Genomic DNA, 144,179 nt, shown 5'->3' with positions numbered 1-144,179 from the left:
ATCTATCTATCTATCTATCTATCTATCTATCTATCTATCTATCTATCTATCTATCTATCTATCTATCTATCTATCTATCTATCTATCTATCTATCTATCTATCTATCTATCTGGAGAGACCAAAACATCAGTTAGTCTGTAAAAATTAAAGTATATAATTTTGAATGTTTTATAAAGTTGATTTAATTCAACTTAATACTATAAGACAGTACCTAATTTATTTCGTTGCACTTGTAATTACTGAGATGTATTTCCCTGTTTCTCCACATGCTCCATGCCGATCTGCCAAAGAGAAAGATATCAAGTCTGTAATTAATCTTAATACATTACTTTGGAAACTAACTCCATTGTTCAGTCTGTTCAAGCAGTTCTACCTGTTTGGTGAGCTCCAGGTCTTCAACTATATCTCCATCAATCCCCTTGAGTCTCAGGGGTGTTGCTAGACATAAAGTTCTACTGGGGCATGGGCTCCCTTGACCGCAACCCACACACACTCCCCCTCCCCCCAAAATATTTTACCCATATATATACACAGCTATATTGAATATTATGAATGTTTATTATATTATGAATAAATAAACGTTTTATTATTATTATTATTATTATTATTATTATTATTATTATAAGAGCAATAATTTTGCACAAATATTATTCTAAATAAATAACAGAAATCAATCCAATGTAAAGACACAACTGGAGTGATTTAAGATCTTTTAAAAATCTTTTGCATGAATTTTAATTTCATATGAGAATTCTAGAGAGCACAAAATAAACATGTATAGAGTTATCTTTTGTCTGAGACCTGACTCTGATGGCAGAGAAACAATTTTATTAAGTCTAACCTCCCTGACTCATCATCTCTCCTCTGTGCTTCATACAAAAATCATCTTACAGGAGCCACGATTACTCAAAATATGATCATCATCATCATCATATTACTTAAACATTAGTTTAGCCGATTTGCAAAACTTACTGAGTGCCGACACCACTACATTAAAGGCTGTTACAACGGTTTCACAATGTATGCGTGGCATATTTTGTTTTCAGCATGTGTGTTAAACAACCGGGATTCAATAATATATCCATCCATCCATCCATCCATCCATCCAAGAAATACCTAACCAGACCATCAGTTTTCAGTCATTGCTGAGGTGTGATTCCCATTTCTCCACATGCCTCAGTCTAATCTGCTAAAGACTAACAAAGCTCTACTTGCGGGCTGATCTCCAGCAAAAAACCAACTGTTCTCCAGGTCTTTGAGTATATCGCCACCGTTTCTTTGTGAGTCTCCTTCTTCAGCTGCACTCCAATCGGCAAAAGATGAAGACAGCACCAACAGAGCCCTACTGTACCTGCTGGCTGAACTGTTCTCCAGCAATTGCTAGATAAATCTCCACCGATGATCTTGTGAGTCTCCCCCTTCTCCCTGTTGTGGTTCCATTACCTACAATGTAAATAGCTGCCACAGAGAAGACATCTAACAATATATGCCCACCACCACCCCCTTCCATTTGGAAGGACATCTATTTATCATAACCAGACCTTACCAGACCATCAGTTTCCAGTCATTGCTGAGGTGTGTGATTCCTGTTTTTCTCCACACGCTGCTCTCCAGTCTGTAATAGACAAAGACAGGACTAACAGAGCTCTAGATGCTTGCTGCACCAGCAATGCACACACTGTTCTCCAGTGTTCTTCAGATAAATCTCCACCAATGCTCTTATGAGTTTTCTTCTTCTTCATGTTATGTGTCCATTACTTGAAAAAGAAACATCTGCCACAGACAAAACATCTAGCTTGCTATCTAAGCCCACCTCCACCCCTTCCTCATGGAAGGACATCTATTTTTCATTCATTCATCCATCCATCCATCCATCAGTTTGCAGACATTGCTGAGGTGTGATTCCCATTTGTCCACATGCTCCAGCCTAAACTGCAAAAGACAAACAAAGCTCTACTTGCTGATCTCCAGCAATAAACCAACTGTTCTCCAGGTCTTTGAGTATATCTCCGCCATTCCTTAGTGAGTCTCCTTCTTCTGCTGCACTCCAATCTGCAAAAGATGAAGACAGCACCAACAGAGCCCTACTGTACCTGCTGGTTGAACTGTTCTCCAGAAGTTTTTAGATAAATCTCCACCGATGCTCTAATGAGTCTCCCTCTTCTCCCTGTTGTGTGTCCATTACCTACAATGTAAATAACTGCCACAGAGAAGACATCTAACTGACAATCTATGCCCACCACCATCCCCTTCCTCTTTGAAGGACATCCATCCATGCACCCATCCTTCTGCCTTTGAAGGATATTCCTGATCATCAGTTTCCAGTCATTGCTGAGGTGTGTGATTCCTATTTTTCTCCATGCTCGCTGCTCCATAAATGCACACACTGTTCTTCAGTGTTCTTCAGATAAATCTCCACCAATGCATGTTCTGCATGTTGTGTGTCCATTACCTGAAAAAGAAACACCTGCCGCAGACAAGACATCTAACTATATAAGCCCACCACCACCCCCTTCCTCTTGGAAGGACATCTGTCGTCGATATGTGACACCTGAACATCAGTTTCTTATCATTGCTGAGGTGTGTGATTCCCTAGTTCCTCCACTCAACTCTGTAAAAGACAAAAGACAACATCAATAGAGCTTTACCTGCTTGTTCAATACTATCTATCTATCTATCTATCTATCTATCTATCTGAAGAAGAAGTTAGTTTGTAAAAATTAAAGTATATAATTTTAAATGTTTTATAAAGTTGATTTAATTCAACTTAATACTGTAAGGCAGTACCTAATTTATCACAATGCACTCGTCATTACTGAGGTGTATTTCCCTGTTTCTCCACATGCTCCATGCTGATCTGCCAAAGAGAAAGATATCAAGTCTGTAATTAATCTTAATACATTACTTTGGAAACTAACTCCATTGTTCAGTCTGTTCAAGCAGTTCTACCTGTCTGCTGAGCTCCAGGTCTTCAAGTATATCTCCATCGTTCCCCTTGTGAGTCTCAGTGTTGCTAGACATAAAGTTCTACTGGGGCATGGGCTCCCTTGACCGCAACCCACACACACACACACACACACACTCCCCCTCCCCCAAAAATAGTTTACCCATATATAAACAGCTATACCGAATATTATGAATTTTTATTATATTATAAATAGATAAACGTTTTAATATTATTATTATTATTATTATTATTATTATTATAAGAGCAATAATTTTGCACAAATATTACTCTAAATAAATAACAGAAATCAATCCAATGTAAAGACACAACTGGAGTGATTTAAGATCTTTTAAAAAATCTTTTGCATGAATTTTAATTTCATATGAGAATTCTAGAGAGCACAAAATAAACATGTTTAGAGTTATCTTTTGTCTGAGACCTGACTCTGATGACAGAGAAATAATGTCATTAAGTCTAACTTCCCTGACTCATCATCTCTCCTCTGTGCTTCATACAAAAATCATCTTACAGGAGCTACGATTAGTCAAAATATGATCATCATCATCATATTACTTAAACATTAGTTTTGCCGATTTGCAAAACTTACTGAGTGCCGACACCACTACATTAAAGGCTGTTACAACGGTTTCACAATGTATGAGCGGCATATTTTATTTTCAGCGCGTGTGTTAAACAACCGGGATTCACACCGGGAGCAGAAGCAGCGGTGCGTGAGGCACACAAGTAAAGTTTTCTGTGCACATGAGTCAGTTTGTTTTCGATTAAACTATGTTACTTTTTTACTACATTTCCCCATTTAATGTGGCACATGCCCTAGAAAATGGGGTCTAACGAGACCTCTAGTGAGTCTCCTGCTTCTGCTCACTGCAATCTGCAAAATATAAAGACAACACCAACAGAGCCCAACCTGCTGGCTGAGCTCCTGCAATGCACAAGTTGTTCTGCAGACGTTTTCAGATAAATCTCCACCGATGCTCTTGTGAGTCTCCCTTTTCTGCCTGTTGTGTGTTCATTAACTACAATGTAAATAACTGCCACAGAGAAGACATCTAACTAAAAATCTATGCCCACCACCACCCCCTTCTCTTAGAAGGACATCTCTTTATCATTCATTCATCCATTAATGTATCCAGCCATCCATCCATCCATCAATAAATCCAAGAAATACCTAACCAGACCATCAGTTTGTAGTCATTGCTGAGGTGTGATTCCCATTTCACCACATGCCCCAGTCTAATCTGCAAAAGACAAAAACAAGACTAACAGAGTTCTACATACGGGCTGAACTCCAGCATTAAACCAAATGTTCTCCTGTGTTCTTCAGATAAATAGTCACCTTTCCGCTTGTGAGTCTCCATCTTCTGCCTGTTGTGGTTCTATTACCTACAATGTAAATAAATGCAACAGACAAGACATCTATCTAACTATCTAAGCCCACCACCACCCCCTTCCTCATGGAAGGACATCTGTCGTCGATAGGTGACACCTGACCATCAGTTTCTTATCATTGCTGAGGTGTGTGATTCCCTAGTTCCTCCACTCCGCTCTGTAAAACACAAAGACAACATCAATAGAGCTTTACCTGCTTGTTCAATACTATCTATCTATCTATCTATCTATCTATCTATCTATCTATCCATCCATCCATCCATCCATCCATCCATCTGTCACGATCCGATAAGGGGAAAAAGGGAGTGAGGACTCAAATGCATAAACAGAATGATTTATTAATAAAAAAAATAAAATAAAACAACAACAACAAAAACCACCCCGAGGGGGAAAACACTAAACTATAACAAACAGAGAAACAAACTTGGTTGGGGTGACAAGACAAGGCTGGAGCTGGAACACGGGGGAAGTCTAGACAACATATGATGCGATGACAAACTGGCACAGGACAGCAGACATGAGGAGAATATAAGCAGGGTTAAATTAATACACAACAGATGAACATAATTAACTAATAATGGGTTAACAAGGAGGGTGGGACTAGACAATAGACGGGAGAGCACCTGACACAAGGAGACAACACAAGCCAGGTGCTCACATTAAACAAGACTAGAACACGCAGCCAATGAGAGAACTCATTAACCGCGTGTTCGTATGACAAGACACAAAGCACACAACAAAAGCACGCGACCCATGTAAACACAGAGCCACGTGCTTTGACAACAGACGCAAGACACGAGCACACGATAAGTGAACACCTTACCGTGCGCTCACATAAATGCAACGCGCATGTTTCATCTCAGCGCCAACCAAAACCGAAACCAACAAGACGGAGACGCTGAGAATGAAACAGCGCGATGCTGACGAAACACAAACACGAGTACAAGGCCGCGCGTCCCAAGGACGCGCAGACCCCGCGCGCCCGCGTCAAGCGGGAGCGCGCACGGTCCGCGCGCACCCTTGATGACGCGCACCCAGACAATGACAAAACAAGTGCTCGACCCAAGAAAACTCGAGCCGAGCACTACAGGACAAGACAAAACAGAGCTAGTGTCCGGACTCTGCCACCAAAACAAGAATTTACAAGACCAGAGTGGCAGAACCCTGACACTAGCCCCCCCCAAAAGGGACGCCACCTGGCGTCCCTAAAGGGAACATCCAACAAGGTACAAGACAAACAAGAAACACCACAAGACAACAAAACAGGCAACATCAACAAACACAAGACAGGGAAGTGAACAGGCAAGACAACATAAAGGGGGGGAGGGAGGGGAGCCATGCCAGACCCAACAAAACGAACAAGGGAGGGATGGGAGGGCAAGACCAGGGAGGGACAGGAGGGACAGTCCAGGGCGGGTTCAATGGGTCAATAGCCCCGGCAGGAAACCAGGGCTGAGCCGGAGAGTCCGTCCAGGGTGGTAGAGGGGCACACCAGGGAGGAGCAGGAGGGACGACCCAGGGACAGTCTGTCAGGGGAGACAAGGCAGGTTGCCTGATGGGAGCCAGCAGGGCTGGAGGCCTGTGGGGAGCCGGCAGGGCTGGGGGCGGCTTGACTGAAGGCCTGAAGGGTGCCGACTGGACAGGAGGCCTGTGGGGAGCCGGCTTGACTGGAGTCGGCTTGACTGAAGGCCTGCAGGACGCCGGCTGGACAGGAGGCCTGAGGGGAGCCACCAAAGCTGGAGGCGGCTTGACTGAAGGCCTGAGGGGAGCCGGCTGGACAGGAGGCCTGAGGGGAGCCACCAAAGCTGGAGGCGGCTTGACTGAAGGCCTGAGGGGAGCCGGCTGGACAGGAGGCCTGAGGGGAGCCACCAAAACTGGAGGCGGCTTGACTGAAAGCCTGAGGGGAGCCGGCTGGACAGGAGGCTTGTGGGGAGCCGGCAGGACTGGAGTCGGCTTGACTGAAGGCCTGCAGGGCGCCGGCTGGACAGGAGGCCTGAGGGGAGCCACCAAAGCTGGAGGCGGCTTGACTGAAGGCCTGAGGGGAGCCGGCTGAACAGGAGGCCTATGGGGAGCCGGCAGGGCTGGAGCCCTATGGGGAGCCGGCAGGGCTGGAGCCGGCTGGACAGGAGGCCTGTGGAGAGCCGGCAGGGCTGGAGCCGGCTGGACAGGGGGCCTGTGGGGAGCCGGCTGGGTTGGAGGCCCGTGGGGAGCCGACAGGGCAAGGAGCCGGGCTGGGGCCGGCAGGGCAAGACGTCTGGATGGTGCCGGCAAGGCAAGGAGCCGGGCTGGGACCGGCAGGGCAAGACGTCTGGATGGTGCCGGCAAGGCAAGGAGCCGGGCTGGGACCGGCAGGGCAAGACGTCTGGATGGAGCCGGCAGGGCTAGACGTCTGGGTGGTGCCGGCAGGGCTAGACGTCTGGGTGGTGCCGGCAGGGCTAGACGTCTGGGTGGTGCCGGCAAGGAAAGACGTCTGGGTGGTGCCGGCAGGGCAATGAGCCACGCTGGGGCCGGCGGGGCAAGACGTCTGGGTGGTGCCGGCAAGGCAATGACCGGGGCTCGAGCCGAGAGTTGCGGGCGCTCTGGGGCTGGAGCCGAGAGTGGCGGGCGCTCTGGGGCTGGAGCCGACACTGGCGGGCGCTCTGGGGCTGGAGCCGACACTGGCGGGCGCTCTGGGGCTGGAGCCGACACTGGCGGGCGCTCTGGGGCTGGAGCCGACACTGGCGGGCGCTCTGGGGCTGGAGCCGACACTGGCGGGCGCTCTGGGGCTGGAGCCGACACTGGCGGGCGCTCTGGGGCTGGAGCCGACACTGGCGGGCGCTCTGGGGCTGGAGCCGACACTGGCGGGCGCTCTGGGGCTGGAGCCGCAGCTTGGGCAGCCCTCTTTCTCTGCAACCTCCGTTTACTTGACCGAGTCAGAGGAGGGTCATGAGCTGAACTCGTAGAGGGAGGGGTGCAGTGTTCGCCGCAATCAGCTGGAGGGGGTGTGAGGATCTGCCAATCTTTACGATGGTGGAGGTAAAGCGAGAAGCCCCAGAAGTCTAACACCCCAAGCTGATCCATCTCCCACTGTGGCAGGGGTTCATCGAGACAGAGATTGAAAGCCTCCTTCAAGGTAGAGTCATCAAACTCAAGCCCCCTAGCATAAGTCCAAAAAGTCTGGGCAAAGCTTCCTACTTCAAGACCTTGCTGACGGGCTGACATCAGCCCCTGAAGGCGCCTCTGTCTCTCCTCTGCTGTGGTGGGTGGGAGGATAATAATACTCATCCTGTTTGCTGAGTCCTCTGTTGGCCAGTTCGTACTGTCACGATCCGATAAGGGGAAAAAGGGAGTGAGGACTCAAATGCATAAACAGAATGATTTATTAATAAAAAAAATAAAATAAAACAACAACAACAAAAACCACCCCGAGGGGGAAAACACTAAACTATAACAAACAGAGAAACAAACTTGGTTGGGGTGACAAGACAAGGCTGGAGCTGGAACACGGGGGAAGTCTAGACAACATATGATGCGATGACAAACTGGCACAGGACAGCAGACATGAGGAGAATATAAGCAGGGTTAAATTAATACACAACAGATGAACATAATTAACTAATAATGGGTTAACAAGGAGGGTGGGACTAGACAATAGACGGGAGAGCACCTGACACAAGGAGACAACACAAGCCAGGTGCTCACATTAAACAAGACTAGAACACGCAGCCAATGAGAGAACTCATTAACCGCGTGTTCGTATGACAAGACACAAAGCACACAACAAAAGCACGCGACCCATGTAAACACAGAGCCACGTGCTTTGACAACAGACGCAAGACACGAGCACACGATAAGTGAACACCTTACCGTGCGCTCACATAAATGCAACGCGCATGTTTCATCTCAGCGCCAACCAAAACCGAAACCAACAAGACGGAGACGCTGAGAATGAAACAGCGCGATGCTGACGAAACACAAACACGAGTACAAGGCCGCGCGTCCCAAGGACGCGCAGACCCCGCGCGCCCGCGTCAAGCGGGAGCGCGCACGGTCCGCGCGCACCCTTGATGACGCGCACCCAGACAATGACAAAACAAGTGCTCGACCCAAGAAAACTCGAGCCGAGCACTACAGGACAAGACAAAACAGAGCTAGTGTCCGGACTCTGCCACCAAAACAAGAATTTACAAGACCAGAGTGGCAGAACCCTGACACCATCCATCTAAAGAAGAAGAAGAAGTAGAAGACGAAGAGGATACCAGACCTTCAGTTAGTTTGTAAAAATTAAAGTATATAATTTTAAATGTTTTATAAAGTTGATTTAATTCAACTTAATACTGTAAGGCAGTACCTAATTTATTACAATGCACTTGTCATTACTGAGGTGTATTTCCCTGTTTCTCCACATGCTCCATGCCAATCTGCCAAAGAGAAAGATATCAAGTCTATGATTAATCTTAATACATTTCTTTGGAAACTAACTTCATTGTTCAGTCTGTTCAGGCAATTCTACCTGCTTCTTGAGCTCCAGGTCTTCAAGCATGTCTCCACAGTTGATTTCCACCTTCTTCTGCTCCACTCCAACCTGTTAAAGACAAAGACAGCACCAAAAAACAAAACAAATGTCCACCGGTGCTCTTATGAGTCTCCCTCTTCGGTCTGTTCTCTCTCCATTACCTGAAAGAGAAAAACTCGACACACACAAGGCCTAATTAACTATCTATACCAACCACCACTCCTCCATCTTGGAAGGGCATCCATCCATGCACCCGTCCATCAGATTTTTTAAAAATAAATTCCTGACCAACAATTTCCAGTCACTGCTGAGGTGTGCGATTCCCTTTTTTTCTCCATGTGGTCCATTACGATCTGCAAAATAAAACAGAAAGATTTCTATTGTCTCCAGTCTGATTCTGTTGTAACACTAACAAATAATATTTCACAGCACTAAATAAATACTCTTCAAGATCACAATCTATAAACTTAAATAGTCACCTTTCTGCTTGTAAGTCTTCCTCTTCCAACTGTGTGGTTCTATTACCTACAATGTAAATAAATGCAACAGACAAGACATCTTTCTAACTATCTAAGCCCACCACCACCCCCTTCCTCTTGGAAGGACATCTGTCGTCGATAGGTGACACCTGAACATCAGTTTCTTATCATTGCTGAGGTGTGTGATTCCCTAGTTCCTCCACTCCACTCTGTAAAACACAAAGACAACATCAATAGAGCTTTACCTGCTTGTTCAATACTATCTATCTATCTATCTATCTATCTATCTATCTATCTATCTATCTATCTATCTATCTATCTATCTATCTATCTATCTATCTATCTATCTATCTATCTATCTATCTATCTATCTATCTATCTATCTATCTGAAGGAGAGACCAAAGCATCAGTTAGTCTGTAAAAATTAAAGTATATAATTTTAAATGTTTTATAAAGTTGATTTAATTCAACTTAATACTGTAAGGGCAGTACCTAATTTATTACAATGCACTTGTCATTACTGAGGTGTATTTCCCTGTTTCTCCAGATGCCTCATGCCGATCTGCCAAAGAGAAAGATATCAAGTCTGTAATTATTCTTAATACATTTCTTTGGAAACTAACTCCATTGTTCAGTCTGTTCAGGCAGTTCTACCTGCTTGCTTGAGCTCCAGGTCTTCAAGCATATCGCCAGCGTTGATTTCCACCTTCATCTGCTCCACTCCAACCTGCAAAAGACAGAGACAGCACCAAAAAACAAAACAAATGTCCACCGGTGCTCTTATGAGTGTCCCTCTTCGGTCTGTTCTCTCTCCATTACCTGAAAGAGAAAAACTCGACACACACAAGGCCTTATTAACTATCTATACCAACCACCACTCCTCCATCTTGGAAGGGCATCCATCTGTGCACCCGTCCATCAGATTTTTTAAAAACAAATTCCTGACTAACAATTTCCAGTCACTGCTGAGGTGTGCGATTCCCTTTTTTTCTCCATGTGGTCCATTACGATCTGCAAAATAAAATATAAAGATTTCAAGTCATTATTAATCTCAATACCATCCTACTAACATTTTCTCCAGTCTGATTCTGTTGTAACACTAACACATATTTCACAGCTCTAAATAAATACTCTACAAGATCACAATCTATAAACTTAAATAGTCACCTTTCCGCTTGTGAGTCTTCCTCCTCCACCTGTTGTGGTTCTATTACCTACAATGTAAATAAATGCAACAGAGAAGACATCTATCTAACTATCTAAGCCCACCACCACCCCCTTCCTCTTGGAATGACATCTATCGTCGATAGGTGACACCTGAACATCAGTTTCTTATCATTGCTGAGGTGTGTGATTCCCTAGTTCCTCCACTCCACTCTGTAAAACACAAAGACAACATCAATAGAGCTTTACCTGCTTGTTCAATACTATCTATCTATCTATCTATCTATCTATCTATCTATCTATCTATCTATCTATCTATCTATCTATCTATCTATCTATCTATCTATCTATCTATCTATCTATCTATCTATCTATCTATCTATCTATCTATCTATCGGCGAGACCAAAGCATCAGTTAGTCTGTAAAAATTAAAGTATATAATTTTAAATGTTTTATAAAGTTGATTATATTCAACTTAATACTGTAAAGCAGTACCTAATTTATTACAATGCACTTGTCATTACTGAGGTGTATTTCCCTGTTTCTCCAGATGCCTCATGCCAATCTGCCAAAAAGAAAGATATCAAGTCTGTAATGAATCTTAATACATTTCTTTGGAAACTAACTCCATTGTTCAGTCTGTTCAAGCAGTTCTACCTGCTACTTGAGCTCCAGGTCTTCAAGCATATCACCAGCGTTGATTTCCACCTTCATCTGCTCCACTCCAACCTGCAAAAGACAAAGACAGCACCAAAAAACAAAACAAATGTCCACCGGTGCTCTTATGAGTCTCCCTCTTCGGTCTGTTCTCTCTCCATTACCTGAAAGAGAAAAACTCGACACACACAAGGCCTAATTAACTATCTATACCAACCACCACTCCTCCATCTTGGAAGGGAGTCCATCTGTGCACCCGTCCATCAGATTTTTTAAAAACAAATTCCTGACCAACAATTTCCAGTCACTGCTGAGGTGTGCGATTCCCTTTTTTTCTCCATGTGATCTGCAAAATAAAACAGAAAAATTTCTATTGTCTCCAGTCTGATTCTGTTGTAACACTAACAAATAATATTTCACAGCACTAAATAAATACTCTACAAGATCACAATCTATAAACTTAAATAGTCACCTTTCCGCTTGTGAGTCTTCCTCTTCCAACTGTTGTGGTTCTATTACCTACAATGTAAATAAATGCAACAGACAAGACATCTATCTAACTATCTAAGCCCACCACCACCCCCTTCCTCTTGGAAGGACATCTGTCTTCGATATGTGACACCTGACCATCAGTTTCTTATCATTGCTGAGGTGTGGGATTCCCTAGTTCCTCCACTCAACTCTGTAAAACACAAAGACAACATCAATAGAGCTTTACCTGCTTGTTCAATACTATCTATCTATCTATCTATCTATCTATCTATCTATCTATCTATCTATCTATCTATCTATCTATCTATCTATCCATCCATCCATCCATCCATCCATCCATCCATCCATCCATCCATCTATCTATCTATCTATCTATCTATCTATCTATCTGAAGAAGATACCAGACCATCAGTTAGTCTGTAAAAATTAAAGTATATAATTTTAAATGTTTTATAAAGTTGATTTAATTCAACTTAATACTGTAAGGCAGTACCTAATTTATTACAGTGCACTTGTCATTACTGAGGTGTATTTCCCTGTTTCTCCACATGCTTCTTGCCGATCTGCCAAAGAGAAAGATATCAAGTCTGTAATTAATCTTAATACATTTCTTTGGAAATGGAAACTAACTTCATTGTTCAGTTTGTTCATGCAATTCTACCTGCTTCTTGAGCTCCAGGTCTTCAAGCATATCTCCACTGTTGATTTATACCTTCTTCTGCTCCACTCCAACCTGCTAAAGACAAAGACAGCTCCAAAACACAAAACAAATGTCTAACTATGCTCTTGTGAGTCTCCCTCTTCGGTCTGTTCTCTCTCCTTTACCTGAAAAAGAAAAACCAGACACACACAAGGTCTAATTAACTATCTATACCAACCACCACTCCATCTTGAAAGGGCGTCCTTCCATGCACCCGTCCATCTGATTTTTGTTTTTTAAAGAAATTCTTGAACAACAATTTCCAGTCAAGGCTGAGGTGTGTGTGATTCCCTTTTCTTCTCCATGTGAACTGCAAAATACAATAGAACGATTTCAAGTAATAATAATTAATCTTAATACCATCCTACTACCAATGTCTCCAGTCTGGTTCTGTTGTAACACTAACAAATAATATTTCACAGCTCTAAATAAATACTCTACAAGATCACAATAATAATCTATAAACACAATCTATAAATTTATAACTTATAATAGATTAAATGTGTTACAATAATTAGTAAAACTGAACAAATATCAATAAAAATCTGCAAATGTTGAACAGGCCAACAGCATAAACTACAAATAAATAATACAACAGCCAGATAATCTATCCGACAATAGACGTACAGTAATATTCAATATGTGTTGAAGCTGACATCATACAAATACATTATAACAGATCAATTTATCTGACAATATAACAAATAACAATCTGCAAATGTTACATTAAATGGCATTCTATGATAATAAAAAGGCTACTAAAGAAGATAACAACACACAAACTAGAATAAAATATATATATATATATATATATTCAAAATAATAAAATTTACAAGTCAACAATATAGCAATCTCCAACTCCCACCAACATTCGGTACAATTTACAGTATAACCGAATAAAAAGATGTGGAACAACGAATATAATAATATGAAACGGTGAACCAGAGAGAAATACTTAAATCTTTACCAAAAGCGCGTCGAAACAACCAAATATAATAACCTAAAATCAGACAGATCTTCACATACCGCTAATGTCCGCGACGGTCAGACACTTAATGCAGGTCATGCAGGTTCTCAACGTCATCGAACGTTTTTCGAACACATTCTTTTTATAACGTCACTACGGTAACCACAGCAACGCCACCGCGCCGCCATATTGAGTAGGGTCCGTAGGGTCCGTAGGGTCTGTCTGCGGACTGCAAGACAGGGTCGTAAAATGAAGGAGTCTGTACTTGTAGTATGTTAGAGGTCTAACTTGAAGTTATGGAGCCATGTCAAAACTATGTTTTTACGGCAAGATGGCGCTGTACATAAGTTATTAACGTCTACACCTACTCCACACCTAAACCCAATCATTATCTCTCCCAATAATATCCAGCTGCAGGCCCGCAGAACCACACACGTTTCAGGCACACAATCTAGCACACACGATCTAGGCAAATATGGTATGTAACTAATTAACTCCTTAGGAACTCAAATTATGTAAATAAAAATAATTGGTTAAACACTTATGACTTTATTCACGTATCCAAATACACAAAGAAAACATAAAATACGGTTTAATTGTAGGATTAAATGTAATAAACCAATTCAGGATCTTAATATTATCATACTTGGTTAAAATAGTTTTGTTGTAAAATAAAAAAAGCAAACAAATGTGTCACAATAAAATTAGTTACTATAGTTAATCATTTAAACAATATAATAGTTATAAACTGATTATAAACTACTATAATATCTTTTACTAAACTGTAGCAACGGTTAGAAATATATATATATATATATATATATATATATATATATACACACACACACACACACACACACACACACATATATATTATTTTGTAAATTAATTATTAACAGTTAATTTGTTTGTATTGCTAAATTTGTTGAAACTATAATTAGTACATTTTGGTTTAAAAACGATATTACTTACTATAAATTACTATAGCAAAGAAATAAAAAAAAATTATTAGAAAATTAAGCAAATAAATACTATAAATGCTTGAGTAAAATATTATTATAGTGTTAGACATTTATTGCATGTAAAAATATTTTTATTACATAGATGTATTATTGCCTATATTAACTTGCTGTAATTTCCTTCATTTTAAATGAATCCATTATATAAAAGAAACCTGTCCAATTTAGATCGTTCAGCAAGGCCAACAAACGAGTATCTGCTTTATTGGATCTGTCAGATAATAATGACTGAATCTATGATGACTGATAGAAAACTGTTCAGTCTATTCCTAGATTGTGTGTGCTGGATTGCCTCTAAAGCACATATTTCAATGGTACACGACAAAAATGATTCCACATGATTTTTTTTGGTTCTTTTGGGAAAATCTTAATGTTAAAAGTTGTTTTTGGTTTGACCTCCCCCGCCCCAACCCCAAAATATTTTTTTTGTTGTATTTATGCAACAATGGTACAAAATCACAGAGAAAATTCTTCACATATTATATCAAATATCATGAGTCGGTGACCAGAGAGCAGCAATAATTTACTAATCTTATTCAAATTGTAACAATCATTAAGGAAATAGGGAAGAACATTTATAAAATATACAGTGCTCAGCGTAACTGAGTACACCCCGTATTGAAAATGAATATTATTATCCATTTATCTGTGAATATAGGTCATATATTTTGGTGCACTTGAACAAAACAGATTTATTAAAGTGATATATTTATTAAAATAATATTTTATTCATCGAACATCTTTGGAAATAGAAGATAATATATTTAATGCAAATATTGGGGGAAAAAATTTACAAACTACAAAATTCAATTAAAACTAAACTTTATCTTTTTTTTTTTTGTTTCTGTTGAATTTTTTGTTCAATATGTTTCTTTAACATATCAATTTAGGTGAACTAATTATGGACCGTTATCATAAATTATTTTGTTAGATTAGCCCAAGATCTAATATTAATTTAAATGAGAGATTTGGGAGGGGTGTACTCATATATGCTGAGCACTGTATATAATGGTTTGTTACTGGTCTATATATTTGACTCCTACTTTGTGTGCTGCCTGCAGTGTACACTGATGATAGTAAGTGCTACATTTTGAACTTCTGAAGATATTTTTTACACTTCAGCTCAAACCTTGTTCTCCTCACTGTCACTGCAGTCTATCTCATTGTCCTCAGATGGGATTTACCTAGCTCTGTGATCCTGCTCTTTACTTCCATAAAACAAGCTTACATCCACTTTTCTGTCAAAATATGTTAAAAAAGTCAAATTAAATGAAAAATAATAAAATACTTAACAATGATAATATGTGAAAATGCCCACATGTAATGTCAGAAAACACTTCTTGAAAAGTACCACTTATCGCACAACAATGCCCTGAGGCAACGAAAAGAAAAATTGTATTTCTGAACATGTAAAATAAAGAAAAAATTCATAAAACCTGACAAAAGGCTTCTCTACAACTTCACAAACACATAGATTTTTTGTATAGTTTATGTTACTTTAAATGAGGTTAATTAAGCAAATAATCTTAACTTCTTCTCATTCCAAGTGCTCCTGTCACCATGAGTCAGAAAATGAAGTTTCACCTTTAAACGGTGCTAGATACTGACTCCTACACCTTATTGGATGTTTTATTGATACTTTGTCTAACATTTTAATTGGTTGCAATCATTTTAAGAAATCTGTGCTTAGCACGAGCCTTAAGAAAACTTTCTGTTGCCTGAGGGCAACGCTGTGCTGTAGAGGGTTAAAGTTATTAACATATTATTACCTACCACAACCCTAAACCCAACCGCCACATTTATTAACATCTACACCTTCCCTAAACCTAAACCCAACCACAATCTCAATTTGACTTTTGCATGTTTATATTTAATTTTGCAGGCTTATTAAACAAGTCTTATTAAGTCTTATTTTTCGTCTTAAATATGTCTTATTTTTCAGGCATATAGTATTTATTTAATTATTGCCACATCAGCAACTTATGGCTATTTCATGGCAAAATGGACATACATAAAAATATAACATGATAAAAACAAATTCGTATTGCAAAAAAAAGTTACACACACTCACCGGCCACTTTATCAGGTACACCTTACCAGTACCGTGTTGGAGCCTCTTTTGCCTTCAGAACTGCCTTTATCCTTCGTGGCGTAGATTCAACAAGGTACTGGAAATATTCCTCAGAGATTTTGGTCCATATTGACATGACAGTTGCTGCAGATTTGTCGGCTGCAGATCCATGGTGCAATTCTCCCGTTCCAACACATCCCAAAGGTGCTCTGTTGGATTGAGTTCTGGTGACTGTGGAGGCCATTTGAGTACAGTGAACTCATTATCATGTTCAAAAAGCCAGTCTGAGATGATTCATGCTTTATGGTGCGTTTTCCTGCTGGAAGTAACCATGAAAAGATGGGTACACTGTGGTAATAAAGGGATGGACATGGTCAGCAACAATACTCAGGTAGGCTGTGGCGTTGACAAGAAAATTGAAAAAAGAAGTGTGCCAAGAAAATATCCCCCACATCCATTACAACACCACCACCAGCCTGAATCGTTGATACAAGGCAGGATAGATCCATGCTTTCATGTTGTTGATGCCAAATTCTGACCCTACCATCCGAATGTCCCAGCAGAAATCGAGAAAATACAGTAAACAACAACAATAGAAAACACCAAAGGAACCCATATGAACACATAGCCAAAATGACTAATCTGAGCATGCACATGTTTGTCATTCCAATGTTTTTTTTTTTTTAAATATGTAGGTATATACTGCCTTTTCTTCTGTTTTTCAGCCAATTTCTTGAACCTTTTCATCATGTGAAAACTGGTTTTCAGACACAATACATTAGAACTTGTACTGTTTAGTTGTATGTTAAGTATAAGTAATAAGTACTGGTCAGACAAGTGGTTTAATTTCATATACTATGCTGAATGATGTTTGATTATTACTTCATTTATCTATTTTCAATAAACATCATAACATTTTTTACATAAAGTGATTTTAAATAACCTAAACACTTTAGCTGAATTTAATATGCTTTCTACGTATATTAAACAACATTAAATCAATTTATATGATGTGTTTATTATATATTAGATTTTTAAAATTAATTTAAAATCTAAACCCAAATTCTTACAAACTCCTTATTTTAGTTTCAATTCAACAGATGTCTTGATTTGCATTACCAAAGACACATTTTTAACCATGAGCCTATACATTTAAATTCATAAGGTAATCATTAAATTGAAGAGAATCTTTTCCATTTATTTAAATTAACAATAAAAAGTTATCAATTTTTTTTTTAATAAAATGGGACATATTAAATGTAAAATGCTCAAATTGTGCAGTTGTTGTTAATAACTATAATAACCCATTAATTAGGAACAAATTCAACAATTTAACCTTCAAATAAGTAAAAGAGTCGTGCTGGCTTGCATTACCAAGGTCACAATTTATAATCATAAGTTTGACAAAGAATTTTAGTTTGGGAACAACTAAAGTCTGCATAAACCAGAAGTTGCTGAGACTTTTATTTCAGTATGTTCATGTACTTCCAACTGAAACTAAATATCAAGTAGGGGACAGGGCTTTCTTTTTGCACATCATTTCCTCATAGAAAACTAACGGCAAGAGGGAAGTGGCTATGAATATTCTGGCGGCAAGAGGGAAGTAGCTATGAATATTATGGCTGAATCCATCAAACCGACATACAATGTCAAATATTCAGATTTTAATTGAAGATTATCAATACAAACTTTTTTTTCAGCGAGTTAACTTCACAGATTGATAGTTCATCTAAAGAATTAAAATATGCACTCGCAAAATAAACTTTTGTTTAAAATAAAATGTCACACATCAGACTTCACACAGAATTTAAATAAATTTATGGCTGCACAATATATCGTTTCAGTATCTATATCGCAAAGTGTGTCCCCCAATAGTCACATTGCAGAATTTGCTACGTTGAGTTATGATTATTGATCAGCACTCTAGTTACATGAGATGTGTGGAGTCATCACAAATCAAATAACCACAACAGAATGAAACTTTATGATTTGCATGTGTTTTAAAGGCATTTCAAGAGCATTCTGGTACAAAAACCTACAACATTTATAACTTTAATCAAGAATAATTTGGAGAAGACTATACAATGTTATTTAACATTTAATTAGTTAATTTCTGGCGACGCAGTAGTGCAGTAGGTGATGCTGTCGCCTCACAGCAAGAAGGTCGCTGCGTCGCTGGTTCGAGCCGCTGCTCAGTTGGCATTTCTGTGTGGAGTTTGCATGTTCTCCCTGTGTTCGCGTGGGTTTCCTCCGGGTGCTCCGGTTTCCCCCACAGTCTAAAGACATGCGATACAGGTGAATTGGGAAGGCTAAATTTTTCGTAGTGTATGAGTGTACATGTGAATGAGTGTCTGTGGATGTTTTCCCAGAGATAGGTTGCGACTGGAAGAGCATCTGCTGTGTAAAAACGTGCTGGATAAGTTGGCGGTTCATTCCGCGATAGCAATCCCGGATTAATAAAGGGACTAAGCCGAAAAGAAAATGAATAAACAGTTAATTTCTGTACCTAAATACTGTTGGATTCACTGCAAAACCATTTAACTTGACTTTTTCTTTGCTCTACTGTAAGTATTTTTGCTTGCAGTTTGTTTATTATTTTTATGCACGATTCACACCCTTACAAAACCACCCCAATCAATCCAAATGAATTATTTCTTTCCAAATAGAGCTATTCAAGCCTTCTGGGGAAAACAGACAACATGATGAACAGACTGATGAAAAAGTATGAGCATTTATTTAAATTAATTAAAATAATCACTTTACATTTGTGCAATTAAAAAAACGAACATGCATCTAAGTGGAGTCGGCTTATAGTGGAGCACCCTGGAAGCTCAGCGCTATATCCAACAACTCTGAACCCAGTTTCTCCTGCTCTCCTCCGGGGAGAAACTCAGCAGAGAGCTCCCGAAAGGTGCTGCACACTCTGCGCCCGTGAACGTCTTTTCTGTGGATGGCATGTTTCCACCGGTGCCGTGCCTCTCCGTAGAGCACAACCAAAGACCTGCGGGGAAGACGCACAGCCACCCTCACCTTGCCCTGCTCCATGTCTCCCCAGCCCTGATCTAAGCTCATGGTCAGAACGGTGTCTGAGAGCAGGTTAACGGTGACCAGGTTTTCTCCCCACAGCCAGCTGTCGTCAAAGTGCGGGTCGATGGCGGAGCCTCTGAGAGAATCATAGTCCAGGTTGCACTGCTCTACAGGTTTGAACGAAGCCAACAGGGGGGAATTTGACATCCGGACTAGCAGCTGACGGCTGATAGAAGGCAGGCCGCTGAAGCTTCCCACATGGACACGGCGCTTCTTGAAGTTCACCTTTGGACCAAAGTCCTTTGGATAAACAGATGTTTAAGGTCTCGTGAAATTAAAATAAAGTTTTTCTAGATGTTAGTATCAACATGTTGGGTTTAAGCATATCTATAAAGCTAGTGTGCTCCAAAACAGTGACAAAATTCAGGTTTAAAAGATATAAAACTGATATAAACATCCAAAGCTTGCAGTTTGTCACTTCCACTTAAACGGATCAATTATTTTATTCACGTCACCTACTTCAGTTTCTCATCAAATCTTAACCAATCAAATGCTCTCTGGTGTCTTACATGCCCCACCCCCTTCAAGCACTTCTCATTTGCTTTTCTTTTGATGCGCTCGAGTTTAAGCACTCTCACTGGCAGAGATGTGATAAAAACAAAACACTATTGGCTGATTTTTAAAAGGGGAGGGGCTACTCTGTTCAACTCTTTTCATGTTTAGCTGAGAATTTATAATACAAGGAAATAAAGGAAGATATAAATTTGCAATTTTGCGAGTAAAAAAAAGTCCCAATTCTTACTTTTATGGCAAGCGCAGATTCTTTTGCAATTCTGAAATTAATTTGTCAAAAGTTTATAGAGTTTACAAAGGCTTTCACTATTTTAAAGAATTTCAGATTACATAGACAGAGTTTTAACTATTGACAAGGGGGTCAAAAAGGTGAGAGCCACATATAATATATAACTAATAGTCAAATCAACGATTATTCAGACACATTCAACACTTCTCATATGTGACTCTGGACCAGAAAATCAGTCACAAGTGTTGATTTTATGAAATTGAGATTTATCCAGCATCTGAAAGCTGATAAATTATATAGTTTGTAATATCTATCTGTACTTTCTGTATTTATTTTAGAGTCACTTACATATAGAATACATAGTGAGTTTCTGAAAACTCTGAGTATACTTATAGCAAATCAGGCTGTTTTTTAAGAGCTTCGACTATTTCTGACAGCTGTGAATTTATCAGCTTTGTAGCAATTCTGAATATATTATTTAAGATAGAAAGTCTGAAACTCCCAATTCTGACTTTTTTTGTGTCACAATTATTGGGTTTATAGAGGTTTTTAATACCTTATGTCTCCCTTAATTCCTTGCAGTTTCCCTCATAATCAATATAAATGTATTAATAAGTGTTCTACTCATAAATTCAGTATTGTGATTTAAAATGTGAAATATTTGTGAAATTAAAAAATAATAATAAATAAATAAATAAATAAAAAAAAATAATAATAAAATAATAATAATAATAATAATAATAATAATAATAATAATAATAATAATTATTATTAAATAAATAAATAAATAAATAAATAAATAAATAAATAAATAAATAAATATATAAATATATATATATAAATATATATATATATATATATATATATATATATATATATATATATATATATATATATATATATATATATATATATATATATATATATATATATATATATATATATATAAAATAAATAAAAAGTATGACATTTTAACTTTTTGTTTAAGGAAAATCTGAATAATGAGATAAAATAAATCCTGCATAATAATAGCCAAAAACCCCAAAACATAATTGTGTGTGGGGGTGGGTATGGGGGCTGGGGTGAGGAGTTACATCACCTAAACTATACATATTATCTTATAGATTTATGTATAATTTAACATTCAATCATAAACATTAATATTCACAAATTCTACTAGTATCAATGGAAAATAAAGGAGTGAAAGTATTTGTTTTCCCATTGTTTCTCTTTATTCACCTGTTTCCGGCGGCCTGACTGAGACTCTCTCCAGACGTCCTGATCCATTCTGCTGATCAGTTCCCTTTCTTCATCTTCAGACACAAAATTCTCCCACAACAAAACTCCAGGAAACTCGAAGCACTGTCGAGTGCCACCCTCCTCCTCTCGGACCGCTGACTTCAACACTGGATCATAGGTGAAATCATAATGAATCTGTAACACAATATATTACACTTTAATATTATTTTTGAGACCGTGTTTTTTTAAATAAATCTTATTCCACAAGGATGCATTTAGGCATGGGATAATAATCGTTTTCAAGGTATACCGCGGTTTGGAAAGTCAAGGTTTTAAAAAGCCAAAACTTTCTGTAATACCGTTCCTACGGTGTATGTAAGTTTATTTATTTATAAAAATTTTTTGGACAACAGTATCTCCAGCAGAAAAGATATCCAAAGATGCAGTTTTAAATTGTAAACAAATCAATTTCAATTCACCTTTATTTAGATTAGATTAGATTAGATTAGATTCAACTTTATTGTCATTACACATGTACAAGTACAAGGCAACGAAATGCAGTTTAGGTCTAACCAGCAGTGCAATAGCAGCAAGTGCAGGATACAGGTATAAGTTATAAAGTGCAGTTATAGAAAAAACTATGGTAATATTTACAGATGGATGTACTATCAACATTATATACAGGTTGTATTAGCTATGAACAGATTTACAATAAATGAATATATGTACAGGATGCTATTAATAGCAGAAGTGTACAGATAGATAAACATAATTACAAATGTCCATGTGCAGTGGGTATGTCCAGTTCAAATAAATGAATCAGTGCAATGAATATGTGCAAACTTTAAATGTGCAAATGTTAAATAGTGCAGTGATTGTGTGGAGTATAAGTTAGAGGAATGTGGGGGGTGTATTGGGGGGGCAAAAGAGTCAGTGAGGGGCAGAGTTCAAAAGGGAGACAGCTCTGGGGAAAAAGCTGTTCCTCAGTCTGCTGGTTTTTGTCCGCGGGAGCCTGAAGCGCCTGCCGGAAGGCAGGAGAGAAAACAGTCTGTGAGCAGGGTGAGAGGTGTCCTTAAGAATACTGCGTGCTCGGCGCAGACAGTGTTTCTTCTGGATGTCCTCTATGGCTGGCAGTGTAGTCCCTGTGATGCGTTGGGCAGTTTTCACCACCCGCTGCAGTGCCTTACGCTCTGCAACAGAGCAGCTTCCATACCAGACTGTGACGCAGTTGGTCAGGATGCTTTCTATTGTGCATTGGTAGAAGTTCACCAAGACGGCTGATGAAAGCTGGTTCTTCTTAAGATGCCTCAAGAAGAATAGGCGCTGGTGAGCCTTCTTGACCAGGCTGGAGGTGTTGGTGGTCCAGGAAAGGTCCTTAGAGATGTGGGTCCCCAGGAACTTGAAGGATGAGACAGGCTCAACGGCCATCCCATTAATGTGGATGGGATCATGCGAGCCTGTTCGTCCCTTCCTGAAGTCCACAATGAGCTCCTTGGTCTTGCTGGTGTTAAGGAGCAGATTATTGTCGGTGCACCAAGTGGCCAGATGCTGTATCTCCTCCCTGTAGGCAGTCTCATCATTATTGCTGATTAGACCAATCACTGTGGTGTCATCTGCAAATTTGATGATGGTGTTGGATCTGTTCACAGGCCTACAGTCGATGGTAAAAAGGGAGTAGAGGAAGGGGCTCAGCACGCAGCCCTGTGGTACACCAGTGTTGAGTGTGACGGTGGTGGAGCAGATGTGGCCTGATCTAACATTCTGAGGTCTGTTAGTCAGAAAGTCCATAACCCAGTTGCAGAGAGACGCGTTGATATCCAGGTCTCTGAGTTTGATCAGTAACTTAGAGGGTATGACAGTGTTGAATGCTGAGCTGAAGTCAACAAACAGCATTCGTGCATAAGTGTTTTTATTGTCCAGGTGTGTGAAGACAGAGTGCAGTGCTATGGAGACGGCATCTTCTGTGCTCCTGTTGCCACGGTAGGCAAACTGATGTGGGTCCAGTGCAGAGAGTCTTTCAGATGTGCCAGGACCAACCGCTCGAAGCACTTCATGATGATGGGTGTGAGTGCTACAGGGCGGTAGTCATTCAGTATAGCGCTTTTACAATGTAGATTGTGTCAAAGCAGCTTCACATAAAAGATCATAGTAAATTAAAACAGTATAGTTCATTTTTCATATGTTTAAGAATCAGTGTTTTTTAAATTAATGAAGACAGCAGAAGTCAATGATTTATTTTCATCATTCAGCCTGACATGTTTACAGCTCCAAAACATCCTAAATGTTTCTCAAAATAAATATATTGTGTTCAAAGGGGAAAAAAGTTTTCGTTTTTTATCCAGACATTTAAAAAGAACTTATTTTAGAGCATTAATCGCATGTTTTAGTATGCCCCAAATTTTAGTATGTAAAATGTTTCAGCATACCAAAAAGGTTTTAGTATGGTTTGTGTTTATGCAAGTGAGACTAAAGCTATGGTCACACTGGGCTTTGTGTGTGCGAAATTCTGTCGTACTGCGCTGCGAAAAGGGGCGGGATTAAACAAGCTTATTAGATATTTTAAAAAAGCGAGCGATTGCTCTATGTTTTAAATTTCTGTCCAGAGAGGTCATGTTTTGATCCTCGATTGGTCTCACGCAGTCAAGTGATGCAATTTTGCAGGTCTGATTTCACCAAGCTTGAACTTTGCACCATAGCTACATGCGAAACTTGACGCATGACCCCGCGTTTCCGGTCTGACGCATTCGCGTGCGTATGAATGGAAGTCTATGGAAAGAAAAGTCAAGTGTGACCGCAGCTTAAGTGTGGTGCTAATCGACAAGAGAAGGCACCAATAACGGTCCCTACACCATATTAATCAAGCAATACAACTGTTTATTGCTGGTACACACAGCTGATATCAATTGTCACAATAATAGTCAATAATCATGAATCATATTCATGAATATCATTAATTGAAATACAACAAAATTGCATAAAAGTCTTATAATGCGAAATAAAGATGAGATTACATGAATAAAAGACAGATAATGAAACCCCAAGCAATTTGATATAAGTATATTCAACCTCAGAGACATGCCATCATTTTCCTCTTCAAAGACTGGGGAGCCCGTTGCAGTCACATTAGAAAACCAACACATGTGTCCGAGAATGCTAGGCAATGTGCATTTATCCCACGGCTGAGCTTCCAATGTTTCAGCAAGAAACCTTCACCTTTATAGTCAAAATCTGGGTGCTGGCCAGTTAAGTGTGAGTTTATTACGCCCACCTTCTCTCTCAGCTAGGTGCACATTATTTCTGATTGCAAAGCACAAATTTGAGGTTTGTAGTGTCAGCGTGATTATCTAGAGTCAATATTCTACCTCCTGAAATTTGGAGAAAGTTAACCTTAAGGTGCGGAGACCCTTCTCTGGTTATTTGGTCATGCTTAAGGGTCAATATTTTACCTCCTGAAATTTGGAGAAAGGTGTGAAGTTAACCTTAAGGTCATGAGACCCTTCTCTGTTCATTTGGTTGTTCGTTGAGCGCAACAGGAGAAAAACCAAAAATAACCCATTTGTTACATCACAATACAGTAAAACCGTGATATTTTTATTCAAGGTTATCATACTGTCAGAATCATTTACCAGCCATGCCTAGATGCATTAAATTGATCAAAGTGAGATTTAAAGGGATAGTTCACCCAAAAACTTCTGTTCTCCTACACTTTTTCCAAATCTGTTTGAGTTTCTTTCCTCTGTTGGACACAAAAGAAGATATTTTGAAGAAACCTGTAACCATTGACCTCTATTGTTTTTTCCCTATTATATAGATGTCAATTGCTATTGGTTTACAAATTCTTCAAAATATCTTTGAAGAGACTCATAAACATTTTAAAGCACATGAGGGCGAGGTAAGCATTTTTCCATTTTAGACTGAACTATTGCTTTAAAATATTTACAAATCATTCAGTCCAAATAAATGCTGGTCGTTTGGGTTTCCTGTTCTCTTAAAAGTCAGTTTTCACAAAAAATATTAACCTGTGCATTTGTAACTTTGATAAGTTTTTTTAAGCATCAAATGATTTCTTAAGGACCACATTTAACTGATTATTAAAATTCTGCTTTGCTTTTTTAAAATAAAGAAATGTTTAAATAACATTTGACACATACACGACGCTAAATAAATAAAATACACACGTAATGCATCTAGCACGTTATTGTTATCCTGAGTGTGGATAAAAAATGTGGTCTTTAAATATACTGAATGAAGGATTCCTCTCAACTCATCGCTGATAGCGCAACTACAGCTAATTTGTGCACAAATCGACTTAGGAGTGTTTTTGACTCACCAGCTCATTCTTCTGCAGTAAATGTTGTTTAGTTTCATCTGCCTCGCATTTTAAACATGTTCTTATTCCTTTACAACCACAACTCGTACTCATCATCTATTCGGTACGCCGCTTTAATGCGCACCCTCAGAAACAAGCAAAAGCTCGAAATAGTTCCCATACTCAAAAGCCACGACTAAATACGAAATTACATTTTGTCCACAGTACATGGAAAAATGTCAGATTTCTAAAAGTAGGCAAGTACGTGGTCAGAGTATTACTTCCAGACTTTATACACTCATACTATAAAGAACTTAATTTTTTTTAGTTGTTGTGAAGTTGAGTTTATGAACTTTTAACTGATACCGATAACTTGCTAAATTTGGAGACCGATAGCCGATACATAAACCGATAAATATAATTATTTTTGCATGATTGCAAACACATACATTGAAAAGGTGATTTTATTTCAGAACCTTAACTTCAGAAATCATTCTTTTCTATGGCAAAATTTGTTTTATATAAATAAAATATACCGCATGACAAAAAAAGCACATATAAAACAACCAAATCACAGAACATCAAGAAAGTAATACCAGTAAAAAAAAAAAAAAAAAAAGTGTCAGCCAGCTGGCACGTGAAATGGTTAAACCAGCAGAAATAATATAATTTATCGGCTTAAAGATATCGGCCTAATGTTGTTATTGGACCGATAATGATAACTTTAAAAATATCATTTTTTGGCCCATATCAACATGGCCACATATATGCTGTGCATTTCTAGTTATACCATATCAGCTTCAATTACAATTTCATGGCAAAAACAGATACAAAATTATTGACATTTGATAAATAACGCTCTACTATAAGATATAAGTTCATAACGATAAAAATGCATCAATAAGACAAACAATACGCAAATAAGCTAAAAATCTAAAAGAGTTTAAGATTTCATTTCACTAAACATTCTCGATTCCTGAAGGATTTGGTTGCAAGGTAAAGAACCAACTCAGGAGATGCAAGAATAGCCCATGAGTTTAAATAACTGTATAAGACAGCCACAATACTTTATTTAAAAAAAAGACCATTTATTTTTATGAGGAAAAAAAAAACATTGATAAATCAGGACACAGAAGAAGAAAATACCTTTTACATAATCTGATGTGAAATGAAAGATTTTGAATAATGTTCAAAATCTGATCATTGCTTTACACCTGCATGTTTTTTTTAAACAACAATCTTAACCTCAGTGTTGTTAAAGATTTTACTTTTCTTATTATTCTGAGAGCTTGTCGGCTGTCAAAATATTTCAAGAAAATAAATAAATGGATTCATTGTAGCTCATTATAGAAAGCCAGTTGGTGAGTGGCATTCAGTCCATTGTGAATAAGTTGTTGTTGTCCATTATAGTGATGGTTCTTCATTCTATCCCCTCCTGCTTGTCTTTAATGGCAACCTAAATAATAAAAAGAACACACTTTAGTAAACACCAATAACACCGCTGGTATTATTGCATACATTGGTATTAATAATAGTCAAAATTTGAACCCATGTTACTTAAATAATTTTCTCCAAAGTGTTTTTATTGAACAGATATGAAATGTAGTACAGTTAGCTCTTATTTATTTATAATTAAAAGACAAACAAAAAATTTATGAGCAGAATTTGCACAAAAAACATTACCCATAATCATGTGCAGTAACATTATAAACTACAGTATATATATATATATATATATATATATATATATATATATATATATATATATATATATATATATATATATATATATATATATATATATATATATATATATATATATATATATATATGTTTCTCTTGATTTTTCCTGTTTATTAAAATTGTATTTAATATTAGTCCAACATATTAATTTGGGTGTACTAATATTTGAACTGGGATCTTACTTTTTTTTGTTAGCTTAGTTTCAGTTTTGGCATTGGTACTGACTAATATAATCTTTATTCACAAATATTAATGTAAAGCATTCTGTAGAAAATATCCATTTATAAGAGAGAACTTTAAGGGATTTTATGCTTATAGCAAAAAGCATGAAAAACACCTTAAATGTTTAAAACAAAAGCTTTTATTTCTCATTTTCAACTTAATCATTTGCAATTTTCTATGGGTTTAATCATAATAATAATAATAATTCCTTACATTTATATAGCACTTTTCTGGGCACTCAAAGCACTTTACACAATAGGGGGAATCTCCTCATCCACCAGTGTACAGCATCCACCTGGATGACGTCACAGCAGCCATATTGTGCCAGACCGCACACCACACACCAGCTGATTGGTGGAGAGGAGACAGAGTGATGAAGCCAATTATGATATGGGGAAGGTTAGGAGGCCATGATGGACAGAGGCCAAAGGGCAGGTTTGGTCAAGATACCGGGGTTAAATCCCTACTCTTTTTCGAAGAACATCCTGGGATTTTTAACAACCACAGAGAGTAAGGACCTCGGTTTAACGTCTTATCCGAAAGACGGCACTCACTGAGCAGTATAGATTCCCAGTCACTATACTGGGGCATTAGGACCCACACAGAGCACAGGTTGGGTGCCCCCTGCTGGCTTCACTAGCACCACTTCGGGCAGCAACTTGGCTTTCCCATGTGGGATCCCATCCAGGTACTGACCAGGCGCAGCCCTGCTTAGCTTCAGTGGGTGACCATGTGAGAGTTGCAGAGAGGTAGCGGCCAGTTTGAGTTTTTCCATCTTTAAAATTTATTAAGTCTTGCACTTTGTCTCATTTTTGAATATTTGCTTCAAATCAAAGTTTGTAGTTCTCCTCAAAGTTGACTTGTTTGGTTTATGGCTCACACTTAACAATAGCTTTTAAAATATCTGCACAAGAAAAATAATTTTAATACAAGTGCTGCTGAAAAGACGCACAATATTATAAAAAAAAATCAGACGTTGCTATATTTTGTTTTGCTAAAACGATATATTATTCAACGCTAAACCACATACATTTCTTTTGACTGATGTAAAGTTGCTTTTATATTTGCACATTTGTTCAATTAAACGGCCCTATTTTGTTTACCATGCTAATTTGAATACTGGGTCTGAAATAGCGTGCAAGTATGACTTCCAAACAACATTAGCACTATTTAACAATGTTGCATTTTGAAAGTCATTGGCTGCTGATATGATTTCACTTTTTAGAATTTGCTAAATGATACTTTCTGAAATGATATTATTAAGGAGAAAGTCCGAATGTGTGAATATAAAACCAACTTTACTTCAATTTTCTTTTGCAGTGCTGCTATAGAGTGTATTGTTTTCAGGAGCACTTGTTCTGGAATTATTTTTTACTCAATGCAAACACATGAACATACCCTAAATCGCTCCTCCAGCAGGGACAGCTCACTGATCAGATCCGTGATGGCATTAGTGAAGGCTTCCTGAGGACTGTAGTCTGGTGTCGTCTGAACGCGAATCACAACCTTGTGCTCCAAAGGATGAGGAACCTTATATCCAGCAAACAGCACCTGAGGGTCCTTCAGCAACTGCCTAATGAGCAATTCCAGCGTTACGGATGTGACATTTGCAGTAAAAATGCAAAACATACATTCACAGAGAAAGTATATGTTAACATTATATTGAAAAAAACTGTTTATATTTTCCAAAAACAACCAACCACAGAGTTATGGGAACAGAGGTGTATTGCACAAAAGTAAGACAAGGGATTTTGAGGCTATATAGCTGAATTTAGCCTCGACTCAGTTACATGAAAGCAGGCTAAATTAGGTTACTATGGAGATTAATTCTTTGCAGCAAGCAAAGAATATATACATTTTTTTGGGTGATGAAACATCATAAAATAGATTAAATAGACTCAATTAGAAAGAAAAATCCTAAATGAAAGTGATATATAAATTATCATATAGATGATGATTAAATAAAGTTGATTAAAAAACTAAACAGATAAAAAAGATCTGCCATATTGGGTAAGTGTTTGCAATAATCATCACAATAATTCATTAGTAGCATGAATGTCCACTAGTCACATTTAACACAAAGTGAATGATTTAATTTGTTAATACGCCTCCTCATGTGTTTCTATTAACTCTCTGAATGAAAATAATGAGGGTTCCCAGATTGGTAGGTGAGAGAGGCATTTTTCAACTCCTTACCAGATTGGCTCACACTGGGTTTTATCCATACTTGCATCATCAATTCTGTGATCGATCCTGTGGGCTGTTAATAAGTGCCGCTAATGTGCATTTATCCTGGCTGTCTACATCAGACTTGACATATCAGCTTGTTCTCATCCTGGATCAGCAAGTGAGGAATGGACTAAGCCAGGAGGAGCCGATTAAACTAGATCAAGCTGCGCTTTCCGTTGTCCTGGCTTTCTTAGATCCACTTTTGTGCAATTCCCCTCAGAGAAATATCAATCTATAAACTTTCTTTAGATTTTAAATGAGGAAAATAAACATGCTGTAAACAAGTACTGTGAAACAAGTGCTGTGAATTAAAGTGCACAAACCCAAAAGAAATAATGCTAATCAAAAGGATAAGAGTCGGCTCACTATAAAACAAAAATGATTGATTATATTTAATTTTGCATTTATAAGGGAAAAGATTGGTTATGGATGTTACATCTCTCCATTGTGGATGAGACAGAAATTGTCATTTATGTGACCTTGGTAAATAATTTCTAATTATTTAAAAACACAGACAGAGACATTGAGCATTTTTAAACTACTGTAAAATACTTGCTTCCCACACAAAAAAAAATGTAGAAATAGTTTTGCTATTTTGGTGAAAACTTATTTTTTTCATGAAAAGGTTGACATTTGCAGGGGACTGCTCTAATGCAAACATGGGATGATCACAAAACCCACACATAAACATCTGAAAATGTTTAAAGTCTATCAAAGACTTGGTCTCTTACGATCGGATGATGTTTCCCAGTGTGTGATCCTCTTTATTTAGTGTGAACAGACATGCATTCGGCACCTTGGTGTCTTTGGTTATTGTAATCCTGTAAAAAGAAGTTGAATAGAAATTTTAGGCAATCACTTTCCTTTATAAATAGTATTTTTCCTTTATAAATATCTAATAGTATGTTTCCTATATTAATAGTGTTGTGGTACAGAGTATATACAAGAATCAGAGAGTGAAATTGAATACCTTTTAAAAGACTCTTTCCATACATTTCAAGACCTCATAACCACTTAAGATTTCAATTGGAAACACTAGTGAGATTTCTACTTACAGTATTTTTACTAATTATTCATGTACGAAGTTAATCCAAAAGTAAAACATTATTCATATACTGAATAAAAATCGATTAAATGTAGCTAAGTCAGCAGGTTGGTGCCTACAGAACAGCAGAAACAACGGTGTTGCCTTCGTTACTGCGGTAAACAAAGCAACATGATGTCAAATCTAGTAGGATTACATAAACTACACAGCATCCTGATATTCGCAGATTTAATTTAGGCAAACTTTATCATACAGCCATACATTGCATAATCAAAAATGAAATATACGATTTAATACTTTGCAAAATAGCATTTAAGACTTTTTAATACCTTTTAAGGGTCTTAAATTTCTTTACATTGATTTATCAACTTTTAATACTTTTTAAGACCCCGCAGACTCCGTGTGGTCTCATGGTACAATGTTGGTAGTAATATGACACTTTAAGTAGATGTTTTTAGGCAAATATACAAATAATAATAAGCTTTATCATCATTTTTTTTTCTTAGCCATACTATCTCTTTTATCTTACTATCATTTTAACTCTTATTAGGAGAAGATGCTCACTTAAAAATGTCATCCAATGCAAGAATAGTTTTTATACCACAAAGTATTGTCAAGCATTGAGATGAAGTTGGTAGTTGATAGTCATTGGCTGCTAATATGATTTCTCTATTCAGAATTTGCAAATGATACTTTTCTGAAATTATATTATTAGGGAGAAAGTCCAATTGTGCGAATATAAAAACCAACTTTAACTCAATTTGCCATGCATATCTGTCAGGAAGAGGCCTTACTACGTAATATATTTTAATAAATACAGCTTACAATAAAGGTTTAGTTTTAAAAAATATATTATTTCACTCGTATTTTTGACAATCTTATTTTCACAAAACATTAAAGCAAACATCTTATTTGCATATATTTGATTTGCTACGTATTACTTTTGTGTATTTAATTTAAAACTTTACCATACTATGGTGTTTAAATAATATCCTAACGATGCCATGGTATCTTGCCTAAAAGTTCGTCTCATACTTATGCAAAGGAATACATTTCTCTAGATTCACACTGTTTCTGAAGTAACTTAAACTGAATCAACACAACACTGAACTGAGCTAAATTTTGACAATACTTGATTCTTATTCAAACAGCTTTGTATCTAAAATTGTATTCGTTTTACAAATAATGAACAATAAACTTAAATACTGAATACGTCAATCGTTGATTTGAATTAATCTGTATTATATAAAGCACTAACGTTATGTAAACAAATATAGCATGTGTTTTGTTTTTAGATGGACTGACTAACGTTACCTTTCGTTAGCCAACAAGCTAAACCTATTTGAATCTACCTCCTGTCTCCCAGCTGAATGCTTATTTTATTATAGGCTAACTTTAGTATAATCATTGAGTATAACTGAAAAGCAAAGACAGCTTTAAACTGCACTTACTTCTTTTCTCCCTCAAACAGCAAAAAGGACTCGAATGCTGGTGGCGCGTTCATCCTGTTTCAAAACCAGCAGCGATGCCACTACTCATGGACGCACGTTGTACTGCGCATGCGCATAACATGATGGGGAAAATGCGTAGTATTGAGTGAAGAACTATAGGGGGCAGTATATCGCTGTGTTGTAGTCTTTTTCAACACAGCGACAGAGAGAAGAGTTTGGGGCAGAAAAACAAGATAGTTGAGTTTGTATGGGTACCAGCACATTTAGGAGTTGAGGGTAATGAAGCAGCAGATAGATTTGCAAAAACAGTAATGGCAAAAGAGTGGATAGAAATGAAAATCGGGTATAGTAGGGCTGAATTTAAATCAATAATTAAAAAGGCAACACCCAAACATTGGCAAATAAGTTGGGACAATGAACAAAAATGCAGACATTTCTATGTAATACAACCAAAGGTAGGACAGTTTTTGAAATCATATGGGAACGAGGATTCCAAGCAGGAAGGAGGATTGTATTCTTTCAAGATTAAGGCTAGGCTAGGACATACAGGGCTGAACTCTACATTACACATGATAGGAAAACATCCATCAGGGTTGTGTGATGAATGCGGAGAGATACAGTAGAACATGTAATCATTAGTTGCAATAAATACACAGAGGAAAGAAATATGTTAATTAATGATCTACAGATAAATGATAAACAAATAACACTGAAAGAATTTTTTTTATCCAGAAGGAAATACATGGTTGATACAATTCTTAAAAGGAACTCAGTTAAAATATAGGCTACAGAATGTCTATATAAATTTATTTATTTATTTAATATTATAATTTTTATAATAATATTATGGACCTGAGTTGTAGATGGAGGAGCTGAACACGCAGCAACATCGAGGGCTCGGGTTTTGAAGAGTCTAGGTCAGGGGTGTCCAAACTCGGTCCTGGAGGGCCGGTGTCCTGCATATTTTAGTTCCAACACCAATTAAACACACCTGAAGCAGCTAATCAAGCTCTTTCTATGTATACTAGAACCTTCCAGGGAGGTGTGTTGAAGAAAGTTAGAGCTAAACCTTGCAGGACACTAGCCCTCCAGGATCGAGTTTGGACATCCCTGGTCTAGGTAAAGAAATGAGTCTCTGATCCATAACCCACAGTAGGTGGCGGTAATGCTCTATTAAGAATGCGAACCACCAATAAAACACCAGAAAGAAGAAAAGTTTGGGGTTAAATGGTTGGAAAATATATATAATTTTGACTGTCCCCTGTGTAATTCAAGCATAGTTTTATTATAAAGCATAAAATAATAGTGAAGTAAGTCACCATTTTTGAGGCAGACGGATTATGGGCAATTCCATCGAATGGGTGCATTTTGCTTGTAACTTCGCAAAAGAGTTTTGCTTGTAACTCTTCGCAATTAAACTTTATTTAGTTTTTAAACTAAAAACTTCGCAATTACAATTTATTTTAAGCAGAATCTAATAACACACAAACTTAACTTTTCTAAATATGTATTGGTCCATATACAATAACTTATTTTAAGATTTACAAGGTAATAAAGTGGCAGATGGATGCATTGTTTTCAGTCCTGTTACCAAAACTAACAAGTCTTTTAAAAAGCAAGAATACAAGTATATCAGGTAACTACTTTGTTTTCCCCTTAAGAAAATGATTTTTTTTTAAATGTTACGTCTTCAAACATTTCATATTTGAATTTAAAAATCACTATATTTGCATGCAAGAGGTATTTTTCTAAAAATACAATGGTATTTTCTCATTTAAAGAAAACTCTGGGCTGAAATTCATATTTGTTTATAATGCAATTTAATAAACATTTAATGATGTACAGAAACATAACTGAGTAAATTATATTAAAAAAAAATTCACAAGAAAACCACATCAGGTAGGATTGTCATTGAGTGAATATAATAATTCGAATTATGAATATGAATGAATATTACACCTGCTCAAGGAAAAATGCCCTCAGACAATTAATGAAATCAGAAGATTCACTACATTAATAAATCTGACTTAACTTGATCAAAAAGCTAAAAGGGGGGAAAAGATGAAGCCATCATTAGAAAGTAATACTGTGGTTAAGAATGTCTGGCAGACAATAGTGCGGTACTTGTTTTATTATTTTTCTGTGTTGAAGGACTGGATATCTGAACAATTTTGCACAGAATATATAATCAGATATTGTAGTAAAGGACTTTGTGATGTTTTAAAGAATAGTGTTGGAGATTTAGCTACCCTTTAATGTTATCATATTTATGAAAAATATTTGAAGTTATAAAGCAGCTGTTTCCTTGAAAAAGACATGACACTGTTATAGAAAATTCAATAAATTTAATTTTAATCCTTGTTTTTTACATATAGCTTAATATATATTTGTATTTCTTTGATATTTTTTCATTTCAAGGTTTGGATATTTATGAGCACAAATTCTTACAGAAAATAGATTCTGATACTGTTAAACATTACATGTGTTAACTGTTCAAATAAATCTTCACTGAAGTACTGAATTGAAAATATGTTATTTTAATGTAGTCAGTCGTGAACTGAAGTGGGCCGGACCAAGGCTTGAAACTCCAGGGCTGAAAAGGAGTCCCACTCCGGCCCTGAGTAATTGCAAAGAGAGAGTCTGCGAGTGTCAGAGAAAATCCTGTGTGTGTGTGTGTGTGTGTATGCTTTGTGGAATTGTCATTTTTGAGAAAACTATTCCTTTAAATATCTAACAACTTCAACATGTCTAACCATAACATGTGGAAATCAGGTGAATCATATAATAAAAACTAATATATTTATACTACTAAATAAAGACATCAGAAGATGCTTCTCACTTGATATTGTTACTCATTCCTGTTACTCTTCATATAAGTAACAGGACTGAAAGTATTTTTAGCATAATATTAGCAATCAAATGAAATAAAGCCACATGCTGTACATAATAGCTCAAAGAAATTTGCTAAATGTCTCACGATTTACCAATTATGTGAATTTTTACACTAAACAAATGACATCTATAAAGTAATTCAGGTAACAAGATAGTATTTTTAAAACGATGCGTCCAGTTTTCATTGCAATATCATCAAATATGTGAAAAATAAAACAAGTTATGAGGCGACGTGGTGGCGCAGTGAGTAGCACGATTGCCTTACAGCAAGAAGGTCGCTGATTCAAGCCTCAACTGTAAAACAGATGGTGGATAAGTTGGCGGTTCATTCCGCTGTGGCGACCCCTGGTTAATAAAGGGACTAAGCCAAAAAGAAAATGATTGAATGAATAAAACAAGATATATTATCTTTGCTCTTTCCATGGCCTTCCAAAGATTCAAATGATCCAACATACTGTTTAAAAACTATTTTATGGATATTACCCTTTTTATAGGTCAGGGTAACATGACACCACTAAAATTTGTATTATATATACATTTTTAAAGTAAATGTATTTGAGGCAAAGATTTTAATGACTATATTATATAGTGAAATGCAGTGTTAGGGACTGGGGACAAGCAAAAAATGGTAGGTCATTTTTATCAATCTTTTAAATGTTAAATTTGTAGTTTGGACTGTATAAAGGACAATTTCCTCAATAATAACATGTATGTTTGACTTACTTTTATTGCATATTTATACATATTAAGTCCTGGGGACAGAAAAGGCACCCATTTGGTGGAATGGCCCTTATTAGTTTTACCACAGATACCATGGTTAGTATAGCAAATTTTCTGGTTAACATATTAACTACAATAACAATGTTTGTTTGTATGTAAAAGGATGAACTGTAAAACCCAATAAGTTAATCTAACTCAAACCATTTGAGGAAACCGATTGCAAAAAACCATTTAAGTTCAAAAACAAATCCTAATGAGTACTGTGAACTTAATCCATTTGAGTAAATGAAGCAATTTGAGCACAGTAAAACCCAATAAATGAAGAGAACTCAAACCAACTGAGTAATGTAAAACCCAATAAGTTAAGGCAACTCAAACCGTTTGAGGAAACCGATTGCAACAAACCATTTGAGTTAAAAAAAAAATCTATATGAGTACTGTGAACTTACTCCATTTTAGTTGAAGTAATGTGGTATTAAATTAACTCATTACCTTCAACACTGAGTTCAAAACTTTTTTCAGATGAGTAGTAATAACTTTTAGTACATTTTGAGTTAGCTACACTCATTTAATTTGATGAAGTTGACTGTTGGGTTTTACAAATAATTTTCGTTATAACCAGATATAGTGTGTATTTGGAGAATCTGGAAACATGAAATGTAGCCCCACTCATGTTCCACTTAACAACATTTTTTGTGGTAAAATCTAGTAACCAGGTGTGGGTGTCTGTGTTTTACTACAGATACTGTTTAAATTATGGTTATTGCAGCAAATCATGGGTTAATTTAAGGTTCTCATGGTTTAACTTCAAATGATCAGTTTTTGTTTTGTTAGTAGTACAACCATGGTAATTTCAGGAGTGTTTCTCATGACCTAATGGTCAAACTCAAGTGTTGTTTCTCAACACACTTGAATTCCAATTAATGAATCACACATTTAACAACTTGTTTGGGAACAGTGAGTAAATTTAGACTCATATTTGGCAATTCATAATGAGGAAATGAGACAACCGACAGATTTCTTGAATTCTTGTCATTAAAGCACAAAAAACACAGACTAAAGATTATTAGCCATTACTCAGAAATGTTTTCATTATCAGTATTTTCAGAAATACACAAAATCTAATGACGAAAGCAGTGTTAGTGACAGGAATTGAGGAAAGATTGATAGGTTGATGATGGGAAATACTGAAGATTAAGCACAATGGTAGCCAGATCTTTTAGCTCTACGGCTCCTCGGTTATGGAACTCACTTTCCCTGGGTCTAAGGAGCAGCGATAGTCTTCACACCTTAAAATCTCGTCACAACACCCATCTTTTTTATGACTATCCCTTACCATGTTATTTTATACTTTGATATGTTTGAACTTCAGCTCCTCTTATGTATTTAAAATTTTGTCTGACATTGTTTGTTTTTTTATTAATTGTTTTATTAATTTGTTTTGGTATATCTGTTGATGCTTGTTGTTATGCGACTTTGGGTGTCCAGAAAGGCGCCAATTATAAATAAAATCAAGTAATTATTATTATTATTAAAATATATTATGCGATCCTTGTCTGTTTGTGTAATGAACACTATTAATTTTCCCAGATTTTAGAAGAGAAGCAAATATATATATATATCCAAGATGATGGAATTATCATAAGTAAATAAATATATAATGGGGCGACACGGCAGCGCTGTGGTTAGCACTGTCACTTCACAGCATAAAGGTCACTGGTTCAATTCCTGGCTGGGTCAGTTGGCATTTCTCTGTGGAGATTGCATGTTCTCCCTGTGTTCGTGTGGGTTTCCTCCGGGTGCTCCGATTTCCCCCACAGTCCAAAGACATGCGCTGAATAAACTAAATTGATCAGAGTATGTGTGAGTGTGTGAATGAGAGTGTATGGATGTTTCCCAGTACTGGGTTGCAGCTGGGAGGCCATTAGCTTTGTAAAACATATGCTGGAATAGTTGGCGGTTCGTTCCGCTGTGGCAACCCCTAATGAATAAAGGGACTAAGCTGAAGGAGAATGAATGAATAAATAAATAATTTTGTTGATGGGGAAGGACATAAAGGGATGTCACCACAAAATGTTTTGACCCACACAAAGTCACATGAAGAAAGGAAAAAGGTCAAACTGATGTGTCGATGTGTTTACATACAGGAGTGTGTTTAGCGTGGGTGAAGGAGATCTGTGAAGTCATGAGTCTTTCACAAGTTTCCTCACTTCTTCCACATTTGATGTGACTTCGATAATGACTCAAGGACAAACTTATTTTTAATTTTGTTAATGTGGTAACATGCCTTTTGGAAAGTGGTACCAAATTTAGCAAAGAATCTTATGCATGAACAACAGAATTTCCAGTTAACTTTCCTCAAAAAAAAAAGCTGCTGAAAAATCTTGCTGCTGCTGTTTTTACACATTTTTAGTTGCATTACCGTTTGGTCATGGTTTTATTCATTTTTAATAAAAAATATTCAAATTACTGTAATTGAGTAGTTTTTCTCAGGAATTATAATTTACTAAGTAGTTTTAAAAATCTGTACTTTTACTTTCTCTTGAGTACATTTTTAGAGCTGTATCTATACTTTTACTCATTTACTTTTCTTCAACCTGCGGTCACTACTTTGTTTTGTCTTGTCTATGGGAATTTAAAAAATCAGTCCTGTGATTCCTGTCCAATCAAATCACAAATAGTAGGAAAATCGCATCATAACAAACTACCTCAAGACACGGGCGATTTTTAATTGCAGCAAACTGTTTGGAAACATTAAAATTTCCAAGAAGATGTCCCAAATTGTCACACACATTGACCCAGAGACTGTTTAGATGCATGTCACTAATGAGAAAATGACTGATGTTTACTGTATGATGACTGAAATGGCCCTAAACACCCATAAGGCACAAGATGACATCAGATTGATGTTGTACCCCAACATTGTGGGGACGTTGCAATTAGGTTGAAAATGAAAATCAGGTTGACGTCAGAACTCAACATCAGGCTGACGTCAGTGTCCAACATCCAACCTAAAAACCAAATATCAACGTCTGATGATGTTACAGCTTCATGTTGTGTGGACGTTACCCTAATGACTTCTATCAGACGTTGGATTTTGGTTGCCATACCAGACGAATAAATCTTTTGAAAGGTCTTTTTACTCATTCATTCATTTATTTGGGGCCGCCACAGCGGGATGAACCGCTAACTTATCCAGTATATATTTTAACCAGCTGATACACTTCCAGCTGTTGCTTTGTTTTCGCAGAAATATATTTGTTAAACTGCCCATATTTTGACAGTTTATTTTCACAAAGATATATCTAAAGCAATACACTGCAGGTAAAAATGGTAAATAATGAACTACTTACGCAGGTGACCTATTACCTCAAGACATACAATTCCCCCTTTTTAAATTTTTTGCATATTTTTAGATTTAAATATACAAGCGATACATTGTTTAATTAAACATGTGTTTATTTACTCTGTCTGTTTAAGCAGAGGGGATTTTTCCAGAACATACTGCCATAAAAACGAATTAATTCTCACTATGCAGAATAAAATGTTGTATATAATCAGTTAAAATCTGTCTTAAAAATGCAAATATGAATAAAACTATAAAGTTTGGAGTGTAAATGCTTATGAAGTGGAGATTTATGGCTCAGTGCAGAAGAAAAACATATATTAAAAAAAGTCATTAAAATATAGTTTGTATTGGAAGACAGACACATAAAGACACAAATAATTTTCTTTATTCTCTATTTTAACCTGGGGGTACTCATCCAGAGGCCTCTATCGATTGTGCAGCGCCATTGATGTGATGCAAGACCTGTGAAGAGATGATGCCACAAAGCACTTCTAGAGGCATCCATAATCCTGGACCAGGCCGTACCCTGAGCAGATGCTGCGGCGGTCATGGAGGAGGGGAGAGCACGAGACAGACAGATACGTTTTTGCATTGATCTTGTGTACCAGGCTAAACAACCGCCGGTGCCTTACTCACACCTGCAACTTCTCCATGATGGACGTCCAACATTCTCCAGCCTCTGGCGCCTAGACTGCAGGTTTGCACAAGAAGTTTGGCCAGAGGTTCTCTCTAGGTTTTTTCTTTCACTTTCTTCAATTGGGGAAGTTTGTTCCTTGCCACTGTCACTGACACTGGCTTGTTTGGTTTGGGACTTGTGGAGCTGTGCATTGATGGATTTGCTCTTCAGTGTTTTGGCTTTCAGCAGTGAAAATTAAACCACAATGAAGTGAACTAAACTGAACTTCAACTCTGAAAACTGGACTGACACAGTTTCAATTTGCTAGAACTTCTATGTTAAGCTGCTTTGACACAGCCTTGTAAAAGAGCTATAAAAATAAACATGAACTGAATTGAATTGAATAAAGTGCAACAAATTATAAGCTTGTAATGAAAACACTCTGTTTATGCCTGCAGTGTCTTGCCTTAAAAAATAAAGATGTTTTATTTGTTTTCAGTCTAAATTAAATGACGTAATAAATTTAATTGGATGTAGAATCTAATATAGTGCATCTTTCTATATATACACACACACACGAAACCTTTTTTAAACTTCAGGTTTTGCATTTGTACAAATGCTATGTGCAGCAGGGTGGTTTGTGGTTCTATCTTTCATCACAAACCATCCGAAATCCCCTGCGAAATCTTTCAGCTTGTGAAATGCTGGGGCTGTGGGAACATAAACGTGAAAATGGTTATGAAGCTTTTATAAAAAACAAGCAGCATTTGATCAGCTTAAGTATATTTTCTGTTTTCACTTGTACTATGTAGTAAAATCTGACAAAGACATTCGTTCATCATCAAAAGAGGAACAAACTACAAAAGCCGTGACCAATAAAAACATTTCGTTTTTTTCATATATGCTTCCTTCTCATTTTCAGTAAACAAGGACTTCAAAAGATGTGAACGTGAGGAACTGCTCGTATACAAATACTGCATTAACCAGCTGTAAGTGACAAAACAATGACACATTTGAAAACATTATCCCAGACCCTGTTTTAATATTACTGCATTGTATGTCTGTATTGTAATAACAGCAGCAAAAAAATTCCATGAACAACCCTAAACCAAATCCTTAACACCTTAAATAAAGTGTAACCAGTAAATCGCCAATACAACAATATCAACATTATTAGTTTTTAAATATTTCTTTCTCTTTTGTATATCTATTCATTGCTGTTGTCCATATTGACACTTTGGCCAATACATTAAGAAAGAATTTAGTTACTTGATTAGGACTGATTGTTTTTAATCATTAAAATCTTTATAAAATGAATACTTAGTAATTTAATTACTATTTAAGATGACTTTTTTTAGATTTTGTCTTTTGGCTACTTTCGGATTATTTTTTAGATTAATATTAATAATTAATAGCAGAGGAAAAACAATAAAATATGTTCAATTATATGCCACACCATGTGCTATCTACTATATTTTTTATGTTAAAATTAGTTTTTGTCTTAACCATTTGCGACAGCCTCCCGCAAAAATTCTAGAAACAGTTTCTATTTACACGACGTCGCGGCAAAACACCACCATAAAGTGATATGACAAATGACAATTAAGCATTTTATATGTCAGGTAAAGATCAGGGTCGGAGTGGGACTCCTTTTCAGCCCTGGAGTAAGCCTTATACCGGCCCACCTCAGTTCACGACTAACTATATTAGGCAAGGCAAGGCAAGGCAAGTTTATTTATATAGCACATTTCATACACAGTGGCAATTCAAAGTGCTTTACATAAACAGGAATAAAAGAAACAAGTATAAGAGAAATAAAAACAAATCATAAAAATGGTGAGCATAAAAATCAAATAAAATAAAAGCTGATAAAATGTGTTATAAAAGAATTAAAAAGAAGAGAAAAACATAGTAGTTCGATCTGTCGGACGTAGCACAGTGCTCATTCAGTAAAGGCACAGCTAAACAGATGTGTTTTCAGTCTTGATTTGAATGTGCCTAATGTTGGAGCACATCTGATCATTTCTGGAAGCTGATTCCAGCAGCGAGGGGCGTAGTAGCTGAAAGCCGATTCACCCTGCTTTGACTGAACTCTTGGGATTTCTAATCTATTTGATCCTAAAGATCTGAGTGATCTATTAGGTTTGTATTCAGTGAGCATATCTGTAATGTATTGAGGTCCTAGGCCATTTAGTGATTTATAGACCAGTAATAATACTTTAAAATCTATTCTGAATGTAACTGGGAGCCAGTGTAAAGACCTGAGGACAGGTGTGATGTGCTCTGATTTCCTGGTTCTGGTCAGAATTCTGGCCACAGCGTTCTGGATGAGCTGCAACTGTCTGACTGTCTTTTTGGGAAGGCCAGTGAGGAGGCCATTACAGTAATCCACCCTGCTGCTGATAAAAGCATGAACAAGTTTCTCTAAGTCTTCACTGGAAATAAAGCATCTAATTCTTGCAATGTTTTTGAGATGATAGTATACTGATTTACTAACTGCTTTGATATGACTATTAAAACTCAGATCTGACTCCAGAGTCACACCAAGATTCTTGACCTTATTTTTTGTTGTTTGACCCTTAGAGCCAAGGTACGCATTCACCTTGAGAACCTCATCTCTGTTCCCAAACGCAATCACTTCAGTTTTCTCTTTGTTTAACTGAAGAAAGTTTTGGCACATCCAATTGTTAATTTCATCAATGCATAGGCAGAGGGTGTCAATGGGGCTGTAGTCATTAGGCAGTAAGGCTAGGTAGATCTGAGTGTCATCAGCATAGCTGTGGTAGGAGATTTGGTTCTTTCTCATTATTTGGCTCAGAGGGAGCATATAAAGGTTGAACAGGAGAGGTGCCAGAATCGAGCCTTGTGGGACTCCACATGTCATGGGTGTCCACCTCGACCTATGGTCACCTATACTGACATAGTAACCTCTTCCTTCAAGGTAAGATCTGAACCATTTGAGGACTGTCCCAGACAGCCCAACCCAGTTTTCTAGCCTATCCAGAAGTATGCTGTGATCGACAGTGTCAAATGCAGCACTGAGATCGAGCAGTACCAGCACTGTTAGTTTGCCTGAATCTGTATTTAGGCGTATATCATTGATTATCTTTATAAGGGCGCTCTCTGTACTGTGATGTGGTCTGAAACCAGATTGAAAATTGTCTAAACACCCCTTGAAGTTTAAGAACTTATATATTAAAATAAGGTCATTTTCAATTCAGTTTCTAATGACACTATCACGTCTTTTTCAAGGACACAGCTGCTTTGGAACTTCAAGCATTTTTCATAAATATGAGAACATTAAAGGGTAGCTAAATCTCTAACACTATTCTTTAAAACATCATAATGTCCTTTCCTGCAATATCTAAATATATACAGTACTTGTGCAAAATTCTTTATATATATATATATATATCCAGTCCTTTGTAACGGTGGTCACACAAAAAATAAAAATAAAATATGTACACCTACATAAGTAACCCAAACAGTAATATATGTCTTAAGACTAAAAGTGTAGAAGAAGAAAAAATTAAATTACTTAAGTGAGGTTTGAACACCGGGCAGCATCGTCATAACGCAACGTGCTGACCGCGGTACCACAATGGCGCTATTATGCCAGCGCGTCCGGAGGAAAAAAGTATTGCACTGCAAGACTCTTTTAACCACAGTATTACTTTCTATTGATGGCTTAATCTTTTTCTCCCATTTTTAGATTTCTGATCAATTTATGTCAGATTTATTAATGTAGTGAATAAACGGACCGGCCCACCGGAAATTCTCCCGGACCTCCCGATAAGCCAATCCGGGCTTGGCACAGACTTTGTGCTTTATTCAGTGATAAATGCTACCAATGTGAGGTTGACACCATTTTTTCGTGACATTTATTGCCACACAACTGAAAGCAGAAGCAGATAGTTCACCTCAGATCTTGAAAAACCAAATAGCAGACAGTTTGAAAATGAAAGTGAGTGGTGCAAACCAACAACATCAGTCACTCTGCCTATGTACTTTTAATAATGTTAAATAAGTAAAATATGTATTATTTATTTCTTTATTTATTATGTAGACTATTTATTATTTATTATTAATTATTTTACTGGCTTGCTTGGTTTGGGACTGTGCATCGATGCAATTGCTCTTCAGTGTTTGGACTTTCAGCAGCGAATATTAGCCTAAACACTGAACTGAACTAAACTCTGAAAACTGGGCTGATACAGTCTCGATTTACTATAACTTCTATGTTAGGCTTCTCTGACACAATCTACATTGTAAAAGCGTTATAAATAAAAATGAATTGAACTGAATTGAATTAAATATCAGAACCGAGTTGCAATCTTGTGGCGTCACGTCAGCGTTTTTTATCATAATGAAATGCAATTAACAGCACATTACACCATTCATGACTTAGTGAAAAGGTAATAATTTATTAAATAATGAAAACATAAAATTAATATAAAGGATTCAATAAAGAAACAAACAACTGAACAAACACATTTGATGTTAATGTGACATTAGCCAATATGAGGAAATTGTAAACATTCAAATGCAAATGCTTTGGAAGATTAAAAAAAAGTTTGAGAATGTCCCCTGGCATAAACATTAAAACAGTAATGACATGGTTGAGGTCTTATTGAATAATGTTAGTCAATCATACTCTTACTTACTGGAAGTGTGACGACAGTGGTCCAAATACAGTTTATTAAGAGGTCACAGGTTAGTATGTAGGTCAAACAGGCCAAACAGAAGCCAATGACAATATTAGAGATAAGTAAAAGAATAATCTAAATAGCATTCAAGAGGCTGGAGCATCAAATTAAGTTCACTATAGGAATTACAAATAGATGGCAATAAATACATGTATACACTATCTGTCTGTCTGCAGTGTAAAAATGTCTGTTAATTACCAGTTTACATATCAAACAGACAACTTTTGATGTTGAACATTTTTAACAATTGAATGTTATTTACATTTCAGAAGTTTAAAGTGATATATAATCTGAGTTGTTTGTGTAAATTGCAGCATAAAAACCATGCAATGAGCTCTCAGTGCATTTTATGACATTGTACAGATTTATTTCTCTTTCAATCTTCAAAAGTCACTCCCGAATAAACTTTTTAAACATCAAAATGCAAGTCTAAAGATGCAATTTAAAAGCATAAATAAATAGGGGAAAACAGTGAATCGTGAACTTCTGTATTATTATTATTATTATTATTATTATTATTATTATTATTATTATTATATTATTATTTACAGTATCTATCTGTTTCCATATTCAGTATTTACTCAAGTTCCAAACCTTAATAAGTTTCTTTTTTTTCTGCTAAACCTAAAGGAAGTTTTTTTTATTTTGAAGAAAATTGGTAATAATCATTGACTTTTGGAGTAGTTGTTTTCCCTACTATGGAAGTCAATGGTTACAGCTTTCCAACATTGTTCAAAATATCTTGTTTTATGTTCATACTCAAAAAACTCGTTGGATGAACTCATGGATGAATTTAATTGAGGGCAGAATTTACATCCAATAAATTTGTTTAGCACCAACTAAAAAACTATTTACACAATTAAATGCAATTGAGTTGGTCCAACATGATTTTATCAAATAAAAGTTTAAATACATTATTATTATTATTTAACGTAAACTCAATGGTCTGATAATTTCATGTATGTCTGTGTCATAGATTTCGAAGTATCTTAGTTTCATCTGAAGTTATCCTAAATGAATTAAAAGAGCTTTTCAAGCATATTTCATGAGTTACATAAACAGTTGATTGAGATTAATCTTAGAATTTAGGACAGTTATTGTCACTGAGCAAAGTAACAAACTGCAGTTTTGATAATTAAGCTGCCAACATCTAAAGCATGGGTGCTTCTGCAAGGTGGTAATCTCAAAACTGAAAGCATCGCATGAAAATCAACAAACTAAAGTGAGGATTAAAGTCTAACAAGTCTTTCTATTAACATTTAACATCTAAGATTACTTTTTAAATTAACGTTTACCTCTCTTAAGCCAATCCCACGCAAAGCATGCTGGGAACTACAGTACAAATCCTCTGCCCAGGTAGTTGGACCCACACAATTCCTTCATGTTGTCCCAACACAAAACGGTTAAGTTAGCTTATTAACTTATACATTTAAGTGAACAGAACATGAAACAAATAATGAAATTAGCCAAAGAAATTACAAGAATTGTGTTGTTTCCGCTCATTTTAAACAGGGAGTTTGGAAAAGCAGCAGTAATATTATTATTATTATTATTATTATTATTATTATTATTATTATTATTATTATTATTGTTTAATTAAATGAACTTTTCTAGTCATCTCAATTTAAAAAAAAATCTTTTGTTAAACTTTGTATAACAAAAAAATTTGAAACCTAATTAACTTATCAAATTAAGTTAAAGTAACACAACAGCATTGTCATGGTTGCTTGAACAAATGTACCGTTTTTAATTTATAATTTAGATCATTTATGGGTCCAAATCTTTACCATTTGTGTATTATACAAAATGCAAATACAAAATTTACTCATCGAAGTGTGTTAGTTCTCAAACAGAAGTGAAATGCACTTGCATATGCTGTTAAACATAAAATTCTGGAATTTCCTTTGTGTATTTCCTCATCGGGCCTGTGGTGAAATAGGAAGTTGAAGACGATGTGGCTCCTCCTGCAGGCATATAAAGCTCAGGTGAACACAACACACAGCAGACTCTCTCGCACTCTTCATTTCACCGTCAGATTAATTCAGTCTTCATCGCAGGATGGCTGAAACATACGTGAGACATGTGGAACTGCTAGGATTTGAGAAAAGATTCTTTCCCAGCCAGCACTATGTAAGTAAGCTATACTCAAAAAATTATATAAACTGTTCAAAACATAAAGGGAACATTTGAAGTTACATTGTGTTGTTTAAGTGTTGCTTTAATGTTTTTAGAGCAGTATATATATTCACACTACTCAGAAATATCAAGACATCAAGTGTGGCTGCTGGATGTTATATTTAAAGGGATAGTTCGTGCAAAAATTAAGCTTTGATCACAATTTAGTTCCAAACCTTTATGAGTTTTTTTAATCTGCTGAACAAAAAATAAGATATTTTAAAGACAACTGGCAACAAATGACTTCCTCAGTATTTGATTTATCTACTATGTATGTCAATGGTTACAGGTTTTCATCATTCTTCAAAATATCTTAATTTGTGTCCAACGGCAAAACTCAAATAGGTTTGGAACAAGTGAAGGTGAAACGACAACATTTTCAGTTTTTGCTGAACTATTGGTTTACTGTAATAAGTCTAGCGTTTTGATGCTTTAATAGTTGTGTTAGAATATGCTAAAGCTATTTTGCATAAAACGATTTCTTTTTAAAGGTGTACATGCTCCTGGTAAAATGGAGCGATCAGTCTGAAAAGCTGGTGTACAGACGCTATCCAGAAGTACACACATTACATGTAAGTCTCTTCATTTTTAATTGTTTATTATCAATAGTAAAGGGGAAGTATATATTTTTAACTGACTTCATTTTCATTGCAGCAAACAATGAAAGTCTTTCAGTATTTGTGCATAATTATGTTGTGTATTGTTTAATCTTGTCTGCAACAATCAATGTAATAAATAAATAAATAAATAAATAAATATAATTTATTTTACAATTAGTAAGTTTGTATAACGTATAGCCTCAGTCTGAAAAAAATATTTTCTGCTGAGAAGACTGCAATTTGAAATAATTTTGTGTTGCATTTAAAATTAATATAACCTAAATATGCTTATTTAAGTAAAACATGTTGGTCTTACCTCAGCACAGTGGCTCAGTGGTTAGCACTGTCGCCTCACAGAGTCCCAGCTGGGCCTGTTCTGTGTGGAGTTTGCATGTTCTTCCTGTGTTCGCGTGTGTTTCCCCCACAGTCCAAAGACATGTGCTATAGTTAAATTGGGTTAACAAAATTTGCTGTAGTGTATGAGTGTGTGTGTAGATGTAAGAGTGTATGGGTGTTTTCCAGTACTGGGTTGCGGCTGGAAGGGCATCCGCTGTGTAAAACATATGCTGGAATAGTTGGCGGTTCATTCTGCTGTGGTGACCACTGATAAATAAGGGACTTAGCCGAAGGAAAATGAATGAATGAATGAAGTTTGTGTAGCATAAGCCTCAGCCTGAAAAATTTGTAGAAATATGCTTATTTAAGTAAAACATGTTTATCTTACAGAAAACTTTGAAGGAAATGTTTCCTATCGAGGCAGGAGATATTGACGCAAATGACCGAATCATTCCCACCTTACCAGGTAAAACTTTGTGTTCTTAAATAGTAATTCTTCAAACTATTTAACCCACTTTTCCAATGAACAAAACTTCTGATCATAAATGATTTACTAGGTTAACAACTGCTACAGACTTAAAGGCAAAGCAATAAACTTGCCATCATAAATTGATAGTTTCGTTTTCAGACAAAACTGAAATAGGTTTTGCTTCTCTGTGCATCAGAAGAGGAAACACCTGCTTCTTGTCAAGCGTAACAAGTTCTCTAAAGGTGCCTCAGATGTAAAAACATTGTATTTGTATGGCGTACAGTGATAGTCCTGCTTGTTTGGGTTTTCTGATTTGAGTTTCTGTTCTGCAAAACAGTATTTTTTGTGTGAGGGATGTTGTGACTTGATGAAAAGCTGTACTTTCCTTGGACTTTCCATTGTTGCAGACAATAGAAACGTCTTTGTCTTCACTTAAATTCTAATAGGAGATCATGAGATCTGGGTGGACCTTCAGAATAAATGCAAATAACACTCTCCATATAATAACTGTATTCTAAAAAAATTATAATATTCATAATTAAATAATAATTTAAATATTATTTTCACTTGACACCAGTGTGTTGACGTACAAAACTATTATGTTTATGTACAAAAGTAACTAACTATGATGGATTGGTTAGCTTTATGAATGCAGAAATCATTGTTGGTATTATTATGATCTTTTAATATTGCATTTTTTAAATATTTGTAATTTTGTTTTTCTTCTATTTGTATCATTTTTATAGCATATAAAGTTTCTACCTCATTTAATAGATTAGCTTTTATAAATTTTTTTGTGTTTGATAAAATTTAGTAAAAATTACATTTTACTTATTGACAATTTTACGTATAATTTTATTACAATCTAAGTATTATTTTCTGTAATGTGAACGGGGAGATGCTGACAATGGAAGTGCGGATCCAAACGCAGGGTCTATTAGCAGGATGGTCAGGCAAGCAACGGTCAACACAGGGGCAAACAGATGTATACAGAAAATCTAGAGTCGTAGTCAAATATCAGGCGAATGGTCAGTACAGGCAGGCAGCAGGCAACGTAAACAAACAAAACAACAAAGCAAAGGTCTAACACGGAAAGGCAAGGAAACCGCATCATAATGTTCACAAACAGCATAACAAGACTCAGCAAAGTATGTGTGTTAAGGCTGGCTCACACTGTGTGATATTTTATAATCCTGAATGATTATAGCATGTTAGACTGCATAAACATGGCTCTCATGTCACACTGTAAGATCTCAGCGGTCATAAAGTCAGACTGAACGACAATGAAGATACGCCTAACACGAAAGACACATCCATCTGTGATACTTTTGAAATTATTCTTCACAGCAAATGTAAACAATCTGTAGCGGCAATTTTGCACACAGCGTGTCTCAATAATTAAACCAGGAAGAAAAAAACTGTTTTGAGATTTTTCCGTGGTCATTCGAATTGTCGCATGGATTGTGTCATCAAATTCTGAGCTCCTATTAGTTCTTGGATTGATACTCATCGCAGCTGTTGTCACACTGCAGGAAACTGTCTGAAATCTTCTGACACTGCCAGAACTTCATCGGAAGGAAAGTCTGATCGCGACATGCATTAAGCAGCTGTCTGTAAACATGTCAAACCAACGATCAATGTTCACAGATTTTAGCCTAGGATTTCAGGAATCTTTTAGGATTTCCCAAATTTGTCTCAGATGACAAAATCATGGCTGAAATCTCACAGTGTGAGCAGGGCTTTAGTGTGCTGTACAAATAGTCTAACTAATCAGTCTTTGAGCAGCTTCAGCTCTGTGAGTTAGCAATCAGCCAGGATTAGGAACCGGTGTGTGTGTGCAGTGCATGACTGGACCTTATAGTCCATATAATGGCTGATTTGTAGTTCTATGTAGATCTGCACAGGCTGGATCGCTGGTGATCGTGACAATTTTCTATATTTAGACCTTCAAAAAAAAATACAACTTTGGCTTATAGCTGAGTATTGTCCCCTTGAAAAATAAAAAATACAGATGGTCTGATTTTCTTTTAATTAATTTTTAACCATATTTTTGATGTTTACAAATACATTTAGTTTCTTCTCTGAATATTCTTGTGCTATTGCTGATTAGCAAAATTGAGTGAATTAGGTAAAATCAATTTTATAAACATTAAAATACCTAAATTTTAAAGATTTATGTTTTTTTAGACATGAAGCGAAGTTGGAGAGAGAGAGGGTAGGGAAATGTCCTCGAGCAGGGATTCAAAACCTGGGACGCTTTGACGTGCTATTGCATCATATGTCGACGAGCTAACCACTAGGCTATTGCGCCGACTAAAATACCTACATTTAATGATGTTGCATTTACTTGAACAAATTATATTTCATGACAGATATTGCACTATAAAAATGCTGGGTTCCACACAATTCTTTCATGTTGTCTCAACACAAATCAACTAAGTTAACCTAATTGTTTTTACAAATTTAAGTTAATTGAACATAAAACAACTACACTTTCCCATAAAAACCCTCAAGAATTGTGTTGATTCAGCTCATTATGAGTAAGCAGTTTGAACAAGAAGCAAACATATTTTTTTGAGCGTAAATATCAAGAGTCTGTGTAACATTAATTCTTACATTACTGTGTATATTAATGCCACACAATTCAACCTTTCCATATCACGTCCTGTCGTTAAATCTTTCTCAGCTCCTAAATGGCTGGACAATCAGAAAACCACAGAGACGAGGCAGGCGACTCTTGCTGAATACTGCCGTTCTCTTCTCAACCTGCCAGCCAACATCTCCCGCTGTCAGCCTGTGCGGGACTTTTTCAAAATGAGGCCTGAAGATGAAACTCCACCAGCACCACATCCGTAAGTCTGACTGCTTAAGCTTAAAGTGGCTTAGTGGTTACTTAGGCAATTTATGTTTAACCATTCCCCATGATGTTAGCTGATCCAAACCATGATCTTATTTTATTACTTTTAGTTTTTTACAGAATCAAATCAATGCACAAGTAAACAATATTTTAACCACTCTCCCCTTTCTGGACAGACCACTTAAATTGACCTCATTGCGATGCATCAAATCACTTTCTTGATGGGTTATTCGTTGAGTCGCTCATTCAAGCGATTCGTTCAAAACTGCTGAATCATTTGGAAATGAGACAAGTAAAATTAATGGATGACTGAAAAATAGGCTAAATTGATTCATTTATAAACTGATTAATTCAGGAGCAAAAGTTTGTTCCTGTTTGGTCAAATTTGGTAAAAATAATATTTTATTTATTGTCATTTTAAAGTATAATTTTATTATAATCTAAGTATTATGTTATATATAGAGACCTTCAAAGAAAATACAACTTTGACTAATATCTGAGTATTATACCTCTGATTTACTTTTAATTTATTTTTAGCCATATTTCTTGATGTTTACAACAACATTTAGTTTCTTTTTCTGAATATTCTTGTGCTATTGTTAATTAGCAAAATTCAGCAAATTAGGTCAAATCAATTTTGGTAACACCCTCCTCTTTGTGGACAGACGACTAAAATGGACCTCATTGCGATGCATCAAATCACTTTCTTGATGCATCAAATCACTTTCTTGATGAGTTATTGGTTGAATCACTCGTTCAAGCGATTTGTTCAAAACTGCTGAATCATTTCGAAATGTGACAAGTAAAATGAACGGATGGCTGAATCACAGGCTAAATTGATTTGTTTATAAACTGATTTATTCAGAAGCAAAAATTTGTTTCTTTTGCTATAAAACGCACAGAAATCAAGTAATCAAGTAAAAAATACTGTGTATATATATATATATATATATATATATATATACAGTATTTTTTACTCTTTTCTTTTACTTTTTGGCTCTTTCTTTTATTTATTTTAATAAATCAGACTGTTTAAACTTATTGTTGCTTGGTGGTTAATGCATATTTTCTGATGCTTGAAGACAGTGCGTATACTTGGGCAATTTATGTTTAACCTTTCCTCGTAATTTTTGCTGATTCAATACACTTTCCTCTTTTTAATCAATTTATTATTTTTACATTTTTACTGAAACAAATCAATGCACAAGTTAACATTATTTTCTTAACACTCTTCCACCACCCTCCCCTTTGTGGATAGACTACTTTAATGAACCTCATTATGATGCATCAAATCACTTTCTTGATGAGTTATTCGTTGAATCACTCATTCAATTCAATTCAATTCAATTCAATTCAATTAAATTCACCTTTATTTGTATAGCGCTTATACAATGTAGATTGTGTCAAAGCAGCTTCACATAAAAGGTCATAGTAAATAGGAACAGTGTAGTTCAGTTTTTAGTGTTTAAGTTAAGTTCAGTTTAGCTCAGTTCAGTGTGGTTTAATAATCACTACTGAAAGTCCAAATATTGAATAGCAAATCTAACGATGCACAGCTCTATAGATCCTGAACCATGCAAGCCAGTGGCGACAGCGACTCATTCAAGCGATTCGTTCAAAACTGCTGAATCATTTGGAAATGGGGCAAGTTAAATGAACGGATGACTAAATCCCAGGCTAAATTGATTTGTTCAAAATCGGATTAATTCAGGAGCTAAATATTTTAAGTAGCTATGAAAACACAGAAAAAACTAAACAAAATTGTGTTTAATGTGTAATTTACTCAGTAATAACTTTGTGCTTTTTTTAACTGTTCAAAAAAATTTATATCACCTTAGCTGATGTCACAATGAACAGCTTTCTTTCTTATCTGATATTACAATGACGTCATTCGGCAATTTGTAACTTTTTGATTTAGTGGCTAATTCGTATGCTAATATGTACTATCTAATTCGTACAATTTAGATAAAATTTGGTCATCCCCTAATGATGGTTGGGTTTAGGGGTGGGATTGGGTACTTAAAATCTAAAATCGTATGACTGAACTAGTTACGTTTCCTCGTGAGATCAGGTTGGATATTACTTAACATATATCTTTTTACTTTTTTTATTGGAATTACTTTTATATTTTAAATGTAATCATTTTATAAATATTTATATATTTTAGAATTTTTATTTTATAATTATTTTTGGGGGGGGTTTTCACCTTTATTAGACATGACAGTAGACAGTATTGACAGGAAAGCAGAGAGAGGGGAAGGATCGGCATAGGACCACAAGGTGGAATCGAACTCAGGTCACCGTGAATACCAGAGCACATGTGTTGACGCACTAACCACTACACCACTGGCGCTGACAAATTTTTATTTTAAACTTTAAAAAATACTCCCTCGTATGAATGTGTAGCGTGTCACATGTATGGCCAAACACAATACATGCACCATATAAATGCTCATTACATTACTTATTATCTTTCTATAGATACAAAAGAAATGAGACCTTCATTATGTCCACAAACAGAGTACGGAGCAACACCACATCAGGTAAGATCAGCTTTCTGTAAATGCAAAGCACTGTATGTTATTTCTCCACAGGGTTTATTACTGTTGTTCTCTCTGCAGAAATCACAGGGCCCATCATGCTCGAGACGTACAGAGTAATCGCAGACTACAGCAAGAGCTCCAAGTATGAGCTCACGCTGAAGATGGGAGACATGGTGGACATTGTGGAGAAAAGCCAAAATGGTGAGTCCTAACAGTTAGTATGACGATTTTAATTCTTTTAACAAAATTAACAAGGGGCAGTTGTGACTGAATTGTTAGGGAGTTGGATGGGTCAAACTCAGAGGACCAAATTTGAGTATGAGTAACCTTACTTGACAATACTCACATCACTTCGCAATTTAAAAATCTTCAGTGTCACATGACTCTTAGGAAATCATTCTGATATGCTGAATTGACATTCAAAAATAACCTCTTACCATTAACATTGTTGAAAACAATGGTTCTGCAGAAACCAATACACTACAATTCAGAAGTTTGGAGTGAATTTATATATTAAGCATATAATAAATCGATAAAAGGTGAAAGCAAAGACAACAAAGTCAAATGATCCTAACTATCTATTGGACTATTCTTTGCCCATTTTCACTTTCAGCCCATAGCAGGTATCATTTTTACATCATGTGCCACATTAATTAAAAAGCAAATACATTTGTGCCATTTGTGCCGGTGTGCTGGTCTGAAAAGGAGGTGTGTCTGAAAAGGAAGGCACATTGTTAGCACACTGATATTTTGAGGCATCTGAAATAAACCAACTTGACGCCATTGACCAACTAAAAGCTGGTCTACAATCAATGATGCTGTTTTTTGCTGTTATTTAAAGATGGTGTTAGTGATAAGTGGGTACACGGTGCTTATTACACACAGGGATGCACAGCAGCACACAAATATTTTTTTTGCACACATTAAACTCGCACAAGAGCAGATCTGTTTCCTCGCTAGTGAAGTGTTCACTTTTTCTGCTTACAAAGTCCGCTATGTCAATACCAAACACGTCATGGAGTTATCGCATCTTGCTCTGAGAGATGACACTATCTAGGATTAAACATAAGGTTTTTACTTAAATCTATCAGCAAGAAGTTTTTAATAATAAAAATAATTAAATAAAGTATTATCATTTATTATTTTATATATATTTGAAAAAGTCCAGGTGACTGTTTTTATATAATTCTGTTACGTTTTACATTTACCATTTTGACAAAAAAAAAAAATCAAATTTTTTTTGACACATAAAAGACACTTGCATTTCAGATGCTTTCTATAAAATTTACTTTTTAATTTACTTGAATTTTTGATAAAAAGTCAACAAGTGAGAATATGAGGGAATAAAAAGAGGGATTTTGCAGCAATGCTTTATAAAGATCATTTTTGGTTCCCCAAAGAACCTTTCAGTCAATAAAATTACTAAAAGAGCCTGAAAATGTTGATGTTAAAGTTTCCTGATGTCAAAGACTGTAAAGGAGACCTGTTGTGATGTTTCCAGGCTGGTGGTTTTGTCAGAATGAGTCCAGGAGAGGATGGGTTCCAGCTTCATACTTAGAGCCGCTTGATGGAGCAGATGAATCTGAGGAGCCAGAGCCTAATTATGCAGGTCAGTGTTTATTGCCATAATGACCACTGATATGTGTCCCAACCATACTTTGAAAGGAAATAAAGTGATGGTTCAGCCAAAAATAAAAATCTGCTGTTGATTTACTCCCCTTTAGACAATCCAAGATGTAGGTGACTTCTTTTTCTTCAGTAAACGGTAAAGATGAAACCGTGGTCCTTCAAATAATGCAAGTTAATGGCTACCATAAAAGAACATCAGCAAATACAAACCATTAGTGTAACCTTTCAGTTTCAAACTTGTTCAATTTTGTTTTACAAACTGATATTTTACATTCAAAAGACCTCTTCAAGAGCCACAGGTGGGCATGGTGGCTGAGAAAGCGGACAGAAAACATCTTCAATGATTTGACAACACATGCACTGGCAAATTCTCACAACACATGCAAATTTAGACACACATTACAAATAGCACACACCACAACAGAAATTATTTGTAAGGGGACATAAAAAACTGAAAACCAGCTGTGTTTTTGGAGATCCATGTTTTTAATTCTGACTCTTGCTAAAAGTGTTAAAACAACATTTCATTTAATGTTAATTGTACAATTTGTAAGATTATTGTGTCTAAAAATTAATAATACATTAACATAAACAAAAAACTCACCTCTCAGGTCTTGATAATACCAATATATCAGTTATATCAGATAATACCAATACATCAATACAAATATCAGTTGCACTGACCTAAAATGTCTGAAGTTGAGTGAACTGAAAAACTCTTTTGGAAATTGGTACTAAGAAATAATACATTATCAGAACAAACGAACCTAGTTCATACAGGGTATGAAAAAAAACAGACACAAATTTTAACAAAATATTTATTAGACAGAATTAGAAACAAGACAGGAGGCAAAACAACAATAACAGTAAACATAACAAGGATCAAAACATGGCAGGACAAACAGGGAAAATGCTTTGTAATACTTCACAGGAAAAACAGGACTCAGCAAAAAGTCTGTGTGAATGAGGTGTCTTTATAGTCTTAGTAATCAGTCCATCATAAGCTTCCAGCTGTATGTGTGTAATCCCTCCATTTAAATTATAGTTTGAGGCATTTGATTTGTCATTTAATTATTACAGGATTTGTTCATAAAATATTAAATATCAGATACATTTAATTTCTTATTTGAGAATGCATTTTGATTTATTATTTGAGCGTTTAATTTATCATCATTTGGGTAGCTGTTTTGAGGGTTTGATTTATTATTTGATCTTTTTAAGCATTTGAATTTGAATTTTAAGTTTGTTAGGAAAAAACCTAAATTATATATATATATATATATATATATATATATATATATATATATATATATATATATATATATATATATATATATATATATAGTAACAGTTAAATACAAATTAAGAGTCCACATGCTCTAAGCTTGTAACACCCCCCCCCCCAAATGCAAATGGATAATAATTTTCAAATTACATTATTGCAGTAATATTTTGCAGTTGTTGATGTTAATAATAATAACATTAATATTGTTTTTATTGGTGTTACTATTATTTTGTCGTTGTTGTTAAGCTCGCATTTCCACTGCACACAAATGACAAGCGAAGTCATTTATTTCCAATGGAGAGTAGTCTGGGAGCTGGGTGGGGTTTCGATCACCTCCGTAAATTCGGATCCGATTTAAGCTGCGGACACGTTAAAATATTTGAACTCCTGCGACTAGACCGTATGCAACCGCCCGGCGACTACTGAGAAATAGTAGTTTTTTTCATTATCTTTTCAATCAAAAAAATTATCTATATTAAAAAAACATTTCTATTCATAATTGAGTAAAAAAAAATTATTTATTTTATGTTGTTTCCACATTGTCTCCAAAATTTTTAGAGGGCTATAAGTTTCTAGTATTTATTATTCATTTTCCGTTTATTCAAGCATGGTGAAGGCATGGAGAATAAAGGCTCTTGCTTTTGCGGGAATCAGATTCTCTCCCATGGTGCATGACAAAATTGACAATTCGGTGCGACTGCCACAAGGGGGCGCATTCCGACAGTCATGTCTGAATGTCTTGTGCAGTGAAAAGGCGGCTTTAGGGTTAGAAATACTGCAACCTTTATTTAAAAGTGAGAGGGTCAGAGATTAACTCAAAGTAACAAGCTGGCAGAAGCTTTTTTTTTGGTGAACTTCCAAAGTTTGTCTCACAAAACTAATCTTTTTAACTTAATGAAGACAGATTTTTTGCCAAACCAACCCCCCCCCCCCCCAAAAAAAAAAAAAACAAGTAACTTCAACTTATTTCAAGTTGTTTTTTTACAGTGTGAAGCAGTCGTGTTCGTCACTTTTTTGTGTCCCCTGACACGTTTCCATTGGGGTCTGCGCTATTTGCAGCACATTTCTGTATTTGCATGTGTTTTGACAATTCGCGTGCATGCTTGTTATCAAAATTCTGAAGACGTGTTCTCAGTTTGCTAGTGTTTTTCTATTAACATAAGTTTTCTTAACTTGCAGTTCATTTGAGCTATCTTGGCCATTGTACATGGGTATTGATTTAGACTTCTTTGTATGTTTATTTAAAATCTCAAAAACTGTAGCCATTAACTTGCATGTTATAATGCAAGGACCATGGTGTCAGCCTTTACTACTTACTAAAGAAAGATGTCACCACAAAGGTAAATGTTTGGGTGAATTATCTTTTTAACTGTGCTGATTGTTTGTGCGATACTGATGATTTATATCCTCAACAGGAGAGCTCTACAAAACCACCAGAGGCTATAAAGCTGTGGAACAGGATGAGATGACTCTCGAAGCAGGAGACATGATTGAGGTCATCCATAAACTTCTCGATGGGTGGTGGGTGGTCAGGTATGAGTTGCACTCTTTTACTTCAGAAAGTGTCGAAACTATCTGATGATTCATCATAACTGATTCCCAAAAATCTAAAGGAAATGTCTTATACAGGAAAGGCGAGGAGACTGGTTTTTATCCATCCATGTTCCTGTGCAGGACGGGGGAGAGGAAAGAGGTGGATGCTGAGAGGGATGTGGTCAGAAGAGCAACACCACCACCCAGAAGGTACAATGATAATTGAAGATAATAATTATTGATTAAAGGGTTAGTTCACACAAAAATGAAAATTCTTTTATTAATTACTGTCCCTCGTGTTTTTCCAAACCCCTGAGACATTTGTTCAACTTCAGAAACACAAATTAAGATATTTTAGATGGAATGCAGGAGCTCTATGATGCTCCAGCAAGGGTCCCGAGACGTTCATAGTCCAGAAAAGGAACCAAAAACATTGTCAAAATATTCAATATTCATATTGTTGAATATGACTTTAGTAGTTCAACTGTAATCATACGAAGCTCCAAGAACACCAAAATAACTTTAAAAACAATTTCGTTTTCCAAAAACAATATCAATTATTTGAATCCATTATTAAATGAAGATATTATTGTCATAATTATTATTAAGTCAAGGTTTATTAAAAAACAAGGCATTACACATCACAAAAAAACTGAAACAGAAAATAATTGAATGAATAACTATATATGACATAAAATAGAACAATAAGACACATAATTAAATACAATTAAATATAATTAAGTATGATTACATAATAATAATAATATAAGAAATACATTAATTCATGCATTAAAGGCATTAAATAGTTTGTTTTAACTAGTTAATTTGATCCTGGATGTATTTCCACAACCAACTTGGAATAACTATCTGTCAGGTTCTCAGGGATGATGAGGGAGCGAGGACTCAAATGCAACATAAGATGGATTTTATTTACTAAAAACAAAACAAAAAGACAACAAAAACCACCCCGAGGGGGAAAAACATAACTAAACACAAAAAGGCACACAAACTTGACTGGGTGGCAAGACAGGACTGGCGATGAACTGGCGCAGGACAGCAGACATGAGGAGAATATAAGCAGAAATAATAAACAAACAGACAGGTGAACATAATAAACTAATAATGGGTAATAACGAGGCTGGGTCTAGACAATAGACGGAAGAGCACTTGATACAAAGAAATAACACAAGCCATGTGCTCACAGAAAACGAGAATAGAACACGCAGCCAATGAGAACTCATTAACCGCGTGTTCACATGAGATGAAGCACGCGGCGCATGTAAACATGTACCACGTGCTAAACACAACACTAACAAAAGACTGAAAGCAAGACACGAGTACACGATAAAATGAAAACACTCACCGTGTACTCACACATGCAACGTGCAGGTTTCATCCCAGCGCCAACCAAAACCAACTAGACTGAGACGCTGGGAATGAAACACCACGCTGCAGACAGAACCTTGCGCGCCTGCGTCAAGCACTCATACAAATGACACAATGACAAAAAGTGAGTGCTCGACCTGAGTAAACTCGAGCACAACATACAAGAAAGGACAGGACTAGTGTCTGGACTCTACCACTAAAACAAGAATTAACAAGACCAGAGTGGCAGAATCCTGACACTATCATTGTGTTGCTCCATGACTTTAAACTTGGATATTAACTTCAGGTAAGGATTAACTTTAAACTTGCTGTTGAGGTTTAAAGATTCTCAGAATGGATGAGAAACCCCATTTAGATATTGCCCTCTTTCTATAATTGAATTGAGTTAGTCCATTTCTTATTTATTTATATAATTGTATATTAATAAATCAGGGACTAAGCAAAAGGAAAATGAATGAATATATATTTATGCAAATGTTAGAACACACTCTCCATGCCAGATAAATAAGATCTAGCCCCTGACAGAAAATGTCTGTTTCTCTGGGTATCCAAACAACACGCCAGCGGAGGTGCCCAATACCCAAACCTGTAAAGAGCAGAGTTTATTGAATAATCTTAGTTGCGTATGATTCAATGCTCACACTTCGTCTGACCAGGACAAATCCAACAAGTGTTGTTATTATACCACAAGCAACAGCAGTGGAAAATTACTGCTTCACATCATTGTCCAGTGACACTACAGGCCTTAAGAGGGAGACATTCTCTTATCTCTTGCTCATAAAAACAAGTGTTAATTGAATCCACACAGTCATAAGATTATAACTATATGGAAAAATGAAATAATAATGAAGCAATAATTATAGGAAAATAGTAATAATAAAATATAAAACATAATAAAATGATACATAATAATTAAGAATAATATTCAAACCATTTACTAAATCAATAAAGTGAAATAATGATAATTGTATAAATAACTATTGATCAAATGATTAAATAAAATAATTAAATGAAGAATAAATGAATATAAACAAATGAAAACAAAACACAACACAAATTAATGGCTGCTTTCTTAAAGCAACACACACACAAGTTTTCTACAAGGATTCTCAGATACTTTACAAACAAACAAACACATAAAATATTACATTAACATAATTTTTTAATCATATTTAACAGAGGAAGGACATTTTTTCTGAATATTTTTCTTTTTTGAGAGTTTTATTTCTTTTAGCTCAGCTGGAAAATAAAAATCTAAAATGAAAAAAAAAAAACTAACAGCCAAGGTTAATATTATTAGCCTGCTGATTATAACAAATCCCTGATTGCCCCTGAGATTTGCTTATTTTAATTCTTATTGTTGCAGCCCACCCACTGTGTTTCGATAAATACCGGATTAAACTTACAGTATTTTTTATTTTGGCCAACAGGTCGACCATCCGCAATGCCCAGAGTATTCATGCTACAGGACGCCGGCGAATCAGTCAAGACAGCTACCGGAAACAGAGCCGCCGCTTCTTACAGCAGAGAGGAAGACTGAACTCACACTCCAGAATCGGGACACGATCTCCACTGCAGGAGAGGAGGAATAACAGAGGTGTGTGTGTGCTCTACATGAAGAATACTGGTTCTAAAAATACTGGTTAGCAAAGATTTTAACAGTTATACTATAAAAAACTAACATTTTGGCTTCTCTAAATAACAGTTCAGTGAACTGATTTAGTAGTGATAATCATTCATTCGTTCATATTCTTTTTGGCTTAGTCCCTCTATTAATCTGGAGTCGCCACAGCGGAATTAACCACCAACTTATCCAGCATATGTTTTAGACAGCAAATGCCCTTCCAGCTGCAACTCAGTACTGGGAAACACTCATACATTACAGCCAGTTTAGTTTATTCAATTAACCTTTACCACATATCTTTGGACTGTGGGGGACACCGGAGCACCCAGAGGAACCCACGCCAACACGGGGAGAACATGCAGACTCCACACAGAAATGCCAACTGACCCAGCCGAGACTCGAACCAGCGACCTTCTAGCTGTGAGGCGACAGTGCTAACCACTGAGCCAACGTGTCACCCTATATAACAATATTGTTAACTAAAATGAATTTAAAACAAAAATGATAAATCTGATGTTGTTTTCGTCAAAACTGAAATAAAATGTGAATTTCTCTAACCTAAAACCTACATTACACTGACTAAAACAAACAAAAAGTTAAATGATTTTTAAAAACGAATAAATAAATGAATAAAATGGAAACTTCTACAATTTAGTTTACCCTAACACTACAATAGTGAAAACGAACAAATTAAAACTACTAAAACTACAAACTAATAATATAACAACATTTTATATGTAACATTTTATAATTGCGTATAATACAATTTTAGTATATAGATCGGCAGCAGAAAAAGTTTTAAAAATTAAAAATAGGATCAGTGCCATCAGTAAAATATTGCTATATATTATAATAAGGCCATCCACTGCGCAAAACATATGCTAGATAAGTTGGCGGTTCATTCTGCTGTGGTGACCCCTAATTTAATGTGATGTGTGTTTATCATGTATGGCCATACACCCAAAGCGCTTTACAATCATGAGGTGGGGCTCTCCACACCACCATCAGTGTGCCGCATCCACTTGGATGATGCGAAGGCAGCCACAGGACAATGGCGCCAGAGCGCTCACCACACACCAGCTGTAGGTGGAGTGGAGAGACGGTGATACAGCTAATTCGGTGGATGGGGATGATTGGGAGGCCATGATGAGTAAGGGCCAATGAAGGGAATTTGGCCAGGACACTGGGGCAACAATCTTTTACGAGAAGAGATTGTTTTTAATTCTCTTTTACGAGAAGTGCCATGGGATTTTTAATGACAACAGGTTGAGCTCCCCCTGCTGGCCTCACTAACACCACTTCCAACAGCAACCTAGTTTTTCCCATGTGGTCTCCCATCCGGGTACTGCCCAGCGAGTAACCGGGCTTTGGCTGTAGGGTGATATGGCTGTGGCAATAATAAATAAGGGACTAAGCAGAATGAAAATGCATGAATTTTATTTCTTATATTATTATTATGTAATTATACTTATATTTAATTGTATTTAATTATGTGTCTTATTGTTCTATTTTATGTCATATATAGTTATTCATTCAATTATTTTCAGTTTCAGTTTTTTCCTATTGCACTCAAAAAATTGCTGTTTGTTAAAACTACTTGTTTAAAATGAGCTCAATTCTTGATATTTGTTCATTGGTAATAGTTTTAGGTTCAATCCACTGTTCCATTTTATAAAATAACTTAATTTGTGTTGCAACAACATGAATAAATCGTGATCAACTCTGCATTTTATGTAGTAACTATTCACTTCATGTTTCTTTTTACGTGACTAACTTTAATGCATTGCCCAGTAAACATATTTAGCAAAATAATCAAATAAAAGTACATACAATTTTTTCAAATGCTCACAAATGAATTGTCTTGTGTTCATGTAGAGAACATCGCGAAATCAGACGCTCCTCAAGCAGAAGATGAGGATAAAAGTGTTCCAGTGGTTCCTCCTCGGCCCAGTCCTCAGCTCATTCTGGAGCGCTGCACTGAAAACACAAGCAAGAGGATCAGCATGCATGAGGCCGACTGAAGCATCCCACTAAGCAATTTTATGTTTAATAGACGTCTGATAGACATCTAAACGTGCATCATACGTCAACGTCACGTCAATGTCATGGCTGCCTTCATAGAAAATTTGCCAGAGCAGCACAAACTAGAGAGGGTTTGGCTAAAACAAGGGTAAATTTGGTCTGTCAGTGACCAATAAAACAAGGCTAAATTAGTAGACATCTAATAGACATCTAAGAATGGCTCAAAACTAGACTAGTCATCAAATACAGGGCTTTTTTGGGGGGTTGGTGCGCTATAGAAGTCTATGACATTTTCACTTACAGACCAAATTTAGCCTTGTTTTAGCCAAGCCATCTATGTTTAGACGTCTATTAGACATCTTTTAAAAAAAAATGTTTGCTGGGATCACACAGCGCCTGCTCAACATTTGGCTCATTTGGAGCGCTGCACTGAAAACACATGCAAGAGGATCAGCATGCATGAGGCTGAATGAATTACCAAATTTAGCCTTGTTTTAGTCAAGCCATCTATGTTTAGACATCCATTAGACATCTATTAGACGACTTTTAAAAACAAAAAATGCTTGCTGGGATCCCACAGTGTCTGCTCAGCATATGGCTTCAATCTGCAATAGAAATGATCACAGGCATTTAAATGCTTACATTGACTCCAGTTTAGCCCAGAACCTGTTATAAGCTATGTGTGTTATACTTTTAATATGTATGACTTTCTTCAAAGTAAATATTCTATGCTGTAGGAGAATCCCCCCCCACCCCCAAAAAAAGTTTCAGTAAACAGTTTGTAATAGAACCATTTGTTTAGTAATCTAAATCTAGTCTAAATCTAATCTAAAAGTAATCTGTTTAGTTGAAGATTTTTTTTTTACATATATAGACCCTTTTGGGCAATAGAAAGTTTCTGTGAATGGTAAATGTTCTTACTGGAACCATTGATGATAATAAGTAATCTTTATTGCATTTTTAGAAGTGAATGTTTATGACCAGCTATAGGCTACTTAAGTATGCATTTTTAAGATGTACTATGTTTAACCAATTTTTAAAATGTATTTTTACAGTTATGAATAAATAAAAAACATTTGAAACATATGAAATGCCTGATTATATTATTGTACTTTGTGCTGAATGCCCTCATTTATTAATACCCTGATTAAATAAAGAGACCACGATCCTCTCTTCAATATATTTCCTAGTTAAAGTTTTGTTAAAGGACCTTTTGTATTATCTATCAAGGAATAATTAGATTCATACCTTACCACAAGGTATCTTGATGGGTTCTGCGAATGAAGCCAATGTCCACTCCAGAAAGAAAATTAATACAAATACACTTTTATTAATTATTACACTTTTATTAATAATTAAATCCAGTGAAAAAGAAGAATAAAACAAATACAAGAACAAAACAAAATCATTTACTTTATTCTCTGGTTAGAATAAAAGGCCTAAGCTGTATAATATACAGAAGTCTAAGGACGCTGCAGTTTGTATGTCCCAACCTTTTATACAGTATTTAAGCCTTTGAACACAGTTGTGCCTTTATTGTTACAAGTTCTATAAGTTGTTACTGCTGATATGCTTGGGTATATCTATATCAGGATAACTTATAGTATATCTCTAAATTTGTTAATCAACATATGGCAAGTCCCTCAGGGTTGTCCTCCAAAGTCATATTTCTTAGCTGGCGAAGACTATCTTCTTTTAAAGAAGACCCATGCCCTTATTCAGGTTGCGATTGTAACAATTGGTTAGAACTGTCATCTGGGCCATGTCCTCCTTTAGCACCATCAGATGGCTGACCCACTTCAGTATGTCGTCCTTGTTCTCTTCGAACTCTGTCGAAGACACCTCTCTCATGTTTCTTCTAATCGCTAATAGCTGTTTTTGCAAGCATAGGAATATCTGCATATGTAAGTGAAGTTTTGTGTCTTTTACAATTAATGTCATTAAACCAGCCAGACACAACAACTTCAGTGTTCTACGATGGTTAATTTAATACATTTTCCATTTATAAAACAAACAAACAAAAAACAAATAAATAAAAATCATGATAAATAAGCAAATTAAGGAATCATTTGGTCAATTTTAAGAACGATTAAACTTTTTACCAATGTTCACAAGTCTGAAAAAAAGTACTTTTGTTGTAAATCTAGGTGTCTAGAGGGCCTTAACAAACCTCCAAACCTCAGACAGCTACGTCAGGCCAAGGAGGTTGCTTACAGGAATGGGGATAGGGCCTTGTATAAACGGGCCAAATACACACTGGAAAAGGAGATCAGAGTCGCAAAAAGGAACTATTCTGAGAAACTAAGGAGTCAGTTCTCTTCCAGCGACTCAGCATCTGCGTGGAAAAGTCTGAAAAACATCACAAACTACAAGACACCATCCCCCAGCACTGTAGACAATGAACGACTTGCAAACGACCTGAATGAGTTTTACTGCCTGTTTGAGAAAACCCCCCACACCCACTCTGAACTGCTCTTCACGCCACCATTAACACCTCCACCACCCCCCGCCTCCCCCATACCTGCACTTCAGTTTAGTGAAGATGAGGTGTGCCAGGTCTTCCGGAAACAGAAGAGGAAAAAAGCACCAGGCCCAGATTTTATAACACCAGCCTGTTTAAAATCCTGTGCTGACCAACTGACCCCCATCTTCACCCTGATCTTCAACAGATCACTGGAGCTGTGTGAAGTTCCCTCCTGCCTCAAATGCTCCACCATCATCCCCATCCCAAAGAAACCCAAACTTACAGGACTAAATGACTACAGACCGGTGGCACTAACATCTGTGGTCATGAAGTCTTTTGAAAAACTGGTGCTGGCCCACCTTTAGGACATCACCGAACCCTCACTGGACTCTCTTCAGTTTGCCTACAGAGCAAACAGGTCTATGGATGATGCAGTAAATATGGGACTGCATTATGCTCTGCAACACCTAGACAGACCAGGGACCTATGTGAGGATCTTGTTTGTTGACTTCAGCTCGGCGTTTAACACTATCATCCCAAAACTTCTCCTGCCCAAATTAACTCAGCTCTCTGTGCCCACCTCTGTCTGTCAGTGGATCAACAGCTTCCTAACGGACAGGCAGCAGCTGGTGAAGCTGGGAAAATTCTCATCTAGTATCCACACAATCAGCACTGGCGCCTCCCAGGGGTGTGTCCTCTCCCCACTGCTCTTCTCCCTGTACACGAATGACTGCACATCAAAAGACTCCTCTGTCAAGCTCTTGAAGTTTGCAGACGACACCACACTTATCGGCCTCATTCAGGACGGTGACGAGTCTGCTTACAGACAGAAGGTTAAGGAGTTGGCTGTCTGGTGCAGTCACAACAACCTGGAGCTCAACACGCTCAAAACAGTGGAGATGACAGTGGACTTCAGGAGAAACCCCCCTGCTCGCCCCCCACTGAGCATCATGGACAGCATTGTGGCAGCAGTGGAGTCAATTAAGTTCCTGGGCACCACCATCTCTCAGGACCTGAAGTGGGACACTCACATTGACTCCATTGTCAAAAAAGCTCAACAGAGGATGTACTTTCTTCGTCAGCTGAGGAAGTTTAACCTCCCAAAGGAGCTGCTGAAACAGTTCTACACCTCCATCATTGAATCAGTCATCTGCACATCAATAACTGTCTGGTTTAGCTCAGCTACTAAATACGATCTCCAAAGACTACGTCGAATAGTTCGGACTGCTGAGCGAATCACTGGTACAACCCTTCCTACTCCCCAAGAACTGTACTTATCCAGAGCGAGCAGAAGGGCTGCCAAAATCACTCTGGACCCCTCACACCCAGCACACTGCCTCTTTGAACTTTTACCTTCTGGTCGACGCTACAGAGCACTGCGCACCAGAACAGCCCGACACAGAAACAGTTTCTTCCCTCAGGCAATCCATCTCATGAACACTTGATGATAATAATTGTGGAACCAACATCACTACTGCTATACACTTTTATACACATATACACTTATTTAACAACACCCTTTACATGCCAGTTTGCACATAACAGCTGCACATATAACGCTGTATATAGTAATAAACATGTACATACACTTGTCAATCTGTATATTTGCACTCACTACTTACTTCTATTTTTAAAAAAATATATATTTGTTATCTGTTTTTTGTCCTGTCTCTGTAATGCTGTTGCACTGTAGAAGCTCTGTCACGAAAACAAATTCCTCGTATGTGTAAACATACCTGGCAATAAAGCTCTTTCTGATTCTGATTCAAAGGGCCCTGATTTAAAATATGTAATAGCAACATTCTGTCAGGAAGAAATTGTTAGCGTCTTTAAATTTTGTTTAAAAAAGAGAAAAATTCTGAGATCTACTGGGTACTGTTAGAAAAACAAAACGTCTTCTACATTACAGTTGCTAAAAACATGCGAAACGACCGTCACCTACCTACCTTTTTTTAACAAAGTCCAACTTTTATTTTGTATGTACGTCATGCGTCATACGTCAACATCACTGTCATGGCCGCCTCCACAGAAAACATGCAAGAGCATCACAAACAGCAGAGTAGAGTTATTTCACGTTATATTACTGCATATGTCCTATTTTAGCTTGATTATTTATTTATAAGTCGGCACATGCGTGAATCATAGTATGTGATACGAAGTATTTGAAACGTTTTCTTAGAGGATTTCCCGACCGTTGAGCGGTGAGTATCTACATTGCGTTCACCTACACACAAAATACCGACAGAAATACTAAGTATCCCATACTGCAATGTGCATGATATATAACTCCTACATACGGAGAAGACCACCGTACGTTTGCATTTATTTTTGTTTGATAATCTTATTTATATGTGACGCTATTTACATGCTGCTTCACGGTACTTGTGGAACAAATCATAACTATGTTGAATTATAAAATTTAATAAACTAAAACAAACAACAACACGATATATGTCTACTTATTTTGATGCAAAGTTGGTTTTATATTCGCTTTACATTTTATGTTCGTTTTGTCACAACTTGTGACATGCTCCCTATATTGTTTACCAATGTACTTTGAATATTGCAGGGAGAAATAGCGCATAAGTATGACTTCAAAACAACATTAGCACTATTTAATTGACTGTGAATAGTGTTGTAGGTTGATAGTCATTGGCTGCTAAAATGATTTCCCTATTCAGACAATGCAAATAATACTTTTTAAAATTGTATTATTAAGGATAAAGTCTGAATGTGTGAATATAAAACCAACTTTACCCAAATTCTGCTTAATTGTAAATTGTATAATCAAAGTTATTCAGGACTTCTAACTGAATTTGGAATTTTTAAGAAAAGTTTGGGATGAAATCATAATAATACAGGGTTTTTATGGGGTTACCAAAGTTTATTTTCCACTTTCAAAATTGAGCTCCTTATACTTATGAGAAAACCATATATATATATATATATATATATATATATATATATATATATATATATATATATATATATATACACACACACACACACACACACATACATACATACATATATATATATATATATATATATATATATATATATATATATATATATATATATATATATACTGTATATATATATATATATATATATATATATATATATATACTGTATATATATATATATATATATATATATATATATATATATATACACACACACACACACACACACACACGCATATATATATATATATATATATATATATATATATATATATATATATATATATATATATATATATATATACTGTATATATATACACACACACATATATATATATATACACACACATACATACATGCATACATATATACATACATACATACATGCATGCATGCATACAAACATACATACATACATACATGCATGCATACAAACACATATATACAGGTGACCGTCAATAATGGCTTGTCTTTTTTTTTTTTTTTTTTTTTTTAATGTGGTTGTTTTTCCACAAGTAAATGTTTCTTGATATGAGAATCATTAGACTTTAGCACTGAAAATACTGAGGAAAATACTAGTGTTTGACTGTAGAGTTTTTCAAATTTATCATGCGATATCTAGAAATTTACATTTCGAAAACACAGTTGTTTGTGTTGTAAATTAGTTTTTTGTAAATATTGTTCTCTCTATAAAGTATTAATTGCATTTTTAATGCAATAAAAGAATAAAAAGGTCTTAAAAAGGTCATTCAATTCCCAGATCATCTGTTAGTATGAAGTGTATCCTAAATATATTTTGTGTTTTATGCAGGTGACCGTCAATAATGGCTTTAGCTAACATTCGCTCTTACGGTCGTCCTTGTTTTCGGCTGGGTCTCCGAGCGTATGCCACTCGACCCACTTTTACCCCAAAGAAGCGGGAACAGCAGGACGACACACCTGTGTACCAGTATGTGGGTCAAAACAGGAAGCCCCAAGGGAAGGTGTTTGTGTGGGGTTTCAGCTACACTGGAGCTTTAGGCATCCCCAGCTTTGTAGTGCCGGACAGTGGCAGGAAAAAGCCCAGGAAGACCCAGCTCACGCCTTATCGTCTGGATACTGAACAAAAGGTGAGACAGCTGGTCGAAAATAAACCATTTCTTTCAAGGCAACTTGTTGAGAGCGTAATCCATGCCTTTATCACCACTCACCTAGATTACTGTAATTCTATATATGTGGGTCTTTATATGCAGTTGGTGCAAAATGCTGCAGCATGTCTTTTGACGGGGAGTCATAAATGTGAGCACATCACTCCATTTTATTCCCACTTCACTGGCTGCCTGTACAATATAGAATTCATTTTAAAATTATTTAGTTTGCATTTAAACCAATAAATGGTTCTGCTCCACCATATATATGAGCAATATCACACTCGTAGCAGTGCAATATGGTTGTATATCGACACTGGTGGGAGCTGTGCGTTGTGTCCTACCAGTGACTATATGCAGCCATTTTGCACTGTTATGAGTGTGATATTGCATTTAAACAACAGTTTGATGGCATAATCGTGTGTATAAAAAGAAAAATCAAACACGGAGAGACTAAAAATTCTTTTGGAAGAGGAACTACTTTCTTCCGCCATTCAATCACATCTGCAGCTGACCGTCAGAACAGTAGAAACCATTCAGAAACTTCGCTTTAGAGCTAGTATTTGAATGATTCTCTAGCGTAATGTCTAAAGTGATGACAAAACAGGTGATTTTGCTTACATTTTAAGATTATAAGACTTAATGGCATGAAATGCCATCAGTCTACAGAGATTTCCTGAATTTCTTCTTTGTAATCAGGAGATCACAATAATTAACCTTGAAAAAGCCAAAATAAAGCAAACATTAGCAGATTACTATGGTATAAATATAGTACTACAACATATAAAAGAGAAAGTTTGATTCAGAATGTCACTTACCTGTTTTATAATGATTATATATGATCAGCTGTAGTTTGAAATACAAAAAGAAAACGCTGAGTTTTTTCCCCTAAGGACTTATTATGCGCTCTCTGTCACCATCTTGTGGCGCTACTGTCTTTGCTCTGCTCAGTGTGACAGGCTGACGGCCGCCGATGCGCTGTATCTCTATCTAAATTATAAGTATTTAAAATAGGCACTATCCTTATAAATAAACTGCATAGTTGCAATCTAAACAACTGCATTCTCACTGAAAAAACAGCCTAAATGTACATTGTTGTACAACAGCTGGAATATTTGTCAAACTGTAGTGAGCTTATTCTTCTGCTTGTCATCTTGTCATGTGGGTGGAGTAATACAGAACGGTGAAGAGGGTTGCTGTTATTGCAAAATATCATAGGGCTATCAGCCAGCCAGAATCGAGAACCAGACAGAACTGTTATACAAACCAGAATAAGTCCTCTACACTCCTAAATACATTCTAGCTCTGTTAGATCTGCAGATCAGCTGCTGCTTAGAAAACCAAATGCTAAGTATAATCTCAGAGAAGGCCTGTCACGATATCTTTTTCTTGTTGTATGATTTATTGCACCAAATTATATTGTGATAATCAATATTATTGTCATTTTAAGACCATTTTATGCCACTTATTATATAATGCCAGAATGCCAACATAATATCATCACAATGCAAGAACACTCTTCCAGTGAACACATCATATTTTATTCTTAATTTAATTAAAGTCATTTCAACAATTTAATAATGAGGCATTGGAATCAGAATGTGAAAATTGCATATCCTAAGTAAATAACAATAAATGTTAATAAACAAGTGTAAAAAGTAACAGAGGCTGCAATATCTGCTACCAGGTTTATTTTCAGTTGTCAGACACCCACATGAAAATATACTATAGTAATGTATAGTAAATACATATAGTAAATTTTTTAACCATACTGACACCAATAGAGATGTTGCTCAATCAGCTAAAATGTTGCTATGTATGTTTTTATGTATGGGCGATATATATATTGCATCACCAGAAATGATTGCGGTCATGTCCATGTGTTGTGCAATAAGTCCATATATTGATTATTGTGACAGGCCTATCTCAGAGGAGAGAAGACCGAGCATTCGCTGTGTCTTTAAATATGATTTAATATTAGTTTTAATAGTGCTTATATATGTCATAGTATGTGTTTTTGTGTATGTTGCGTTTAGGTATGTGCTTTGGTTTTTTGTTTTGAGTATGTTTTATAAGTTAAATGGTGTTTACTGAAGTCATTTTATTGTAAAGCACTTTGGTCTGTTGCTTTCTGGTTGTTACGTGCTTTCTTTATAAAGTTTGAATGTAAGCTATAACAAAAAGTACCAAGAATATAGGGCGAAATGTTTTTTTGTGTCATGTGCAGGAAAACAAAACCACCATTTTCAGATGTTGTTGGTTGGTAGTATTATTCATTACTCATTGAATTTGAAACTGCATCCTGTTGGCTTCTTAAACTTCTTTTGTGACCAAATTAATATAAATGAATCTGCTCTTTTGATATTCACTCCTTGATTCTTGTTAACAACCTTGCTAGCAATTTGCTAGCATAGTTTTAAACCACAACAGCAGCGTTTGAAATGATTAAACACGCTCGCTAGAAGCTAATTTGTGTCAGAAACTTTAAAATATGTTAGTCCATTGTTAAAACAATGTTTTAATATACAGGTATGATACAGTACATGTAAATCACACAAGCAAGTTGTGAAATTGATATCAAAACGAACTGTGCTAGTAACATATTAATTAGCATTAGCAGCAGATTAACCATGTTAGAAACGTACTAGCAAAATGATAATTCGTGTAAGAAACATAATGGATGTTTAAAAAAAGGTGCTGAGAATTTTTCTTTATGAATATAATGGCAGTATTTATTTTAAATAATTTCACAATAATGCAACAAACAAGTTAACAACCCTTCTTTCTTTCTTTCGACGTTTTTATAGCCATGAAAGTACCAGCAGGTGTTAGCATTATGTTAAAACATGTTAGCAAAATGTTTATTCCTGTTATATGTGCTAAAACAAGTACGCCATGTGATAGAAATATACTAATAACATGTCAGTCTCTATGTACAGTATGTCCTTTTTTTTGTCCTATCATGTAACGTCTGGTGTGAACGTCAGCCAAACTTCTTTGCTGCTGTAAACATTTGGTCAAGGCATTTGCCAGCATAAAATGTTGTCTTAACAAACTTTACTGTCTAGTTTATTATTATGCTAATCTTAATTACTTTAGAAGTACGATGCTTACTAAAGCTTCATATATTTGATAATAAAATTATTTTTTAAAAATTCTTTGTTTTTATTGAAACATTTAGTCAATATAATAAATATTGTATTCAATAATTTTGTGATGACAATGTCTTCAGTGTCACGTGATCCTTCAGAGATCATTTTAATATGATAATTTCTGATTTAAGCATGATAAATGTGAAATAAAGAGCTGTGATTTTGTTCCCCTTCCCCCTCCTGGATTTTTTTTTTAATTAAAAGATTATTTAAAATCACTCTTTTAAACCAATTACTGAAATTACACCACTTAATTTCCTTGCTGAATAAGTACAAATCTGTAAAAGTAGAAAGTCGAAAGTAGAAATTTCTTCTATAACTGCTTTGAACAGTGATAGACTTTCTGTTTGTTCTTTGGTAGATTTCCTCAGCTGCCTGTGGGTATGGCTTCACTTTACTGGCCTCTAATACCAAAGATCTGACCAAACTGTGGGGAATGGGCCTTAACAAAGACTCCCAGCTGGGCTTTCAGCGGACACAACATGACAGAAGTAAGAAAATACCACGGTCACACTGCGTTCCTGTTAGTAACTCAAAAAGGTGTAACTTTGGTTTGACACAAAATGGGGGAATTTGTTTTATTATTATTATTATTATTATTATTATTATTATTATTTAAATTCCATTCCTGCATTTACCTGTGTTTGGGGACTATGGTGAGCCACGGGAAAAAAGGCTGATTAAACAAATTTAATCTCGAACTAACCTAAAAAATATATATATAAATGGTAATATCAACTGCAGATAGACAGCAGCAAATTTAATATGGAAGCAAATTACATAAAACTGTTGATCATTACTTTATTCACTGTCTTTCATGTTGTCAAACAACAACTACAGTGCTCAGCATATACAAGTACACCCCTCACAAATCTCTCCTTTAAATTCATATTTTTAATAGAAAGCTATACAATATTTTATTTGTCCATGTACATTAGATTAGTCAGTACTGAAGCCAAATCTGGAGCTTATCTAAGAAAATAACTCAAGATAACAGTCCAAACACTGGTACACCCAAATTTATACGAAATAGAAAAAAAGGAAAAATCATGAGAGGCAAAAAAATGAAAAATTAAGTTGAAATTTTGTAGTTTGTAATTGTTTTTTTTTGCAATATTTAGCTTAAATTTAATTGGATTAACTTTCAATTTCTAAATATGTTTGGTGAATAAAATATTTTAGATCTGTTTAATAAATCTGTTTTGTTTAAATGCACCAAAATACATTGCCTATAGTTAATGAATATAAAATATCTAACAAATAGACGAACATCAACATTGTAGACATATTCTATCTGACACAAAATAATTATTCTGACTTGAGCTAATATACTGAATCAACCAACTTGCATCTTTTTTCATCCAATAAAGTCACCTGATACTGCTTGGTGTTTCTTCTCAGTTGAAATGATCGTTTCAGACAGTGATACCTGCTCATTAGAACTTTATTTATTTGGGTTATTTTTAGAGCATGCATGGATGCCAGTAATTGGATATTACATATTGGATTTTGGTTAGGGATATTACAGTGGTAGTATGGGATCACATACTGAAAGATAATACAACCTAAGGGCAAGACAAGACTAAGGTTTGGAAACACTTAAGGTGGCTAATAATATTGACCTTAAACATTGTCTTTAAAAATAAAAGAACTGTGTTTATCCCAGCCAAACTAAACAAAAAAAAGACTTATATATAATAAATAAATATATTTTATCTTCTGGATGAAGTCTGTTTTTGGATTAGTTTGGCTGGGATAAACACAGTTTTTATATTTTAGTTTTTTTAGTACACAGTTTTAGTATATTTTAGTTTTATATGATAGTTTTAATTGGAAATACTGTGAAGATGTCCTCGCTCTGTTAAACCGCACTTGGGAAATATTAAAAAAAGAACACAAAATTCACACTGTATATATATATATATATATATATATATATATATATATATATATATATATATATATATATATATATTCCCTTTTTGTTAGGGAAGTATAATGGTTACAGTCAGTTTTTTCTGCTTCAGGGTAGTGATAGTGTTAAACACTTCCTCCAGATCATGGAAATATTGATGAACTGTTTTTGGTGTTTGTAGGTAAGAGTTATGACTATGTGCTGGAAGCATCTCCAGTGTCTCTGCCGCTGCGGAACCCTCAGGAGACACGAGTGCTGCAGGTCTCATGTGGACGCGCTCATTCTCTGGTGCTCACAGACACTGAGGGAGGTGAGCAGAAATCTGACATAGTAAATATCTCAGGAATAAGTAGTAATACGATTCTGGTGGATGAATGTAGGCAAGTTTGATATTTAATTTACTGTGAGCTTTTATTGAGTATGTTACTCACATTTAAAAACAAACAAAAAAAGAAGGCAAAAAGTGACGCACTGGACCTGAAATTGCACACATCCCACCATATATTAGGCAGGAGTGGAATGGAACACGGTTTCAGGCTGGGAAATCTCAAAAAGAAAATCTGATCTACTTTATGTATTCATTTGTTTGTTGTTTTTAATTGTATATTTATTAATGATTGTAAAATGACTGCCATGAAAATAGCCTTTGTTGCTGGCATTAAATAAAAATGTATCATCATTATCATCATCACATTCAAACAGGGCCATTTCAACTACTTTTTACCAATTTATTTTTCCTTTTTGGAATTAATTTATGTCATGCTGTATGGCCAAGACCTACTATTTTTATGAACATACTTTTTAGTAGTCACAATTTCAAAATAAGTCAAATCCACAGTGATGTGAAAAAGTTAGGACCCCCCTATTGAATTTCTTGGTTTTCCAAAACTATACAAAACTATATGGTTCTTGGCAGAACCTAAAGGGGAAATATTATGCAAAAATCACTTTTATACAATATAACCAGCCTCTATAGGTAGAAAATAATTAAGTAACTTTTACGCAATCACACCTGGATAAAAACAGCCTCCAGAAACACTTTGATTGGTATTTTTACACATCATTGGAGGGGGAAAGTTCCGCCCATTAGTGACAATCTTTCCCTCATTAACATAGACAGCCCTGAGTGAGAAGTAGCCGTCTGCCATTAGAGTTTACATTTTTCTGAGTCACTACTTTTGATACTTTCAATTTTTCACAGATATAATATTAGTCCTGTTTTGAATTCACTTAGTCTAAAACGGGCAGATTCAAATGTGAATGCCGATTCAAATGTAACCAACTGATTAAAGTTGAGTATCTTAAACTTAAGTAAAGGCCGGCTCACATTGTGCGATTTTATTTATTTATTTATTTATTTATTTATTTATTTATTTATTTATTTATTTATTATTATTATTATTTTTTTTTTATAAAAAAAAAAAGTATAATCCTGAACGATTGTAGCATGTCAGACTGCACGAAAATGGCTCCCATGTCACACTGTAAGATCTCAGCTGTCATAGTATCAGACTGAACTGCAATGAAGATGCACCAAACACGGAAGAAAACTCCCCAGGAGTTTGACGTCATCCATCCGTGACACTTTCACTGTCCCGCGTTCTGAAATGATTCCTCACAGCAATTGTAAACAATCTGTAGCAGCAATTTTGCACATAGCGAGTCTCAATAATAAAACCAAGAAGAAAAAACCTGTTTCCCTGCGGTCATTTGAATTGTCGCATGGATTGCGTCATCAGATTCTGCGCTCCTATTGGACTGTCGCAGCTGTCGTCACACAGCAGGAAACTGTCTGAAATCTTCTGACACTGCCAGAAGGAGGGAAAATCTGATCGCAACGTGTGTTAAGCAGCTGTCTGTGAACATGTCAAACCAACGATCAGAGACCACAGATTTTAGCCCAGGATTTCAGGAATCTTTTAGGATTTCCCAAATTTGTCTCTGGTGACAAAATCATGGCTGAAATCACACAGTGTGAGCAGGGCTTAAGATTAATTAAGTTTGAGTAACATTAAAGTAACATAATACTACTTGCTACCTGCTGACACATTCATTATGTCTACGAATGTCAACAGAAGAAAAGAAAGGCAGCAAGAGGGGAAAAAAAAGAAAGATTAACTTGTTTGTTGCATTGATATGAAGTTATTTAAAATAAATGCTGTCATTTTAATAATAAATAAAACAAAAAAAATTACTAAAGTAAACTTAAGTATCTTAATGATATTAAAACACATTAAACGCATTAAAACACAAATAAATAAGTAATACTAAAGATTTTTTGTTAACAATATAAGCAAAGTGAACAAACAAGAGAGGCACTGAAAGAAAATATAATGCCATTTTTAGCTGTTGAAAATAGTTTATTTTTTGTCTCATGTATTGTAAATTGATGTACGTTGGTTTAAGAGTGGGTAGTGTCCCTGAGGGCCGCCCTTTTCAACTTCAACTCGATAGTCCACTTACTAATATTTTCTGAATTAAATGAATGCTACTGCAATACACAGTAGATTAATTAGAGGGAAGATTCCTCTTGAAGCTGCATTAAAACTGCATTCGATATTATTTTCTAAGCTGCAGTGTGATGAGTGCTTGAAGTCTCTTGTTCTCTGTTTCTCTCATTAGTGTTCAGCATGGGCAATAATACTTTTGGGCAGTGTGGGAGGAAGACTGTGGAGGATGAAGTGTACAGGTTTGTCCTTCAGCTGTGAATGTCCTGTTTTCTGCACCAAAGGGATCTGCTTCACATTATGTGCTGGTGGTGAAACAAAACCTGCCTCCCAGTAGAGTCACATTCACTGCTAATTTCTTTGTTTTTGCTTTTTTATGATTAGCTTAGAGTGAAATGATTATTCGGTATGATGGGAATTGCTTTCCAGTTTGAAAACATCAGAAGCAACACAATAAACCCAAATAAGAAGCATGTTCTATATAAATTAATTCAAAGAAGCAGAGTAATAAATATTTTGCACGTGTCTTTCGACTATCAAGACAATTGCATATATGGTAAAGGGCACCTATGATGAAAATCATCTTTTGTAAGCTGTTTGGACTGAACTGTGTGTAGGTATAGTGTGTTCACTGTCATATTGGAGTGATAGAAACACAATAAGTCTCTTTTTTTAAATTTACTGACTAAAATAGGAGCCAAATCCCTCCCATTTTGAGGCCTAGGAGTGCGGTTTCCCCACTGAATTGATTGACAGTAATATATTAACATGTCTCTATAGTAAAGCTTATACAATCATATCCACAAGACAGGATGTGCGCAAAGCAACTGTGATTAAAAAATCTGTTCGGCTCTCTGTGATCATCTGCACCTCAAGAATGAGTTTTACACATTTAAAATGTTTTTAAAACAGTGCATGTTTGTAATAAATACAGTAAAATCGTTACATAATTCATCACCACAGCGCATAGTGTCAGTACAATTATGAAAGGAGACACTTCAATCCTGGTTTGTATACTTAGCTCAAGTTTATTTTGCACGTAAACATTACGAATATCCATACAACAGTGTATATTAAAAAGTATCCTGTCACAATTTCCATGCACAAATAGTGCAAAGCTAAACGTGTGTGTGTGTGTGTGTGTGTGTGTGTGTGTGTGTGTGTGTGTGTGTGTGTGTGTGTGTGCGTGCGTTAATGTGCACGCAAACTTTATAACGGCATTGTGTGTCTGTCATCATTGCAGAAAGGCTTGAATTAACTCGAAAGTTCTTACTGTAGTAAGGGAGATCTGCTTCATTCTTGTCTGTCACTGTGCTGTTTATCTACATGAAGGCCGTGAGACGTGGGAATGGTGGGCGGGGAGAACTAGCTAATTTGCATTAAAGGCACAGGCAACAAAAACAGCTAGAATGTCCTATTAGCTCAAATTTCTCAGATAAAGTAAGGTATAATAAATAATCTGATGGTTATTTTGAGCTGAAACTTTACAGATATGTTCTGGAGACACAAAAGATTTGTATTAAATCTTGAAAAAGGGGGAAAAATTGGTGCCTTTTGAGAAATTAGTTTATGACTATATAAATAAGTATTTATATAAGGTATCAAAACAGCTACAATGTTCTAAAAGCTCCAATTTCTCAGATATAGTAAGGTATAATAAAAAATCTGATGGGTATTTTGAGCTGAAACTTTACAGACACATTCTGGAGACACAAAAGACTACAAAATATTAAATCTTATAATATAAATATAATAATACAAAATATTAAATCTTATATTAAAATTAAAATTGAGAAATTAGTTTCTGACAATATTTATATAAGGTATCAATATAGTTATTGTAAATATATTATTATTCAGGCATTTTCCGTCATTTAATTTATCCGATAGCTCACATGCTTGAATATTTAAGAAATTTGGCAGTGTTTTTGAAATATTTTTGAAAGTAGGAAATATGATGTCATTAATTAGAAAAATGTAGTTTTGTTATGCATATATTGTTTATTTGAAGTGTCAATGTTTTTCTTTAACAAAACTGGTAGAATTAAGAGTTCAGATTCCTAATCTTGACATTAAGATTTATGTGCATTTTTAGTATTTAAGTATCAAATCAAATAATTATTAGTATTAAATTACTTATAATACATATAAGAGATGATCCCGACCATCGAGGACTTCCAGGACAACACATTCACTTCATTAAGCATGTGTACACAGACATCACCTGTAAATTGCAGGTTAACTATGTCTGCATGTAATCTCTTATATTTGATTGTAACTTTAATTTAATCTGCTTGTAATGCAATAATGTGCACCTTTTGTAAAGCTGCTGTGAAATAATAATTATTGTAAAAAGCGCTATACAAATAAACTTGAATTGAATTGAATAATAATTTACATGACTTAAAATTACTTATAATACTTACAATATTTAAATTACTTATAGTAGGTTACTTTTCAGACATTGTAATTAGAATAGTAATTTAAAAACAGTTGTAATTGGTAAATAATTACCTTTTTTAATATAATATATATAATATAATTTTTAATAACTGATCATGATATAAACTTCCTTTGCTATTAATTATTGGGTGATTGTATTTTTCTTTCTGAAAGCTTTGTGAATTCTGTCTAATTGCTGTCTTTTACTCTCTTTTTTTTTTTTTTTTTTCCTGCAGTGGCAGTCATGTTGTTCACAAGATTGAGGGTTTTGACAGTCGGGTCATCCAGGTATGCAACGGCACAATCAACAATCCACCAACCTGATTTCACCAAGTTTCTGGATTAACATCTCTGTTGATCTTGGAACAACATTCCAACCAGCCAATCAGAATTAAGGGATCTGTTTACCGTTTATGTTAAGTTTAGGCTTAAGGTTAGGTTGATGATTGTTATCCAACTGTTATTCCTCTGTGATTTTGGAATTAATTTACAGTTATGGTTGGGTTTAGGGGTAGGGAATAGGTATGGATTACATTCATTCATTCAGTCTCTTTATTAATCCGGGGTCGCCACAGCGGAATTAACCACCAATTTATTCAGCACATATTTTATGCAGCGGATGCCCTTCCAGCTGCAACCCATCTCTTGGAAACATCCACAGGCACTCATACACTACGGACAATTTAGCCTACCCAATTCACCTGTACCACATGTCTTTGGACTGTGGGGGAAACCGGAGCACCCGGAGGAAACCCACGCGAACGCAGGGAGAACATGCAAACTCCACACAGAAACGCCAACTGACCCAGCTGAGGCTCGAACCAGCGACCTTCTTGCTGTGAGGCAACAGCCATACCGACACAGTAGGTAGTGATTACATTTTAGAACAAAACTGATGTTCCAGGATCAACATAGATTGCATTCCAGGATTGCATTTTACTCTGCAAAATCATGACATGCCTTCATTCTTAGTAAATATTAGGACTCTAGCAGTACATGTAGTCAAGATTTTTGATACAGGCTTTCTCGTTTACTACACATGTGGTGAGCAAATAGCATTGTTTATGCTACTTCTCTTAAAGGGATAGTTCACCCAAAAATGAAAATCCTGTAATAATTTTACTCGCCCTCATTTTAAACCTTTATAAGTTTCTTTCTTCCGTTAAACAGAAAAGAAGATATTTAGAAAAATGTTGGAAACCTGTTACCATTCCACATTAGGAAAAACTATGGAAGCCAACACTTTTTCAACTTTCTTTAAAATATAATCATTTGTGTTCAACTAAACAACACGATTATTATTAAAAACACACTACTGATTGAAATAATATCTGGAGAGAAAACAGTTTCACCAAACACAGTCATGAAATGACCTCTACAGAGTCCAGACCTAAATATATGAGTGGTAGTATGGGATCACATGGACCGAAAGATAAAACAACCTAAATATACGGTTTGGAAACACTTAATTTATTTCTTTTAATGCTTCATCATCTATTCAATAATTGCAAGAAGCTTAATGTTTTTATTTTATTTGTACTTCAGATGAAAAAGTCACATTTTTCAAATTATCCAAAGAAAATATTTTATTTTATCATAAGAAATGAAGAATTAATGCTATTTTGACAATATTTGTTGTGGCATGATAGAGATGCCTGTTCAAACGGAGTGAAGTGGGAATAAATGGCATCATTCCTTCATTTTTACTACTAGTTATAGCATGAAATTTACTTAAATGATCATCTCACCTAATCACTTAGTCATTTAAAAAAACTGTTTTATTAGCATATTTAGAGTTTTTTTTATTGAATTTTTTCAATTTTTTCAATTTTAGCTATATTTACATAATAGATGCATATTTTTTCAATCACATTTGTGTTAATTATTATTATATGCAAAAATAAATCAATTCACTTGTAGCCTTTGTGGAAGTAATGGGTAATGTACAAGTTATGTACAAGTAATATATATATATATATATATATATTTAATATAAATAGTGTAATGAACTTGAACTAGTGTAATAATAATTACACATACACACAGTTGAAGTCAGAATTATTAGCCCCCCTGTTTATTTTTTTTCCCCAATTTCTGTTTTACGGAGAGAAGATTTTTTTTTTTCAACACATTTCTAAACATAATAGTTTTAATAACTCATCTCTAGTAACTGATTTATTTTATCTTGGCCATGATGACAGTAAATAATATTTGACTGGATATTAGGTTAGGGCAATTAGGCAAGTTTAATGATGGTTTGTTCTGTAGACTATCGAAAACAAAAATAGCTTAAAGGGGCTAATAATTTTGACCTTAATGTTTTTTTTTTTTTTTTTAATAAAAACTGCTTTTATTCTAGCCGAAATAAAACAAATAGGACTTTCTCCAGAAGAAAAAATATTATCAGACATACTGTGAAAATTTCCTTGTTCTGTTAAACATAATTTGGGAAATATATATTTAATTTTTTATTATTTTTTAAGGCATAATTCACCCAACATAGCCAACTTCACCAGCTTCAGTTTCTTTCTTTTGATAAAGAAAATATTTTGTAAACATCAATTAAAATCGTTTTACATGAATATTTTGCTGATGAAAATATCAGGCCACAAATCTCTAATTAATACACTTCAGGTCTTAATGAGCTAATAAAATAAAAATGTTGTTACATAAAATATTGTTTAGTGGGAACTCTTTTGGGTTACAATATGAGCTTTTCTGTGTGAGATTGTCTTGAGCTGTTCTCCTGTCGTCCTGTAGGTGGCTTGTGGACAGGACCACAGTCTGTTTTTGACAGACAGAGGCTCTGTGTTTGCCTGTGGGTGGGGGGCAGATGGACAAACAGGTTTGTTTCACCATCCATCTGTCATTACCTCTATTCTCTGTCTTGCTTTTTGTTCTACAGCATTATGAAACCAGCCTAAAGGTGTTTTCCAAAAAAAAACCTCTCCTGACAACAGTCTGTGACTCATAACAGCAACCATGTGACCTTTCCCACAGTGTTTTCATCTCTTTAATCGTGTTTATTTTCAGGTCTGGGTCATCATAACAAGGCCTCGTGTCCAGTGCCCGTAGGAGGAGATCTGGCCGGGGTCACAGTTCAGCAGGTGGTCACGTATGGAGACTGCAGTCTGGCCGTGTCCACAGATGGCCATGTTTTCGGGTGGGGGAATTCTGAGTACCTCCAGCTAGCTTCTGTCACAGAGTCCACACAGGTAAAGATGAGCAGAACACAGAGATGATTGAAGGAATTGCTTACTGTCCTAGAATTATCTGCATCACATACACAATATTTAGGCCGCTATTAGATTTTTTGGTTTTGTTAATTAAGTTATAATCACACTATATATAGCTATTTCTCATTGACTTTATTAGAACACGACCAGAATTTACAGGTTAGAGTTAGATTGTTTTTTTTTTTGGTTTGATTTTTTTCATGCGATATGAAAGGAAAAGAGGGAGAGATTGATGAATGAGTGCTTGCTGGCTTCAGTGAAACTTGTTGGAGGCTCCATCCTGGTTTGAGGTTTGAACCAGGGTTTTTATCCTAACGTGAAGTATGTTTGCCAAGAGAAAATCCCAAATGCGAATTAGTTGCATCTCCATCAAGTTGTTAGAGCGGTAGACTGTAGAATGAAGCAAGTACAATGGAGACATCTCATTGGACACAAGGGCGTAATTTTCCCTACGTTGGAGTTTATTTGTCAACTTCCATTATTTGCGTTAACCTTTTTTTGCACAAGTCCAAACTACCCCAAGCGTAAAACCTTTTAATTTTTTGGCGAATTAAGGCAAAGCAGGGAAAGGCAAGTTTATTTATATAGCACATTTCATACACAAGGGTAATTCAAAGTGCTTTACGTAAACAGGAATAAAAGAAACAAGTATAATAAAATAAAAACAACAGAGAATAAACGTGATTAAAAACAGATCAAACAGATTAAAATGTGTTAAAAATGTGTTTTAAACAGACTGTAAAAGATATGGATGTAGTATCCGTGACGTCACCCATAGGTTTCTGAAGGGTGCAAATGAACTACAAGTGGGCGTGGCCAACCGGTGACATTTTGTTCGCGCATCATTGCTCCAACTGGGGGAAACCAAATAAGGGCAAAGAGGCGGAGCGTGAGCGGCGCTACAGACGCCTGCTAGCATTTTGCTTAGACAGGCTTTTCTTTGGGAGAAACACTTAATACTTTATTACCTGCGACTCGTTTGTGTTCTGACCACATGTGCTTGGTGGTACACTGTATAAATAAAGTGTTTACTCCTTTGAAAACACTGTTGTAATACATTGAGCCACTAAACATTGCTCTTATGACGTTTTTCTACAGGAGGAAAACGTGAATTACTTCCAAACACTTCAAATATAGCCTGTGTTAATAAATGCAAGACTATTTATGAAATCCAGGCATAGCACTGTATGACGTTTCAGATGACTGTTCTATAGCCTACAGCTAATCATTCTGACCGATTCTGGAGTGCATTACAGGTCTAAAGAAAATTATAAACGATAAATGATCTTAAATAAATTAAATACATTTATAGGTATGGTATAAGTATATAATTTCACTCACCTGGTAAATGGAGGCCATGTGAATGGTTTGTGAGCACAATTAAGTGCACACAGCATATCATATCATCTGATAATTGTAGGAAATAATTCCAAAAGGCAACTGACTGTGTTAAGCTACATAAAACAAAACAAAATAGGATGTATATGCCGAGTTCAGCAGCTAATCAGCCAGAATCAGCTAAGGTGATGAGACGGTGAGAAGCGAGACCTTGATGTCACTCAAGTGGCCACACCCTTAATTATGCAGACTTAAACTCTGTATATAAACTCAATATAAACAAAACAGAAAAGTTCTAAAAGAGTTCACCCCCTCACAGTTGTCATAAGTGGTAATATTAGCTCTATGAACCAAAATCGTTCTTTGTATCAGGTTGTAAACACCTTTTTTTCTACTGTAAAGCTGGCCATTTTAACAGTGGGTCAATAGAAATGTGCTCTATTATGGAGCCAGGACTAGCAGAATTTCGATAAATTGCAGTTTCAGTTACTTCCGTATTTGCTTCACGAGGGAGAGCGGGAAGTTGCCGCTTGGTTTTATAGGAATGAAAGAGAAAAGAAAGACAATAGTGCCATCTGTCATCCGACAGATCATTCAGCTAAACAGCACAGCTAAACAGATGTGTTCATAGTCTTGATTTAATGAATTTAATAATCTTGAATTAAGGGATTTTATTTAAAATCTGGTGTTTCTGTCACTCATTTCTCATGCTAAACTTGACAGGGCAATTGAAGCCCACCTAGTGGTTTTAATTTTCAGCATTTTAGTTATTATTATTCATTCATTCATTTTCTTTTCGGCTTAGTCCCTTTATTAATCCGGGGTCGCCACAGCGGAATGAACCGCCAACTTATCCAGCACATGTTTTACGCAGCGGATGCCCTTCCAGCCGCAACCCATCTCTGAGAAACATCCATACACACTCACTCACACTCATACACTATCATACACACTCCTACACATGTACCACATGTCTTTGGACTGTGGGGGAAACCGGAGCACCCAGAGGAAACCCACGCGAAGGCAGGGAGAACATGCAAACTCCACACAGAAATGCCAACTGACCCAGCCGAGGCTCGAATCAGCGACCTTCTTGTTGTGAGGCGACAGCACTACCTACTGTGCCACTGCCTCGCCCGTTATTATTGTTATTATTATTATTATTATTATTATTCCCAAACACACTGCTAAAGAACTGAAATCATATTTGGAGAAAAAGCAGCACCACAAACCAGACATGAAATGGCCTACACAGGGTCCAGACCTGAATATTACGATGGTAGTATAGGATTACCTGCACAGAAAAATAACGATATAACAACCTAAATTTAAAGTTGACCTCTGGGAAGTGCTGAAAGAGGCTTGATATTACATACCTCTAGGGCTTCATAATATTGTAAAAAAAAAAAACCTGACACACTGTATCTACGATATTTGTTTTTCTGCTATATGAATTCCAAATCACATGATTTTTGGCTTGAATAGCTTGAGTGCAAATATGATATTGATTCAGCACAACAGTTCCGTAAGTAAATGAGTATAGTTTTACATTATAAACACAATATGATCTGTTTTGTCTAATAAATATCAGCCAATAGCAGGACTGGGGCTCCTATCAACACACAGCACTGACTAATTTCTGAATCGATCCAGTGTGTCATCTTCATCAGGGTATAAGACACACATCATACAAAGAAATATAATATGTTTTCATTTGTGAATGTGAGATGACCTTTTAAATGTCTTTATATGATGTGTCTCTTATACGCACAGGAAGGCGTTTAAGCTGAAACGTGTTTGTATTATTCAGTTATGTATTATGTACTATTCAGTTCTTGCTAAGTTTATTTCCAGACCTCACTAGCTGAATCCAGTGAGCCACTGATTTAGTTGTCCATTCCTAAACAGGGTCATTTACCTCGTTTACTCATGTTTTCAGATCAGCTCTCCTCGTCTGCTGCCGCTGAAGGGTGTGGGTCGAATCAAACAGGCAGCATGTGGAGGAACGCAGGTGGCTGTGCTCAACGGTAAGATCAGAGTTTTACCACAGTCTTTTGGCATTTCTACCACAACAACATGACATGAGTAAATCAGGAATTCCAGTTCTGTTTCATTTATAGAGTTTTCCCAAAATATACAAATATTACACATTTTAGAATGTTGTACGTTTTTACATATACAGAGAGAAGGAGGGTAATCAAGGATCTGAAATCCAATTCAGTTATTTAACTATGGCTGGGCATCTATTCAGCTTACTTCAGTTATTGATATGATACTCTATTCTTGACTCGATATTTATATATTGAGGTATAAATTCTAAAAATAAAAATGCTTTGTGCATTTAAATATAAATGCTGTGGATATTTCTAAAAATTACCAGGGATTATTACACCTGTATGTTATTATACATCATCTGTATATTATTATTATTATTAGTAGTAGTTTTTTTATTTCAGAAACCTCCTAATAATTACAAATGCATCGTTACGAAAAAAAAAAATAATAATAAGTCTATAAAGTATTATGAATACACTTTAATGAAAGAGTTTCTCAGCTCTATTGGTTATGCTAATGAAAAATACATTTAAAAGATTACAAATAGGAGTTGTTATTGTTCATTTCTACAACTTGTACATGTTTATATTGTTTAATGGACATGAAATAACAAATAAAATTAAGTACAGCAGTTTTTATTAAGAAATATATTGGTTTTTAGATAATATTAGTTGATTTGGAACAGTTTAAAACACCTTTGTATTAAATAAATTCACATTAAGTGTTTAGTATATTATTTTAGTTCCTCCAAATTGTGCGAGTTGCCTGTAAAATTAAATAAGTTACTAAAATAAGTTTTTATTGTATTTTAAATAATCAAAATAGGTAACTTTATAATAACCACACACTATGAATCATTTATTAAGCATTAGCATCTAGTGAATTCATTATTTGTTGAGCATTAAGTCTACATTAATAAACATTAATAAGCAGTTTATAACTGCAGCTACAAATGCTTTATTCTTGATTTATAACCACATTTATAATGTGCTTAATAATTGTACTTTCATACTTTAATGATTTATTTTTCATGACTAAATTCAGTATTGCATTATTTACAAACCATTTGTATTTAAGAGTAGTTGAATGTTTTTACGATCATTCAGAATGAGTTAGTAAATGATTAATAAACTATTAAAATCAACATTTATATATTACAGTATATTATTCAGGCATATAGTAACGGTTACTATGTATGTTAATAAATGCTTTATTAACTCAACTTCTTGCTGTTTTGTGACCTAATCTAAAGTGAGGACTATTTATGCTTTATAAATCCCTTATTTTTATTACGTAGAGTTAATGCTTAACAGATAATGAATTCACTATTTGCTAATGCTTAAAAAGTGGTTCATAGTGTGTCGTTATTACAAAGTGTTACATCAAAATCGAATGATTGTAACTCTGATGCAGACTTCCTTGGATTTAGTGTCTTAAAGACTTAATCTTTATTAATTGCAAACATCAAGTCAATATTTTAGAAGTTCTTTATAGTGCTGTAAATTTTACCCAAATGTGTGCAAATGTGTGTGAGTGTGTGTGTGTGTGTGCGTGTGTGTATATACACTCACCGGCCACTTTATTAGGTACGCCTGTCCAACTGCTTGTTAACGCAAAACATTTCTAAGCACATGGCAGCAACTCAATGCATTTAGACCTGTAGACATGGTCCAGACGATCTGCTACAGTTTAAACCGGGGAATGGTTAGGAAAGGTGATTTGGGTGACTTCGAACATGGCATGGTTATTGGTGCCAGATGGACTGGTCTGAGTATTTCAGAAACTGTTGTTCTACTGGGATTTTCACACACAACCCATCTCTAAGGTTTACAGAGAATGGTCTGAAAAAGAGAAAATGCCTTGAAGGCGCTAATGCCTTGTTAATGCCAGAGTTCAGAAGAGCAAATTGACCAAAATATCTGAGGAATATTTTGTTGAATCTAAGGATTAAGGCAAAAGAGGGCCCAACCTGATACTATATATTAATAAAGTGGCCGCTGAGTGTGTGTGTGCGTATATAGATAAATATGAGGCGCCGTGTAGGATTTAAATCACACTTTGCCTAAAACACCCAATAATTTAACTGCATCATAAACCTTTAATTTTGCTTGAGCTTTCCTTAGCATTATCTTTAAGATTTTTTTTTTATATAATTAGCGTAATCTATTATTATTTCTGTTTCCTAACCTTTGGTATAACCTGATTCATGATAAATAATGACTTTGTTCATTTATGCTCAAAGGACTTTTACACTGAAACTAAACTACTTCCTTTTAAACGGATATTACTTCCTTTCACACTGAGAATTCATGCATATACGCATATGAAATCACTTGCATATATGTATATACACAACTACTTGTATATACGTTTGTGAATTTTATTTAGTATGTTTGCACGAGTGTTATTCGGGTGTTTATGCACGCATCGAGTTTACAGTCATATGTGAGAGTTCTATAGATCGATATGCATAGATCGAGTTTATATGTGTGTGTAAAGGTGTGTTTACATGCAGCAAGTCTGTGTATGTGTGTGTATGTGGGTGTTTATGCAAGGATCGAGGTCATATGTGTATGTGGGTGTATGCATGCATCAAGTTTATATGTATATACGCAAGTTTCATATATGTTGTTTTGAACATCCAGTAGTATAGGTGTATATGCGAGTAATTTCTAGGTGTATATGCATGCATTTTATGTATGTGTTGATAAGCAAAGTTTGATTTAAATCCTGCACGGCGCCTCATAGATAAATACTGAACAAAATAACACATTTTGGTTTTCAAAGTTTATTCCTGAATGAATGAATCAGCATTTTTGAAGAATCACTTGAACCAATTATTCAATGAAAAATGTAACTGACTGTAAATTGAGTGTCACCATTCAGATCTGTTCATCTGATGGTTTCTTAAATGTACTTGATGACTGCTGTCTAGCTCAAATTCCAAGGTTCGAATGTACCGCTTCGATCATAAAAATAGAAACTTTAAGAATTAATATCGTGAACAGAACAATATGAGGGTACATTGAACTATATCTCTCTGTCTCTGCAGAGGAGGGAGATGTGTTTGTTTGGGGTTTTGGAATTCTGGGAAAAGGACCCAAACTTTCAGAGTCTGCCGTCCCAGAAAGAGTGCCAGCCACATTTTTTGGAAGGTCAGAATTCAACCCTACAGTGAAGGTTTCGTCCATCCGCTGTGGACTCAGTCACTTTGCAGCTGTCACAGGTAAACTTAAAACATATTCTTTGCTTGAATATTTAGATTTTTCAAAAGGTGTATGCACATTTATTAATCTATACTTTGTATTATATCATATTTCCATCAAATGACAAAAGAAACAAAGCAAATGACTGCTTATGTAATAAAAATAATTGATGGTACTCTCCTATTCACTGCATTTAGCTGTACATTATCTGAAAATAATTATACAAATTAAAATGTTCATCAGCCAATCAGATTCAAGCATTCAACAGCCCTCTTATATAAATGTTATATACATATGCATTTCATGTCAGTACCATGTCTTTCTCCATTATATGTAGTTTAATGCATTCTAAAACTTAATGTGAGGGTAGAGTGTGTGTATATGTGTCTCTTAAAATTGCAAGTCAGTTACATATAAATAAAAGCCTAGTCAATGATTTTTTTTTTTTTTAAACCTTAGAAGTTGGGGAAGGTCTTGTTTTTAAAGCTTTGTTTAGCAGTTTATGTAGTAACAATAAAAAGCGATTCATACGTGAGATTCTTCCATATAGTCTCTTGTTAATGTGCTGACAGACTCCTCAAAACACCTGCTCAACGTGCTTGCATAACTGTGTTGGTATTAAATCCAGCCTGTTTCCTGGCCAGCTGCCAGCAGAGAGTTATTTCTACATGACTATTGTTTTCAGATGGAGGTGAGCTGTTTGTTTGGGGTAAGAATGTGCGAGGATGTCTCGGCATTGGGAAACATGATGACCAGTATTTTCCATGGAGGGTAAGAAGTCAACAATGTTGCATTCTTTGACAGTTGAAGTCAGAATTATTAAACCCCCTTTGAATTTTTAAACAGAGCAAGTCAATTTTTACAGTGTGTCTGATAACATTTTTTTTCAACTAGAGAAAGTCTTATATTATTTTGGCTAGAATAAAAGCAGCTTGTACATTTTTAAAAAACATTTTAAGGTCAAAATTATTAGCCATTTTAAGCTATATATACATTTTTATTAATTTTTTTTTTTCAAGAACAAACCATTGTTATACAAGAAGTTGCCTAATAACCCAATCCTGCCCAATGAAGCCTATAAATGTCACTGTAAGCTGTGTAGAAGTGTCTTGAAACATATCTACTCAATTTATTTACTGTGATCATGGCAAAGACAATATAAAACGGTTTAGAAATGTGCTAAAAAAAATTTGTTTACTCTTTTAAACAGGGGGCTGATAATTCTGACATGTTTGTATTCATGTATATACACACACCACTACAGTGCATTTTCTTAATAATAATCCTTGTATTTTAGGTGACTGTGCCAGGCCACGTGACTGATGTTGCCTGCGGTGTTGACCACATGGTGGCGCTGGTCAAATCCATCATATAAGACTGTTACAGGAAATCTTGATCTTCGTTTTAACTAATGGCAGGTTTCATTATTTTTTTGCACAGATTTGGACTAAATACACCCTGGTAATTCATCTCTGTTTGACATAACATGTGTTCTTCTGCTGATACAGTTCAAAATGAACTGCTCTGACTCCTAAATCACTCAAGATATCATAGTAAAACATATGTTGGTTATTTTATTAAGGAACAGTTTATGCAAAATAGTCATTATTTAATTCAACGGTTTCCACATCTTTTCGCCTGCCGTAAAATGTCTTCATAAATTTGCATCAACAATTGGCACATGTTCTAGCAGTCACAACCCCCCACTGGACAGTCCAAACAGTGGAAATAACAGAGACTAAAAATCAAACCTAAACACAAACTAAGCAGAAATCATTTCACCTCTTTAATTGTCAGAACAAATACATCACCCCTTTCTTAACACTGTTAAATATATGCTTCAGCACTGACAGAAAAAAAAAAAAAAGACACCCATTCCTGTGGAAAAAGCAACAAGCGTCCTGTCCTTCAAAGAGGACGATACTCATCCCCGGTATTCACATCAGAAGAGTAAGATCTGTAGGATAGACCTTAAATAAAGTGCAGACGAGGGGGAGCTTGAAGGCCTAAACTGACGCCAGTCTCTAACATTCAACAAACCAACTCAATTCCCCCAACGGTTTCATCCAAGAGACAGCTTCGCCAGATACTCAAAAAGAGCAATGAGTGATGAAAATAAACTAAACAATGAGCATTTAAAAACATGATACAGTAAACTGCACGATCTGTGTACTACAACCTGAACAAAGTGTAGGATAGTTTCACCTCACCTGAATCTTCAGCGCAATCGCAGCCAACGTGGTCTGAGGCGAACAGAAATGAAAATATCGAAAACGGTGATTGTACTTTGAAGGCCAAACAACTAATTGATGACCACTTGGCTTTAAAATGCGAATATAGGATTGAGGCGAGACGAAACCAAAAAAATAGGAGGGAAACTTTCCAAATGAGCGTGACGAGCTTCATTCAGAGGCTGATCTTATGACTGAACCATTTTAAAAACAACCCCTGAACCATCAAATCGCAGCTTGAAAAACATCCCGTTTCAGACAAGGAGTCTGTTTATGCTCCATGTCTTGGCACTGCAAGGGAAAGAAAAGGGTGAGGGGGAAACAAACAAAATGATGACAACGCATTTGGAGTACATTCTGCGTCCTCTAGGAGGAGCACCTGCCACTAATACATCACGGTTAGTCAAGTCCAGGCCTTGTTGCCCTGCATGATAAAATGATGTGCTGCTGCAGAGGAGGAGGAGTGGATGAGCAGAACAAAGAAGAGAAGAACACTGGATACACACGCTCTGTGGATATTTTCGTTTGTTTGCAGGAAATGGACAGGAAGTGATGTTGCTCAATACTGACTGCAAACCTAGAGTCAACCCCCCACCCCCCCTTCCAATCCTTCACCCATTACCACCTCCCAGAAGCAGTCCTCAGGTAAGCTCTTGGCACTTTAAGAAATTTTGACATTAGAAACCTAAATGTTTTGTGGGACGTGAATGTTTTTTCACTGTCCTGTGCTCTCATTGGTCCTCAAGGCTCCGATCACGCTCTGGATGTTTTCCTCAGGAACCTGGGTAAACGCAAAATGGTTAGGAAAAAAGAATCCCATTCTCTAGATGACACAGAATATATGATAGATGTTGTAAGGGGGTCAGCAGCGGCGGTCACATGTGAATGCTAAAACTCACCAGAGCGTGATCAAACTTGAAGGTACTGATATAATAGGCTGGAATGTCAGCGGTCGCCAGCGGTTCAGATATCTGAGCCACAATGCCACATTCATCTGATAGAAAACAAACAGCTTTTGTTAGGAATTAAAACGCACATGCTTTCATTTTGTTCATATCCTAAATGTGTCAGTGCATTGATTAAATAGCTGTTTTCATCCATCTATTACTCCTACATCAGTAAATTACGTCTTTACTGTTGATATTCAGCTCCAGTTAATCAGGAAGTGACGCTGCTTTATTCGCATGTCTTTTATGTGATATTTCAGTGATGCGCATAAATTTAATTCGCATCTTTGGATGGAAACATAACTAATGTTAAATTGTTCTCTGATATCGATATGGTAGGTATGTGGCTTAGGCAGGCCTGTAGCCAGGGGGGTTTGGGTGGTTCCAAACCTCCAAATCTGCCCCATACATGAGCTCATTTGTCCTATTTTGACTGCCATGCCATCATAAATTGTGGAAATAACCCATCGAAGGCTTTAAGACCACGCAGAATATAATGTAAATTAAGTTAACTTTCACTGACCGATCCATGATTTTTTTTCTAATGATATACGATGTAATAAAATTGTATTTTAAAAATAAGTTGTAGTTTAAAAATTGAGGTTATGATGACCATCTGACAAGCTAATCCAGCTATAAATAGTGCATAAAATGCCCATTAAATGAAAAAAAGGAACTTTTATTCTAAATCTTGGACTCTATTCTTGAAAAAAAGGTAAATTACCAATGAAAAGATGCATCAAAAGCGACCCATTATTGAACACTAATTAGGTTGTTGTTGTTGTTGTTATCCATGAATTTTCAAATGTACTTTTTTTCTCTACATTATAGAGAAATTCTATACATTAAGCTCTACTTTCTATATATTAAGCTCTACATTATTATTATTATTGTTATGTTTTAATTAGGGCTGCACGATATAAAAAAAAAACTAGCATTGCGCTTTTCTTTTATTCTGCGATATAATTTGTGATATATTGTGACAATACAATGTCACTAGTTGAAACTATTTGGAAAGACCTTATAATTTGAGATTGATTTGTTATGATTCTGCATAGGACTGCATAAAATTAATAAATAAAGAAAACTTTTTACTGCATTTTACTGTTTTCCGGTGAGTCAAATAATAATAATAATAATAATAATAATAATACTGCAATAAAATAATACTGCATAGTCTTCGTTTTATAAGCAATTCAATAAAATTAATAATTATTAATTTGTCAAAATTATCAATAGTATAATTTCTTATGCTTGAATGCTTTTAAAACCCTAATAAAGTCACAGGCCTCAAAAAACACTTGCGAAATGATCAGTTATAATCCAGACTCAACATTGTGTATAGTGTATTGTGAATGATTCCATTGCGATATTAAAGCTGAAACGATATATTGTGCAGCCCTAGTTTTAATAGTTTCTTTATTCAAATGGCCAAATTCTGCCCAAGGAAGTTGAATGTTCTTGCCAGTTTGTTATTTGCCTAATAAATGACAATAGGCTACGATTTTTTCTAAAATCTAATGTAATAAAAATGTAGTTTAAAAATAAGTTTTAGCATATATTTTTGTTACTATAAATCTTAAAGAAAATGTTTTGGTTCATCTCTTTTATTTTTGGTTATGTAAAGCACTTTGAATTACCATTGTGTATATAAATTAACTTGCCTTGCATCAAAAATTGTGGTTTTGTTGGCCATCCGACAAGCTAATCCAGCTAAAAATAGTGCAATAATTATTATCCCTAAATGGAAAATTTAAATCTCATAATTAAATAGCAAATAACCATAAACCAACCAATCCCTTTCACCAGGCTGGCTACAAGCCTGTTAGGTAAGTGCAAAAACACTCCAGAAACAGTTTTATATGCTCATTTATAGGTTGAAAAAAAATCTCTGGAAAGAAAAGCTCAGTTTTGACCATATTTGGAACGGTTTTGAATATTAATAAGCTCAAGCTTGACTTGTTCTAAAACAGCTTTCACTTTAAATCACAGAAGACGATGTTTTGAAAAAGTTGATTGCCTGTAACCACTGACATCCATAGCAGGAAAAACAAATGCTAAAAACCGGTTTAAAACAAGTCAAGGTTGAGTAAATGATGACCGGGTTTTCATTTTTTTGGGTGAACAATCACTTTAATATCACCCTCTGCATAAACAGATGACTTTTATTGGCAAACTTTCACTCCAGAAAAATGAGCTGAGTGACATGATGCATTAAAAACTCTTATATTCAACAATCTGCATGCGTTTTGCCTCATTACAAACATACTTTCATTTTACAAGATACACGGTAAACCAGGGGTGTCTGTACAGTTTAGTTCCAACCCTGCTTCAACACACTTACCTGTATTAGGTTTCAAACAAACCTGTAGGGCTTGATTACTTTGATCAGGTGTTTAATTAGGGTTGGAACTAAACCCATGCACAGTTTGACACCCCTGCGTTAACTTAACAAAAAAGATACAGTAACACAGAACGAATCTGGGTTCTGACAATGAACTGTTATGAGATTAGATAGATAGTTGGTTACCCAAGAGCTCTAAAATGCATTATCATGGTCAAATTTTCAAAATAAGAGTCCCACATAAATGCTAAAGATAATAAAAGCTTAGATAAACTTAAAATAAGGGGAAAATTACGTTTGCGGTTATCTCATAAGGAAACAATGTGGCTAATCAAACAATGTCTGGGGCATGCATATTAATAATCCCATTTGGATCGTCAGGGTGGGTGTCTTGTTCTAATTGGCCAGTTTTTAACTGGGATTTTGCACACGAGAACAAGAAAACAACGGTGTATATATGAGGCTACCAGTCATTTCCATGTACTGAACTCCTATTATACACCTATGCCTACAAACCATGAGTCTTATGATCTGCTACACCTCCAACTTCAAGCTATACCAGAAAACTAAATTTGAGTGCCACCCTGGTTAGTCCTGATTATGGTTTAGTTCTTTTTACAGCATAATTGTTCTCATATATTCATATACAGAACTCAACAGATTACAAAAGAAAATATTGCAAGAAAAGAAAAGGTCCATAGTTTAGCTTTTAATCACTTTGATTATGTGTTCTGGGTTCTAGTTCCTTACTGGACCTAAAGAAACAACCCTGAACTCTACTTCCTAGAAAGTGCTTGGGATTTTCATTGCCATATTAACATCTCAGGCTGAACTCACCGAACCCTAGTGGTTGTCCTCCGATGCGGACCATTTTCCAAAGCTCTCCTGAAGCGCTGGTGAAGAGGACGTTGTTTGGAAACCTGACAAATAAAGAGCAGCATGACAATCATATGTACTGATAACAAAACAACCGACTTAAAAATGTAACTCCAATGAAAACCTCTACAGACAAAGAATCACAATCAATAAAATCAAGTAATCCATCATCTTCATCACAACCCATCACGGTTTACTGACTGTAATGTTGTTCCAAATCCATGCAAATCTTCAATAAACATTTTTTATTTATTTATTGAAACTAAACATTCTGTCCGGCCCCTGAAACCAGGATGTCATAACTGAGGGGGCATTTTAATCCCATAGGAGGGGCACTAGACCTGGTGACTGATTTTGGTCCCTTTTGTTCCTTTCATTTTGGCTATTTGTTCACTTATTTATTATTACTTTGGATTACTGCCTAAGTTACTGACATAAGGCAGTAATAAACTTTTTATAATAATAATAATAATAATAATAATAATAATAATATGCACAGTTTTGCTTTTACAGATTTTATCAATGAAGGTTTTGCAACGATACCATTTATAAACGCAGATGGATCATGGCTTCAGCGCCAAACAAGTGCTTTAAATGATATTCTCCTCATTTCTTTACGTTTTATTTCAAATAATATAAATGTATAAAGATTTAGGTGAAGACATCAAACCATGCCCACACATGCAAGCTAACCCACAGTTAGACTATTCGTATAACCGGTAAATAAATATAGCGAAATCAGCATAATCGAGTCATCACGCTTCACGTAGCCTATGACCCAACCAATCATTTATCAGTGTTAGCAAAGTTAAATGTTACAATCTAAAGTCATTTAAAATGAAATAGTAGCTAAACGTGTTAGTTACATTTTAAGGCATTAGTGTAGCCAGAAAAACAGAGTCTCAAAAAAAAAAGAAAGAAATTCAGTTATTACCGTCAAAATTGGTTTGGCATGGATTACACGCAATTCGACTATTAATTACAATTTAATTAACTATTAATTAATTTAATTCGCTATATAACTTTTATTACAATTATAAAGGAAAAATAAAGATGTTAGGCTATCATGAGTGTTTTTTTTTTTTTTTCGTTGGCATTTGTAAAAACGCCATCATAAGCTATTAGGCATACCCGTCATTTTATTTATTTATTTACTAAGCCTATTTCAATAACTTGTTTTCATGTTACATTTTCATTTTTAGGGCCATGAGCTACAATTCTAAATAAAATTGATATTTAGATGTTAAAATGGGCCTACAATATATTTTTTGGTGTTTAATTTTGCATGAGCAAATAGCAGTATAGCCTGTATTACATATTTCTTTAAGATTATCACACATTATACCCATTTCATTTATAACACTGTAAAGTTCGCAGGGCGATCATCTTAAAAAAAGTCTTCAAAATTTAGTGTCTTAACTTGAGACTGCAGCTTCATAATGGGATGTTTCTTTTCACAACTGTTAAAGTGCGCCTTAGCCATGTCAAAATGAAAGCAAACATTCAAAAGGGTTCTGCATTTTGTCAATTTTATAGCTTAATTGTAATAATATCAATAATAATAATGAATATAATAAATTATACTATTATTTATAGTGTAGACTACACTACTGTGCAGTGTCCAACTAAACATTTTTATTAGGCTACTCTAATATCAATCCCTAACTGAAAAACTAATGTAGAAATGACTGGCAGTAGCATCTCTGCTAAAATGGCAAATTTCTTCAGCATTTTTTCCCTTTAGAGCTCAAGAGAGTTGTATATAAAGAATTAGTTCACCAAAACATGTAATGAATTAGGCTGCTCGCCTTCATGTCATCCACTAGTCCAGTTTTCTCCCTTGCCAGTTTAGAGTGCGCCTCAGTGCCTGTTTATACGCGTACACCCTGACCTGACGATTTACCTAAATGTGATCAAAAATGTTTTAGTTGTATTTAGAAGATCTGTGTGATTGGGTTATTTTAACAACTGACTATGTTTACATGGACATCAGTAATCTAATTATTTGCTTTCATAAGGCAATAATATGATTAGGGTGTTTACATGAGTTTCTTTTTAAATGTTCCTTTCATGTTCCCCTTTACATGTTATAGCACATAGTTCGATTAACATTATTACATCAGCGGAGTTCCTCCGGCGTTTAACATGTAATTTTGTTACAGGTTCACATAATTTTGGAACAAATTCAACTGTAGTTAATTACTCACACTATGATTACAGCGAATACAAATTCTCAAGCAACAGGCCACCTCTGCAGTTACAAAATGTAGCTAAAAGTAATACAAAAGGTAATAGTTTGATTTTGGGGTTTACATGTCTGTACAGAAAGAAAGAAACTGTATGACGAAACTCAGCATACTCCACATCAGTAGTATAGTCCTTGCTATACGCACGTATACTCAGTATGCCTACTTTTTTCCACGAGCTGTTTGGGTATTATGATTTCTGAGGATCATACTCTCGGTATACTCACTTGTTTTGGTGATTAGACTTCCCTAATTTTTGTGTATTGAGTATTTGAGTTTTTCGAAGATCACAATAAATCAGCTGAATGAAGTCTCGCTGAAACGTTCAAGTAAAATTGTAAAACAGCATGGGTGTTGCTTAAGCCCTCCTATATTTCCATTCAGCCCCCTAACACCTTGCGATTACCTGTACACTACTAAATGATCGCCTCAGTCCACTTTAAATTTGATATAAAAACAGCGGCAGAATCCCGCTCCTGAACTCGTTTTTTAATTAGTCAGCAAACCACAGCTGTGCAGTGTGTGTATGTGTGTGTGTGTGTGTGTGTGTGTGTGTGTGTGTGTGTGTGTGTGTGTGTGTGTGTGTGTGTGTGTGTGTGTATGTATGTATGTATGTATGTATGTATGTATGTATGTATATATGTATGTATATATGTATATATATATATATATATATATATATATATATATATATATATATATATATATATATATATATATATATATATATATATATATATATATATATATATATATATATGGATATATGGATTGGGTGGGTAATAGTACACCACTTATTTTTTTAGGAATACACCACTGCTCCACATGTCCTAATTACAGTTCTGTTTAGTTCGATTATGACTTTAGTAGGATTAAGGTAATTAAAATTGTTGTTTGCATGGTAGACTCTTAAATCAAAGTGCTGTTTTAATTGTACACCAATTATAATACTGGCGTCGATGTAAATGTACTGAGTCTGTCGTCTTCTCAAAAACACAAAATGCGTAAAAGCACAAGGCATATTTTGTTTTCAACGTTACGCACAACGAGTGTGATGCAAATTTCAACACTAAAATAGCCTGGTTTTAAATATACCCTAATTGAAATGTGTTACAGGTGGCTGGAGGAAATGAGTTGGAAAACAGTATCGTGGTTGACGTCAAACAGGAAAGCCATTAGTGCAATTTAGCTAGTTATTATAATTTGATGAGAGATTAAAAACAACAACCCTTTACCCCTTTGTAATAACATACGCTGATGAATCGCACACACAAACAACAGCAGGGGTGTGTATTGAGAAAGTAAATGGGGTTAATTGTGTCTTCATGTTGACGTTAATAGTGTGTTGGTCGGGTGGTCTAACCTCCGGGTTGTCTGCTCATCCATAACTAGCGAGATGTAGCCCTCGATCAGCGAGAAGGAGAAGAAGCGGATGTGTCCAGAATCCTCGCTCTGCCCTGCGGCCTCTTTCGCTCTGTAATGAAGCACAGCATGGATTCTTATTACACAAGCTTCATTAGAGCTCCACTCGGCTGACACTTTTGCAAGAAATTGTGAAAAAGGGAGGAGTAGGAGAAGAGTATGATCTTTAATAGTTGGCCTGATGCCTCTGTGTGAGCAGTAAACAAGTTCAGCAGGAAGCATAACCAGGGTTCCCATTCAAAGCTAAATGTCAGACTCCCTGACTTAAAACCTGAATTTCCATGACCTATGCTGTTTTTTGCTAGCTGTTTTTTGTTGGTCAGTCCCTCTGGAATTTTTTTGATTCTGTGATCCCTGAATTGAACACAAAAATCAAGCAAATGCAACTCAAAGAAGCTTGCTTTTCTGCAGAAGCCTGGAGAAATGTTGATAGGTTTAGATTCTTTCTGCAGCATCTGCATTGTTGTATCTTAAATATCATTATATTTGCGATTTACATTGAATAAATGGGAAGTAATCTCTAAAAAGACAACTAAAAATCTGTTTATATTTCATGACTTAAAATAGAAAATTCCCAGACTTTCAATGTCTGACAAATCTCTTAAAATTCCAAGATATTCTATAAGTTCCATGACATGTGGGAATCCAGAAACACACAGCATTGATCTTGTTTCCAGTGGTTTCTCTTCTGTCGTGGTGTAATGCATTCCCTACAGCGACTTGGGTGTACTATTATCATTATCATCCTCCTTTAATAGATCTGGCAGATGGCTCTTGGTTATTGGCATATGTGAGGGCTGGCGCTGAACTCTTACCCGCCCGAGTAGAACATGACATCCATGAGTAGCGTGGCCACCGAGGGCAGCGTGTCGGGGTCCAGGCTGGTAACGCAGAACATGTTACTGGGGCTGGAGAGAGGGTGAATGATTGGCCGAGGAACTAAGGGGGAAAAAAAGAAGAGAATTCAGGCATTAAAAGTCTGAAATCAGAATTTATAAATGTCTTTTGTTAATGCACATTGTTATTTTTTAGATGAACATTTAATCTGTGCAAGTTCCTCTGTCAGTTTGACGGCTTCAGCCACAGTATTTTTAACCACACCCCTCATACCGTTAATTTGCTATGAGTGAATGGGGCTCAAAAAAATCCCTGTGCCCTACTCAATGTTGGGTTTCAGTTGGAAGTACGTCAATATGCTGAAATTAAAGTTTCAGCAACCTCTGGTTCACTCTGCATGTCAGAGATTCTTCAACTTATTTTATGGAAAAGGCCTCTGGTGTCTACAATGGAAATCCCTATGGTATGCATTATACACAACTGCATGGCATTCACAAACTTTTAATCCATGTCTGACTGAAATAATATGGGAAAAGAATATCAATAGGATCATAAAGGTTTTTGTTTAATACCCATTTAGTTTGATCTGAACTGAAGTTTACTGCCCTCTAACAGTTATTACATGGAACTAAAAGGCACTGATTGTAGAGCAATAACAGTATTTCAACATGACCTAATGCTCATTGCTGGCTATTGTTCTACTACCCTTAATTACGTTAACTTAAAACTATTTAGAGGTTGCATCATACAAACAATAGCTTAAAAGACATACATGATTACGGTTAGGGTTCTAAGAACAAATGATAAATGTAACAATATCAACATTAATAATAGCGTTATTTGATGAAGTGTGATTTGGTTTATACATCGTCACGTTATTTGTAAAGCCAGACAGATTCTGCTGACATTCTTTGCTATTTCTGTGCACACACACACACACAAACACATCTCACACAGTGTTTAGTGTATTTAGCAAGTTTTTCCACACAATATTTCTACTAAACAACATTTATTGTAAATAAAACAACTCAAACATTTGCATTAATTAATAACATTAATTGATAAAATTTCAGAAATTCAAATAAAAACTGAATATAGACGGATGGATGGATGGATAGACTCAACAATGGGCTAAAAAATTCTGTGGGTTTCTGTGCATTCTGATTTAATGTGGATCTATGTTCATCCTACAGGTATGATTTAGAACTTGACAACCAAAACAATAATGGTGGACGACACTGTGCTTGTGCAACTCAAAATATGGAGTGATATTGCCAACTGCTTGCGTGATATGCATTGTACAATATTTTGTGTGTTTGGGAACCCTTGAGGGTAATAGAAGTTATTAAATATCAACATTGACAAAACGCAAAAACAAATGAAAACACTTTACTATGCATATCAGACTAAATACATCAGGGTAAATGTATCATTAGCAGGCTAAATTCTATCTATCTATCTATCTATCTATCTATCTATCTATCTATCTATCTAGATAAGCATCTTATTAACTCAAACAGAAAACTACAAAATTATAAGCTTATTCAGATGATTTAGAAAAGCTACAACAGCTAAACGATGCTAAAACAACAAAAGTTTGATGGGCAACTTCTTATTTTGATGGAAGTTTGTGAAAAGAAACGTGTTTTGAATAACTTGCACTGATGAATTACAATAAAATACAGAACATAGCAGTAAGTACAGAAACTATTAGAGGTCTACGTCTGTGCAATGTTTAAAGGGCACACTAATAAATGAGTCACGCTACAGCTGATGCCTAACCACACCATAAACACATTCTGCAGGTGCTTCTCTGTTTAAAAAAATAAATAAATAATTACGTCACTGTAATAAAATATGGTGTGATGTATACAAAGTCTGAACTCGTCTTTTTTTAACCAGCTTAAAGGGACAGTTCACACAAAAATTATGTCATCATTTACTCCTGTTCATTTACTGTTCTCCACACTTTTCTCTATAGTAAGAAGATATTTTGAAGAATGTTGGTAACCATGCAGTTTTAGCGACCCCTGAATTAGAGTTGCATGATATTGGAAAAATTGATCATTGCGTTATTTTATGATATACATTACGATATGAATACAATTTCACCAGATAACATGATATCTCTATTTGAATTTATAATGTTAGAACGATTGGGATGATTCTGCAGTGGGAGTGCATCTTCATCAAATCTAATGAAACAATCTATACACTTTTTCAGGTCCCTGACACATTTTCGATGTGGTCTGTACTATTTGCAGTGCATTTCTGTATTTGCTTATGCCTGAATGCTTTTAAGGTCATTATACAAATCACAGGCATCAAAAACTCATTGTGATATTGATGCTTAAACGATATATTTTGAGCAGCCCTACCCGGAATCATGTTTTATGGACAAATGGGGAAAAAACATATCAAAATGTTCTTAAAATGATCCAGCAAAAAGAAAGAAGGCCTTTTTTGAATAAAATGAGTGAGTAAATGACTATATTTGTATTTTTGAGTTCCTTTATTGGTGTGTTCACACTTTGTGGGTTTGGTTTGATGAAAGTAAACTCTGGCTCAATCATTTTCTGGTGTAAATACTGCCCTACCAACAAACTCTGGAGTAGTTTTGATTGGTCTGTCCTATGTTAATATTTCAATGAAACCCAATCCAACACAAAAATAAATAGAAATGATGTCACAATAAGCAACCATAAAAAAACAAATAAAAAAAACATAGTTTTTCTCATCTGTGACCATGTTATCAGAAAACATTTTTCCTCGGAGCAGATCTTCATTTGTATGTGACAGAAATTCCTGCTGTTGTTTCAACATTTAGTAAGCTCTGCACAATTACTTTACTAATAAAAACACCATCATATACAGTTGAAGTCAGAATTATTAGCCCCCCTTGTTTTATTTAGGCTAGAATAAAAGCATTAATTTTTTTAGACCCAATTTTAAGGACAAAATTATTAAGCCCTTTTTAGCTATAGTTTTTTTTTTTGATAGTCTTCAGAACAAACCATCGCTATACAATAACTTGCCTAATTACTCTAACCAGCCTAGGCAAGGCAAGTTTATTTATATAGCACATTTCATACACAGTGGCAATTCAAAGTGTTTTACATAAACAAGAATAAAAAAAGACAAGTATAAAAAAACAAACAAACAATAAAATAATTTTAAACAGATTAAAATGTGTTAAAGCAGGTTATAAAAGAATAAAAAGAAAAAAAAAAGAAATGCATAATATAGTCCGATCTGTCGGACGTCGCACAGTGCTTATTCAGTAAAGGGCACAGCTAAAGTTAACCTAGTTAAGCCTTTAAATGTCACTTTAGGCTGTATAGAAGTGTCTTGAAAATTATCTAGTCAAATATTATGTACTATCATCATGGCAAAGATAAAATAAATCAGTTATTAGAAATGATTAAAATTATTTAAACTATTATGTTTAGAAATGTGTTGAAAAAAAATCTTCTCTCCTCAAACAGAAATTGGGGGGGGAAAAAAAAACAGGGGAGCTAATAATTCAGGGGGGCTAATAATTCTGACATCAACTGTATGTGCACATACCATAATATGAGCTTGATAATTCCAGCACATTTCGAACATTGTTTTATATTTGGAGTAAGCTCAAAATATATGCCATTTGCTTTGTATCTTTAGGTTCGGGCTTAAAAATGACAGTTTGTATGATGTGAATACTAAAATCTAAAATAAAAGAACTGATTATGCTTACCCAGTTTAGGCTTGACGAAACCATTGGTGACCCCGGTGCTGTTGGCAGCGACCGCTTCTCCGTTGATGACCCTCAGCAGAGTGAATTCTGAAGACAGCGTGTGCATGACCATGGGCAGATCCCGCTCTCGAACCTACAAACACAAATCACCTGTGTTGGTCACATTACTTAAAGTAATTGGTTACAGTTACGTCTTACAAATAGTAACTTACATCATATTAGAAGTAGCTAATTGCCAGAGAAAGGAACTACAGTGTTCAATTTTAAAAGAAAATGTGTCAAAACACTTGGATGCCTCAATATCAAATGTATGTATGCATGCATGTACTATTTCAATTGTACACATTAAAAACTTATTAATATTACTATTATTATGTATTATTAAAAACATTGTACACTATACTATTTGGATGGTTCTGTGGAGCAATATGAGACACGTCTACCAAATTGAATATATTAATATTACTATTGTGGAAGAAAAAACATAATAGATGGTTTATAATTTTAAATACGTATTGCACAAACCACAACTAGTCAACAAATAACTGCTTTTTGCAAACCTAGAGCAACCCAGACTGTGTGAAAACTTTGCCTCTGGTTGGCGAATGACGGAAATTGACTCCAATCATCAGCCAATCATCATAAGTTATGTGGTTGTCCCACTCCTACACTCAATTTTAAATGAGCTGAAACAATTCTTGAGATTTCTTTGGAACAATTTAATTGTTTTATGCACAAATCCACTTAAATTGGTTAACCTTTAAGTTAACTTAATTGATTTGTGTCAGGACAACATGAATGGGACAGCATTAATAACAATCAGCAGACCAACCACATTGTAAAATCTCATTTTAAAATGTCTCAGCCAGTCTGTCATTAAAGTGCTTCAGAACTATTAGTCTTGAGTATCTGTGATCCCAAAAAGCTACTATGCCTCAAAATTGTGTTTTGTCTTTACCTTTGGGTGCAAATAATTTATTATGCAAGACTAAAAGGCCCACAATGGCGTCTCCCATTGCAGCAAATTTTCTTTTTGATTTTTGAGGCAAGTTTATCAGGAAGGAATAATTTTGCTCTCTCACTCATTGGATTTATTCATAAATGTTTTATGCGATATTCCACTTTTGGACGCAAGCCTAATTTGCATCCTTAGTAGCAAAGCTTAACATTAACAGTAATTAGTTAAATTGTAATTAGTTGGATTATTTGTTACTGAAAAAGTAATTCCATTAGAAATTACTTTTCTAAAATTATTTAAAATGTCGTTATTCCCATCACTGCAAATCACACACATAAGATTGACAAGTTCCTTTTCATTTAGTAAATGTAGTCCTATAAAGGAAATCTGATTAGCCAAGGACTCAGAGGTAATAAATAATGGTAAATGTCATGTTGTACTGTAGTATCTGAAGCAGAGATGACAAATGCCTAGCAATGATGATGAAACTGAACAGAGTACAAAAAAAGAGAGATTTTTCTGTCCTAATTGTTGATTTAATGCCATGGCACCAATATCTCATTTAGCATGATCGCATTGTTAAACTGACTTGAAATGGTCACTTTTTGGCTCAACTTGAAGTTTTCGTTTAAAAAGTACATGTTTTAATCAAGTAGCTTATTCAAACTGTTATGACTAAATAAAAATTGCAACTAATAAAATTTCTGCTTTATTTAAATGACTTTTGATTCTTAATTCCTAGCTTGATCATTATTGTAGAAGCGCATGGGGGAAAATAGGGCTGATATTTATAGTATGGTATAATATCTAGATTTATTTATTTGGTGTGGTACAACCTAAACTATTTACTGTCATAATTTTAAATAAAGTAAAAATAAAGATATGGGGCATATACTATTTACATAAATAAGTAAATAAATAATTTTTTTTCTGGCAGAGGCAGTCAGATGTTACAACTTAGAAAAACAGTATTTCATCAGTAGCACAAACAATGCACAAGTAGAATGCTTTGATTTAGACTCCGAATCTGCCATTTCCTTCACTAACCAAAACCAGTTGACTCAAACACATCACAAATGAACATTCATTTGCATTTCAAACACCATTACCAAACCCAGAATGCATTGAAGTGAAGACAATACATAAGGATGTCTTGAGTAAAAACTCAGTGTTCCAGGGAGGCCCTGATAGGCCCTAAATGTGCAAAACAACAACAACTGCATTTCAAGGTTAAGTATCCATGAATACATAGGTTCCTTGGACTACTTTACAAGCTTATTAAAGCTAAAGAATTGAGACAGTTTCAAGGATACCCATTTGTTATAATCTCAAGAGAAAACTGAATATAGTTCAGCTAAAGTAAACATTTGATGCAGATTTGATACATATATAAATTGCTATTTGATTTCTGAGGTAACAAAGCAAGCAAATAAAACATAATGCAATGTGCATTCAATTTCAGCTATTATGTTTAAGTAGTAGCAGTATCTCTCATATAAAACAATTTCATTTCTGTGAATCAGATTAAAATATGTTCACAGTAGTCTTGATGTTACGCTTTTTTTCTTCATGTTTTTAAATTATGCATGGATAAAAGACCAGATGTCCCAATTTGGTGTCTGCAAAGTAAGTTAAATATTCATTGAAAGCTTAACGCAATCAAGTAAAGCTTTACTTCAGTGTTAAAAATAAGTTGTGTGAAAACAAAGATAAAAATGTTCCATTGTCATTTAATGTAACAGATATATTCATGTAAAAATTAAACCTACATATTCTGATCCTGTGTTCAACATATTTAAAAGAACAAGTGATCAATCATACTTCAATAATGATATCAAATTAAATACTTTAATTTGACAATTGAGAAAATCCTATTGCAACCCAATCGGGGAAAAAAATGAGAATGGAGTAAAAATTTAACTACACACAAAAATAATAATAAAATAAAAAACTATTTATATAGTTATGTAATAAATAAACATTAACCCCTCCGGTAAAATTAATTACCTTTCAAAGATTTCCCAAGTGGTGTTTAACACAGCAAAGAATTTTTTCTACAGTTTTTCAATTATATTTTACTTAGTTTTATTTATTTTCGTTTGTTGGAATAAAACTAAATTAATTAATTAAATATAATTTTAAAAAAAAATAAAAATAAAAAATAAAATATATATAGTCAGAATTATTAACCCCCCTGAATTATTTGCACTCCTGTTTATTTTCCTCTAAACTTAACTCTTTTTCAATTGTTTCCCAAGTTCTGTTTTAAGGAGAGAAGATATTTTAAACATGATGACTAAATATTTGATGGAAAACATTTATATTAACGAAAATAATAGTATTATATTTTACTATAATTTTTTTAAATACATTTTTTTTATTTGTATTTAGATATTTTTTTAATAGATTTTTTTGGTTTTATTATTAGTCCTCCTTGAATTATTTTTCAAGTTCTGTTTAATGGAAAGAAGATATTTTCAACATGGCAAACATTTATATTAATAAAAAAATAATATTATATTATTATTACTATTATTGTATATATAGTTTTGTTTAATGGAAAGGAGATATTTTTAACACGGCCAAACATTTGATGGCAAACATATATATTATTAAAAATAATAATAATAACAACATTATAAAATAATATTAGTAATATTCTTATTACAAGTCAACGATGATATCTAATACTGAAAATGGTCAAAAAGCTGAAATACAATGTCAAACTTCCAAAAGTTATTGAGCTCAATCTTGCATAAAAGAGTTTTCCCAGGTATGTAAAAGCCATTAACATCTCTATATTCACATAATTATTTATACACTAAATAACATTGGTCACTTAACTGAAATGCTGGCTAAACATATAACTAAAAATAAATAAATAAAGACAACAACAACATCTAATATTAAAAATGGTCAAAAGGCTGAAATATAACGTCAAAGCTCACTCTTACATAAAGGAGTTTTTCCCAGGGCTATAAAATCCATTAACATCTCCTGTGGAAGACAATATTCTCATTCTTTATTTTTTTCCAGTTACCCAAAAAAAGGAGACATCAGTGTGCTCTAGGCCTAATGGGCCGGATACAGATGGGCATTTCATAACTGCTCTTAAAGATTTGAGTAAGCAGGTCAAAGCTGAGGATGAGAAGGAAACAGCACAGGAGGCCAGTCATCTTCCTTCTTTCTAGAAAACATTGTGATTATTCCTCTGGCTGAGATCAGCTGCTGTGGAGCGCAAACTTTCTGGTAAATTCCAGCAAGCGGCTGCTGATCCTTTATCCTCTTTACATAACTACCCCCAGATTACTATCGCTCCCACATTTCTTGTTGGTTTCATAAACAGGCAGTGATGAGCGTGCAGCCTTTGATATACTGGACATGTGTTCACAAACACACTGGACATGTGCTGAGATGACAGCAGTTTTTTGTGGTCTTGGTTGATTGGTTATGTTAAGGAAAGGAGAAGTGATGACTTCAGTTACTGTATGTCTTTGTTTGACCGTGTAAAAGCAATAAGGATACATAAAGTTGATGTCTAAATTATTATTTTTATTCGGTTTCAAATATTTCCAGGGTTTCTGCCAGTGTTGGGCAAGAATGAGTTACTAGTAATGCGTTACTCTAACGACATTACTTTTGACAGTAACTAATACTGTAATGGATTACTTTAAATATATTAACTCCGTTACAGTTACAATATCAAGCGCTTGTCCGCTACTTGGCAAGTTAAATAATTTTGTCAGCATGCTAGCATACATCTTTCGGTTTACAGCGGCGACACATTGTGGGATTGGTGGATGCCAACCAACAACTGTAAAGATGCGTCGTGTACGAGGCGCCAGACTGGACAAAAGTAAAGCGATAGCAGAGAGACCAGGTGACCGCAAAAGAGGCAAAGTGTGTGCACGAGAGACCGAATGCGTGTGGGATAGACAATATGTGCTGAGAGAGGCCGAATGTTCGTGTGGTAGGCTGATTGTTTGCGCGCATAAGACTATTAATGTTACCATTATTTATTACTATTACTAATACTACTGTTTGTTGTTTCAAATAAATAAGCACACGTTTGTTATCTGTATAACAAAATGTATTAGTTTAGTAGACACAGTGACACTTTTCTGTTATATTTCAGAACATGTTATTTAAATGTATAGTGTTGTATTGCTCTGAAAAATGCTGTGCTTTATTTTTTTTAATTGTTAAATGTTTTTATAGTGTTGTACAACAGCAGATTTTGCACTCTGAATATACACAGCTTACTTTCCAAAAGTTGCTGACATACCACATTTAGTTTGTGGTTAGTTTGAAAATTGCTAATCGATTTCATTTTTGAGCAGCTTTTATGTTTTTGCTCTGTTTAAAAAGCATCGAATTTATAATGGTCTATAAAAGCAGTTTTTTTGGTGCTGAGTTTCAACAAAATGATTCTGAATGATAATTCAAATTACTCTCATTTATTTATTTCATAAAGGTTTTGTGTTTGTCGTGTTGTTGCTATTTTTATAGTCAAGCTGTGAACATGTTTATGGGTTAAAAGCAAACTTTATGACACTTAAGTAACTTTAGATTTCTGAATATTTTATTCAGCTAGTTTATCACCTTGTGATATTTTCATTTTTGTGCTGCTGGTCTGACTTAAATTAGAGATCAAAAATGACTTTTTGTTTAGGTTTGTCTTGTGTTTTTGTTCTGAGAATGCAATTAAAGCTGAAGCTGATCAACTGTGTATTCTCCATGCAGCAGTGACGTTATAAGGGCATTAATGCGAGCATTAAAAATGTTCTTTGGAAAACTAAAAATTACATTTATGCAGTTATTTTTTGTGTAAGTAATCGATGAAGTAATTGAGTTACTTTTTGATTGAAAGAGTAAAGGTAACTAGTTACTATTATTCAGTAAATTTTAGACTTATACGGGAAATATTTTTCTAATGGCGCGGTTGAGCCAATGGACTTCCTTTTTTGCTTGGCACAAAAAAAAAAAAAAAGAATCTAAAATGTAATGTCTTTTTGACATACATGGTGATTCAAAAAGAATACCAAAACTTTAAAAATCGAGAACTCTGCAACAAAGAAAAAGAGGGCTAAGCTCTTTCTGTTGTCAATTTAAGGAAGCTCTGAGGTTTCATTTGGTCGCTAGGAGTGCTGTTGTCATGTTTCTTTGATTAAACACAGATTTTCAAAGTTGGTATTCTTTTTGAATCACCCTGTATTTTAATTTGTTTAAACAAGAAAACTCTAGTTGTATGCACTTGTTTTCAACACAATAAATAATTAAAAAAACCAAACACCACCTGCACAATACCATCCCAGCGGTGAGGCATTGTATGCAATGAAGATGTGTTTAACGACAGGCATTGAAAGAGTCATGAGCATACAAGAATAGCTGAGTACAGCAAAACATTAAAGATAGAGTTGACCTTTCAAATAGACAATCCCCATTAAACAAACCAAAAGAGGTTTAGGGATGACTCCATAAACATTTTGAGCGACCCAGCCAGAGCCCTGACTTGAACCAAGTTATAAACCAAGTCCAAGACATCTCTGAAGAAATCTAGAAACAACTATCCATTGACAGTCCCCATTCAACCCTACAGAGCTTGAGAAGATCTACTGAGAAGAATGGCAGAAAACCCACAAATGCAATGCAAGGCTTGTTGCATCACGATACCCCAAAAGACTAGAAGCTGTAATTGTTGCATAAACTAAGTGCTGGGTTAAGGGTATGAATATAGTACATGCACAATTTAAAGGTATAGTTCACACAAAAAATAATTCTTTCATCTACTCACTATTCCCTACAAAAGCATAGTTTAAAACTTTCTTGAGTTTCTTTGCAAAATTACTTTGGAACTCAATGGGTATCAGCAACCCAGCATTCTTTCAAACTACTTTTATTAAATTAGGTAAATTTCATTTTTGGGTGAACAATACCTTCAATGCTTAAGTTTTCCTTTTTAATACATTTGCAAAGTTGACATAACTCACGGTTCATGGGGGAATTATGAAATATGGGGAGAAAATAGACATTTGAAGCCATATTTGGATTATTCATACTTGAATTATTCAAATGCCAGTAAAAGTGATTAAAAGTGGAAGAGCACAAAAGATTTAAACATTAACCTCTATTTAAATTATGCTTACAAATAAATGTACATTTTTTTTTGTGTGTGTGTGTGTGTCAAATATTTAATGAATGACTGAAAATTAGTTTATTTCATTAAATAGTTTACCCAAAATGAAAATTTCTTCCATTTACTCAAGTGGTTCTTTCGTTAAAAACAAAATGATATTATCTAAATAATGTCGGGAAAAATATGGAACAAAACTGTGGAAATGAATGGTTGTTTTCCCCCCCACATTATTTGTGTTCAGCAGAAGAAAGAAACTCAAACACGTTTGGAACAAGTAAATTCATTTTCATTTTTGGGTGAACTATCCCTTTAAACCTGGTGAAATGCAAACCATATATATTTCTAGAATATTATAAAAGTTCATGTCTTGCTCTCTATAGCAATCAGTAACACTCACCAATATGAAATCCGTCTGATAGGTTGACAGCATGAACACAGAGATATTATGATCCGCCAACGGAGCGATGACTGATTTAGCGATTTTGGTTACTCCGATTGGTTGAGAGCTGGTAGCGCTTCCTCCCCCAGACACCACATTGAGAGCCAACCACGTCGCGTCGGCCACACTGAGATATTCAGACTCTGGCAGCTCTGAAACAGACAAACAGAAACTTGGGTGTCAAAAAATAAATACAACTTTTGCTGAAACTTGTAAAACTTGCACTTCTCACAGGTTTTTGCCTTTTTATTCTTGTTGTTTTCCTCATTTGTCAGTCACTTTTGATAAAAGTATCTGCTAAATTAAATATAATTGTACCTAGATAGAAATAGACTCACATTTGGCACTGTAAGTGAACATTTATTATGAGACCATATTATTAAACAAATATTTTTAAACAGATAGTCATTTAAAATATGCTATACATTTCATTATCAATTTGGACCCTGTTTTTTTGAATCACTATTATTATTTTTCAGTTTTGTACAATCATTTTTAAATAGATATAGCCATTTAAAAACTCTTTACATTTTGTCGTTACTGTGGACCCAGGTATTTTTAAAGCCCATGCATGTGTCAACATACTTTTTGAACTTGTATATGAAGCATATACACTCACCAGCCACTTTATTAGGTAAAACTATCTAACTGCTCGTTAACGCAAATTTCTAATCAGCCAATCACATTGGAGGAAACTCAATGCATTTAGGCATGTAGACATGGTCAAGGCGATCTGCTGCAGTGCAAACAGAGCATCAGAATGGGGAAGAAAGGTGATTAATGCGACTTGCATGGTTGTTGGTGCCAGGCAGGTTGGTCTGAGTATTTCAGAAACTGCTGATCTACTGGGATTTTCACGCACAACCATCTCTAGGGTTTACAGAGAATGGTCCGAAAAAGAGAAAATATCCAGTCTATAAAATATGCAAAACAATCCAAAATATCCAGTGAGTGGCAAATCTGTGGGTATACCTTGTTGATGACACGGTCAGAATTTGGCGTCAACAATATGAAAGCATGGATCCATCCTGCCTTGTATCAACGGTTCAGGCTGGTGGTGGTGGTGTAATGATGTGGAGGGTATTTTTGTCACACTTCGGGCCCATTAGTACCAATTGAGCATCGTGTCAATGCCACAACCTTCTATGAGTAGTGTTGCTGACTATGTGTACCACAGTGACTACCACAGTAAACCCATCTTCTGATGGCTACCTCCAGCAGGATAACGCGCCATGTCAAAGTGCCAATGATCTCAGACTGGTTTCTTGAAAATGACAATGAGTTCACTGTACTCAAATGGCCTCCACAATCACCAGACTCAATCCAATAGAGCACCTTTCTGCAGCAACTGCATAATGCTATTATGTCAATATGGACCAGAATCTCTGAGGAATATTTCCAGTAACTTGTTGAATCTATGCCATGAAAGATTAAGGCAGTTCTAAAGGCAAAAGGGAGACCAACCCGGTACAAGTAAGGTATACCTAATAAAGTGGCCGGTGAGAGCATTTACATCTCAGTATTTTTATCATAGTATTACTGCATTTATTAAACCTGATGATTTTCTCCACTTTATTAACCCTTGGGTGCTGTTGGGGATGTTTTCATCCACTTTTGTTTTTTTTAAGGCTTAATTTGGCCTAAATTTTTCTGTGTTTCAGCAAATGGAATGATTATTGGTAACATCTTATTTTGACACATATTTTGGGAAAACTCTTTCAAAGCTTTCAAAAATTCAACATTACACTCTGGGCAAATTTACTATCCTTTCATTTTGTTCATGGCTGTTTTTGCCCCATTGACTTCCATTATAATGACATTTTTTGACAATATAATCATGCATTCTCGATTGTTGCTGGTTTTCCCTGTTGGGAAGCTTAGTTTCTTGCTTTTATATGGATAATAGTGTGTGTGTGTGTGTGTGCGTGTGTGTGCGCGTGTGTGCGCGTGTGTGCGTGTGTGTGCGCGCGTGTGTGCGTGCGCGTGAGTGTAAGAGAGACCTTTGCACACTTATCTTGATATGTTTGGGAAAACCAAAATATGCAGCTCAGATCTGAGAATCCAGTTAAGTGTATACACGAACACTATAATTTATTATTTTCCTCCATAGAACTCCATATAAATGCCAGAAACATTTTTTTGCACAGGCCTATTTGAAGGGTTAATGCTGCCAACTGATGATCAACAGTAAAAAACGACAAGTTTTACCTAAACCAACATTCAAGAATGCATGATTATATGCTGCCATGGCTTTGCAATGAAAAAATGTCCTTCTAATGGAAGTCAATGGGGCAAAAACAGCTTCAAACATAACGAAAGGGTCGTAAATTTCAACAATACACAAGGGTTAATGAAAAGTTGCTGAACACATACAATACCAGTTGAAAATACATTGAGTGTTATTAAAACATATCAAAATACACCAATTTTGAATATTTAAAAAAATCCAGTTTTCTTTCCTGTTGAAACAGGAAGCTGGTGTGGTGCATCACTTTTGTAAGATTACTAAAAGTCTTATTATTGTTATTTCACAGCCACAAATGTGATTATTCCCTATTTGATAATGTTTGTTTGCTTGTTTTAAATCGAAGAGCCTATCTGATTTGACAGAAATCTGTGCAGTTCAACAAGACTTATCAATGCATCTATTCTGTTTCCTGCAAAAACAAAGCAGTTTTTACACTAGATTAACAGTACAAAAATATTAAAGTGGTCTCAGTATTTTTAATGGGTTGCATACAAAATAGGGTGTAAAATCTGGATGAAAAACAAAAATATGTGTTTTCATTCTCCAACTGAATTACAGCTAAAAGAGCTGTCAACAACACTACAAAACTTCCATACATCTTAAAATACCTGTACCTGTTGCGCAACATACAGCCTCTGAAATCCCTGACCACAAACGGGTTTCACCTTGGCAACCGGTGTGTAATGACATAGATTCACTCAATCAACCACAAAACCAAAGCCACTGACAGCTTAGCCTCTAGTAACCCATAATGGAAATGTCGGGGGAACCCGCTGATGGAGCAATATGTGGTCAAACATTGGCAGGGAGTCAAGCGGTGAGGAATTATAGAGAATCGGTGATACTTTACATTACTTAATCTTGCCTCGCTGCACTAAACCCAGTGCACTCTTAGTCAAAGAGTAACCATAAGACCTACCTTTAAAGCCATCTTCATCCACGATGATGGTGTAATCCTCTGGCGTTTCAGTTAAACTAAAGAACTTACATCTGGAGAGAGAGAGAGAGAGAGAGAGAGAGAGAGAGAGAGAGAGAGAGAGAGAAAAAAGTTTTGAATTTCACGTCAGCTTCTCAGGCTGTGTCATGGTCAAAATGGATATAATTTAATGTTTTATAAATATCACTTTTTTCTACAATAAAGAGGAACAACAAAAAGACATCAACAGCAATAAATAATACATGACATAAAAATATAAAACAGTTTTTAAAGATTTCTACCATTTTTCTGACTTTTTTTTCTTTAAAGGGGACCTATTGAGCAAAAATCAGATTGTGTAATTGTTTTTGAATCTGCCACTATGCTGACACATGGGCATTTGTAGCTCCGCCCTATTTTGAAAAAGAGCACAATCTCATTTGAATTTAAAGTGACGGCCACAAAAATTGCACAATTCAGATCAATTCAATCTGGATCTTGATTTTGAATCTGCCACTATGCTGACACAGGCATTTGTAGCTCCGCCATATTTTGAAAAGAGCACAATCTCATTTGAATTTAAAGCGATGATCACCAAAATTGCACAATTCAGATCAATTCGGATCTGCCACTATGCTGACAAGTAGGCATTTGTAGCCCCAGCCTCTTTTGAAAAGAGCACAATCTCATTTGAATTTAAAGTGACGGTCATCAAAACTGCACAATTCGCATCAGTTCAATTTGGATCTTGTTTTTGAATCTGCCACTATGCTGGCACATAGGTATTTTTAGCTCCGCCCTCTTTTGAAAAAAAGGGCACAATCTCATTTAAATTTAAAAGTGACCATCAAAATTGCACAATTCGGATCAATTCAAATCGGATCTTGTTTTTGAATCTGCCACTGTGCTGACACAGGCATTTGTAGCTCCGCCCTATTTTAAAAAGAGCACAATCTCATTTGAATTTAAAGCGATGATCACCAAAATTGTATAATTAAGATCAATTCGGATCTTGTTTTTGAATCTGCCACTTTGCTGACACATAGGCATTTTTAGCTCTGCCCTCTTTTGAAAAAGAGCACAATCTCATTTGAATTTAAAGCAATGGTCATCAAAATTGCACAATTCAGATCAATTCAATCTGGATCTTGTTTTTGAATCTGCCACTATGCTGACAAGTAGGCATTTGTAGCTCCGCCCTCTTTTTAAAAAAAGAGCTCTCATTTTTAATTTAAAGCAATGATCACCAAAATGGCACAATTAGGATTAATGCCTAAAAGGGACCGTTTCGACGAGTAGTTTAAATATTGTAAAAAGGGGTCTTTAAAGTCTCTCTAGATAAGTCTTTGTCTGATAACAATAAAACCAGGGCATTTATAAGAAAAGTATATAAAAAAGTATTTGCTTCTGAATAGTCTGGTCGCTATTTGCAATATTGACATTTTGGAGGAACTTCTGCAGAGTAAATATCCATGAGTAAGTCTCATGAGTCCAATATGGCATCTTGTGTAAACAACCTCATAATGCCTTGGGCTAAAGGAATAGTTGGATTTTCTGCTCTACCAAGGGCTGGATTTTAAAATACTTCTTTTTAGCAATGATCCCATGCTTGCTATTTGTTTAGAATATAGTTTTGATTAGTGGCTTTCAGTCCTTAATTCTTCCTGTAAGGGCTGTTTTACAAAAACAAAATTGTGGAAATGAGTCGCCGCGTAATAAACAGAAATGGATACCATATTCCTAAGAAACATAAATGAGTGTCAGTTTGCTTCAACAGCCTCACAGAGATCACAGACAGAGATGGGGGAAGAAGTAAACGCATGGATAGTTGACAAATGCTTTACAAAAAAAATGCTTTACTGTTGCATAAAACAAATCAGACAATGAAGAAAAAAATTAAATAAAAATAAATAAACAAGAAACAAACATTTAATGTTTATTGCAAACCACAGCAATGTGTTTGACATTCAAATTTGCATCATTTCAATATATTGCACAGCCCCAATAATAATAATAATAATAATAATAATAATAAAAACAATAATAATACACAGAAGTGTAAAAGTAAAGATTTCTCTTATTAAAAAAATACAGCATGAATACAGTGGAATGCAAACATTTTAATCACTCAATGTTTTAAATGAGAGATTTATTTTTACAGTATTTAAGTTATTAATAATTAACAGAACAAATATTGTTTTCACACATGCGTACCATGTGACATTTTACAATTTAAACTAACTAACCTGGGCCAACAACAAAAATTTTTTTTAAAAAACCCAAAAAACAACTAATTTCATATAACTTTATATGAATATATATATAGCAGCAACAAGATGGGGTGACTATATTTATATTTCTCCAGAAACGGTTAGTCAACTCTTTATAGGGCACTAGTTGACGTACTTGCTGCAAAAAAACTCGTGGAGTATTACTTTTGAACATTGATGACTTAACATTTATATTGTAATTAATTAATCTACAACATTTATATTGTAATTAATAATTCTTCGCTCAATTATGCTTACTTTGATAATTTTTTCCAAGTTAGTAAATATAAATATTTAAAATATTTAAAATGTTTCCCTCATATGAAATAATAAAGGATGATTGATGCTTAAGCATGTCATTTATAATACGAGGACAGTTGTATTACATTAACGTCACAATCATGTCAAATTAGAAGTATTTTACAACTGCTCTAAATGAAATGCCGATTTAACACACGTCCGCAGGATAATTTATTTCCTAATGATATGTACACAGGAAAAATACATCTGTGCTGCGTGTGCCTGTGCAAATATAAACCGAATGCACAAATGATGGGTAGCCACAGCTGGCTCGTAACGCTGCTCGTACAGCCCAAATGGCACCAGATACCAGGTAAGACGAGTCTTTATTTATGGGCCTGTCACCCACACAGTGTATCATTTTGCCTCTGGGGGGGAAAGCAGGCCACTTGTTGACTCTGGAAAACAGCATCTTATCTGGTTCTGCCAAAGTGGGGCTGGAAAAAGGGGTGCTTTTTTCTATGTTTTTGTGAGCTGTGGACATTTCTGACCCCTGCATCACTGGATCATTTCAAATCTCTTCAGACTAGAGGTGAAATGACACGGCATAGCAGTACAGAGAGACTATAGATCTACTGCTTGAATTGTTTTAATATTTAAAGTGCTAATAGACAATTTCCTGCTTAGTCATCAAACCAAATTATACACTTCTAAATCAAGGGATTTTTTTGCACTATTCAAAAAAAAAAAAAAAAAAATTCACCTTTTAGTAGCTCTATCAATCTATTCAGTTTTAAGCTGAATTTGCTTCACCGTGTGAAGAGTGATGGATCTACATTAATGTGAGTCCTGAGCTGAGCAATAAAAGCAAAAGCAATAATCAGAGGAAAGACAGGTCTTCTGCCCTTAAATCAGAACAACAAAACATCTCTACCATGAGTCACTCAAAGACTAGTCAAAAATCTGCTCCTAACAAACCTTCCTGAAGTTTCTTAGGCTACACACACACAGCCTAGTTTACACTACATGACTCGCTGTGCCGGTCACACTACATGACTTGATTTTGGGTCTTTTAAAACGTTGTAGTGTTTTCACTACGCGAAACTACATAAATGATCCACAAGGGGGGGTCACACACTACATGATCTGACAACTCGTTCCCCAACCGCTCAGTCAAGCTATCAAAGCACAGCCATTAAAATTGAGGGAGGAGCTGTCAGAAAAAGCTGAACACTATTGGCCGCTTGTGTGCTGACATCACTGACAGCGTTTCAAGCCTTCAAGGGAGCATTTAAAAACATCGTCAGTCAGCTGACACGTCAGCGGATCAATCAATCATCTGCAAGGTTCAAGTGGATAAATGTGGCTTTAACACTAGAACTACCGAGGCAATCAGACAGATTAATTTTTGTAATTTAATAACTATTTGAAATAAAACATATCTATAACACCTTGACGTTTCCTAAAAATCTGTTTTTATTTCTAACATTGTTTTTTTTTATTACAAAACAGTAAAGAACTACCTTTAATCATCATATTGCTCAAAATGACTGCATGTATGGCTGCTACGGCTCGCGGTGACTTTACATATGCGTGCCTTTTTGCCAAGCTATTTCCTGCTAATGAAAACATAACTTTCTGATCACAAAAAACTGAAATTTGCTGCAGATATATCTTTCACAACAGCATATTCTGTACCATGAAATAGGTAGCTCCTGTTTGAAAGTGAAAATGAAATCGAGACCCAGAGCTTTGCATGTTCTATATCTTAACTACATATTTATAGGCTGTATTACCAAAAAATATCATATTTTAGGGCAATGGTGTCAAAAAAAAAAAAAAAAATTACACGCATTTAAAGCTTGATTTTTAAAATAATTTCCCTCTCATTGGCTGCAGCTCATCACTATATCTGACCGCACGTGGGGTCGGGTCGGCCGACTGCTCTGGAATATTCAGCATGCTAGATATTGGATTTTTGTCTGCGAGGTGTTGGCGACGCGTCAGTGACCCTCTTTGATGCGTTGTTCAGTAGTTCACACAAAGAAGACTACCGAGCACCCACATATTTTTTCCTAAATCACAGCCCGATCTGTCGGCGAGCTCGTTAACTTCCAAATCGGACTCAAATCTGGCTTAAAAGGGTGGTCAAATGTATATATTACCAATTACTTATTAACATTATTATTTAAAATATAGATCAAATCAAACTATCTCTCACTATAAAAGGACTGACCTCTCCATACATGTTGTTAAGACGTCCTTCTGGAGGGATCAAGCCTTAATTAGTGGGTCAATTAATTAGGGTTTTCATTACCTTTTTACCCATTTCCTAACTCAATTTTATGGCAGAATCTCTGAAATTATTATAAGGCTGGTCTTGTTTGTCTGCTAATGTTGCTGGAAATTCAGATTAATTATGCTAAATCTAAAAACTACACCATGCTACATCCCGGAGTGAAATCCTCAAAGATCTTGTTTTCCCTATTTATGCATCGAATTGTTATTTTATACACATTACTCCATGATTTTTTTACATTCTTGTTATGTAGCCTTGATGTTTTTGCAACCTCTCCAACCACCTGGCTTTTTTATAGTTTGTAACTAGACCTGTCACAATAAGGAATTTTTTCCTTATTTTTTAATTATTGAACTATACACACAACCAGCTTGAGATTCACTTATTGATATTTTTGATATTTTTAAAGTTAAATAAAACAAAAACAGTAATACTGCAATAATAGGTACAAAATCAGGATGGAAACATATCTGATACAGTCTCTCTCATATTTAACCAAAATTGTACAGTTGTCTTTCCAGGACTCACTGGAAGAGATAGTACTGTCTCAATGTGATCTCCTGGCTGAATAAAGGAAATAAATAAATAAATAAAAAGCTGCAGAACAAATATTTTAACAATTACAGTTGAAGTCAAAAATACAGCTTATTTTATTCCTCAATTTCTGTTTAACGGAGAGAAGATTTTTTTAAAGACATTTGTAAACAATAGTTTTAACGAGTCATTTCTAATCACTGATTTATTTTATCTTTGCTATGATGTCAGTAAATAATATGACTCGATATTTTTCAAGACACTTAAAGTGACATTTAAAGGCTTAACTAGGTTACTTAGGTAAACTAGGCAGGTTAGAGTAATTAGGCAAGTTATTGTATAATGATGGTTTGTTCTGTAGACTATCAAAAAATATATAGCTTAAAGGGGCAAATAATTTTGTCCCTAAAATATATATATATATATATATATATATATATATATATATATATATATATATATATATATATATATATATATATATAAATTAACTTCCTTTAATTTTAGCCAAAATAAAACAGACTTTTCTTAGATTTAAAAACAAGCACAATTTTCACATGTTAAAAGATCACAGTGATGGCCCAAAATACAAATGAGCCTATTTGCAAAGATTTTAATCTTTATACGTTGCCACTATACTTTAAACAACAAGGTTTTACTCATATGTCAGCAAGAACTTTACATATTTAGGCATAAGTAAGTGCTAGGCATGGGCCGGTATAAGATTCTGACTGTATGATAACCTTGGATAAAAATATCACGTTATTATGGCATTGTGTCATAATTACTCTAAAATATGTTCTTTTTAAATGTCTGGGTAAAAAAAATTCAAGCTTTTTTTTTCCCTTTGAACACAACATTTAATAATATAATATTTTGGAACAGTAAACATGTCAGGCTAAATAATTCAAATAAATCATTGACGTTTGCTGTCTTCATTAGTCTCAATAACATTTCTTTTTTTTACAATTTAAAATGACATCTGTGGACATCTTTTCTACTGGAGACACTGTTGTCCTAAAAAAAAAGAAAAAGAAAACATAAAATCTTGTACATATCGTAGGAATGGTAAAGCAGAAAATTTTGGTGCTTTTAAAACCTTGACTTTTACAAACCGCAGTATACCTTGAAAACGGTTATTGTCCCATGCCTAATAAGTACCAATGAAATGCAGCAGCATGCTTATTTTGATATCTATTACACTAAATTAAAATGTTTTAAATATTTTGACACTATTTTCAAAAATGTCACTTGAAACATGTTTATTTACTTTCACTAAATACGTTTTCTGCACACAAAACCCCTTTTGTAAGACGAAAGAAGTAGGTTACTCATCCTCCACTCACTACAAATCAGTACAGGTTTCTTACTTCTGCAGAACACACAACAAAAGCTATTTTATGAAAAGTTCGTAACCAAATAGCTGATGAAAAATACAGACTTTTACAGTAATTAATATTTTATATAAATTCATCAACAGTTTGGTGATCAACAACTTCTTGGTGACCAAGCGTCTTCTTTCAGCAATATGGTGTCAGATATATTTATACACATTTAGATTAGCTTTTATTATGACCTGGTCTGCGTGTTTTCAGTTCATCTTCTTGAATAATAAAAAAGCAGTTTCATTGTATTGAATATAAAATACAATGTTCCTTGAATATAAAAACCTGCTTCTATATAAACAGTGAGCAAGCACAACCTGAGGGCTGGCGAATAATGTTACCAACTGCACGCAACTATTTCCAGATCTGCCCTCGTGTTGTGCACATTCTGCATCACTCTGAGACACTTCACAAACAGCTACTAAATAAGTTGATTCAAGCTGCGCCTCTGTGACAGAAAAACAAGTGTTTCCCCCTCTCTCCCCTCACACAGAAGTGTTTGCCAAGTCAGAATCAATTCGAAGACTGGAATATAAAAAAAGGCATGTCAAAAAAAAAAGCATTTCCACATGAAATTGCATGTGGTTCCAAAAAAAGCTCTTAAAACGGATTTCATGGCCCATCGGGCAAGACATATAGCAGTGAATACAATAGAAAACCCTGAAGAAATGCTGTTCCTGCCAGACGCAAACCACAAGGAGGGATATGTGACTGCAAACAGAACCTGAATGTTAAAAACAGCCCAGCCGCAAAGCTCTTTGCAGTGATAAATCTTCAATCCGGGAATTAATAAGGCAGACCATGCACGTTTCTGCCGATGTGTTACTTTGCCATACTCAGTACTTTTCCTTTTCGATTGGAGATGATGTCATCCTTGCTGCGAGTCATGAGGCATGACAAAACATTTTTGATCTTCAAACAAAAAGTTTCCTTTAGGGCTGGCCGAATAATTGAAAAGTAATTAATTCAGACCATATAATCGATTAACTTTTTCCAGTTTTCAATCCCTGCTTATATTCTACTTTTGAAAACATTGAAAATAATTAATTGCGTTTCCAAAAGTGCAAGCTATTTGTTTTTAGCTTTATTATAAGAAGTGACTGTTGGTTTTAGGCAATGTGTGTTTTAATTTCAGCTGTTCAACATTAATGTTCAATAAATAATCATAGTTAGTAGACAGTTCGTGTTTCCTTCAACTATTTGAAAATCAAGTAATGCAAAGATCAGTCGGAAAACTCTCATTTGTAATATGCGAGCATATTTACAGTCCAAAACCTGTCAGTGAACAATGAGAGAAAAAAATAAAATAAATAAAATAATCGTTCATTATTTGTAATAGTTAAAATGTTCAATTAATCGTGATTTAGATTTTAGGCCAAATCACCCAGCCCTAGTTTCCTATTCAAACAGCGACTGACAAATTTTTTTTTATGTATATTCATCTGCTTATATGTCTCCGAAATGTATATTTTGTAAAAAACAAAACAAAAAAACAAACAAACCAAAAAAACCACCACAAAAAAAAAAAAAAAAAACAGCACCAATTAAGCACTTGTGCTGATCCAAAGGAAAAAGTAATGAAAGTTGAAATTCCGAACTCATCGATTCATTTTCTCCAGGTCATTTTTTTTTTTTCAATCCCTGCTTATTTTTAACTTTTGAAAACATTGAAAATAATAAATTTTATTTTCAAAAGTGCAAGTTACTTGTTTCAATTTTTTTTATAAGAAAGAAGTGACTGTTGGTTTTAGGCAAAGTGTGTTTAATTTCAGTTGTTCAACATTAATGTTCAATAAATAATCATAGATAGTAGATAATGTGCGTAGATAATGTGCGTTAATTTGAAAATTAATTAATGCACCGATCATTCAGAAATCTCTCACTTGTAATGTGTGAGCATATTTACTGTACAAAACCTGTCAGTGAACTATGAGGGCAAATAAATAAAGAAATAAAATAATCCTTCATTATATGTAGTCGAGTTAAAACTTTCAATTAATCGTGATTTAGATTTTAGGTCAAATCACCCAGCCCTTGTTTCCTATTCAAATAGCGACTGATTCATTTTTTAATGTATATTCATCTGCTTATTCGTCTCCGAAATGTATATTTTGTCAAAACATTACCACAACCAGGGTGCGAATTACAGGGGGGTTTGGGGAGGTCAGACCCCCGTAATTAAAGCTTAATCCCCCCTGAATGCCATCAAAACAAGATGCGAGCAATTCCAGTTTTATAGATGTGACATTTGCAGTAAAATCTCAAAACAAACTCACAGAGAAAGTATTTGTTAACATTATATTGAAACATCTGTTTATATTTTTCGAAACAACCAAACACAGAGTTATGGGATTAGAAAAATGTCAATCTGTAAACATTTTTTTATATTTTAAATAAGGAAAATAAACATGAGTTATGGATTTACGGTATACAGTATATTTTGTTGAAATTCTGTGAATTTAACTGCGCAACCCATCCCCCCCAAGAAACAATGCTCATTAAAAGGATGAAAGTTGGTTCTCTATACAGCAAAACGATTGATTTTATGTTTTTTGACATTTTTTTGCATTTATGAGGAAAAAGCTTCGTTATGAATGTGACAGATGTGAAATTGGCACTTGTGTGATTTTGGTAAATCAAATGGTCTGAAAACAATAGAGACATTTTTGAGTATTTTTAAAGCTCTGTAAAATATTCGGTTGCACAAAAAAATGCAGAAACGGTTTTGCTATTTTGGCGAAAACTTAATTTTTTTCATGGAAGGTTGACATTTGCATGGAATTGCTTATGCATGGGGGTCTGCCCTTTAACAGTTAAGAAATTGTTTGCTCTGATCTGTATCTTCAATAATATTAATAATTAAATTAATAGATAACTTAAATATACATTTGACCACCCCTGTAATGGTCCATACCATTGTAAATGCATGTTTGGGCCAAAAAAAATATTCATTAAGCGGTTTGAAACCGGCAAATCTAGAGCACCAACAGTTGGAGTAAGTGTTCACAAAACATGTTTCTTTTAAAATAGGCATTTGTACTGTAGGTGTCCATAAAACTAGATGCATAGTTTGTATTTTATTAGACACTTTCTTGCATATGGAAATTAAACAGTAAAACAAAAAATGTGTGCAGTCTTTCATTGTCATCCATTAGTAGGTGAAGGAAAGCAAACAGGTCACTGTTTATTTAATATCACAAATGTCACTGAGAACCACTCAATATCCTTCAAAAGATAAGTTTGATTAAAAAATTTGGTGTAATTAAAGTAAATATATCAATTTGGTTCATTGAGGCATATTACTGAACATAATCGAAAAACCTGATCGTCAATGTATAATTCGCACCCTGACCACAGCACCAATAAAGCCCTTGCACTGATCCAAACGACCCTGGAAAATGAGATTTCGGAATAAACATGTAAAACAAAAGAGCCCTGAGGGGGAAACGGGCCCCTAATCTAAACCACTCAATCTTTTTTAATCAAGACACTAACTCAAGACATGAAAACAACCTACTCTATACTGCTAGAGGCCTCTCTGTCTCTCTCTCTCCCTCTCTGTGTGTGTGCACAGTATAACAAGACTAAATGACAGAGCAGGATGTTTCTCCCTGAGGTTCAATCTATGAAGCCGGACTATAGATTCACACACTCTGCTAATGCAAACACAGAAAACTGAGGTAAAGGTGGTTACACATTCGCACTCTCTCCTTAGTAATATAATTTTACAAAAATATTCTTTGCTAATACTAATTAATGAACTCATACATGTATTAGCAGCCAATGACTATCAAAGTACAACACTGTTCACAGTCAATTATATAGTGCTACTTACTGTATGGAGTCAGTCTATGGCCATATATACTTGCAAAATAAAAGTTTTGCATACAAAAAAATGCATAAAAATACTGAGCAAAAAAATTATTTAAATAAACGCAAATCTCCAAAAACGGCAACGAGAAAAAAAAATTAGTTTTCATAAAAAAATTTACATTTTGCAAACTCAAAACTTAATTTTCCCTTGGCAAGTTCTTTATTTTTGTTAGTAAAATTAATTTATTTCTCAAAAGTTAGTGTTTGCTTTGCGATTTTTGGAGATTAGCATTTTTTGTTTTGCAGAACTCACTTTTATTTTCCAAGTATACATGGCCGTAGACTGACTCCGTGCAAATGCTGTTTTAAAGTCATACTTTAAAGTGATTTCAGACCGAATATTCAAAGTACCATGTTAAACAATCCAGGGAGAGTGTCACATATTGTCACTGAACGAATGTGCGAATATAAAACCAACTTTACCTCAATAGACAGCAAAGGGCCTCTCAGACTCAGCGAACAGACAGTCTTTCACAAAGACCCTCATCTGAGAGAGTGCATCACTATAAAACACAAAACAACTGCAGAGTGTGTTTTACTTAAGTAAAAAAAAACACATTTCAGTCAGTGAACCATTCAAATCATACACAGGCCACAACTTTTCCCTCATCCCCCAGTTGTTTTCAGGTTTCCATCAGCAGCTCAAACTGATCAGGTCAGTTTTTGATTAAAAGGACTGGATGGATAAGTCACCAAGGGTGCCCCTTCATCTGTATCAAAGCCGTGATGCTGAATACGTGACCGTGCATTGAGCATCACAGACGGGGGGATTTAAAGCAACATCTCCCCCTTCGTATATTTATACCGCCGCACAAGAAAAACAACCCCGAGCACGTACACACACCCCTCTACCGTCGAATGAACTTCAACAACAGCAGACAATCTTTAGCGATAAACAAAACAGCCCTGACCGATTGTTTGATGATGTCATGCGCCTCTTAACACGGAGCAAATAAACATTTGGATAAAAAAGCAAGGTAAAGGAGCGCTGGAAGTGCATCTGCCTCTCGTACGAGGTGCGTAGCGGTAAGCTAACGCAATTCCCACAAACATTATCCAGAAAGACACTGAAACGACAGCGGACACAAGTTGAACACAACGCGAACTTGATTCGAGAAGCTACTTACCTTGTTTTGGAGGGCAGAAAGGCTAGTTTGATTAATCCGTGAGTGCAAATCTGGATGCCCTCCTTCGCTATACTTGCTACTTTTAAACTGTGCTCTAAAATATGCAGTTCCATCTTTTGCGTCTTCTCATTTGTGGTGCATCTAAAAAAACATACCTGCCTATTTCGTTTGGATTTAAAAAAGGTGAGAGAGAATAAATAAATAAATAAATAACTGGAGCGTTTGAACAGGGCTTTAAAACCTTCAAAACGGAGCGGAAAGGAGGGGAGAGAAAAGGAAAAGTTGTCTGCCGAGGAAAAGAGAGAAAGAGAGTAAAGCGGGGTGAAATAAAAGAAAGCACAACGAGGTAAACGGGAAGGGAGAAAAAAGAGGACTGTCGGCCCCCGTGTTTCCACTCCGACAAGGATTGGAATGGGCCAGCAGCTGGTAACAGTGAAACAAACAACCTGTCACTCAAAAAAGTGGGCGGGACCAATTATGCAGGAAGTGCATGTTGGGAAATGTAGTTAAGCGCTACAGTCCAGTGTTGCCAACTTAGCAATTTTGTTGCTAGATTTAGCAACTTTTTTTTCTTCAAAAAGCACCTAGCAACAAATTTAGCCATTTTAACGTTCATTTGGCTACTTTTAGCAAATTTTAAAAAGTGACTCAAAAGAGCAGTGGCTGCAGGCTTCACTCAACACACACATATCACGTTTAAGTTAAATTTCTAGCTCAGATTGTTTTTCATAACTGTTAATTTACTGATATTTGTTAACATGTATAATTATTTAGGTAGCAATAAATTCCAATAGTGCTATAATTGTTGTCACTTACACAAATGTGTTAAAGTTAAAAAGAGTAAGTACACAAGCTGTGATTGTTTAAAAGAATGTAAATGTTCATTATCAGTGTTATCCTTAAAAATAAAACATTCTTATCAAAAAGTGTTTGTATTTTACAAATAGTCAACTATATTTTTCATACAAATCTAAATGTACATATTTCAAATAATGTTTTTGCTAAGATGGCCAGTCAATTTGAGAAAACATTAATTATTTTTATACTACATCAAGATGTAGTTTTGAGTTGCGATTACGCAACGATGTCATCACACAAAGTAATATGTTAAGAACCTATTTATTGTGCATCTGGATGTAATGTTTTAATATAATACACAGTGCCTCAGAGAGTATGTGATGACATCACTGATATGTAAATTAGTGCGTGACGTCATTCAATTCAATTCAATTCACCTTTATTTGTATAGCGCTTATACAATGTAGATTGTGTCAAAGCAGCTTCACATAAAAGGTCACAGTAAATAGGAACAGTGTAGTTCAGTTTGTAGTGTTTAAGTTCAGTTCAGTTTAGCTCAGTTCAGTGTGGTTTAATAATCACTACTGAGAGTCCAAATACTGAAGAGCAAATCCAACGATGCGCAGCTCTATAGATCCCGAACCATGCAAGCCAGTGGCGACAGTGGAGAGGGAAAAAAAACTTCACTAAAGGCGGAAGTGAAAAAAAAAAAAAACCTTGAGAGAAACCAGGCTCTGTTGGGCACGACCATTTTAATTTCTCCGCTGGCCAAACTTTTGTGCAGAGCTGTAGTCTCAGTGGCGGAGGCTGGAAGCTGGCCTCAGCGAAGACTCGTCTGTCTCTGGAGCGTCACAGGAATCAGTCTCATGTTCTCCACTCCTCCATGACCATCACAGTAGCTGCTCAGGATTCGGCCAGGTCCAGGATATAAAAAACCTTGGGATCATCTCGTCGTTGGTCTTGGATCGAATCAGTGACTCTGCATAGTCTGAGGGCCTCGGGAAGAGTATCCCCAGGTGGAAATGGAGAATAAAGATGCAGAACCTGTGTGGAAGCCCCCTAAGTGGTGCACTAAGTGTATGCTTTACTGAACAGATAGGTCTTTAATCTAGTTTTGAATTGGGAGAGTGTGTCTGAGCCTCGGACGTTATCAGGAAGGCTATTCCAGAGTTTAGGAGCTATAAATGAGAAGGCTCAACCTCCTTTACTCGACTTTGCTATTCTAGGTACTACCAGAAGCCCTGAGTTTTGAGACCTTAAAGAGCGAGTTGGATTGTAGCGAGACAGAAGATTGGTTAGATAAACAGGAGCTAGATTATTTAAAGCTTTATATGTAAGAAGCAATATTTTTTCATCATCTGGCAACATTTAGCCACTTTTCATTGGAAATAGTTGGCAACACTGCTACAGTGTTCCCCCACACATTTGTGAAATATAGACATAGTTCATGGGTTTTAAATTATGTTTATCGAACTCTAAATATATTAACGAATTTAGGTGATGTTTTACTGAAATTAAAGGTTAATATGGTCATGTAAAACTTGTTTTACAGAAACAGGCCACCCTTTACAGGGTTCTGGAGATAATTTTATAAAGGGAACTATCTTCCTCAAGCCCAGAGAGCATACTTTTGCTCATTACGAGGTAAAATAACAACGTTACCCATCAAAATGATTACCCACAAATATATAGTTTTAAAGTTAATTTACAGGACATTTAAATGACAACAGCATTTTGTGTGGACTGAAAGGGCAACCTTTTGAATATGTGTCTAAAAAGAGTAGTTTTTGTCTTCATGTAAGCTACACTAATGTATTTTTGTAAAAACTGCACAAGTATGAGTACTTCACCACAACTTCAGACTACAAGACCATTGCTTCATTCAAAAGGACATACTAAATAGTATGTGAAAATCAACTTGTGAGGGGCAGAAAGTACGCTGAAAAAATTGTCCATAGCATTTACTAAAAAAATTTAAGGTAAGCGGTTGCAAACAATTTACACAGGCTGAAATTAAACAAACTATTTAAACTTTTAATCAGCATTCAATTTCTTTTCGGCTTAGTCCCTTTAATAATCTGGGGTTGCCTCAGCGGAATGAACTGCCAACTTATCCAGCATGTTTTACACAGCGGATGCCCTTCCAGATGCAACCCATCACTGGGAAACCACCATGCACACTCATTCACACACATACACTACGGACAATTTAACTTACCCAATTCACCTATAGCGCATGTGTTTGGATTGTGGGGGAAACCGGAGCACCCGGAGGAAACCCATGGCAACACTTCTTAGCGTGAGGTGATTGTGCTACCCACTGCGTCACAGTGAGGCCTAAATTTAATTTTATTCAACTTAATTTGTTTAAATTCAGCCCGTATAAATTATTGGCAATTATTTTTCTTAAAAAAAAATTGTAAATGCAATGAATTATTTAGGCAGTGCTCACACCTCGACCAGAGGCTCCAGTGGTTATTACAATTGCTTTACAAGCAGAAGGTCTCCTGTTAGAAACTGGGTGGAAACATGCAGATCTGCTTTAGGGCATCACGGTAAGCGCTTTCATAGTGCAATGGCCTTACAGCAAGAAAGTCGCTGGTTCGAGTCCTGGCTGAGCCAGCTGGCATTTCTGTGTGGAGTTTGCATGTTCTCCCAGTGTTGGTTTGGGTTTCCTTCGGGTGCTCCGATCTCTCCCACAGTCCAAAGACATGCGCTACAGGTGAATTGAATAAGCTAAATTGGCCCTAGTGTATGTGTGTGAATGCAAGAGTGTATGGGTGTTTCCCAGTGTTGGATTGTGGCTAGAACAGCATCTGCTGTGCAAAACATATGCTGGATCAGTTGGCGGTTCATTCTGCTGTGGCAATCCCTGATTAATAAAGGAACTAAGGCGAAAAGAAAATGAATGAAGGAATTCTACCCTGATTCACACTAAAAACTAAATTTTTTAACTGCCATGCAGTAGGCTCAAATTCATATTTATGTAATATAACATTCATATAACGTCCGCGGGGTCTTAAAAAGTCTTACATTTTAAAAAACAAAATTTTAGGCCTTAAAAAGTCTTAAATTTACTGAAATATCATGTTGTAGGTCTTAAATCATTTTAAACGGGTCTTATTTTTTCTATATTCATGTAAAGCTAGCTAGTCGGGCCGACATATATCCAATCTCCAACAATCCATCTCAATAAAACTTTTAACAAATATTTTATTCATTAACTCTGTTTAAAAAATACATTTGGTTTAATTATCTTCCTTACAATAACATTTGCTTTTAATGTTTTCTTTTTGTTTTAATCAGGCTATTAGAAAAAATCCTTAGCGTTTAGCCTTGTGCAAGTCTAAAATTTCATTCATAATGGTCTTAAAAGCTCAAATTCATATATCAGTGTGTCCGCGGGATCTTAAAAAGTCCTAAATTTGACTTAAAACCTGTAGAAACCCTGATATACACTACCTACTCAGAACTGCTGTGATTTCTTTACAAAGTGACATCTACAAATACTGGCCTTGCAGACACATTCAGATTTCTTTTGTTATTGAGGAATAATGTGACAATGTTATTGACTGTACTTCTAATATTGTAGTTTTCTACATTAAGGGAGTGTGCAAATGTAGCTAGGCATGCCTTATCTCACTTTCCCCCAACTGTGATGTTTTCTTAAGCCTGAACTAAATACCGCTAATCATTGACTGTGTAGAAGATGAGATGGTCAATATCAAACCATTCAATGCTGATTTAAACCCCCAGCACCCCCCCCCCCCACAAAAAAAACAGTAGGTGGTTTCTTTACCAGATTGAAGATGTGTAATAAAATCAACATATGTTAATTCGTGTTGATTAAATTATCCAAGTATTATCTCTGTTTCACAGTTAAAATGTAAACCTTTAAAAAAACAAAGCAGTATATCAATTAAAACAAGTGTCCTAAGCATGGAAGCAATACACATAATTATATGATGCCACATTAATTTACCAAGTCCTGTCTAGAGTGTATCAATCAATACAAGATGCCAGAAGTTTAATAATTCACGAGTGCAGTCTATTGGTAACCAGGGCCCAGTCCTGCAGTGTGTCATAAAACAACAAGCATTCTTTGTGTGCAGCTGTGATAAGATCCCTGGGACACTCTGATCTCTCATAGGGACATGCATTGTTCAGTTCAAAGGACAGCGCTCATCTTTAGATGCTATTCCTTTCAGTGTCACCACTCAAAATGTATTGAGCGGTGAGCTTTTGACTTTACGCATGAAAATGGATGCACTTTTTTTAAACATAAGGCACGTTTACAGTCACACATTTAAAGTCATGTTATTTGACTGTCTTTAATGACTACGTGTGTCCTACAGTGGCCATGAGAGCTTAATGTGCTGCCATTTTAGAAAACACATGCAATTACTAAAAACGCCAGCAAATTAAGATCTTCATCCATAATAGCTCACAGTCTCCAAAACCTCACAATTACACATTTAAAAAAACACGCTGGATTTCATCAAACACAAACTATTTAATAAAACGCGCTGCATTCTCACACAGCATAAATGAATAAAACGCACTACATTCTGACACAACATAAACAAATTAATAAAACGCGCTGCATTCTCACACAATGCAAACAAATTAATAAAACACGCTGCATTTTCACACAACACAAAACACATTAATAAAATGCGCTGCATTTCCACATAACGCAAACAAATATTTGCGTTGTCTGAAAATGCTGTGCGTTTTATTAATTTGTTTGCGTTGTGTGAAAATGCAGTGCGTATTATTAATTTGTTTGCGTTGTGTAAAAATGCAGTGCGTTTTATTAATTTGTTTGTGTTGTGTAAAAATGCAGCGCGTTTTATTAATTTGTTTGCGTTGTGTAAAAATGCAGTGCGTTTTATTAATTTGTTTGCATTGTGTAAAAATGCAGCGCGTTTTATTAATTTGTTTGCGTTGTGTGAAAATGCAGCGCGTTTTATTTGTTTGCGTTGTGTGAAAATGCAGCGTGTTTTATTTGTTTGCGTTGTGTGAAAATGCAGTGCGTATTATTTGTTTGCATTGTGTAAAAATGCAGTGCGTTTTATTAATTTGTTTGCATTGTGTAAAAATGCAGCGCGTTTTATTAATTTGTTTGCGTTGTGTAAAAATGCAGTGCGTTTTATTAATTTGTTTGCATTGTGTAAAAATGCAGCGCGTTTTATTAATTTGTTTGCGTTGTGTAAAAATGCAGCGTGTTTTATTAATTTGTTTGCGTTGTGTAAAAATGCAGTGCGTTTTATTAATTTGTTTGCATTGTGTGAAAATGCAGTGCGTTTTATTAATTTGTTTGCATTGTGTAAAAATGCAGCGCGTTTTATTAATTTGTTTGTGTTGTGTAAAAATGCAGTGCGTTTTATTAATTTGTTTGCGTTGTGTAAAAATGCAGTGCGTTTTATTAATTTGTTTGCGTTGTGTAAAAATGCAGCGCGTTTTATTAATTTGTTTGCGTTGTGTAAAAATGCAGCGCGTTTTATTAATTTGTTTGCGTTGTGTAAAAATGCAGCGTTTTATTGTTTGCGTTGTGTAAAAATGCAGCGCGTTTTAGTAATTGGTTTGCGTTGTGTAAAAATGCAGTGCGTATTATTTGTTTGCATTGTGTAAAAATGCAGCGCGTTTTATTAATTTGTTTGCGCTGTGTAAAAATGCAGTGCGTTTTATTAATTTGTTTGCGTTGTGAAAATGCAGTGCGTTTTATTAATTTGTTTGCGTTGTGTAAAAATGCAGTGCGTTTTATTAATTTGTTTGCGTTGTGAAAATGCAGTGCGTTTTATTAATTTGTTTGCATTGTGTAAAAATGCAGCGCGTTTTATTAATTTGTTTGCGTTGTGTAAAAATGCAGCGCGTTTTATTAATTTGTTTGCATTGTGTAAAAATGCAGCGCGTTTTATTAATTTGTTTGCGTTGTGTAAAAATGCAGCGCGTTTTATTCATTTGTTTGCGCTGTGTAAAAATGCAGCGCGTTTTATTAATTTGTTTGCGTTGTGTAAAAATGCAGTGCGTTTTATTAATTTGTTTGCATTGTGTAAAAATGCAGTGCGTTTTATTAATTTGTTTGCATTGTGTAAAAATGCAGCGCGTTTTATTAATTTGTTTGCGTTGTGTAAAAATGCAGCGCGTTTTATTAATTTGTTTGCGTTGTGTAAAAATGCAGCGCGTTTTATTAATTTGTTTGCATTGTGTAAAAATGCAGCGCGTTTTATTAATTTGTTTGCGTTGTGTAAAAATGCAGCGCGTTTTATTAATTTGTTTGCGTTGTGTAAAAATGCAGCGCGTTTTATTCATTTGTTTGCGTTGTGTAAAAATGCAGCGCGTTTTATTAATTTGTTTGCGTTGTGTAAAAATGCAGCGCGTTTTATTAATTTGTTTGCGTTGTGTAAAAATGCAGCACGTTTTAGTAATTTGTTTGCGTTGTGTAAAAATGCAGTGCGTATTATTTGTTTGCATTGTGTAAAAATGCAGCGCGTTTTATTAATTTGTTTGCGCTGTGTAAAAATGCTGTGCGTTTTATTAATTTGTTTGCGTTGTGTGAAAATGCAGTGCGTTTTATTAATTTGTTTGCATTGTGTGAAAATGCAGTGCGTTTTATTAATTTGTTTGCATTGTGTAAAAATGCAGCGCGTTTTATTAATTTGTTTGTGTTGTGTAAAAATGCAGTGCGTTTTATTAATTTGTTTGCGTTGTGTAAAAATGCAGTGCATTTTATTAATTTGTTTGCGTTGTGTAAAAATGCAGCGCGTTTTATTAATTTGTTTGCATTGTGTAAAAATGCAGCGCGTTTTATTAATTTGTTTGCGTTGTGTAAAAATGCAGCGCGTTTTATTAATTTGTTTGCGTTGTGTAAAAATGCAGCGCGTTTTATTAATTTGTTTGCGTTGTGTAAAAATGCAGCGCGTTTTATTAATTTGTTTGCGTTGTGTAAAAATGCAGCGTTTTATTGTTTGCGTTGTGTAAAAATGCAGCGCGTTTTAGTAATTGGTTTGCGTTGTGTAAAAATGCAGTGCGTATTATTTGTTTGCTTGTGTAAAAATGCAGCGCGTTTTATTAATTTGTTTGCGCTGTGTAAAAATGCAGTGCGTTTTATTAATTTGTTTGCGTTGTGAAAATGCAGTGCGTTTTATTAATTTGTTTGCGTTGTGTAAAAATGCAGTGCGTTTTATTAATTTGTTTGCGTTGTGAAAATGCAGTGCGTTTTATTAATTTGTTTGCATTGTGTAAAAATGCAGCGCGTTTTATTAATTTGTTTGCGTTGTGTAAAAATGCAGCGCGTTTTATTAATTTGTTTGCATTGTGTAAAAATGCAGCGCGTTTTATTAATTTGTTTGCGTTGTGTAAAAATGCAGCGCGTTTTATTAATTTGTTTGCGCTGTGTAAAAATGCTGTGCGTTTTATTAATTTGTTTGCGTTGTGTGAAAATGCAGCATGTTTTATTAATTTGTTTGTGTTGTGTAAAAATGCAGTGCGTTTTATTAATTTGTTTGCGTTGTGTAAAAATGCAGCGCGTTTTATTAATTTGTTTGCGTTGTGTAAAAATGCAGTGCGTTTTATTAATTTGTTTGCGTTGTGTAAAAATGCAGTGCGTTTTATTAATTTGTTTGCATTGTGTAAAAATGCAGCACGTTTTAGTAATTTGTTTGCGTTGTGTAAAAATGCAGCGCGTTTTATTAATTTGTTTGCATTGTGTAAAAATGCAGCACGTTTTAGTAATTTGTTTGCGTTGTGTAAAAATGCAGCACGTTTTATTAATTTGTTTGCGTTGTGTAAAAATGCAGCGCGTTTTATTAATTTGTTTGCGTTGTGTAAAAATGCAGCGCGTTTTATTAATTTGTTTGCGTTGTGTAAAAATGCAGCGTTTTATTGTTTGCGTTGTGTAAAAATGCAGCGCGTTTTAGTAATTGGTTTGCATTGTGTAAAAATGCAGTGCGTATTATTTGTTTGCATTGTGTAAAAATGCAGCGCGTTTTATTAATTTGTTTGCGCTGTGTAAAAATGCAGTGCGTTTTATTAATTTGTTTGCGTTGTGAAAATGCAGTGCGTTTTATTAATTTGTTTGCGTTGTGTAAAAATGCAGTGCGTTTTATTAATTTGTTTGCGTTGTGAAAATGCAGTGCGTTTTATTAATTTGTTTGCATTGTGTAAAAATGCAGTGCGTTTTATTAATTTGTTTGCGTTGTGTAAAAATGCAGTGCGTTTTATTAATTTGTTTGCGTTGTGTAAAAATGCAGTGCGTTTTATTAATTTGTTTGCGTTGTATGAAAATGCAGCGCATTTTATTAATTGTTTACGTTGTGTGAAAATGCAGCATGTTTTTTTTTTAAAGTGTGCATGTGTTGTGAAATTTTGTAGTACGTTTGCTGCCAAACCGTTGAAGATCTTTTCTTAATTTGCTGGCATTTTTTTGGAACTGCACACGTTTTCTTAAATTGCAGCACTTTACGCTGTCTCGGCCATCGTAGTTTCCCACTAAAACATAAAGCACTGTAAAAAACGCTGGGTTCCACACAATTGATTTGTGTTAGGACAACATGAAGGAATTAAGTTAATTTAGTTTTTACAAATTCAAGTCTATTGAATGTAAAACAATTAAGTTGTCTTAAAGAAATGTCAAGAATTGTGTTGTTTCAGCTTATTAGTAGTTTTTACAAGCAAAAAAAAAAAAAAAAAGGAATAGTTCACCCAAAACTGAAATTTTAGTCATAATTTACTCAACCTTTACTTTTCAAACTGCTTGATTTTATTTGTTTGAACATAAAGATATTTTAAAGCAAGTTTAAAAACAACCTGTAACCATTGACTTTCATAGTATTTGTTTTTCCAACAATGGATGTCTGTGGTTACAGGTTAAGACTTAATCAATAAATCTTGTTAAACAGAAAAAAAAAAAACTTTTAACTTCTGAAGGTTTAAAACCACACAAGTGTGAGTAAATAGGGAGTTAATTTGGATTTTTGGGTAAACCATCCCTTTAAGAAATTACATTTACATTGCCAACAAATGAAACAAAAATGTTTTTGCTACTTGTTAAAACTACTTGTTTAAAAGGAGCTGAATTAACAATTCTTGAAGGTTTTCTGGATCAACTTAATTGTTTTAGGTTTAATCCAATTAAATTTAGAAAAACAAGTTAACTTAATCAATTTGTGTTGGGACAACATGAATCAATTGTGTGGAACCTAGCATTTGTGCCAGTCATGCACTGAATAAAAAGCTTCACATGATTAAATTATCTCAGGAATTGATTTAACGTCAGTGAAGACAGGCAAAAAAGAAGCTTTGATTGTTTGCTGATTGACTTTAATGATCCATGAATACCAAAGGCTTCTTGAAAACCTATTTAAACCTGAGTGGAAATTAATGGAGCTGAGATTTAAAGGAATAAAATGCTTAATGAGCATTGTTTAGGTCAAACAAACTTATCACTCCTGACCAGACACCTAATAAACAAACGGCCAGCTGAAAACTAGACATTTCCCAGAGAGCGCCAACACAGCAATAGAACGTTCAAGCGCTCACAAATAAAGGCTTAGGTACACACTCAAAGGCAGCAGAAGTGGTGCACTAAAAGCTGTGTTCTGCAGAGCGAATCCTTTAATCTGAACCCCATGACCCACGTGAAGCCCTGAGAACCAATCTCCTGCCAGCATGACACAGGCTATGAGGCTTTGAGACTTCAAATCTGAACATTATCCTCTGCAAGGTGAGCTCTAGTAAAGCAAAACTGCAGCACAAAAGATTTCATCTAAAAATCTGTTTAAACTGCTAATGTGTATTCCCAGAGAAACTCTGCGCTTAGACTTAGGATTCTACATTCGTCAAACAAAGGGTTTTGTAAGATTTGAGGTAGTTACTTGTTCTAAAGCAGCCTAAATTAAAACAGTAACTAAAAATTATTTAGAAAAGCAGTAACCATAGATGTCTATAATGGGAAAAGCGAATTCTATAGAAGTCATTGGTTATCGGTTGGCCCATAATCTACAGATTTTTTTAGCCCAGTCGATTTACTTGTGTTTATGTAAATATATTTAGTTGTTAAATTGATTTCAGTACTATTGACTAATATGAAAACGTTCATTTGATCTATTTCCATTAGTTTGTAAAGATATATTTTCAGTCCAAGTAAATACATGACTTGCTTTGTTTACCAAATATGTGGCTCTAATGGGACTTGCATTGTAAACCTTATATAAAGTCAAAAATATTTTTTTATTTCATATTGTTTGGTTATGATACTCCCAAAATCATTCCACAAATCCGCAGATTTTATTTAACAAAATTTTGCAAGAAAATAGCAAAAAAAAATGCTTGCAGATTCTGTCTGGCCCTAGTTATCGGTTTCCAACATTTCATATTAAACAGAAGAAAAACTAATTCAAACTGTCATGTCTAGCTTATAATTAAATTTTTGGGAGAATTGTCCAGTTAAAAGGGAACAAAGACTAAAACGTTGAACCAATGATTAGGGCCAAAAACAATAAATTTCTGGGGAGAATATTGTAAACTAAAATGTGTAAAAAATAAATAAATAAAAATAAAAAAAAAGGAATGATAGTGTACATTAAAGCTTAAAAGGACAAACCAAAACTAACCAAATCTATTTAGAGCCACTTGTTTGTCAACCTCTTAAAGTCCTGTGGTATTTTGGGGTTTCCAACTGGATTTTGCCTACCCAAATTTAAAAAAACTTCCCAATTCCACATGAAGAGTAAATGCAAAAGTTTGGTATCAACACTGTTGAAAGTGATTAAAATAATTGTATACGTTGTCTGTGTTATTATAAACCCCTCAAAAAGAGATGCGCTTTAACTCAAATTTGCAAGTGCACCTTTTAGGTTGTGTGTGGTCTAGGTTGCTGTAATTTTTTTTGTTGGTTCCTGCACATGTCAGTGATAATAGGAAAAAAGAAAACGTCTATGCAAAAGATATTCTATTCCAACTGATGAGGACGGAACCACTTATGGGGGTATTGGGCTAGTACAGACCTTTAAAATTTAGAACAAATGTGTAAGTAAATGTCACAGACGCAGTACGCAGAGTTTAGGCAGTTAAACAGTCTCACATGGTTACTAAATACACAATTGTACAAATCATAATTTGCATATTCACAAATTAATTTTCTATTTACACATTTAGATAAAAAATATAATAAATTTTTTTAAAAAGTGCAATTTCACATTTCTGTGTGGGCCAACCAATGACTTCCATGGTATGTTTCTTACTATGGAAGTAAACCATTACTGGCTTCAAACATTGAAAATATTCAGAACGGAAGACAAACAAAAATAAATAAATCTCCATGTGGTTCCAAGCTGAGGGAAGTTTGAGTGAACTACCCCTTTATATATATAAAAAACCCTTCAAATCTTTAGTTTGGCTCAATTGCACAGTGTATTTGATTTGGTTAAAGAATAAAGTAAAGTTGAACACTTCTCTATGACAGGATCTTTATTGTAATAATTACTACATTCGTGGTACACAAACACTAATACATTACTTTAATCAAACCTACATCACCACAAAGGTAAGGTTTATGGCTTCCAGTACAGCACAAACGCCTCACCAGCTGTTTAAAACAAAAGTGAAGCAGCGTTCAGATTTAAAATGCCAACACAACAGGTCTGAAACTGCTTATAATTAAAGTGTTGCCCTAAAGACAGCAGGCATTTCATGTAGCAAAAAGACCTGCAAAAGGTCTCACAGGGCACTGATGTGGGATCACAGCGTTAAGGATCGCCAGTGATGAGAAGTGGCTGACCCCCTTTGAAAGTGATCCAAAGATGTGGATTGGCTCTCACCTTCGTGGAAAAGTCTGGTAAGGAAACGCTTCCATTTCTATTAAAAACAAACAAAAAAAGAAAATTACACCTGTACGATCACATTGGAGTGCATTTTAAAAAGGGGATTGTTCCTATGAAATCCCAACAGCAATAAAACTGAAGCGACTCATTAGGATGGGTTTTAATTTTTGGTCACGTCCATAGCAAGTCAGGAACAAAGCATCCCAAATGCCTTGGTAAATGACCAGGTATATACTGGGAACAAGACAGAAGGCTTACTTTTCAAACTGTAGCACTGTGCAAGATTGGAGCCCTCCATTCATTTTTCAGTCCAGCCATTTGGGAGCTGTGGGCACAACACAAATGAGGCAGGATTATCAAGACATGCAGAGATATTCAAACAATGACATGGCTTCTAAAAAGGGCAGGTCGATGTATGCACTTTTGCTCCCCAGAGAGAAAGAGCACAGAGGGTTATATATGGTTTAGGAGGGATATGGTGGGTATGTAGGAGAAGTAGCAGCACAATACTGACAGATTCCTTCCACAATTAATGGTGTGCATTAAACCAAACAATTAAACACCGATTGGGCAGTATGATTCAAATAGATGAAGGCTGCTGTTTCTATATTAACTTGTTGGAATTTAAGGTAGTACAGATTCTACTCACCAAAAGAAATGCTAAATGATTCACAAACAGTTAGTCTGAGTCTAATGATTAAAATTATTAAGAGTTTGAATCTAATGAAATTTAAGTGGACTTAAACAGGATGCTGAGATCCACAATGTAAAAAAGACATTGACTAGAATTCACAAATCATTAAGGGGTTTAAATCTAATCTACTGTTCAACTGAATGTCAATTTAAATCAAATATTGGATAAGTAAACCACAAGTAACTCAAATCCCCTTTAAATAATCAAGTACGCAAAGAATCAAGTATTTTCACAACAACTGGTCTAAAAGTTGTTTAAGTTGATGACAGAAAAATAGGCCTATCGTTGTACACTAAAATGCCTTTCACATAGTAATAGATTAATCATTGCAAAGTTTACCATTTAACATTTTAGCAAGGAAGAATTTCAACATCCTGGAGTTAAAGTCAATTTTAAAGATTTTACTAAAAATAGTTAAAGAACAAGAATATTAAATAGAAGAAACTCTCAAGTGAGAAAAGTTGGGATAATTACCCATTTTAAATTCAGCAAGACACTGGATTTGTGATGCAAAGTGTGGAGTCAACATTATAAAAAGGGTTAAAAGAAAAGGAAACTCAGGATGGTCTTGTCTCGAACACTGCCAAGACCCAACAACAAAATAATGCAAGGTCCATCAGGAGCAGGTGTCGAGGTTCTCTAGCACTGGCATTTGAGCATACAGTCAGACATACAACTGGATGCAGATACCAACAGTGCAGGCTCACATTTCTAATAGGCATCTTCAACACTACAAACCTCCAACAATCCTCCGTCAGCATGAAGACGGGTGCTGTGCCATCTAGTGGACGTTCATCTGATCACACCTACAGAGTGGAAATTTACAGATGAGATGTTGCTCTTCCACAAATTAAAATATATGCTTTATTCTAATTGAATGTACTGCAGTGTTTTTCCCACAAAGCTAATGAAATTAGCAACATGGGTAAAGCGATACTACAGACTTTATCTTTGAGGCATTTCCAACGACTAAGCCCTACTGAGAGGGGCCAGTCGGGATAGACCTCAGATTTCCCAAAACACTGTAAAAAAATGCTGGGTTCCACACAACTTCATGTTTTCGCAACACAAAGTTGACATAACTATTTACAAAATGTAAGTGGATTGAAAGAAAAAACAATTGATTGCTCGCTTTAAATTAGCTTAAACAAGCAAAAAGAGTGTATGAACTATGAAAGCAAAAATCAGATTACAACAAATTTAAAAAAGCTTATATATGGTGACGTTTACCTTATCAAGTTTTCTTAGAAGAAAACAGGAAGTTTATGAATACACTCCCAGGTCTGATACCATTTCTCATTCTGGTGCCTGAAAACTGAAAAGAAATAAAACATTTAAAAATACAAAAAGCACCTGCATATTTTAAATGCACTTAAATGTGTACATGTTCAGAAAGGCAAATCCTCTTTCATGGTTTTTAAGAGCAGTTGAACATTTATGCCAATCATCATTACAAATCTTAACCCCAATGTAATATCCCAATGAATTCTTACCTTCAGTTCACAGGAGGACCATAAAATGTCACCCAAAACCTGTATTATACAGATAAATACAATTTAGCCACTTGTATAAAAATAAACCAGTATAATTCCTGTAGTAATGTCTCTTCTCATAAGTAACACTGCTATTGGGACAGCACAGCAGTGGGTTGCAAGAGAAGGGAATTGTAATTTTTGCACTGCACTAGTTCCTAAGCCCACTAGGACTAGACAGTGACTAGTACTGTGCATTTTACTTTGAGAAACTATTTTAAAACACTTACCATTTTGCATGTTTGTTATAATGGGCCTCCAATGACATCTTGATAACAGAATTCCCTGGTGGAAGAAATAAAAAGATTAAGCTTCATAGGGTCCTAAATTACGATCATATAGAGAATATTCCAGGCCTCATTGTCATCAATGCAACGATGTGTACAGTGATGAAAGCAAACCTGGGGTTTCTCTAGCCTTGCAGATTGAGGAACTTGCTCTATTTGAGAAATTCCAGTTTTTAAAGTTCTGCTTGGCAATCTTTGACCCATCAACAGCCAAACACAGAGGTAAAGTTGTTTTTTTATTCGCATATTCATTTTGTCACATTAACTTGTGACAGCACTCCTATTTTGTTTATAGTGCTACTTTGAAAATGTGGTCTGAAAACTGTATAATAATAATAAAAAAAAAAAACCTCAAAATAACATCTGATATATTTATTGGGGTTTAGGCACATCTAGTGTTTTTCAGCAACGATAAACTTACAGTAACAGCATACAATGTACTACAACACATTCAGTTAAACATTTAGTTGTTAAGTAAAACAGATGAAAGACCATGCAACTGCTAGTGACGTCAGAATCAGTAGGCCAGTGCAGAAACTCCATTGAAAATACCGGGGTAAAATAAATTGTCATTTTAAAGACATTTGGAATTTAATGCAGTGCTTCTTGTCTGAGACCCACTTTATATCATCTATCACGCACTGAAGATCATTATTTTTTAAAGAAATCAGACCTTAAACGTAGCAATTTTATAAATGTAGGACAGTTTACCAGAAGCACTGAGGCAGGCAGGCTGAAATTAGAAGTCTGTGTGCATATACCCTATTGACTGAATAATGCTGTATTTTCATAGTCATTGGCTGCTAATATGATTTTCATTTACAATTTGCAAAGAATAATTTCCTGAAAATAAATTAAGTTCAGGTGTGTGAATATAAAACCAACTTTACCCCATCACACACAAAAGGTTTACACAGTAGTCAACATTTGAAGTGGATCACTCAAATTCCTAAAACAATTGGTCAACACATGGACACCTTTGATGACGTTTCAGACCCACTATAAATGTTGACTACTGTAGATCAGTTTCTTAGGACAATTGATGACCCTTTTCAATCCATGATAAAATGTGGTTTACTGTAGTTCAGAATTTAATGATAGTCAGTAAAAAGAAACAAAACACTACAGTACAATGCTTAAAGTTAGTGTCATTTTCTGCAGGTTTTATGAAGCTCGTTGTTTGTAAAAAAAAAAGTTTATTTTTTTTTTAAGATCAAAAGGCTCAATACATTAATATGCATTTGAAAATTAAACATTATATTAGGTTAACATTAAAAATAATGAAACCATTAAAATGCACATTTTATTTCAGAATTTAAGTAATCTGTTAAAAACATAACCACTACAGCACAATGCTTAAAGGTATTGCCAGGGTTTCTGCAGGGCTTAAGTTAATTTTTTTAAAAACAGATCAAAATGAACAGTAACGTTACATAAATATGCTAAGTTTAACATTCAATTTAGGTTCTCATTTTACAAAAAAGGTAAAAAAAACAAACAAAAAAAACAAATCTGTTCAAATACAAATACCAAAAGCACATTGCATGAACAAACAAAAGAAATTTTTTTTTTTTAGAAATTAACTGCTTTTTGGAACAAAATTACCCGAAACAAAGGGTTTTCTATTAGGAAAGTTTTATAATAATATTCTGCTGGTTTAATCCATGCCCATTCACATTTATGAATTAAATAATAGTAATACAGAACAAGGAGAAAAAAAGAATATATACTAAATTTTGAAAAGAGCATTTTTATAAAGCTTTTTTAAAAATTCCAATTAAATATTTGTACTGTTTAACAAAAAATAAAAATCACAGCAAAATAAGTGTATAAATACAATCATAAAATAAATGATGTCTCTCTTTGTCTTTATAGAAAACTTTTTTTAAATTATTATATATCGTAATAAACAATATATTATTATATTGTAATGTAATATTCCAATATCACGCTCAAAATCTGCAGGAAAATTCTACCACGTGGTGTAACGTTGGGCTACAACTCAAAGCGTAAAACAAGACCACGTCTCAAACTTATCTGAGTTAACAAATTAATAAATAAAATATGACACATTCATAAGATCCACGAACAAACACTGATGCTGAAAAAAACGACGAATTACCAAGTTTTCAGTCACACGCCTTGAAGCTCTGCACGCTGCACAGAGTGGAGCTGAGAAAGACACCGGAAGCAGTACGGCACATTTTTATACCGACTGCCTGACTTTGCGACATTTTACGCTCCTATGAGCGTTTCTGTGGTAACCTTTGAAGTAAACCAGGGTTGTTGCTACATCAGATACGGGTAAAAGTATAGATAGGATACAGCTGCGGATACGCACATCAATATTGCATCATTTTTGTAACACTGTATAACAATAATTTATATTTTTACAGTACTGCGACGGTTGGGGTTAGGGTTT

The 144,179-nt window shown here is 35.2% G+C and overlaps 5 protein-coding genes, 1 long non-coding RNA gene and 1 other non-coding gene across 8 annotated transcripts; 2 read left to right on the top strand and 5 right to left on the bottom strand.

The window, feature by feature from the left end:
• Window positions 1-19,121: 19,121 nt before the first annotated feature.
• Window positions 19,122-25,935, bottom strand: alkbh4 (alkB homolog 4, lysine demthylase). The gene is made up of 3 exons (XM_056458629.1): window positions 25,803-25,935; window positions 21,473-21,667; window positions 19,122-19,731 (listed from the first exon to the last, which is right to left on the bottom strand). The coding sequence occupies exons 1-3, from the start codon at window positions 25,896-25,898 to the stop codon at window positions 19,213-19,215; spliced, it is 810 nt and encodes a 269-aa protein (XP_056314604.1). The 5' UTR covers window positions 25,899-25,935; the 3' UTR covers window positions 19,122-19,212.
• An 888-nt stretch (window positions 25,936-26,823) lies between these two features.
• Window positions 26,824-32,573, bottom strand: polr2j (RNA polymerase II subunit J). Its single transcript, XM_056458631.1, has 4 exons — window positions 32,472-32,573; window positions 30,707-30,796; window positions 29,145-29,319; window positions 26,824-27,237 (listed from the first exon to the last, which is right to left on the bottom strand). Exons 1-4 carry the CDS (start codon window positions 32,522-32,524, stop codon window positions 27,202-27,204), a joined length of 354 nt encoding a protein of 117 aa, XP_056314606.1. The 5' UTR covers window positions 32,525-32,573; the 3' UTR covers window positions 26,824-27,201.
• Window positions 32,574-46,770: 14,197 nt separating this feature from the next.
• On the top strand, window positions 46,771-64,278 carry ncf1 (neutrophil cytosolic factor 1). The gene is made up of 11 exons (XM_056458628.1): window positions 46,771-46,884; window positions 47,421-47,501; window positions 48,255-48,330; window positions 51,020-51,185; window positions 53,672-53,733; window positions 53,812-53,934; window positions 55,235-55,342; window positions 58,063-58,180; window positions 58,277-58,390; window positions 60,997-61,163; window positions 63,066-64,278. Exons 1-11 carry the CDS (start codon window positions 46,813-46,815, stop codon window positions 63,209-63,211), a joined length of 1,233 nt encoding a protein of 410 aa, XP_056314603.1. The 5' UTR covers window positions 46,771-46,812; the 3' UTR covers window positions 63,212-64,278.
• Window positions 64,279-67,685: 3,407 nt separating this feature from the next.
• rcc1l (RCC1 like) lies at window positions 67,686-91,178 on the top strand. The gene is made up of 12 exons (XM_056458626.1): window positions 67,686-67,877; window positions 69,454-69,751; window positions 73,283-73,412; window positions 75,018-75,146; window positions 77,459-77,525; window positions 79,962-80,013; window positions 82,486-82,570; window positions 82,759-82,940; window positions 86,239-86,326; window positions 89,407-89,580; window positions 90,246-90,331; window positions 90,858-91,178. Exons 2-12 carry the CDS (start codon window positions 69,467-69,469, stop codon window positions 90,933-90,935), a joined length of 1,356 nt encoding a protein of 451 aa, XP_056314601.1. The 5' UTR covers window positions 67,686-67,877; window positions 69,454-69,466; the 3' UTR covers window positions 90,936-91,178.
• Window positions 91,179-91,323: 145 nt separating this feature from the next.
• Window positions 91,324-127,044, bottom strand: castor2 (cytosolic arginine sensor for mTORC1 subunit 2). Its single transcript, XM_056458630.1, has 9 exons — window positions 126,622-127,044; window positions 114,897-114,967; window positions 111,688-111,881; window positions 104,197-104,329; window positions 100,442-100,565; window positions 99,568-99,678; window positions 95,920-96,002; window positions 92,691-92,785; window positions 91,324-92,572 (listed from the first exon to the last, which is right to left on the bottom strand). The coding sequence occupies exons 1-9, from the start codon at window positions 126,732-126,734 to the stop codon at window positions 92,507-92,509; spliced, it is 990 nt and encodes a 329-aa protein (XP_056314605.1). The 5' UTR covers window positions 126,735-127,044; the 3' UTR covers window positions 91,324-92,506.
• An 11,829-nt stretch (window positions 127,045-138,873) lies between these two features.
• LOC130228642 (uncharacterized) lies at window positions 138,874-143,937 on the bottom strand. Of its 2 annotated transcripts, none has more exons than XR_008837795.1 (7): window positions 143,880-143,937; window positions 141,701-141,755; window positions 141,432-141,470; window positions 141,169-141,253; window positions 140,677-140,960; window positions 139,503-139,569; window positions 138,874-139,278 (listed from the first exon to the last, which is right to left on the bottom strand). It is a non-coding gene; the product is annotated as an uncharacterized LOC130228642 (long non-coding RNA). The 2 variants fall into 2 exon arrangements; XR_008837794.1 differs by having other exon boundaries at window positions 140,677-140,744.
• LOC130229934 (small nucleolar RNA SNORA18) lies at window positions 140,814-140,948 on the bottom strand. The gene has a single exon (XR_008837888.1). It is a non-coding gene; the product is annotated as a small nucleolar RNA SNORA18 (small nucleolar RNA).
• Window positions 143,938-144,179: the final 242 nt, after the last annotated feature.

Source organism: Danio aesculapii, chromosome 5, assembly GCF_903798145.1.
Source record: "Danio aesculapii chromosome 5, fDanAes4.1, whole genome shotgun sequence".
In the NCBI taxonomy this organism is placed as follows: Eukaryota; Metazoa; Chordata; class Actinopteri; order Cypriniformes; family Danionidae; genus Danio; species Danio aesculapii.
This window is presented reverse-complemented; position numbering and strand designations above follow the sequence as displayed.

What these genes read in the sequence shown, in the direction of transcription:
- rcc1l (XM_056458626.1), top strand. Translation starts at nt 69,467, where the DNA reads ATGGCTTTAGCTAACATTCGCTCTTACGGTCGTCCTTGTTTTCGGCTG. An exon ending in GCTCACAGACACTGAGGGAG is followed by an intron (nt 75,147 to 77,458) that starts GTGAGCAGAAAT and finishes TTCTCTCATTAG; the next exon opens with TGTTCAGCATGGGCAATAAT. An exon ending in GCAGGTGGCTGTGCTCAACG is followed by an intron (nt 86,327 to 89,406) that starts GTAAGATCAGAG and finishes CTGTCTCTGCAG; the next exon opens with AGGAGGGAGATGTGTTTGTT.
- alkbh4 (XM_056458629.1), bottom strand. Translation starts at nt 25,898, where the DNA reads ATGATGAGTACGAGTTGTGGTTGTAAAGGAATAAGAACATGTTTAAAA. An exon ending in TACTGCAGAAGAATGAGCTG is followed by an intron (nt 21,668 to 25,802) that starts GTGAGTCAAAAA and finishes ATTGTGTTACAG; the next exon opens with ATTCATTATGATTTCACCTA. An exon ending in AGTCAGGCCGCCGGAAACAG is followed by an intron (nt 19,732 to 21,472) that starts GTGAATAAAGAG and finishes GTTTATCCAAAG; the next exon opens with GACTTTGGTCCAAAGGTGAA.
- ncf1 (XM_056458628.1), top strand. Translation starts at nt 46,813, where the DNA reads ATGGCTGAAACATACGTGAGACATGTGGAACTGCTAGGATTTGAGAAA. An exon ending in TCTTTCCCAGCCAGCACTAT is followed by an intron (nt 46,885 to 47,420) that starts GTAAGTAAGCTA and finishes TTCTTTTTAAAG; the next exon opens with GTGTACATGCTCCTGGTAAA. An exon ending in GATGGGTGGTGGGTGGTCAG is followed by an intron (nt 58,181 to 58,276) that starts GTATGAGTTGCA and finishes TGTCTTATACAG; the next exon opens with GAAAGGCGAGGAGACTGGTT.
- polr2j (XM_056458631.1), bottom strand. Translation starts at nt 32,524, where the DNA reads ATGAACGCGCCACCAGCATTCGAGTCCTTTTTGCTGTTTGAGGGAGAA. An exon ending in CTGTTTGAGGGAGAAAAGAA is followed by an intron (nt 30,797 to 32,471) that starts GTAAGTGCAGTT and finishes TTCTTTTTACAG; the next exon opens with GATTACAATAACCAAAGACA. An exon ending in TGCTGGAGGAGCGATTTAGG is followed by an intron (nt 27,238 to 29,144) that starts GTATGTTCATGT and finishes TTTATTATTTAG; the next exon opens with GTTGCCATTAAAGACAAGCA.
- castor2 (XM_056458630.1), bottom strand. Translation starts at nt 126,734, where the DNA reads ATGGAACTGCATATTTTAGAGCACAGTTTAAAAGTAGCAAGTATAGCG. An exon ending in TTTCGTCAAGCCTAAACTGG is followed by an intron (nt 100,566 to 104,196) that starts GTAAGCATAATC and finishes TTTCCCCCTTAG; the next exon opens with TTCCTCGGCCAATCATTCAC. An exon ending in GTCATGTTCTACTCGGGCGG is followed by an intron (nt 99,679 to 100,441) that starts GTAAGAGTTCAG and finishes GCTTCATTACAG; the next exon opens with AGCGAAAGAGGCCGCAGGGC.